Source organism: Cibotium barometz, chromosome 13 (genome assembly GCF_041138505.1).
Source record: "Cibotium barometz isolate CiBa-2024 chromosome 13, ASM4113850v1, whole genome shotgun sequence".
In the NCBI taxonomy this organism is placed as follows: Eukaryota; Viridiplantae; Streptophyta; class Polypodiopsida; order Cyatheales; family Cibotiaceae; genus Cibotium; species Cibotium barometz.
The window spans coordinates 44,590,206-44,734,384 of record NC_141058.1 but is presented as its reverse complement, the minus strand read 5'-3'; the positions used below and the strand labels follow the sequence as shown (position 1 = coordinate 44,734,384).

Sequence of the window (144,179 nt, the reverse complement as noted above, 5' to 3'; positions counted from 1 at the left end):
CTCCGTATAGATTGGGGAAGGAATACATGTCTAATGCTCTTAAAAACTTATTGGCACAAAAATGTATTAAGCATCATAACTCGTTATACACCATAGCAAAATAAAACTCTCATGTAGATTGTTAGAAGCTAGTTAGATGCATGGCTCAAGTCAGGAGCTTCCACACTAATTTTAGATAGAAGTAGTTATTTGGGCTACCTATGTGTTGAATAGATGCCCCACTAAAGCTTTGAAAACCATCACTCCTTATGAGCTTGGTTAAATAGAAAATCTAAGGTTGAACACATGTATATTTCACCTAATGATCCTCATTTGTTACAAAGGGAGAATGCTCAAGAAAATGATGCACTAACTTTTGATCAGCTTGAAGATGTAGTAAATGCTCAAAGATTGGCAATCAATGACTCTAGGCTTATGCCTAGTTGGTCTAGAAGCACCTTGTAGGATAGAAAATTATCTACTCCTTTGCAGTGCTAAAACCATATCTTTAGTAGATATTGATAAGTTTTCATTTCTTAATTCTCTACATGGCGTAGAGAACCAGTCTTTTGAAGAGGCTCAAGAAGATCCAAATTGGGTTAAAGCTATGTAGGATGAAATCCAAGACATTAAGAAAAATGGTACTTAGGATTTAGTAAATTTACCACTTGGTAAGAAAGCAATTGATATTAAGTGGGTTTACAAAGTCAAGGAAAGGTTGATGGAACTATGGATAGGTTCAAGGCTAGACTTATTGCAAATGGTTATGCCCACTAGAAAGGGATTGATAATGATGATTATGATGAAACTTTTGCCTTCACTTGTGGATGACTCCGTCGATCCTTGCTATGGAACTCGCGGCTACTACACACAAACACTAGGGTTGGGGGAAAGGGATCATGGATCCTCTCAAGGAAGTATACCTGCCAAGGATGAGTCAACCTTGTTGGTGGCTAGACATGCAAGACCTATGCTCTACACTATCTACCATGCTCTCCAACCACCACCTAGCACTGCAGTATCCATATAGACCTCTCACTCACACCACACCCACCATTGACCACTCACTCACCTCATTTACATAGAGAGATAGACAAAAACACCACAAGACTGTAACATTGTATACCAAAATGCAAAAAAAGAATGATACCATAGAGACTGTGCTCCCAATACTAGAGAGAATGTTATACACTAGAGAATATGCTACAAGAGAATGTGCCACACTAACTAGACTGTGGTACACGAGAGAGAATGTGGTACACGGCGGAGAGAGTGCTCCCCTTAACTCCTCCTTGGGTGTTCTCCTCCTCGAGATTCCAACCCTCATCATGTTGTGTAGAGGGAAAATCTTCCATTGGGAAAAGGGAAATGATGCTCAAAGAGGATCTCACCCTGCCTTGGGAAAGGGAGAGGGGTGTTGCCTCCCCATGAGTACCCTTGGAGTTGGCCATGCATGTTGTAAGTGGCATTGGTAGTCGGAGGACCCGATGGGTTGGAGATGTTAGAGGTCACCAGTGGTGATGGCGGTTGGAGATGTCGGATGGCACCGACGGTGAAGGCGGTCGGAGGTGTCAAAGAGGGCATCGACGATGACGACGATCGGAGAGCACCGGCGGTGACGATAGTCGAAGGGTCAGAGGTGTGTGGGAGACTCTTAGTGGAGTGTGGAGGACCTGGCTTCCTGTTCACAGGTCGCCCCCCACTACTACTTAATTCACCGTCCCAGTGAATGCCATAGAAAAAACAGGTGGTTCTCTGGCAAGCTAGACCACAAGCAAAACATTCGACAGGCAAGCTCCCAGGTATACCTCATACAATGATCCTTCCAGGCAAACCTTCTGGACAGATACACAAATAATAAAAATGAATTGACTCGACTCCTAGGTAACTTCATCTAGCAAGCTACATGTGGAAAAAATGATTGAGCTGAGCTCCTCCAGTAAGCCATCTCTACCTGTATTGCAACTTCACCTGGGCAAAGCAACCGGGCACGAAGGTTACGCTTACACCAATAGAAGCACAAACGAAGGTTACGCTTACGCTAGCCACTTCGGGAAAAACTTCCGACACAAAGCCCATGTATACAAAGATACAAAGACTGCTCATAAACTTCCACGAAATGGCCATACCAAGGGCTCTACAGTCAAAGGGTTAAGAAGAGTTGCACATGTTATGTGCCCTTGAGCTGCAGCCTATCTGCACCCCATGCTAGAAGCTCTTTTACACATTCGGTTGACCCACTCGGGCCACAAAATGCAAAGGAGTGTTTAATTTCTCAAAAATAGTGAGATGAGGGAGGGGTAATGATTGTTTCAAAATACTTAAGAGAGGGGGAGTTTTGTTTTTTTTTTAAAAATATTTTTTTCAAAGAGAAAGGGAGGGTAAAGGTTTATTTAATTTTTCAAAAGTACAAGAGGAGGAGGGGGCAGGGCTAACGGGGGGCTAAGGCTTTATGGTTAGGATTCTTTTAAAAATTTAATATGTTTTCTTCTTCTCGAACGACAACGGCTGCCGTGGGGAGCTTTGATAGATTCTAGTGACCAGTGACTGTTGTGCGGCTTCTTCTAACCGTCTAGCTCTACTGCACTCTTGCAGCTCTGTTGCATGCTTAATGACAGTACTCCATCTATGCTCTACTACAATTGCGAGATGTGCTCTCTGACGGCCCACCACCAAGCTCTGGTTGCTCTGTTCTCTTGACAACTGCTAGGCTCTACGCTTTGCTGTGCAATGCGATGACTTCTTCTCTAGGTGATGGCCACATGTTGCACTCAAATTCCATGCCTGCTATGCTTGACGGCCACCACACGACCACCTCTCTCTTATGTGATAGCAGTCGCCAACAACAAGGGCGACCTGTGATTGGTTATGTAGTACCCCCCTCTTGGCACAAGTTAGGTCTACCATGGTTTTGTCATCCCGTTTGCAAGGCCTTTGCCCTTCACCATTGCCTACGATCCATAGCTACTAAGGGGGCGTTAAGTGAGAAAGGGAGTGGTCGGTGAGGGGGGCATGGATTGGTAAGCGCATGAGAGGGGAGAGGGGGGAGAGGGTGAGGGTCAGTGGGGAGTGACGCAAGGCATGAGTGAAGAGGAGAGGGGGCATGAGGGGTGAGAGGGGGAGGCTGGGGAGTGGGGGGTTGGTGGGGAGTGACGGAAGGGGGCGGTTGCCCACGAGAGAGAAGGAGAGGAGTGTGGGGCAGTGAGGAGTCGTCCTGGGCACGGGGGGCTGCACACGAGAGAGGAGAGGGGGAGTGGCCGCGAAGGAGAGGGGGAAGGAGGGGGTCGAAGGAGAGGGAGAGAGTGAGGTCGGGTGAGAGGGGAGTGACGCACGGGGGGGTCGAGGAGTGGTCGGTGAGGGGGTGAGCAGGCGAGAGAAAGGGGTGTTGTCAGTGGGGGGTCCCGAGAGAGAGTGGGGGGGAGGGGGTGCGTGGGACTCGGGAGAGTAGGAGAGTGGGGATGAGGTGAGAGGGGGAGCGGGGTCAAGCTAGTAGTCGGTGAGGTGAGGTGGGGCCGTGAGTGAGAGAGGGGTTGGAGAGAGAGAGTGAGGGGAGGGGGTGGTCGGTGAGGTGAGGGAGAGAGAGGGGGTCACGAGTGAGAGAGAGAGAGATGTTTTTCTCTTTTTTTGTGTTTCTTGTTTTGTTTTTGTTGTGTTTTTTTTTGGCGAAAAGAAAAAAAATACGACGACGGAAAAAATACTAGATGAGGGATTTTTTTCTTGTTTTTTGTATTTGATAAAATAAATACTAAGAGGGATTTTATTTTTCTTTGGTTTTTTTTCCCTTTTGTTTTTGGAAAAAATACTAAGGGGGATTTTTTTGGGTTGATTGGTGGGTTGTCGGTGAGAGAGAGAGAGAGAGAGAGAGAGAGAGAGATGAGGGGGGTCAGTAGAGTGTGTGTGTGAGAGAGAGAGAGAGAGAGAGGGGCTAGGGGGGTGGGGGTCGCGAGTGAGAGAGGGAGACGGGTGAGTCCGCGAGAGCACGAGAGGGGGGGAGGTTTGCGAGAGAGAGAGAGAGAGAGAGAGAGAAAGGGGGGGTCGATGAGGTGCGAGAGAAACGTTTTTTTTTTAAAGAGTGAGAGACCCGATACCTGGCATTTCACGAACACTCGAGCGAGTGGAGGCACGTGTTCCTCTCGAACCACCACCCTTGGCATGCCCTTTTTCCCACTAAAGTTACAGAATTCATCCAAAAAGATGCATAAAAAATCATTCAAATACTTCTAGAAAATCTTGGTGACAGTCTTTTGGAATGAGGTTGGGGCATTGCAAAGACCAAAGGGCATCATCCTGTAGGCATATGTTCCCTAATGTATGACAAATGTTGTCTTGAGCTGATCCTTCTTATCTATGACTACCTGATTGTGTCACTGAACCCATCCATGAAGGAATAAAGCACATGGCTGGCCATATCTTCCAAAAATCGCTCTATCAAGGGCAAGGGAAACCCATCTTTGATTGTGCATTGAGATTGAGGGGTTGGAAGTCTACACATATCCTAATCTTGTTGGTCTTCTTTTCGGGGATCACCACTATAGGTGACAACAACCACTCGGAGTGCTCAATGGGAATAATGATATCGGTCTCTTCCATCTTGTCCGGCTCTTTCGTCACACCACTTCTGAATATTTTGGATTCATGTGGTAGATGCCCTTCCTGACTGGCCGATTGCCTTCTTTTAGTGGAATTCTGTGAGTGCAAATGACTGGGTCTATCCCTGGGAGATCCTTGTAGGTCCATGCAAACACATCTTAGTGTTCTTTGAAAAAGTTGGTGATTCTCTAAAGGAGTGGAAGGGTCCTCTCAGACCCAAGTTGCGGGCGTGGCTCTCCTGTTGAGATATCGAGCTCATCTAGTGAGGCGATGGACACTGATGACCCACCTGGGGGATAGGCCTCACACTTACACCTCTGGCATGGTTGGTGAGATCATGGGTGATATGCGGCCAGTGGGATGACAGGCTGTGTGACAGCCATTCTAGAGAGTGGCAAAGTTATAGCATCAGCTCATTTAGTTAGGTTCACACTATAGAGAAACCTAGTATGTATTTGGTTGAGTACCTTTTATATTGTGTGTACTCTTATCTTTGTATATGGTGTGTTGAGTGTTGTGTGAAGAAGAAGAAGATTTTCAGTCTCTCACCTTGTATGTTCTCTTTTAGGGTTTTGTGAGTGTGTGTGTGCTTGCAAGAGCTCAAGCTCAAGCTCTCTTCTCCCTTGCATCTTTTCATGGTATCAGAGCCTGGTTCATGCTAAGGGCTGAGCTGTAAGCAAGAGAAGCACAGGAAGCGGTACGAGGGTAAGAGCTTCAACTACTCTTCCCTATTTGGGTTGGCAACTACACCCTTGTCGGGAGCTCTACGGGAGGCACCAGCAAACGATCTCTGATTGAGGAGCTTTCTTCGCAGGAGTAAAGCTATAAGGCAACTATTTTGTCCTATCGGTCAACATTTTTCGGGCCGAAAACGCGTTTCGGGCGTGTTAGGACCTCCGTTTTTCAAAAAGCAGGCGATTTCGAGCACTGCGGGTAAGTCATCGATTCTCTGAAGAACTCTGTTTTAAGAACTGCATGAAGACAGATTGGTTGTGCAGACATTGTGTGTGCTACAAGGAGGTCAACAGTTGCCATTGGGTGTATGTATGCACATTGAGGTCATTGGTTGTGACATTTGAGTGTAATAATACAGTACCGCTGCTGTGCAGAAAATACAGCAGTTTGTGCAGGACAAACCAGAGTGCTGTTTCTGGTAAATTTGTGTGTCTGGCAAGATGTCAAATGATGGCATAAACCAGATTGTTGCTGAGAAGCTTGATAAGAACAACTTTCATGCTTGGAGGTTCAGGTTGACAAATTTCCTGATGGGAAAGGGTTACTGGGACTACATAGAAGGTGAGCATGAAGGCATCGGAGATACCAGAGATCAATCCGACTGCTGCAGATGTGAAAGAGTTCAAGGATTGGAACCAAGGAGCCAGAAAAGTTATGTATTGGCTCTCTATCAGTATACAGGACACCATGATTGGGCACATACAGGATGCCAAGTCCCCCAAGGAGGCGTGGGATACCTTGGTAAAACTCTATGAAACGAATACCAAGGCACGAACGATACAGTTGAAGAATGAACTTCATACCGTGGAGAAAAAGAGTATGTCTGTGAATGACTATGCATTGAAGATCAAGGATATTGTGGAATCCCTTGCATCTATTGGCATTTCAGTAGATGATGATGATAAGGTGAAAGTCTGTCTACGTGGTCTTGGGCCACAATACAAGGCGTTCAAGATATCTATTCAGACTCGGGAAAACATTCCCAATTTCACAGATTTGGTGTCGATGTTGATTATAGAAGAGAAGAGCTTGGGTGAAGACCAACAGTCTTCACAAAACAAAAATAGCTCAGAGCAACAGGCCTTCTATATAAGTTCAGGAAGAGGATGAGGTAGAGGAGGCCGTGGACGTGGCCGAACAGGTAATCAAAATTATGGCCAGTAGCAACAACAACAACAGTCCCAGAATTCACAACAACAATAACACGTAGGTGGAAGAGGCCAATTTAGAGGTAGGGGGAGTCGAAGAGGTCGTGGAAATTGGCAAAGGCAGTATAATGATACACGTGGATGCTTTTATTGCGGTGGTAAGCCTGGACATGTGTAGGCAGATTGTTATAAGAAGCAGGCTGACATGCAAAATGGGAAATTGTAGCAAAACAACTATGCATCCTCGACGAGCAGAAACAATGAGGACAAGTGTAGGTTGGTTGCGAAAGGCAACAGAGTGGGCAGAATGTTTACATTAAATGTAAACATGCCTGAAGTGAGTGCTGCGATGTTTGCAAATGGTTCAGAAATTGTTGCAGACACAGACATTTGGCATAAAAGAATTGGACATGTGAATGTGCAGAGAATGAAATCTATGCAGACTAAAGGAATTGTGACATGGCTGCCAAAGTTTAAAGTTAAAGGTATGCAGAAAATATGTGAAGCATGCCAATTTGGAAAAGCAAACAAAGCATGTATTTCCACGTGATAGAAATGTGAGCAGAAATGTACTAGATGTTGTGTATTTAGATGTATGGGGTCCTACGCAGATCTTGTCTATGGGAGGCTGCAGGTATTATGTGACATTTATTGATGATGACCACACAAGGAAAGTGTGGGTATACTTCATGAAGGAGAAGGGTGAGGTGTTCATTCATTTTCAGAATTTTAGAGTTATGGTTGAAAAGCAAACAGGGAAACATGTAAAGTGCCTAAGGTCAGATGGAGGAGGAGAGTACTTTTCTTTAATGAGTTCTCTGAATTTTTGAAGAAGAATGGTCTTCGGAGACAGTTTACATGCACATACACTCCGCAGCAAAATGGAGTTGCTATGCAAAAAAATAGGCACATTGCTGAGATTGCACGAGCATTGATGGGAGAGAAGAATATGCCGCATAGCTATTGGGCTGAGGCTGTTTCTATAGCAATTTACATCATGAACAGGACTCCAACTGTAGCCATACATGATGTAACTCTAGAGGAGAGGTTTATTGGCAAAAAACCTGGTTTGTCTCATTTGAAAGTCTTTAGATGCATTGCATATGTGCATGTGTAGATGAGCTGAGAACTAAGCTGGATCCAAAAGCTGAAAAATATGTGTTTATTGGGTATTCCCTTGAGCAAAAGGGATACAGGTGTTATAACCCTGCTACACGTGAGTTGAGGGTAAGCAGGGATGTTGTTTTTGATGAGATGAGCAGCTGGTATGCTGCTGAAAAAGAAGCTGTTGGGGCTGATGTGAGTGAAAATGTGGTTGCATAGAATGCAAGTCAGCAATCACAGTCTTTGAGTGGACCACGTGGTTCAGTTGATAGACCATGGAGTGGCACGCTGCGTCATAATACCAGTCTTGCAAATGTGATTAGTACATCACATAAAGGCAAAGAGAAAGTGATTGAGCCCCTTAGTATGCTTGATATTTCTGCACGGCATTCTCATGTTGATGGAGAGTCTAGTGGCTCAGAGATGAGCCTTGATGAGGATCTTGGGATACCAGCTATGAGAACACCTGGTGTAAAGAAGGCTATGGAAGCCATGAATGCAAAGCTGCGAAGATCTGGGAGAGTGAAGAATCATGTGTAGAGGTTTACCTATGATGGTTATGTGGCACATCACTATGCATACATGGCAAAAGTTGTATAGGTTGTAGAGCCCACATGCATTGATGAGGCTGTTGGAAATGTGTGTTGGGAGAAAGCTATGGATGAGGAGATGGATGCACTATATGGAAGTGAGACTTGGGATTTAGTGCAATTGCCTGAAGACAAGATAGCCATTGGTGGATGCAAGTGGGTGTACAAAGTAAAACATAACAGTGATGGAAGCATAAGCAGGTACAAGGCTAGATTGGTAGCCAAAGGATATGCACAGACATATGGCATTGATTATGAGGAAACTTTTAGCCCAGTTACCAAGATGGCAACAATGAGAGTTGTGATAGCAGTGGTTGCGTCAAAGGAATGGTCTTTACATCAGCAGATGGATGTAAAGAATGCATTCTTGCATGAGGATTTGCAAGAAGAGGTGTATATGTTACAGCCACCTGGTTATGAGGATGTGAGTCACCCCGAGCATGTCTGTTGCAGGTTGAAGAAAGCCTTGTATGGCTTAAAGCAAGCACCAAGAGCATGGTCTGACAAGATTTCTAAATATCTTGTCACTATTGGCTTTCATGTAGCCAATGCAGATTTCTCGCTATATGTGAGACACAATGATAGAGGGGTTGTGCTTGTTGTCATCTATGTAGATGACCTAATCATTATTACGGGGGACCATGATGCAGAGATCTTTGATGTGAAGATCTTGCTTAGACAGAAGTTTGAGATGAAGGATGTGGGGGAGCTCAAATATTTCTTAGGCATTGAGGTGATTAGGTCACCACATGGTATTGGATTACTGCAGAGAGTATGGCTTGGACATGTTGTCCAAGTATGGTATGACAGGCTGTAAGCCTATCTTAGTGCCATTGGATCAGAATGGCAAGTTGAGTGCAGATTCAAGAGAGATTTTGGAGGATCCTACTATGTATAGGCGCATAAAGCTTGATCTACATGATGATCACCAGGCCAGATTTGAGCTATGCTGTTGGGTTGGTGAGTCATTTTATGCAGGTTCCCAGAAGCCGCATTTGGATGCATTGAGATGCATACTGAGGTATGTGAGGTCTACTTTGCATTGTGGACTATTTTATGAAACTGGGACAGAGATATGTGTACATGGGTACACAGATGCTGATTGGGCTGGTAGTATCTCAGATAGAAGATCTACTAGTGGCTTCATGTTTTCTTTGGGGAGTGCTGCTGTGACTTGGAGCAGCAAGAAGCAGCCTACGGTTGCTCTATCGAGTACAGAGGCCCGAGTACAAAGGTGCTACTATGGCAGCATGTGAGGTAGCTTAATTGAGAAAGCTACTTGCAGATTTGGGTCTATCAGTGGATAGACAAGTTGTCATTTTTTGTGACAACATTAGCAGTATACAGGTGGCCAAGAACCCAGTTTTTCATGCTCACACGAAGCATATAGAGGTCCACTATCATTTTGTCAGAGAGACGTTGACCTTGTTATGCCAGCACATAGGATCAGGTCACTGACATCTTCACCAAAGCATTGGGTACAGAGAAGCTCCGTAGATTCAGGGCTTTGCTTGGTGTACATGAGATGGAGTTGAGCTCGAGGGGGAGTGTTGAGATATCGAGCTCATCTAGTGAGGCGATGGATAGTGATGACCCGCCTGAGGGATAGGCCCCACACTTACACCACTGGCATGGTTGGTGAGATCATGGGTGATATGCAGCCAGTGAGAGTGGCATAGTTATAGTGCCAACTCATTTAGTTGGGTTCACACTATAGAGAAACCTAGTATGTATTTGGTTGAGTACCTTTCATATTGTGTGTACTCTTATCTTTGTATATGGTGTGTTGAGTGTTGTGAAGAAGAAGAAGATTTTCAGCCTCTCACCTTGTGTGTTCTCTTTTAGGGTTTTGTGAGTGTGTGTGTGCTTGCAAGAGCTCAAGCTCTCTTCTCCCCTGCATCTTTTCAACTCCTCTGTTGTGTCTAGGTGCAGCTCTCTCACCTCCTCGTGGTAAGTGGTGGGTGGAAGAGGAGCGGTGCCTAGTGCTACTTAATGGAGAGATAAGGGGTCATGGGTTGGGGTGATGTCCAGAGGGAAGTCACCAATACGTTATTCCATCCAGCCAGCTCTTCAACTAGCAAGGCTTCCTTCCTAGTCTTGAGGTGCTCTGCTCGGCTCTCCTTGCGAGTGCATCTAGGTAGGGTAATAGCTACCTCTGATGACTCCTCTTAAGAGACCTTCTTTCTAGGTTGTCTAGAAAACTCTGGCTCCCCTAGACCTATGACCTTGATCGCTTCCCTTTTGAGACACTAGTGCATAGGAGGAGGCCAGAGTGAGCAAGAATTTTGTCCTAGAAAAATCTAGCTCCCCTGGACCTATGACCTTGATCGCTTCCTGTTGAGACACTACTACATAGGAGGAGGCCAGAGTGAGCAAGAATTCTGTCCAATCCCGTACTACTATTGCGTCTTCTGAGAGCTCTTCTTCTTGGGGCACCTCTTGACTGGGGTCTTGGTCCAACTCCACTATGTCCACCATATTGCATTGGAACCCCTCATAGGAATTTAACCAATTCCACAAAGGTTTTGTCACGTTGCCTTCTGAGCCGAATGGATTCCAGGCCTCATCCAATGGTAATCCTTGCCATTCCTCCTACTCTTCCTCATCACTGGTTCCTCCCTTCCAAATGGGAATCATGCCATGTAGGGCAGTGCCCCTTGCACTCTCATCGGGGCCTTTTTCCAAGGCCAAGCTCATCGTTCCCTATGGGTTAGGGATATGCAAGTTATCCAAGCCCCACCAACCATGGATTACAAGAGCTGCCCTCAACCAAGGCCTTCCCAAATGAGCAAGCTATAGGCCCCTCTAGCTAGTGGGAGATCTAACACCACAAAATTCATTTCAAATACTAATCCCTTAAAAGTGATCAAAACTTGCCTGGCTAGTCCCAAGGGCATCACTTCTTCCCTTTGGTCTGCCACTCTGATGGCGAAGGGAGTCGGCTCAGTAATTCGGAGACCAAAGGCTTTCCTAGTAGTGTTCGGCATGATGTTAACACCAGACCACCATCCACAATGGCCCCAGTAATTTGAGTTCCTCCCATGGAGACTGTCACCCTCGAGCTTCGGTGATTAGCCACTCCTGGGGTGGTGAGGCATACCCTTGCTTGTGGCATGGGCTGTCGCCCATTACTACTAGATGTGGCTTCACCCCCAGATGCCTTCAAATCCACCCAAGGTAGGACCAAGCCTAGTAGTTGCTCTCCTATTTCCTAGCTCAAACCACATAATTGAGGAAGGGTGATTTTCACCTTTGCCCCTGCCCCCAACACTGCCTCCCAATGTAAATTACTAAGCTTGGGTTGGGTAGACTGCACATTTACCTTTGAAGCTGTGGTGGTTGGGGGAATGACCAAGGTATGTGCCGCTTCCTTCTCCATGGGGGGTGTTTGAGTGAATTCGTCCACAGCCTCCTAAGCTTGTTCCACGATGGATGGGTAGGCTGCACCATCAAGAGGAGGAGTTGGTGTTTTTGGGGCTCCTTGGCACCAAGTGACGGCCGCCACTATTGGAGTGTCAGACTTGGGAGATGGCACCACTGCTTCCATCATGTTATCTAGTGGGATTTTAGGATAATTCCGGGTGTAGTGGTCTTGGATCTCTGGATAATGCAGGTATGGGGGCGAGCCCTCTAGTATAGTGCATTGAGCTTGTGGCCGCTCCCCCCACAATGGCAGCATATAAGGGGTCAGGTGGGGTTGTTGGTAGGATGGCGATTGGGGAACTGTTGGTTAGGCCACACCCCATACGTGTTGTTAGTAGCCACATGTACTAGAGGAGCCGATGCATAGACCATTGGGGGGGTGGGTTTTGATAAGCTTATGGTGTTTGTGGGATTGGCACGGGTGGGAGGTACGGCTGATAGGTTGGGAGAGTGCCTGCTTGATATGGGATTTGCATAGGCAAGAGGTTGAATGTTGGGGTTTTTTGGGATGAGGGGTATTGGTGTATGCTATCGTGGCTACTTGAGCTCCCTACTGAGGCCATGTGGCATGAGGCGATTGAGGGGTTGGTGCATAAGTAGCCATGGGGGGAGGGATAGGTATGTGGGGAAGCTAAGTAGGAGGGGCCAGTGGTGACATGGTTAATATAAGCTTGGGATTGGGGGGTAGCTATTCCTATCGATTGATGGTTCAAGAAGGGTATTGGGTTTGGTTGGTGGTTAGGGACCTAGGCGGAAGTTGAAACACTATTGGTTGGGGTCACCATGTCGTCTTTGACGAAGGGATTAAGTGGGGTGGCACCTTGCTGAAGTTGTTATTGCATAAGTCAGAGTCCCTTGAGGTAGTAGCACTCCTTTCCTCATGGCCCGCCTTTAAGCAAAATGAGCAATATTTCTTGGTGGGATAATCGCTTGGAAGATCTACATATCGGGCACCATGGACTCGTCTTGCATCTTTGGCCTTGAGCTACTCAATCTCCTTCCTTAATCTCCTTGAGCTACTCAATCTCCTTCCTTAGCGCTCCCACGGTCACGTCCTCTTGTTGTGACCTTTTCCAATCTTCAGCTCCTTCTTGAGCGTGGCTAGCTCATCTAGGGAGGTGGATGTAGAAGCTATCCCGGGGCTAGAGGAACTGTTGGAGGAGCTGAAGACATGCTAGGGATAAGTGGGGGACCAAGAGGTAATATGCTTTGCCATCATGAGGCGAGCATTCTCCAGTTGTGTAGCTTTGTCTTGGAAGTCTTGGAGGGTGCCTTGGGGTGGAAAGGTCTCTCTCATCTTCTCATCTCCGTTTGAGTAGAGAGTGCATGCAGCAGCACCAATTATTGCAGCATGTAGTTTCCAGGATCTTGGGGTAGCCGAGCGACCAAAAATTTATCTCTTGTGTGACAAGTTGGGCCACTGACTCCCCCGCCTTCATGGAGAGTTGGTTGAGCTCTTGAGTAATGAGGTCGAAGTAGTTCCGAGGCCAAAAGGTAGCCAAGAACAATAGCCTGAGGGTGGCCCAATCTGGGAAGTGGTTGGCGGGGAATTGACTGTACCACCGGTTTGCACTTTCTTCTAGTGTTGATGGGAACAAGACCAAGAGTGAATCATCTCGATTAAGCCCTCTTGAGTCACACATAGTGAGGAACGGCCGCACATAGTCTTCTGCATCTTCAGTGATGGTACCTTTGAAGGTTGGTAGTTTAACTTGCAGTTAAGGATAGTAGCCAATGGCTTCGGCTGTGGTGGAGCTGCCATAGGGTTAGAAGATGAAGATGCTGAGGGAAGAGTAAGGGAACAAGGAAGAACCCTGCGAGGCGACGACTAGTTCGAAGAGGAGAACAAATGGGTGAATCACCTCTAGAAGCTCTAGTCTTCGGGGGGATACACAACACTCCTCCACGAACAAAAATCACCAAAAAAGAAAAGGAAACCTCTAGGAGAGTCCCACCGTGAGATTGCCAAATTTTGTCTTAGCTGTGGATGACTCTGTCGGTTCTCGCTAGGGAACTCGCGGAGTACCGACACAAACACTAGGGTTGGGGGAAAGGGACAGGGGATCCTCTCAAGCAAGTATACCCGCTAAGGATGAGTCGACCTCACTGGCTAGACATGCAAGACCTATGCTCTACACTATCTATCATAACTCCTCCTTGGGTGTCCTCCTCCTCAAGGTCCCAACCCTCGTCATGTTGTGTGGAGGGAAGACCTTCCATTGGGAAAAGGGAGATGGTTCTTAAAGAGGATCTTACCCTGCCTTGGGAAAGGGAGAGGGGTGTTGCCTCCATGAGTACCCTCGGAGTTGGCCATGCATGTCATAAATGCCACTGGTAGTCGGAGGACCTGATGGGTTGGAGATGTTGGAGGGCACCGACGGTGATGGTGGTTGGAGATGTCAAAGGGCACCAGCGGTGATGGTGGTTGGAGATGTCAAAGGGCACCAGCGGTGATGGTGGTTGGAGATGTCAAAGGGCACCAGCGGTGATGGTGGTTGGAGGCATCGGAGGGCACCAGTGGTGATGCAGTGGTTGGAGGTGTCAGAGGGTCGGAGGTGATGGTGGGAGGTTCTTGGTGGAGTGTGGAGGACCTGGCTTCTTGTCCACACCACTTCTCATATGACCAATATCAAATTTACTAGCTAACAAGTATCGAGCATGTAAAGATTTCTAGCAGTCTATTTTGACCATATAGACTATATGAACCATAATGTAGGGCACACTGTAAAGCTCATTGGGTAGTCTATTCTAACCATATAGACTACATGGACCACCATGTAGGGCACACTATGAGAAGTTAGAGCATATAGAGATCACATACAACCCATTTCAACCATGTATGAGACATATGGATCGTACATACCACACCAAGATAATAGTGAGCATATAGAGATCACATACAATAATCCATTTTGACCATGTATGAGATATATAGATTGTACATACTAAACCAAGATAACATCGAGCATGTAAAGACCTCGGATAGCCTGTTCTAACCATGTATAGAGACCACATAGACCTTGGAGCAAAGGATACCATGGGAAGACTCATATAGAAACCCATTCCAACCATATGTGGATCACATGGACTTTACAAAGCACACCAAGAGAAGACATATAGACCATCCAAGGCTATGATCTATGACATCATGCATGACCATCGTGTAGATGATGCATGTATGTCCATGGTACATGTGATACCATGCATGACCATGATGTATATACATCCATGCCATGTTACATGCTAACATGGACTCTTTATACATGTTGACATGGACAGGTCAACTTTTGATCTAGGAAATGGGAGCCGCCACCACTATCCTCTGAGCCCTATATTCACCAATTAGTCTTATAAACAACACCATAAACTTTGTGAAAAGGGTATTAAACCACCATAGATTTAGGTAAAACTCCAATGAAGGATTGGGAGTGGGAACTTCAAGGTTCGCTCCCTCAAGAAGTGGCCAAACCACATCAGACACCACCATGTTTTAAACATTCGGTGTCAACATTAAGCTGGGTTTATCCCAAGCTGCATTATGGCAATTGGGACATGACTCTTTTGATGTACCCAAGTGTTCTGCAAAACACCCAATAGCAAGCACATCGAGTGCAAGCTTGAGTCCTACTTTCTACAGGAGCCATTACAGAATCTTCTTCACCATGGCACAAAATTCCATGTTCCTCTCCATTTGGACGAGGAACATGGAACACATGGAAGGGAAAATAACTAAGGTCTGGGACTACCTCAAACGTAAGGGATTGATAAGGGCATTCACATAATATGTCCTTAGCCATAGTAAGCTTGTAACCTCAAAGCCAAGTTGATGTGGTACATTGGAAATCATACAGGGGCCAACCCCATTGGGAAAGAAATCCCAAACCTTGAAACATAGGGTTTTGTGTAACTGCTACATTCCACGGCCACGTGAATATGTAAAAGATATGCCTAGGATGGCATTTAAAATAGGAAGAGGGGTTACCACAAACATAGCACCTAGAGGCTTAGAGTTGGGAAAAACAAAGCCAAAAGGATGATAACAAAATTTGATGGAATAAGCGATCCCATTTAGTACCTACTAGAGAAGCTCGTCAAGTTTGAAAAGCTGTGGGTATGATTATGATCCCACCAAGATCTTTTTCATTCATAATTTGCCTAAAAGGCAAAGTAGGCTAGTGGTTTAGGTCTCTATACTATAATCTCAAGCAAGTGTAGGGAGAGATAACACAAGACTACATTGCTAGAACCAAGTATCTCCATAAGTGACGCAACGCCCATGAGAGACAAGATGACTGCTTATTGATTGATTTATAAATAGTCTTAAGAGTAAGGCATCATGACCATCTCAATAGGTTTATACACTACATTTTTTATAAGTGCTGCCCATGAGGTAATATACCTAGATAAGGATGACTTCAACATCCCTATCTAGGTATATTGCCTCTCATGGGCAACACTTACGGTTTAGTAGTGATAACATCACAACAAAGCTCTCCTTTCGTTATGGCAATAATATCCTTGTCTTTCCATTGTGCTATAGTCTAGAACACTAGTAATGGTGTGTTTCCTTGCATCTGAAAATATTATGGGGTTACCTCCCAAGTGTCATCTAAGTCCTCCATGATTTGTCAAGGTTCCCATACATAATCTCCTTTTTCTCACACTTCTTCAATGATCATTTGATTCATTGGCATTACTCTCGGTGTTGGTGGTTGTGTTGGTAGGATAGGTGGCAGTGTAGGCACTTTAGGTACTCTATACATTCCTCTCATTTGGTTTTACACATTTGACATGCTTACCCCTGGAGCATTCCCTTACCTAAGTGGTTCTAGTAAAGCTAACGGTTTGCCGAGTAGGAGAGACAAATGAGGTAATTGCTGATGTGGGTACCTACATATGCTGGTATCATGGTTCCCAAGTTGCATACAATGCACACAATACATCACTTGGGCTGAGGATAATGTCAGCATATTGAACACAATACCAATTCTCGTCTATACATATGTTGGTTAATAATCACATCCCTTACCTCCTTTAGCTTTATTTTTTCTAGAAATGTAGTACTTAGCTCATCTAAGATCATATCCTCCTTGATTTGTCTCTCCAAGGTTTTCATGCTTATTTGGCCTGACACATGCATTGGAACTACCAAAGTGATGGATTTGGCATAATCAAGCCGTGCTAATTCAAGCATGTTATCCTTTAATTTGATGGCTAATTGACAATAATCATCAAGTGCCATTGGCTTAGCTAATAGCAAATAGTTGTGCATCCTTGTGTCTTTTACTCCCCGTATGGAAGAAAGGTACCAATTGTTTATCTGTTAAAACCTTTCTCTAGGTTTACACCTTGAATTTAGGTTTTTTAGATGTGAGATATAATCTCTCATAGATTCATTCTCTTCTTGCTTAATGTTATATAGTTGATGAGCTACAGGGCTCCACTTATCTCTGCTTCATAGTACAAAACTTGGTATGAACACATTCTTAAGCTGTGTAAAGTTAATCATATCATTAGGCTTAACCGATTGATACCATAGGTGTGCTTTTCCTTCTAATGTAAAAGAGAATGCAAAGATTTTCATTTGATCACTATAGGCCCCCAAGTTTTGCACACCAATTCAAATATCTCGAGGTGTTGTATAGCATCGCCTCCATCACCTAAGAATTTCTACATCAATCACGCCACAGGGTTGAGCTTGAATGGTGTTGCTCTTTGTGGTGTTGGTGTGGTACCTAACTCCCTAGCAACCCCCTACCTATTTCTTCACTCGTCCTTAATAGTTTGGTAGGTGTTAAGACTCCCATGTGAGGGGCACTTTGATTGGCTCCCTTGGTGGGGCCTTGTGTGCCATCCTTCTTATGGCTAATCCACCTTGGTTAGGTGGTATTGGAATAGATCCCACATCTCGGTTATTATCATCATCCAAAATTGATTCTCCCAAGTTTCCTTCATGGCATCTTGGAACTCAGGGGCCCAACATCATATCTACTTCTGCCTTGGTGTAGGCTTTCTCTATGTTTTCTCTCAAGAAATCATCATTGCTTGAAGAGAGGTGCTGTAAGAGTAGTCAAGTCTTCTCGACACTCCTCTATAATAGGTTCTAGAGATGGCATGCCTTCCTCTATTGCTTATTGAATCTCTCTAGCACTGTCTTGTGCGACCAAATCTCAATCCACTGAGGCTGGAAGACCCTTTTCCACACATTTCCATGTTAAAGGTACGTATCTTAGCCAATTCGATGTGGAATTCTATGTTCAAGCCTCTTGAGTTGGTCTTACACTTCCCTTGTTCTTTCTTCAATTTTTAGCTTCATGGAAGTAGGGAAATATATTTTACCCGCCCTTTGGACACTTATAAAATCCCTTCTAATTATGGGAGTAAGTTGTGCCATGGGTTGAGGATTGCTCTCCCTTGGTACCAACCATTCCTTCGCCAATTGTTGCCCTCTATTTTTGGGTCTTCCAGTCTCTGTTTCCCTATTTGAGCTTGATGGTTGTTGCTTGGCAGCTTGTGGAGCCTCTCTTTCAGGCTCATAGGTGTAACCTAGGATTCCTCAAACTAAGAAAATGAGTCCAACATATAGTGTTGGAGAAGATGTCCCCTTCTTCCCCACTAATTCCCCACTAATTCCTCACTAATAGGGTTTTCCATGGTTTCCTCTCTACTTGTGTTGATTCAGTAGAATCCAGTCTCTACAAACCAAACACACTCCTTTGTGTGCTGGTGGCCGAGCAAGTTGACCCTAGGCTTCTTTAGTAGAAGGATCGTGGTTGGTTGGATCCACTGTTGTTATAGGGCCAATCTCGTCATCACCACAAGCCTTCCTAACCTCACTTACATGAAAAGGTCTTAACTGGCAAAAATTTCAATCTGCCCACAATTAGGATGACTCAAATATGCAATTACCAGATTTCTACAAAATTATGGGCATAACAAGCCTTCCTAACCTCACTTACATGAAAAGGTCTTAACTGGCAAAAATTTCAATCCACCCACAATTAGGATGACTCAAATATGCAATTACCAGATTTCTACAAAATTATGGGCATAATCATGCTAAAACTCACGACAAAATTTCCTCACACTGTTAACTATTTGAAGCTACCCCGAGTGTCAAGGTAATCTCTATATGTTTAGTCTTCTCATGGTGTGCTTTGTATATCCATGAGGTTTACACATGGTCAAAATGTTATACTACATGTTCCATGTGGTATGCACATGGTCGGAAGGAGTTGCTTAAGATATTTCCATGATCGGTGTCCTCTTAGTGTGGTTTATGAGGTCCATATTCCCCATACATGGTTGAAAGGGGTTGGTCAAGATCTTTACATGATCGATGTCCTCTTGATGTGGTTTGTAAGATTTATATCCCTCGTACACGATCGAAAACAAGTCTCTTGACATCTTTACATACTTGGTGTCATCATTTGGTGTGGCTATTAGTGGACACATTATTCATACATTAGCTTAGGCATTAGCATGGACATTTAAATTATTATATGGTCTTACACCTTTGTCATAGGCACCTTTACATTTAAATTATTATATGGTCTTACACCTTTGTCATAGGCACCTTTACATTTACACCTTTTTGTAACACAACCACCCTTCTCTCACACGTGCAACAAGCAATGTAGTCCATGAATTATTGTTAGACTATTGAATTTGCTTCCAAAGCGTGGCATTACGATCATGAAGCATATGGCACCTCCATACTCGTTGCTCTTGCTCCCATAGTGATGCACTTGTGGGCTGCCCCTTCCAGTCTTACATGCGGTAGATTTAGTAGCTCATCTAGCCCTTCCACCACTGTTTCCTGAAAGAATTTTTCATAGTCTAGATTATGTAGGAATGATGGCTTTGGAATCATCTCTTCGTCCTCCATACGCTTTCTTTTGCTTGGGCTGGGTGTATCTTTAACTCTTGGCCTTTACCTGTATCCAATGGCATTGTTGGGACTTGCATTGGGAGCGATGTTCCTTCTTCAAGCTCTAGGGGTTCTTCAATTGGCACTGCTTCTGCTCTAGTCTTTGGCTCCATTCCTGATTCCTGCCCCGTATAGGTGTGTCTGTCATAGTAGAATTCTTGAGCGGAGCCGGGTTTTTGAATATTAGTTGAGCTTGGCTCATCTGCTATGTTTCTTCTTGTGTGGCCTCGCTGATAGTGGCTTCTTGCTATTCAAGTACTTCTTGGTACGAGCGAGCTTAGCTTCAATCCTTTGTGTTTCCTCAGCCACATCTGGAATGACGCCTCTCATCTTCCTTTCCATCTTCTTTTTTCTTCCTCTCTTTACCTCCTTCATTATTGCTTTTGTTTCCATGAGGACAACTTGCCCTTGCATCTCTGCAGAGCAGTCAGCATTGGCTGCTCTAGGAGGAGTGCCAATTACATTTGCTCTACTGGTTTTAGTTCTGGAAGGGTCCTCTGCGCCACATGGTTCAGTACGTGTGTCATCAGGTACAGGTTGCATATCTTTGATTGATGGGCTTTGAGGTAGTTTTCTCTCTCTGTGTATATAATATGCCCAGTCCTCCTCATTTTCTTCATGGACTTTTGCGATTTTGCTAAGCGGTACCCTGTTGTATCGATCCTTCAGTACGTGTGTCATCAGGTACAGGTTGCATATCTTTGATTGATGGGCTTTGAGGTAGTTTTCCATCTCTCTGTGTATATAATATGCCCAGTCCTCCTCATTTTCTTCATGGACTTTTGCGATTTTGCTAAGCGGTACCCTGTTGTATCAATCCACTGGCTTCACCTGCATGATTAAAGACATCGCCCTGCATGCCTTCTCTGTGGCTTCATCTTTAATGTTCTCATATTCAGCTCCATTAGAGTTGCAAGAGCTCTTCTTTAACATAGCATCCAGAGGCATCTTGTCAAAGGCATGTGTGTGTATCTTAACTGGTGGTGGGAGCTGTAGAGCTTCATGAATTAGATCTTCAGTGATCAGGTGTTGTTCTGTGGTGCCATCAACTTTTGTTACTGTACCCTGCTTGGTGGCTTTGTCATATGTCTTTATGTATTCAACACAAAGCTACATGTCTATATTCCTGGGGAGAACCTATGCCATCCTGCCAAGGCCCACCTTCTCCAGCTTGTCCTTCACTTCTGCCTCTTCCAGAATCTGGAGGCACTCTGGGCTGTGATACTGCAATGCCACCTTTCCATGTGCCATGTGGATCTCCTTGCTGATGATGGCACCATGGAAGGCTTGGGCGTATAGACCCAGGTAGTTCATCTTTGGGCCCCGTGTTGGCCTTTTGTTTTGGCGGCTCACCGGGGAGCCCATAGCAATGGCTTGTGTTACCACGGGGGTCTCTGTGGCTTCTGGGTCTAAGGTTGACATCTGTACATGTAAAAAAGATTAGTCTATAAACTGGTGGGGCATGTACCATTCCTTGTAGTTGTCTTTATTTTTTTAGCAAGAAGGTTAATTGGGATGATAAGGGTGTTAGTGGTGTGAGCAATAAACGAGGTGTGTTAGTTGCTATATTGAAAAGGTCAAATTATGTAACGTGAAAGTACAGGTGCTAAAACTGTGAAAGTGCAGGTCGTGAGAGGTAATCTCGTGAACTAGGGAAAACCCATGAGATGGATTTTCGTGAGAAGGAAATCCGTGAGAGTTAATTGTGTGAGAAAGAAATCCGTGAGATGGATTTCTGTGAGAAGGAAATCCGTGAGGTTTAATTTTGTGAGAGTTAGTTGCATGAGATGGATTTCCTTCAGAAGGAAATTTGTGACGTATAGTTTTGTGAGAGTTAGTTGCGTGAGACGGATTTCTGTGAGAAGGAAATCTGTGAGATGGGTTTCCATGAGAAGGAAATCCATGAGGTTTAGTTTCATAAGAGTTAGTTGTGTGAGACGGATTTCCGTTGAGAAGGAAATCCATGAGGTTTAGTTTCATGAGAGTGCAGGTTGTAGCCTTTTCCATGAGACTGTAGGTTTTCACCATTTCTTTGAGATTGCAGGTTTGGTCGTTTTGTATTTTTGTAAATTTAATTAATGCATGATGATTGGATCAGACTGCCTAGCAGAGTTTAGTGTAAGGATGATCAATCACATAGAGTAATGTTAATGATGAAAAAAAGTCCTTTGTTGAAAATGCAAGAAGTTTATTTATCATGCAAAGACTTTGTTTGCCCGAGACATTTGATTGATTATGATCAAAGTTTGAAAAGATGAAAAAAAAATAAAAAACAAAGAAAGGGCCAAGCTCCCACCTCAATACGTAAATGTCGATTTGAACTTGAAGAAACAAGGAGGAATGCGATGCAAGAAAGCGCAATTGCGTTTGAGCACACGATGGAAGACGATTGCAAAATAACAAAAAAAGGAAAGAATTTTGAATTTATGGCGCAGCCACCATCAGACTGGGCAGTTGCCTTAATGAGGAATGCCATGTGTCATCCTACAATTGGTTTAAGAAAAGTAAATGTTTCACAATGTGAAGCACTTTGGACCAATTCATGGCATGAGCTGTTTTGCACCAGTTCATGGCGTGAACTGTATTGGATCATTTCACGGTGTGAACCTTTTTGTACCTTCTATTTCTCTTTATGCTCAGACATTCAAACATGCATATAACATGCATATAAAGGAGTGAACGATACCCAGATTTACCTTGTATCCATTTTCTTGTATCCATTTTGTGGCTAATGGATACCTTCATCTTCTTATTGCCATGGGAGCCAAGGTGGAACCTTGGCACTTTTGGGTAGGTGTTATTGCAGGCGTTTTAACTCCGTATAGGAGTGCTTGATTCTTCCCTCCATCCAACTGAATAGTTTTTCTATTAAGTCTTGTGGATTGGGGCTTGTATCAGTGTCCATTTGTTGAACCTTCTTTTTTCTCCCTTCACGGTCCTTGTCCACCTCCTTGATCGAGGTGGTTACAACAGGTGGTGGTTTGGCTATATTTAACCCACCTTGTTGGGTTTACTCTTCCTTCACACTAGGGTTTGTGCACTCTTAGCATTGGTTTTAGTTGGGAGTTGGTGCTATATGCCTTTACTACACTTTCCTTTGTAGGAGGTGTTTGCAAAATGGTGGCCACTGGGTGGGGTTTAGACACCCATACTATCGTATTGCCTTGGTAGTAACCTTGTGCCATTAGCAAGTCCTTTGCTTATGAATGCCTTGTGGAGTGTTCATTTTTCTGGAGTAATGCCAACTTACCTGTGAAGATCATTTCTATTCCTTAACTCCCTTTTGAACCCTTCTTGTTGATTCCTTATTAACCTCCTTCTCCTCCTTCTTGTGGAGCTGGTTTCCAATGTTGTGTACCCTATGACTTGGGATGCTTTTTATGCAGGGATTACGGGATTGCCGCCTTTTTTGCTTCATGTGTTGATGTCACCGTGCTTGGTGTTTCTATCTCCTCAATCATGGCCTGCTTCCCTATGTTTATCGTGCTCCATAAGGGTACAGATATGACATTGTTGTCTCCTCATTCAATAGTGTTGTCCTCTTATTCCATTGGATATTACAGTTGCTGGCGCAAATCCAGGATCGTCCCCCTAGGATCATTTCCTCTTCCGTTGAGCCTACAGGCATGACAAACACCTTCCCAACCAAGGAATTATTTCTTATGGAAATGTTAACACTTAAAAATCCCTCAGCTTTCGTAGTTGTCAAGTGCACACTGCATACTTGTGCGTTGGTGGCTTCAAGGTGCGGTTTATCTAAGGCTACCCATGTCTCATATGAGATCACATTATGACTTGATCACGTATCTATCAATGTAATGCTCGTTGCATGACATTTAGCTATAGAGAGTCCCACGCTGAGTCGTACTGCTAGCTCAATGTTCAATTCCTCTTCGTCCACAAAAGAGTTAGTGAAGCCATGTTCACATCATGCAACATTCTCTTATAGAGTATCTATTTGGCTTTGGTTACCCTTGCCTTAGCCTCTTCTTGAGCTTGATGGATTTTTCCTTTGTGAGCTTCTTTTGTTGTTTTAAGAGATGTTCTTGCAAGAGCATCTCTTGGGTCAGTGGTCCAAAATATTTTTGAGTTTACTCCCATTGACGTAACCCTCCATATGTACACCCTCAATTGTCTCAATTCTAACCAACCCCTAAGGTGTGATCCCAGGCACTCAGAAGGGTCCTAGACCTCTGTACTTGAGTTTTTTTTTTTGTGCTTCCTACACCATACATAAGGACAAGGTCCCCCGTTTACAGTTCTTTTTGTTTTAAGTTTTTATCGAACCAATTTTTTCTTCATAATTTTTCGACCATGAGTCCATGCGATGCAATTAGTCTAATCTCATCAAGCTTCTCTAAATCGATTAGCCTTTCAACTAATGCATTCTTTGTCAAAGGTACTTGCATTGCAATCCTTAATCTCGAAACTAGGTATTCCATAGGCATTACTACCTGAACACCATAAGCTAGACAGAAGGGAGTGTATCCTGTCGTTACCTGAACACCATAAGCTAGACAGAAGGGAGTGTATCCTGTCGTTACCTTATATGATGTTCGGTATGTCCATAAGGCTGCTGTCAGCTTATGCTCCCAGTCTGTTCGACTTGCTTTCGAAGTTTTTGTTTAGGATAGTACACAAAATCTTATTTGTACTCTCTTCTTGACCATCTCTTCTTGACCATTAGCCTATGGATAATAAGGTGATGATTTCCGATGGACTACTAAGAATCCGGCAAGTAAATGATCAATCACCTCATTAATGAAATGTAAACCGTGATCACTAACTAATTCTAATGGGTAGCCGAATCTCAAGATAATTTGCTCATATAAGAATTTTGTTGTTATTCGTGCATCAGATTGCTTTGAGACTCTGGCTTCTGCCCATTTAGTGAAATAGTCCGTGGCCACGATTATATATCAGGCTTGTGATTGATGTGCCTTTGGAGTAATGGATCCAACAAAATCAATCTCCCATTTCTTGAAAGGTGATCTCCTAATAACAGGGGTGAGCGGCATCCTGTCCCTTTATTAGGGGATAGCAAATCGCTGACATTCCTCACACCTTTTGACAAACTCTATGGCATCCCCAAACAATGTAGGTGGTGCATATTCCTGCTTGAAGTACCTTGCGAGTTGTAATCTCTCCAACAAAGTGCCCTCCGACTATCCCTAAACGAGCTTCATCCAATATCGTTGAGACGAACTCATCTTCTCTCACACATCTTCTTAGGACATTGTCCTTACCTAGCTTATATAGTTCTCCCACAACTAATTGATAAGGTGCAGCAATCTTGATAAGCCGCTGCATTTTATCTTTGTTCAAGGATGTTTCTTGTGGAAAACCATAAGCTAGATAATCTGATATCTCCTCGCTCCATTTGGGCACCATGTCCAGTTTGAACAAACAAGCATAAGGAAAGTCATCATCAACACGAGTTTGCTGGTTCCCCATTTGGAATTCTTGACATATGATCAGCCAACACATGTTGTGTCCCCTTTCTTACCATAACTGTAAAGTCGAATTCCAATAGTAATAGCAACCATCGTGTGATTCTTCCCATGGTGTAAGGCTTATTCACCAAATATAATAAGGTCTGATGGTCCACGAAGGATATGAATTTGTTGGCCAATAGGTAATGTCGATACTTCTTGATTGCATAAACCATGGCCAACCCTTCTCGCTCTGTGGTGGTGTAATTCACCTCTGCAATCATTCAATTAACAACTAGCGAAGCACACTGGATAGTCTAATTTGAACTCGCTGGGCTGTGCTAGTACACATCCAATAGCAAAGTTTGATGCATCAATATGCACATGAAACATGAGGTCCCAATTGGTGGCATGCTAGCCAAAGCCTGCTTCAATGATCATATGCTTCCTAGCATTCCTCAATCCATTCAAAGACAATGAGTAGCTTGTGGCCTGTTGATTTCAGCAGAGAAGATTATAAAGCGACGGTAATACCCGACATGGCCCATAAATCTTTACATACCTTTGTAATTAGTGGGTGGTGGCAATTCCAAGATCAACTTGACCTTGCTGTCATCCATGGATATATCATTCTTTAAGACAATGTTTCCCAATATCACACCATGTTTGTCCCAAAATTGGCACTTTAAAGGGTTTAAGGATATACGATATAATCGATATCACTCAAACGCCTTTCTTAAGCAAGCTAGATGGTCTACCCATCAAGAGTGTGTATACATATCATCAATGAATACCTCCAGCCACTTCTGCAAGTAGTCTTTAAAGGCTGTGCACATCAGACGTTGAAATGTTGCTGGGGCATTGGTGAGACCGAAAGGCATGACTTTGTATGTAAGCGCCCCTCACATTGTATTGAAAGTTGTCTTATGTTGGTCTTCTAGTGCTAGACACCTGATTGTAGCCTAAAAATCCATCCAAGAAGCTATAAGCTTCTTCACCAGCCACTCTCTCCAAAACATGTTCCGTATAGGGCAATGGATAATGGTTTCCTAGTAGCTACGCGTTGACCTTTTTAAGATCGACACATACCCTAAGTTTCTCATTCTTTTTTGGCACTATTTTACGATTGGTGACAACCAATCCGTGCATATTCTATCTCATAGATGAAATCCACAGCAATGAGTTTATCGATTTCCTCCTTTACAATTGCTACATATTTAGGATTCATTTGGTATGGTTTCTGCCTGGTTGGTCTTGATCCTTCCATGATTGGGATCGTATGTTACACCACCTCAGGTGGTACACCTATCATCTACTTGTAGTTTGAGGCAAAACAATCCTGAGAGTAACAAGCTCATTTTCTTCAACTAAAGTCAAGTCCTTAGCAATATACATAGGTTTGGCTTCCTCCCTTGGTCCCGCAATATCAACTTCCTTGACTTCAGCAAGGCCATCGTATGATGTGGACAGCCCATCTTCCTTAACCCTTTTTGTCGTCAGTCGGACCACTTACCACAATAGTGTAGGTTTTGAAGTGGTTTGGAATTGAAAGCAAGTCTGGTTTATCCTCATTCTCACTTTTTGTTTTAGCCATGACTTTCTTGGTCTCTCGCTTGGCTTCTGCTAAAGCTTTGTTTCATTTTCAACGCCTAGCTTTCATAATCTTAGATGTTTCTGGTTCTTGAAGGATGACTTTCTCCTTATGTTTTCCCTCAAGTGATATCTTACTCAATTCCTCACCCCAATCCTTAGAAAACTCATCGTGTATCTTAGTGGCTTCGAGGTATCTCAGCCACTAGGCATCCGTGGGTTTTCTTCGTAATAGGGCATTTCGTTAAGCAATATATCATTTCTGCTTTCACCATCTTCTGAGGCGAGGTGTTGGATGCATGTACACCCTTATGATCCAATCCCTTCTATGCTAGAGGCCTCCTCTTCTGATTCTTCATCAATGGTTCGCCAATTGACCATACAGACAGAGGTAGTGGGAACAATTCTAGATTCCACATATTGGGTTCCTCGGGGTTGCATCACATCTATGGTAGCTAGCACATGCATCCAATTTTTCACTGAAATCCGAAGGAGGAAGTGATGCATACATTTCCGTTTCCTCTTCCTCTTTGGAAATTTCCACCGTGGGCTAGCATATTTGTATGGATGTGGTCCACTCAGTTGTGACCAAATCATTACCGAATAGTTTCCCTTCCATGGGGTGTGCTCTCCTCGTTCTTAGATCTATCTTTAAAATTTGCAAATCCCTACACACATACACATGATCGAATGCCCAATCGTGCACCAATTTGGATTCCCTCATCAAGGGTCTCCCCACCAATATTATGTCATATGAGTTTGGTTGGCACAGAAAGTCCATTACTACAAATGTATGATGGTAGCGAAACATAAAGAGTTTGACTTTCACATTCTCCGAAAGCCCAATGGGCCTTGAAGATATTCCATCTGCCATTTCAACGATTCCATTTGCTCTTTTTAGATCGGGTCCAGTTTTCTCAGCACCATTTTGTGATGATGCGAACCCCCACCCCACCATCCAAGAAAGCTAGTGCCTAGTACCCATTATGATGAATTGGGATTGTAGCATTAATGTCGTCACTTCTATAATAATGTTCCAATTGATTAACTGGTATCTTGACGACTCTGGTTGTTCTTTCCCTTATGTGTTTTAGGGTTCTTTCTGCAAGAGGTGACAGAACATCCTCTGTAGTGTTGGTTGGCCTTAGTCCGCCTTCTACCCATTCCTTTATGTCTATCCATAATGTTGGTGAATTGCGTAACAGTTGCTCCAATGGCATTTGCACATAAGTGGACAGTACAGCCGCGAGGCTTCCTATGTATCTGGGTTCTCTGGCAATTGAGGGTTCCTTCCACGTGTGTGTCTCGTTTCCATCCCTAGGGAATTAATGGATGGACTCACCCTACGCATCTTCCTCAAACATTCTTGACATTGTGTTCCCTTGAGATCCCTCTTCCGTCCTCTTCTGGAATTGGAGTAGGTACATCCAATTCTCTTTTCCTTGTTGGCTCGTTTCTTGGATACATTGTATCCCTGACCCGGTTGGCCCTTAGCTTGTGTTGGCTTCATGAAGTAGTTGACATTCTTTTACTAAGACCCTGGCATCTTTAAGCTTCCTTATCTCTTCTTGGGCATTTGGGTATTCTTGACTCCTTTAGGGGTTGATGGTCTTTCCCCTTACATATCTAGGTCAAGCTCTTTTTGGTTGACCGCTTGATCCCCTTCTTCTCTCGATTGGGTGGATTTGGTGTCGATCTTATCTTCTTCGGATCCATCTTAGATTGTGACCCTGGTGTCACCCTTACCCACTTTTTTCACTCTTCTTCTCCGACCAGTTTTGGAAGTGGTCACATCTACTCAGTTCTTCCCCTTGTCCCCCAATTGGGCCTGGGCTCGTGTCAGGACATTGAGTGGCATGATATTTCCAGGCTGCACACACTAATGGTCTGGATGGTGGCCTGGTTAGAAGTGGAAGTCGAACCACTTGTGCAGTATGGACAATCCTTGATCAAATGATGAATGCCACATTTAGTACAAGTAAGTACTGGCATGTCATTGGCCAGGCAAGCAATTGTTGGGGTTGGTGCGTATGAACCACATTCTTGTTTAGACACTCAGTGATTCGATGCGGCCCACCACAACCAAAACATTGTAGTGGTCCTCTCCTCATGTTGGAGTTTATGTCGTTACCCTTCCACTATACTGTGGTTCGAAACACTGGTACTGACGTGTTATTTTGTAGGACATATAATTTTGGTGCAATCTCCGCCGTAGCTTCCTTATAGTACCCTCCACTAAGTTCTACTTCATGCACCATATCAATATCTTCTAATGGCTCTTCAATCAATACTTGGTTGATTTTAGCCTATGGTGGCTGTGGTGGTAGAACAGGTGGTGGTAGAGGTGAAGTGTCCTGTACCCGAAACATCCCCCTGGGAGGTAAATAGGAAGAGTTGGGCTATCCTGCACCTATAGTTATTTACACAAGTGGTGCTGGTAAGGCCAATGGAGCTCTAGGTACCGGCAACTATGTAACTGTTTGGAACCTTGGATATCTGCACATGGAAGTGTCATGTTTCCCTAATTTGACACAGTGTGCACAATAGAGTAGTGGCCTTGCTCTTAACTATGGACATTCGGTGGTAGTGTGATTCAATCTACTGGGGTAAAGATGGGTATGCCCATGCCTAGATGTTTCTCTTCCCTCCTTTACCTTCAATTTCTCTAGTATTGCATTACTGAGCTCGTCCACAATCATGTTTCTGACTTACTTGCTCCGAGTTCCAATCTCTTAGTGACTTGAAATACGCAAAGTCATTGTTGTTGCTGAAGATATTCTCACATCTTCCGGCTGTGGCAATTCCAGCATATTATCTTCATATTCAATTGCCAGTTTGCAACATGCATCGCTCGCCACTTCTGGCAAAGCTGGGCACAAACACATTCTTGAGTCATGTGAAGTTAACCTTATCCTCGGGTTTGAGGGTTCGGAACCACTGATGCGCCTTCCCTTCTAGGGTCAGTGAGAAAGCATGAATCATTGTTACATCACTGAATGGCCCGCAGGTTTCGCATGTGGATTCAAAAATCTCTACATGTTGAATAGGATCCCCATCCCCAAAGAATTTTTACACAAGCTTGGAAATGATGTGTGCCTTCATTTGGGAGGGTCGGGATTCTAAAGTAGTGCCTAGTTCCTTGACCATTCCTTGGCCCATTTCCCCGCGGCCATATTCAACAGATCCGTCCTTGTGGCTACGTTAAGATCAATGGTTGAATCCACCCTTGGTCTTTGAGGAATTTCTCCCTCCCTACCTAGACCTCTTCCTTTTCCTATGTTGGCTCTTCTAGTCATCTCTGGTCTATGGGATGGCCCTACCACTTCACTTTGGAATGGCTCGTCATTAGCTACCTCTATATAGCTACCTCTATACGCATTTGTAAAATTAAGAGTTTCATGTCCTGTAAGAACTTCGGATGATTGATCATCTTCTTGATGTCCTTTTTGGTGTACATGCGGTCTTTCACTTTGCCCGCTGCTCTTGGTAGGTTATCCTCTTCTTCTAGGGTTACATACCCTTCCTCCACTCTGGCTCTTCATTAATGGGTTCTAAGTTTGGAATTTTTCCCTCACTTCTTCCAATGACTATTTCCGACTCTTTACCTTATGATTGGAGCAAGTTTACACTTCCCATCTCCTTTTGTTTGGCTCTTGCCCTTCGAGTATTGAGCTCTTGTTTCCTTAAGTTCAACTCTCATAGTAGCTGCCATTCCACCTCGATCCTTTTCAGATCTAACTCTACTTCCTCTGAGGTCGAGAAGAATACTTAACCCGTCTTGGCCACATTTTCCATGTCTCTTCTCATTCGGGGGGGTGTCGGTGTTTAACAGCCTCGAATTTGAAGTTTAGATAGGCACTTCTTGCCTTGGACCAAGTTCAGCACTGGTTGACGGACCCATGCCCACCGCAGATTGCCCTTCTTCGTCATTGCTGGTTTGGAGACCAAAAAATCCTTGGGCTATATTAATGATACCGCTGAATCTGGTTGGGGATGGTGGTTTCTCCTCTTCCCTAAACCCAGAGTATCGCAGCCCTTCTTCCATGGATTCTTCACTACTAGTTTCAACGGTGGTCAGATTCCTTAAGACACTCAATTGAGTGCTTACTGAGTGGTCAGATTCCTTAAGACACTCAATTGAGTGCTTACTGAGTGACCTGAACCCACACTTTTTTGATAGGAAGATCCTGGGTGATTTGATGCACTATCGTCATCAGAAGTGAGGTCATCTCTGATGAGCTTTCCAGACCTTAAGTGCATGTATATATGATTTGATAAGCTATTTTGCTGCCCCAATTAAATTTTGGTCAGATTCTATCGACTTGTTTCTAAGGCCGTGAGATTGCACAAAATAGTTCACGGTGTGAAGTGTCAGAAAACAGTTCATGTCATAAACGATTTTCTGCACTTTCACGTGTTTAAAATTTTTACTTTTGCGCTTAGAATTCTACATTACCTATTTTCAATTTTCTCAAGACTTCCTTAGCCTTAATCTAACTATACTAAGTTCGTGAGTTTGATTTGATTAAGGCATGAAATTGCAGAAAAAGTTCACGCCATGAAGAGGTAAGGTTTCACGTTGTGAAAAGCAATTGGTTCACATTGTGAACTAAAAATGGTTCATGCCATGAAGGGTTTTAAAATGGTTCACATCGTGAAATGAAAATGTTTCACACCTTCAAGTGCTCTAAAATAGTTCATGTTGTGAACGCTTTTCTACACGTTCACACGATTCTTAATTTTATCAGACCTCATAGTGTCAGAGGTGTCAGGATAATGCTACCTATTCTTGGTAAGGTAATCCCATGAATTGCGGCATTGATGCCAGGAGCGGCTCACGATGTGAAGTTGTAGAAAACAATTCACGTCGTAAACGATTTTCTTGCAATTTCACGTGGGAACTTCCTACGTGGACTAAGGTGATTTTCTTGCAGTTTCACGTGGGAACTTCTTACGTCGACTAAGGTGATTTTGGGTGCAAAATACTTATCCAACTGTTTCCAAAATGATTATGCGACACCTAAGGAGTGTAATACAAGTTCAAGGCACAGTTAATGGCTCCTTATTTTTTCGATTTTTGTGAATTTTTGAAAACATAGAAAAACAAAACACCAACTTACTCGCTCACGTTGATGATTCCAATTATGCAAACATTAAAATTAACTAGAAAAAATTGTGAAGCTCTCTTTCAAGACCACTCCACCACACAAATACACAACAAACACAACCAATTTCTCACGATTTTTCACTTCCACACAAATCTTATCCATTCATTTCCTACACAATGCATTGTCAGAATGCAAAGGCAATCATGAATCTTATGCAATGGGAGCTAAAACTCCAAGAGGAAGGAAGAAACAAATGTGTATCGCCGAGAGCGGTGCCAAAAATGTTATGGACTACCACACCTCCAAGAGGGAACTCAATGCATTCACCTAAGGGAAGAGCAATAGAACACACCTGTCGTAGGGCACTTACCAATGCTTCGAACTTGAGTCCCTTGAGGTCTCCAAGCTCACTTGTTAAGCTCCAAACCTCTAAGCTCCACCTCTACACTGTCACCGTAGAGTCGCTCACATCGTCGCATAAGGCAATCATTCTCTCTCACTCTCCAACACAAGCATGCAACATACAAGCATAGAAGAGGCACAAGCGCTAAATGCTCTCTCTCAAGACACAAAGAAGAGCTCTCAATAGCACAAAGGGGGATTGTGTCTTTTCATTTTATGAGAAAATGCCTTATATACTTTTGGCCCTTATTCACACTTGGGCGACCAAAACTTACTTAACTAAGGCCTTGGGTGGCCAATATCTCATAATGTACAACTTTTATAATGCCTTCACACGACACTTATTAATGTCCTCAATTGGAGGAGCATACTTATTAATCCAAAATGGGATTAACAATGAAATGTGTTTGTCTCCAAAAATTGATTTATCAGTTTCCCCCCATCCTTGGGGTCCTGCAGCTCTTCCCACTGGTGCTTTAGCAGTTTTTCAAACCCACACTTCCTTGCCCACTCCTGATGCTCTTTCTTCCTCATATTGGGGATGATCATGGGCATGCAGAGGCTTTTCTCAAGCCTTTTGTCTAGCCTCTGGAACTTGTTGATCTTCAGCATGGTGATGTTTTCTAAGAAAGTGATGCAGATGGGTGCGAGAGTTGTGAGCAAGAGGGTAGATTGTAAATGTGCGTTTTTAGACTCCTTGTGTTCTTTTTTGTGATGTTTTCTCCTTTTCGCTTCCTTTTTTGGGGCGTTGTCATTTTGAGCTTCTCGATTTTTTATGTGATGTGACCCTTGATTCATATAATGGCTGCCATCTCAGCTTAATGGTATTAAAGCATTCTTACTGTCTTCTTGTCTTACTGTTATTGCGAGTGGGGTTTTAATGATGTTGTGACACCTATCCTCCATGCAGTTTCTTATGCTGTCATCATGGCCTTTCGAGTTGTTGACGTGGATCGGGTTGGCACACACTTGGTCACTTGCTTTTTTATTGATTGGCTTTGATTGGTTGTGGAGATATGAGGTTTTGCAGATTGGCCACCCTTATCCTTCTATGGCTTTGTGGTATTTTGAATTATCCACATCCACCTCCACTAGTGAGATCATGCCACAATGTATGCTTCGGACCGGCTCCTGGTCTTTCGCTTTTGCTTCTTCCGATGTAATCACCACCAAGTGGCCTTTGTATTTTCTCATCGTGAAGCCATTTACTGTCTTTGGAAAAGGTGTACCATCTAAGTTTTCTAAGGTGAAGGCATTTTGGCTGATCGGGTCTTTCACTATGAATGGTATGATCCACCAGATTTTGAATTTTCCGAGGTGAGGTCCCAACTTGGAATTATAGACCAATACAAGATCTCCTTTCTCATAAATCTTATGCTTGAGATGCCTATCAGTCCAAGCCTTTCTTCTTCACTGCATTATCTCCGCCTTTAGAGAGCTGATTTGCCTTTCTTCCTCTAAGGCTAAGAGTTCCTATATTATAATCTCCCAGGATTCTTCCATTGGCAACTTCTCTTGAATGGCCACTCTCAGACTAGGTACCATGAATTCCATGGGCATAACTACTTCCAACCCATAGACCAGCTTGAATGGTGTATGCCCACTTGGAATTTTGTAGGATGTGCAGAATGCCCATAGGACCGCATCTAGCTTCTGGTCCCAATCATTTTTGTTAGCATTTACAATTTTCTTTAAAGTCTTGGTCAGAACCTTGTTGGTTGATTTCACCTATCCGTTGCACTGTGGGTAGTAGAGTGAGGACTTCTTGTAATTGATCAGGTATCTCTCCATCGACCCTTTCATTACTTTGTTCATGAAATGCATGCCCTGGTCACTGACTATTTCCACCAGCAATCCATGCCTAGCAATGATTTCCTTGAAGAGGAACTTCACCACCTCTTCTACGAACTTGCTCTTTATAACTCTAGCTTCCGGCCACTTGATAAAATACTCAGTAGCCACAATGATGTACTCACATCTATTGCTTTTGGTGGGTGGCTTAATCGGTCCAACAAAATCCAATCCCCACTTCATGAATGGAGATAGTGGTAGTATAGGTGAGATGGGCAATCTATCGGAATCTCCAGGTTGACCCATTCGCCTGACAGACATCACAGTTCTTTGCTTCACTATTGGCATCCCTTATGATAGTTGGCCACCACAAGCCTGCTTGCAAAATTTTTCGAGTTGTTATTTCTCTGCCCATGTGTCCAGTGATCCCACATTGTGCTTCTCTTAACACAGCTTGCTGCTCATAATCTGGGACACATACAATATGGTCTATTCCTCTTTTATAGAGCTGCCTAGTAATCATGGTGAAATTTTTGCTTCTTAAGGCAATTCTCTTTTTCCTACAGCAATATATCCTTCCAAAAAAGTCCCATCCTCCAGAAACTGCATCATGTTATAATACCAGTTTCCTTCCACTTCAGCTCCTGCTACTGTGAATAAGTTGGTGTTTGGGAGTTGATCATCTACACCCCCCAAGGTAGGTTCTCTGGAATCTAGTCTGGACAAAACATCTGCTACTGCATTTTCCTTTCTGGGTGTGTGTTAGATGGTGAACTCATAATCTTGAAGTAGGAGCATCCATCTTGCCATTTTTCCCACCAAAAGAGCTTTGTTCACTAGATAAATGAGAGCTTGATGGTCCACATGGAAAACAAATTTGTTTCCCAAGAGATGGTGCCGGAACTTGTACACAGCATAGATCATCGAAAGGGCTTCTCGTTATGTTGTGCTGTAGTTCCTTTCCGTCCTTATGAGGGCTTTGCTAGCATAATGGATGGGTTGCATATAACCTTTTTGTTTTTCCTACATTAGTGTGTTGCCCACTGCTTTGTCTGAAGCATCTACATAAACATGGAGCATTAAATTCCATTCCGGGTTGATAATCACTGTTGCGGATAACACCATGCTTTTTAGCCAATGGAATGCCTTTTGACATTTTGGACTCCATTCATACTTTGCATCCTTCTTGGTAAGTGTATATAATGGGTAAGCTACATGCGCTAGATACTTCAAAAATCTCGCATGCCACTTCACCTTGCCAAGGAATCTTTCAAGTTTCTTAATGTTCTGTGAAGCAAACATTTTGGATATGGCCTCCACCTTAGTCGAATCTATAGCCAATCCTTGGGCTGACACAATGTGTCCTAACAGTGTTCTAGATTTTACTGTAAAAGCACACAGGCAGATTCAACTTAAGCCTTGTATCTATGTACCTTTGCAAACATAGCCTTAAATGATAGATGTGCTTTACCTTATCTCTGGACACGCTGAAATCATCCACAAAAGCTTTCATAAACTATGTCAGATAGTCATAGAAAATCACCTACACCAATATCTAAAAGCTGTCAGGGCGCATTTTTCAAGCCAAAAATCATAACAGTTGCCACAAAGACACCCTATTCGTTGATGAATGTGGTCTTCTCCCTATCTTCCGGAGCCATCTTCACCCGGTTGTATCTGTTAAGCCATCTAAAAAGGAGTACATCTCCTTTCCGGCTACCTCATCTCACAAGGAGTCCGTGAATAGGAGTGGAAGGGGATCTGAGTTAGTTGCAGCATTTAGCTTGCGGTAGTCCACACAAATTTGGATTTTCATATTATTTTTGGGGACTACCATGATCGAAGATATCCAGACAACTTTTTCCACTGGCACTATGAAACCCACTCTCAGTAATCTATCAATTTCTTATTTGACTTGTTTTGCATAATTTGGGTTCATTTTGTACCTCTGCTATCTGAGACAGGTATAACTCCCTATTTCAAGTTGATGCTATGCTAGAAGAATTTAGGGTCAATGCCCTCCATGTCTTTGTATGTCCAAGCAAAGACATCTTGGTATTCCTTTTGCAAGGATACCAACTCCTGTTTAAATTCATCTTCCAACTTAAGACTGATCTTTACATGCTTTTCTTCTTTTCCATCCCCTAGATTTACCTCCTATAGTTTGTCCGGGCTTACTTTACGGCATTGTTTTCTTGGTTCTCCTTTTGCTTTTGGACCCAATTCCGGATCTCCTGGATCTCTTGTTTTCTTGGTTCTCCTTTTGCTTTTGGACCCAGTTCCGGATCTCCTGGATCTCTTCTTCTTGCTCCAGATTCTGGGCCCATTTGATTTCTTCCCTGAGGCTTTTTCCTGCAAGGTTTTCTCAACTTTGAGCCCTCTATCTTTTCAAAATCTGCTTCTTTCTTCATTTGATTGTCTGGTGCCTCCTTATTTTCACCCTTTACTTTTACATAATGCCTTATTACTTCATCCACATTCAACATGTACAAGGGCACCAGGTCCGAGTATTCACAGAGTATTATGTTCTCTTTGTCATCATTAAAGCCTTCAAACATGTTGAATGTTTCGGCATGGACTGGTCTCTGTGTAGGCTTCATTGATCCTCTTGCATCGGAGAGATCAACATGCACTTTCCGCTTTCCTTTTTTGATGGTGATTCTATTCTTGTCCCAATCCTGCTTCACATTGCCATGTCTCAACCAGGGTCTTCCCACTAACACCTGGTAAAACCCGGTGTGGGTTTCTGTGGTAATAACCACTATGTTGACCTTGAAGTCAACTTGTTTAATTTTCATTAGAACATTCTTGATGATTCCTTTAGGTACTACTACCCTGTTATCTACCATTCTTATGTTGAACGGAATGGGCTCCCACTTAAGACCCAATCCTAATGCAGTTTTCTCGGTGATGACATTCACTCCGGATCCTCTATCCAGCATTGCATCATTGATGAGTACATTGTTCAGTTGAATTTTGACTTTGACCACTTCATCGGGGGTTCTTTGGCTTGGATATTGCTACATTTCGGGGTTTCTTCCTTTTTTGAGTTCTTCTATTCCTTACTCAACCCTTCAATGCCTGCCATCAAGACTTTGGCCTTGAATTTTGGACATAAGTCTAGCACTTGTCTCAGCTGAACCTATCTATCCAGCAACACTGATATTACATTAGTTTGTCACCAGTCAGCATTGTTATGGCTTTCTTCCAGGCATTCCTTATTGAGGTGCGCTGCATGCTCGCTTCCACTTGTTTTTGAGAAATCCATAATGATTTTGCGTGAGCCGTCCTCCTTTTGCTTTCCTTGCCTTCTCTCGATTTCCTTAGTAGTTTGAATTCTCACCTTTTCTTACTGATCCTAGTCCACAACTGCCTTCTTGTGGGCTTAGAGTGAGATTTGGTTATGTAGTGGGGCTATTACTACACCAGATTCATTAGCTTTAGTCCTTGTGACTATCAAGATGTCATGCACCTCCTCCTGTATGTCATTTGCATGTATCATGTTGGGGCTTGGAGGGGTTATTACTACACCAGATTCATTAGCTTTAGCCCTTGTGACTATCAAGATGTAGTGCACCTCCTCCTGTATATCATTTGCCTGTATCATGTTGGGGCTTGGAGGATTTTCTTTAAGCTTCATCAATTCTGTTTGTCTTTCTTCGTCATGCTTTTTCTTTATGGCACATTCTGCTTTGGTGTGTCTAGGTTGTTGATAATAATAGCATGTGAAAGTTGTAGAACCATCGGCTCATCCTTGGTTTCTCCTTCTTGAAAAATTTTCGCGGTCTCTATTTCCATCCCTTCCCATTCCTGGGGTTTCCACTCCTTCCATGCTGTTCACCATGGGAGCTCTATTTTTCATACATTTCCATGTTCTATGGTTGTACATATTACAAATGGTGTAAATTGGTGGCATAGTGCATTCCTCCTTAGGTGACCTTCTAGCTTGCATTGGGAACATAACACATTCTTGTGGAAATCTGTGCCCTTGCTCTTTTTCGTTTCTTGAATCAGCCTACAGCTCCATGTACTATGATTGTACATATTACAAATGGTGCAAGTTGGTGGCACAGTGCATTCCTCCTTGAGGTGAGTTCTTGCTTGCATTGGGAACATAACACATTCTTGCGGAAATCTGAGCCCTTGCTCTTTTTCATTTCTTGCATGAGTTGCTTTACCTGCAGCATCAATTCTCCGGGGCTTGTTTGTGCCTTTCCGATTTTCTTCTTTTTCACTGCCAAACTGGAGAGTCCTGCGAGGAGTCACTTGAATCGTCCTCTTCAGTGGTGACACTCTTCATGGGCTTCTTCTTTTGTCTCCTTTCTTGACTTCTTTTCAGCCATTTTGGCCAGCTCCACCAATTCCTCAAGCTCCTCTTAAGTTTCCGCTTGTTTTATGCTGTGTGTTGCGTGGATATCCAGCTTAAGCCCTTGGACAAACCAATCAGCACAACAATTTGCATAGAGGGCCAGGTTTGTTCCGCCACTCTCTGCCTCAAACTTAGCAGCTTTGTTGCATAAGCTTCCACATCCATATCCTCTTGTCGAAGCTCTCTCATTTTATCACAGAGTGAGTTGAGTTGCAGACTTTATTTTGCAGAATCTTCCTAGAAAAGCAGTCATGACCTCCTGATAGTTTTGGAAAATGTTGTTTTGATATCTTGACACCCACTCCATGGCTCTGTCTTTGAAGGTATTCATAAAAGCATCTCTGTGAATTTCACTCAGCTTCAGCTCTTCCACATCTTGAGGCCTCGCCACTTTCAGTATTGCTCAAACCTCCTCACATGTAGATCTACATCTTACCCCTTTTCTCTCAAGAACACTAGGAAATTTTTTGGCTAGTGATGTCATAGCTCCCTTGAACCTTTTCTAGGGGTTTTGTTATGGTTGTTCTTCCCGATTTTGCTGCTCCACCCTTCTTGGGCTTTCGGGAACTGGATTGTGCCCAGCTTCTTGCTCTTGGCACTCCTTTTCTTGGTCCAAGTTGTGCCTGAATTCTGACACTTGTTCTTGCTCGTGCGGGGTTGCAAAAGTTTCAGCACTGCCTTCTTGATTGTAATGGTGCGAGGCACTCCTAGAGCTAGGAGCTTCCTAGAGGGTCACTTGGAAGGCATTCATTTCCACCATCCTTAAATCCAAGAACGTGCATGAAGCTAGTTGAGTTGTGTGGTGAGAAGATCTCTTCTTCTGAAAGTTCCTTCCATGCTATGGTTTCTTCTTAGACTTGTTCTAAGTGGACCTACACTTTCCTTTGGGACTGATGGTGTAGAATGCTACTCAACAGAGGTTTTCCCTAGCAGTATGTTTTTTGTTCCCTAGTAGGATCGCCAGGTGTTTCTCTCGCTGATTTTCCTCTCAGCATAATAGCAAGACAACAGTCTGTGGTGATGACAAACCAGTCAGGCAATGCCGTGGGAGACATGCAGTCACCCACCAGAGTTTCCGAGTAGGAACACCAGCTCTCAAATGGTCGCGGGGACACATAGAACACCACTCTACTGAGCAAACCTTCACTCTCACTTTGCATCTATCCACTAACTATCTCACTCACTCTCTCATACAAAGACAGCATGTTCAATAGAACAGAGACACTGCAGACTTAATCCACATAATGTAGAGAACAACTCATTAAGAAAGATACAATGGTAAACTTGCTCTTAGTTATATTCTGGAAGAATTTTAGACTAATACAGAATCATCATAAACTAACATTTCCTATAGCAAGCTTCATGAAACATTTATCAACTATAAGTTGAGAGCATACAACGACTGCACCCTTCATACATTCCTTCTAGCATCTATATCTATTCCTGCCTAACACTGCATTATCCTTTGTCACTATCTGTAGTGACCAGTTGCCCTTTTACGCTGAGTCTTTTTGTTCTTGACAATGGCTCTCTGGTGGTTACAGTTCGCCACCTCCACACGTGTGATACCGAGGTCGTACTCATGACATACCGAGGTCGTACTCATGACATGGGGAGTGGGTTGTCGGTGCCTTCTGCCACCACTGAGCTGCTAGGCAGAACACTAAACCAAGAAGGGAAAGAGATAATGATGCTCTTACCAGTGTATCGCTTCCTTCCTTGCTTGTTCTTGCCTCTTGCTTGCCTCCTTAGCTCTCACACGAATCGGAGCTCTAATACCGTAAAGAGAATATGGGGGAGAGAGAGAGAGAGAGCTTGAGTTCCCTTGCAGGCACACACACACACACACAAGAAAGTGCAAGACATAAGAGAGATAGATGGCTGAATTTCTTCTTCTCTTCTCTACAACCATATAACTAAAACATAAGAGTGCGTACATAAAGGAAAAGTTCTCTCCTACAAAGTAGTCGGTCTATAGTGTGAACCTGACTATATGAGTTGGTGCTATAACTATGCCATAACTCTAGTACTCCAATTGGGTGTCACATAGCCTGCCATACATTGGCGGCATATCGACCATAATCTCACCAACCATGCGGTGACATAAATGCAGAAGCTATCACCCACGCGGATCATCAATTTTCGTTGTAGCACTAGTTGAGCTTGATATCTCAACATCCAAGATGTAAATATTTAACTCCATAAACCTTTCTATCTTTATTTGACTCTAAAAGATGTAAATATTTGACTTTGCAAGGTGTTTACCTTCAAACACAACCTTTCTATCTGAATTCAATGCCAAACATAACCTTTTTATTTGTGTTTACCTTCAAACACAACCTTTCTATTTGAATTCAATGCCAAACATAACCTTTTTATTTGTGTTTTGATATATTAAGGTGCTAAAGGATTTTTTTCCCCAAAAGCATCTTGTATCTGACTGCTAAAAGTATGTTTTTTTCAAAAAGTGACTTGAATGTGACAATCGACTTTTATGAGGTGGCATCATCAATGATGGGTTGAATGCTGGGGAGGTTTATTGAAAACTTCAATGATGCCATGGATATTTATTGACAACACCTTAGTGGATATATATAATACCAACAATGCACATATCACATGGTTTATATAAACTAGAGAAAAACAATACCATCACATAAAGATCCTAGGCAACATGGTGAGCATATTAAGATCACATGTAGCCATCCAGATGATGCACATAACATACGCACCTTAAAGGCCACATGGGTACAATATCAACCACATAAAAGTATCGTATGCAACCAGTTCCCAACTTATATGGACCATATAGACCGAAGACTATACTTAGAACATAAAGATCACATGGAGCCCATTTCGATAATGCACATTTCATATGGACTATACATAATAGATAAGAACAATACCACCACATAAATATCCAATGCAACCCATACCATATGGACTGTATAGAATAGATAAGAATAATACCACCATATAAATATGACATGCAACCCATACTATATGGACTGTATAGAATAGATAAGAATAATACCACCATATAAATATCACATGCAACCCATACTATATGGACTGTATAGAATAGATAAGAATAATACCACCATATAACACATGAAACCCATTCCAACAATGTACATACCATACATATAATGCACAAATCCCATTCATAGGATGTACATTGACGAACTATAAAGCACATTTATGACCACACATACTATTAAAGCGTGTCCCTTAAAAGTCTACACTACCTTAATGTAGGAGGAAAATCTTTATATTTTATACATATATGGTGGATCCTTAGCATGTGTGATCAAAAACTGTGTGAAGTCAAAAAGTCAATGTGCACACAAATGGATGCACAACATTTTTTGTTAATTTTTATGTTCACCTCATAAAATATCCTTCCCCCCCATATTCTTCTCCCTCACTCAAATATTCAACCTCTTTGATGTATTCTTTATTGTTGTAAAAAAGTACATATTTTAAATGTAGGTGCCATCCAAGATGAGCTTGTAGCATTTCGTTAAGATCTAATCCTTTTGCATATACATCTTCAACCCGTGTTTTGGATTAGTGGAACAAGAATGTAAAAGAGGACAAGATGTAATTATACATCTTCAACCCGTGTTTTGGATTAGTGGAACAAGAATGTAAAAGAGGACAAGATGTAATTATATAACTTTTTGTAGTCCCATATTTGACTTCCAGTCACAAGAATGTAAAAGAGGACAAGATGTAATTATATAACTTTTTGTAGTCCCATATTTGACTTCCAGTCACACATGATTTAACACAAAAACCCCTACATGACTAGTCTCGACACATGTTAACTACCCTAAAAACCCAAGCCCCATTTAGCCATGATTTTTTATGGGAAGTCTTAGCTTGGATATCCTTAAAATGCATACACTGCCCAATATGCTCTTGTAACATTTTCATTGAAGCTCTACTCCTCTTGCATCTATATCTTTACCCCCTAGAGAGAGGGTCTTGGATGGGTTCACATGTATGTTAGGTGGACCATGATGTACTTCTCTAGCTTTATAAGGAGCTTGCATTTATGTATTTACCCCCATCAATGGGGGATACAAGATGAGGGAATGTACGTCAATCACAACAATTGTGAAGAAATTATATGCGAATGCCACAACAAGTAGGGTGTGAGAAATTGTAGGTTTGGCTTAGCCTAAGGCTACCTCTTTGCTTAACTTCCTTCTCAATTTAGAAGTGAAGGAAACATGCATGCGAAATATACTAGATATTTGTAAGGTAGTATAACCTACTCATGTCTCTTGTATTATAGTTCAAGTGAGGATTTCTTCAACACACTTTCACATTTGGCATGAAAATCTCATTAGCCTCATCACCATCTCCCCCCATTGCAGTCGAGTGTCTCTTCCCATTGTGCAGTTAACAACATATCCTCTAAACTTTGAATTGTGTTGTTTTCCTACACATGCCATGCAACTGTGTTATCCAAAATTGTTTTGGGCCAACTAAGAAGATCTCAACCATCATTGCAATTAACCACATGTCCTCTAAACTTTGAATTATGTTGTTTTTCCTTCACATGCCATGCAACCGTGTTATCCAAAGTTTTTTTGAGCCAACCCAAAAGATCTCAACCATCATTGCCAAGTTTCATTGTGAGAAGTGTGACTCTATATACAAACTAGAAGCTAGTGATGTCACTATTGGTGGGCATGAGTGGAACTCCAAGGGGTCTATGGTGTGAATGGCGATTATATGTTTTCATGTCTACTTTACATTGGTGTGTAAATGGGCTTAACTAGGTGGTGTTTATACACCCCTACCTTTGACACCATATGATGATGGGTTGGGGTTATGAAGAGTCTCTCAAATCCATAACACCCATATCACGGTGGGGTTATGAGGAGTCTCTTGCATCACAACGTTAAACCCACCTTGTGAACTTACTAATGGGGTGTAGAAACCTCCATTCAAAAAGGGCACGCTTAGGACCAGCTCATCAAAGTGTTTTTTGAAATAGTTTTCAACCTACTTAAGCGAGTGAGAAATGATAAAATTTGGTAGAAATGCAGTGATTGAGTGATTAAAACCTGGATGCTGTCACTTATTAGCTAGGTGTTCGTTAACATAGAGGGTTTCTATCAACACCTCCCAACATTAAAAAATTAAAAGAGAAGGTCCTCTTTTAAAATTTATATTGTTTTCGCTTTTTAAAAACCTCTAGCTAAGTTTGCTTTTGAGAAGACCTCAATTAGTAAGTATGAATTCACAACCACCACGATGATAAGCCTAGGCACCCATTTCTTGACCACCAAGGTAAAATGTCCACAGATTAACTATAGTGGATTTTATGGACTACACACAAGTAGAGCCCCCTTGCCCAACATCATCTTCATGATGTCACTTAAGTGTAGCACAAGAGGAACCTGGGACCTCCACCCAATGACTTCTCCCCTCCCCTCCAACCATTGTGCTACAACATAAAGAAGGCGGCATTTTTAGGCCAAAGTGTGTTGTAAGGGAAAAATCTATGAGAAAAGTGTAAAGCAAGCACCCTCCACATCAACATAGAGAGAGAAGTCATGGGTTCAATCCTTGGCCACCACACCCTTAAGGTGCGAGTCTAAACTAACATTTCTTATAGTACCCACTCCTGCAGTAGGTGTTTGTACCCACTCTTTTAATAAAACACTTGCATGCTAAACACATTAAAAAACATAGAGAGAGAAGGATGATGACTTTGTGTCCCTATTCTAACCTTTAAATTATAACCAGTGGCCGAGGCAATTGGTGGGCCGAGGCAAGTCGATCGGGCACATACGGTTGGGCATAGATTAAAGGACCTCCCCCCCCTTTAAAATCAACCTCGCACGTAACCGCATAATGCTAAGGTTTGTAAAGAGTAACATTAAAAAATAGCATTGAGTGTGATTCTTAATGCCTACAATCTTAAATAGATTAGGTCTTGGTAACAATTTCATTGAGTCAAATGTGTTCCAACAAATGGACAAATGTATGATCAATTGAGTTGTCAAGTGCCAAGTCCCAAAAATTTTTGTAACTCCACGTCTGATATGGTGAAGGATAGTATACTAGGAGCCATATCCATAAAAACTTTATAATGCCACGTCTAATATGGTGAAGGATAGGATGCCAAGATGAGTGGAACCATGTCCATAGAATCAAGCAAAGTTCTACAAAAATTTGTGAAGCGACATAAAAAAATTAGCTACTTCCACGAGAATGATGTGGTAAGAATTGTAAACACATATAAGTAGATCTAAACAATTCATTACAAAGGGTGACACATACTTTTTCTTGTAGGTTATTTTTGTTATCAGCTACAAAACTTCCTTGTATACAACATTTACAATACAAACCATTTCTGGAGCACTTGGTTATTTTCTTGTAGGTTATTTTTTGTTATCAGCTACAAAACTTCCTTGTATACAACATTTACAATACAAACCATTTCTGGAGCACTTGGTCTCACATGCATTATTATGAAGGAATACCTTAACAATACAAACCATTTCTAGAGCGTTTTGTCTCACATGCATTATTATGAAGGAATACCTTGACAACATTCGATGTGACTACATACGTGAGAAAGCAACATACAATTGCCCATGACTAAACATTGGTGTTGCCAAATATAATCCTAAAATAGACATTGTTTGGCCTTGTCATTTGTTTATTATCATACCAAACTCAAGTTGCACAGGGAACTACCTCCGTCTCATATCGAATGGAAGCTGCAATGTACTTTGAATGAAAGTTATCATGCGTATAAACACTTTGTCTCCAATATTAGTGCCAGTAATAAATTATGCCTCTAACACCTTTGTGTGGAACTCCTTGCATTGGATAGTCCCTTACGGGGATTCAGATTGTGCAACAAAACTATTGGAACATTCTTAAAACCAGTTGATGAGGTGGATACCCACCGCCAAGGTTAAGGCTACTTAGATACTTCGTTTGTATACAAAGAAAAGAACCTTCACCAGTATCATTGATTGAATCTACACTCAGGTACTCCTTGCTCTCCCTAGGCATTACATTTAGCGTGATGCTATTGATTGCGTCAACGTTAAGGTTTTGAGGTGCAAGAATCGTATGCTTGGTGGAATTAAAGCAATACCTTCTTTTGTCCCATTGCCATTGTCTAGAACCCACTGTATGAATTCATACTCCTTTCAGTTTACGGACCACACACAAGTGGAGCCCCCCCATCCCCTTACATCATCTTCTCATGACGTCACTCAAGTGTAGCACATGAGGTTCGAACCTAGGACCTCCGCCTAGTGACTTCTCCACTCAGGTAGTGTGTTGGAGAAGTCATGAGGTGCAAGTCTAGAATAACATTTCTTAAGAGTCCACTCCTGGAAGAACATAGAGAGAAGGATGCTTGCTTTTCCATCTCGATTCCCCGCGCACACGCAGAGCAGAGCACCTGCAGGTGGGTCTCCATCCCTTTGAGGGTTTCTGTGAAGTCATTTCTGTGTTTCTAGGGTTTCTGCCAAGCTTCTTTTTTTTTGTGTGCATTTTTGTGGCTTTATGTCTCTGAGGGGACATCCGTCTGTCTTTCAAATGTTTCGTGGGCCTTGACCAAGCATTTATCTGTTACAGGCTTCTGGTAGGAATATGTCTAGTTGCAATTTTCTTGTGTTTATTAGGGTTTTCAGGCCTTAATCACCCCTTAATCATGTTGGTCTGCCCAGTTTAAGCTGATCCGTGAGTAATTAATAATGGAATCATACATGTGTCTGTTGAGGTCTTTTTTCTGTGTTTCTTTTAGCCCTGTTGGGTTGGTTCAATCTATGCCTCTCTCAGGCTTCATAGTGTCAATTGATGTCTTAATAATTATAGGTCTTTCTGTGTTGCAGAGGGCATTGTACACGTTTACTCTCCATGGCTGCCTCAGCTACATGTAGCTTCTCATTATGCCGAATGGCTTCATTTCGCTCGTCTTTCTCCAAGCCTGTGCATAGTGTGCACCCTGCAAAGCTAGCCTTGCTATCCAGTACATCCAGTGGGTGCTGCTCAGCATCCCCTCAAGTCGCCTCAGGGCATGTGGCAACCACCTCACAAGAAGTCGAGAGCGTTGTGAAGGTAAACTCTCTTTTTGTGCTCCAATGCCACCATTTATGTCATAGTGATGTGGAAACATGAGTCAACACAATATCCTCAAGCATATCAAGGATGGTTATGATCTTGATATGAACTGTCAACTTTCAATGCTGTGTACAGTTACTTGAGTGTCATTGTAGAATTTAATTTAATTGTGTTCATACAAGAGGGTATACCAGACAGCTATGAGTATGACCTTCTCTAAGTTCTTCAATGTCATGCCGTTAGGTTAACGATCTCTCTCCAGCACAACCTTCTTGTCCTTCTGCATGCATGTGTGATCTCACAGATGGCTGGTCTGGTGTCCACCAACAGCAGACGTCAGTTCAGCTTTCTCTTTGCCACCAACTGCACAAATGGACACGGACTTGGAGGCCAAGTGCCATAGGATAGAGGGCTCAGTAGAATCCCAAGATCCTTTACAGGGGCACACCCTTGAAACCTCTTCAACCACAGCCCCATCACCACCCCTAAGATAGGCTTGATGCTGCCTCTCAAATAATTAAGACTAGGTGCCTTCAACGACGATGGACCACAGAACCATCAAACCCCAAGACAGAACAAACCACAATACTGTACCATGATCATTTTGACCCAAAGAGTCTTATTTGAGAAGGCACGTGAGCAGAGAATCTAAGGTTACATATGGGAGGTGAGCCACATGACTATGGACTATCATGGAGGGCAGGCCACAGACCACCTATCAAATAAGCCCTTGTGACCATGCTGAAAGCAATTTGCTCAAAGCAGAGACGGCCTTCCACATGCATAAATCAGAGTCTTTGAATCATGTGGGTACCAAGCAAATGCTTGTAGAAATGAAAGCAATAAGCGAATCAGTAAAAAAAAAGATATTCCGTGAGATAGATTAGACCTACACTAAGTTTGTGCTTAAAGGCGCCTTCATTGATGCGTGATTCTACAAGTGTTGCATGTGTTTGAGCTCCAAAATGGCATTCTACACCAACAGGTGCATTGGAAGCTGCATTCAACAACAAGAGTTTCATTAACACTGTGAATCCGTGGGGCTCTCTAACTCATCAATGGCATTAAAAAACAAGAGAAAAGTTTACTAGCAGTTCCAACTCCATACTCACAAATAAACCCATTAGTTATAAATAATGAACCTCAAGATATAACATCAATGGCATTAAAAAACAATAGAAAAGTCTACTAGCAGTTCCAACTCCATACTCACAAATAAACCCATTAGTTATAAATAATGAACGTTAAGAACTAAGTAGCATCCAGAACCTCACGTAAGAAGGAAAATCAGATAAGCGCTCAAGGCATATTTGCATGTATGAAGGTTTGTATGATGTATCTATCGCATGCATGCATGTATTGTATGTACATGCATGCATATGCATGTATGTTTGTATAATATTAAAATATGTCCTTGTGTTCTCAAATAAGCACGAGTGCATGTGCATGTTGGGGAGCCCAAACTCTTGCTCATGAGAAGGCACATTTCCAAAAACCCTTCCACATGCTGTGTTAACCTTGTGGTTTCTCTTGATTGGCTTTTGGTCCAATGTGTGCTGTCCCTGATTTAACTTGCACTACTTGGCCTTAGCACAATCTATAGATTCGAGCTTCATGTCGTTTCTCCCTCTGTTTCCACATTATATTCTTAGTGATATCTGGTGGAACAGGACATATTCTCTGCATTGTAAAGATACTAGACTATGCAAAAAAACAATCCTTGGTGCATCTGTGATATATTTATACAGGTGTAAGGTCACTTACAACCTATTGTTCACCTGTTACTTCAACAGTATCTTCTCATGGCACACATACAACTAAGCAGCGAGTCACCCACCTGTGATATATATTTATCTAGTTAACACATTGTGTAAATTTTGTATAATTACTCAAAGCAACATTGTAGCGATTTTCAGGATGTCAAACCTACTTGATCCACATCATATGGTTCTTTATAATTAACCTTCCACGATCCTAACTATTAGGGTCTGTCTATATATCCACCATCAGTGTTTGTGTGCCTGTGCATGCACACTGAATCCAGGTATTTATGTATACATACTTATCAATTTGTATATACACAAACACATATGTATGAATGCACACTCATTTTTTTTCTTTGTAAACTTATCCTTACATATGTTGGGTTACTTCACAACCTAATGTTGTCACACACACACACACACACACACACACACACACACACACATGTAAAATATCAATATGTACATGTGCGTGCCTGATCATATGTATGTGGTGAGTGGGGTGTGTGTGTGTGAGAGAGAGAGAGAGAGAGAGAGAGAGAGGCGTATATATAGCATGAGTCTATTTATTTAATTATTTACTTAGTACTTATGTGATCACTTAATTTGATGTTTGCATAGAGAGTGGGCTTGAGGAGGAAGCATCCAGGAAATAGCAGGCTGTTGCTGGAAAATCCATGAAAAGCCTTCCAAGAAGCGTGCCGGCTAAAGCTTTGAAATTTAGACAATAATTTTACCAAGGAAATTTAGACAATAATTTTACCAATAATAATAATGACAGCAACAAGAATGAAAAACCCGAAAAAAGAAAAACCACAAACACACACACACACACACAGACACTGTTTGTGAAAAGCACCTGAGGTTTACATGTGGTTCAGACCTGTGGAGGCACATAATCTTCAAAGTGCTCTTGCATCAACACTATTATGTATTGCACTCCCTTGCTGAAACTGCATTCTTTGACCTTCATACAAGAAATGGCTGTATTTATTTTTCTATTTCTATTTACATTGGCCTGCCTTGGACGCTAGACCAGTCATATGTGAGATCACACATGCATGCAGAAGGACAAGAAGGTTGTGCTGGAGAGAGATCGTTAACCTAACGGCATGACATTGAAGAACTTAGAGAAGGTCATACTCATAGCTGTCTGGTATACCCTCTTGTGCGCAATGTGGATAGTGGTCCATGAACTAGAACTTGCCATCCACCATGGGTATTGTGTCAGGCAAGCCTTGGAAGCAGATTAATGAACACAATTAAATTGAATTCTACAATGACACTCAAGTAACTGTACACAACATTGAAAGTTGACTTCATGGTGTGTCTGTAGAATCTACATGGCATATAAAAATGCAATCATTCGCAAAAAAACCCCAATAACCCACCCACCCACCCATTAGGAATTCCCAAAAATCCACTAACCTTTTCATCTACTAACTAGTCCTTCTCATTCTTTCTGGAGGAATAACGACCATTGAACATCACCCAATATCAAAAGCCATCAACAAAGCTGATCAATTCTCCCCACACAAAGGTCGTCAACACGATCATGAGGACACAATTGGCATTAGAAAGGGGGGAATGTTACCCCATTCCTAGGGTTAACAAGAGCTACTACCGTTATATTATATCAAGGAGTCAAGGTAGATACACGAAAAGGTCATACATTCAAGATATGAAGCAATGGTGTCCAAAAGCTACAATTGGGACGGGCGCCCGTAATGGTCTGATGGAATACTTAAGGTGATTTCCACTTCAAGCCTCATGTGGTAGCGAGTTAGGATGAAATCCCGAGTGATGTAATTCATGGATATATTATGAGAGTAGTCATTGTAATAGCATTAGGTCTCTTATGAGCCTAAAGTGCCTGGTCGGCAGCCATAGTTTAAGTGACTATGAACACTTATGGCCATGTATATAAGTGAACTTGTTTCCTAGTACAAGGATACTCTCCCATTGTGCAATAGAGTCTTTCTAGACTTGCTAATCTCTCTCCCTAATGAGTGTCATCCATACATACATTGTCAGGGATACATGTGACATAACTTGGGATTTTTGCGAGGGAATCCTTCCAAGCTCACCTTAACATAGGACAAGCACAAGATTAATAAAAATAAAGGGTTCCATAGGCTAGCTCATCACCCAACCATAGATTGCACACAACACACCAGATCCACACAAGCAGCCCTTCTGACACTATATGCCCCAAGAGGGATCCATAGGTTATAGCAAAGGCACACTTGGTTGGATTTAGGCTTAGTATGTCCTTTCTGCACTTTTTCAGACACATTGTGAGGTGTGTTATGTGTTCTTGTTTCTTCCCAAATACACTAAAGTCATCCATAAACACCCTCATGAAGGTGGTTAGATATTCTTTAGAAAAATTCTTGAACCATCCTTTGGAATGTAGCAGGAGAGTTTTTCAGCCCGAATATCATCACATTGGAGGCAAATGCCCCCCATTCTGTTGTAAAAGCTGTCTTTTCTTTATCTTCCTGAACCATTCACACCTGGTTGTACCCACTAAACCCATCCCGAAAAGAGTGTGTTGATCTCCCCCAAGCATAGGGGCTAAGATTTTGTCCATTCAAACCACACCAGAAACATCGGTGGACCGTCTGCCTCAAGGATGCACAATTGAGATTGTATCGCACTGTGGTCTAGGCACATACTATCTTGTCACGTGGCAATACAATACAACAATCCAATTATCACAAATCCCTCACTTATATACCTTTTTGCAATAAAAGCTTTACTTATGGATTTACTAACTCACAAGTCACATATAAGTCTTAGCCATTATAGTCAGCTTGGTTTTACTAATCTTTTGTCCCCGCCAACCTAATAGGTAACAATTTACCTCTTGGGTTAGTCTTATGTACATAACATACATAGTGCTCTCTGCTCCCCCCACCTCTCCCTTTCTTGCGGCGTATTTCCTTTATTGATATGAGAATGAAAGTACATGTGACACACCTCCACATGTACATAACACACATAGTGCTCTCCGCTCCCCCCACCTCTCCCTTTCTTGCGGAGTTAGTCTTGTGGGTTGACTACCATGAGTATATAACATGCACGCGCGCGCGTGAGAGCATATCTTGATACAGAGTTCTACACCCACTACTGGGCACTGATGACGTTAGTGGGGATGTAGTATCTAGTCCATACTATGCATAATGGAGTTGATAGTTATATAGTCTTGTGGGTTGACTCCATGTGTATATAACATGCACATACCTAAAAGGTGAATTTGGGCATGTTCCTGGATTCATCTAGGTATATATATTTCCTTTACTGATACGAGAATGAAAGCACATGTGACACACCTCCACATCATCATGCACGTTCCTAAAAGGTGAATTTGGGCATGTTCCTGGATTCATCTAGGTATATATATTTCCTTTCCTGATACGAGAATGAAAGCACATGTGACACACCTCCACATCATCATGACAGGTCACATTGGGCAGCCCTCATGCCAGCCGGGCAGCCTGGACCAGTGAGGCTGTCTGTGGGGCAGCCTCTGGTCCAGTCGGGCAGCCCATGGGTAGCATAGCCCAAGGCTGAGTCAGGCAGCAGACCTACAGGCCGACCTGCCTTCAGCTCCCCCCTATATTAAAAGTGTTTGGGGTCTGCATTTATCATCTCAATACCTGTGGAGTACAGAACATTACTGGAGCAAGAACAGCTGGTTAGCATTTCTGTTCCCTTGCTCTTTCTCTCTCTCTCTCTCTCTCTCTCTCTCTTTTTGCACACTTAGCACAAGAACACCACACTGCGTCTGGAAATGGCAAAGTTACCTCACTTGTGCTCTTTGTGTGAAGACCTTGAAGACTGAGCAACCTTCTCTGAGGCTTCATTTTCAGTTCTCGCACTATGTTGGCCAAAATCTGCCGTTGAGGGATGGTGACTTGCTTTTGCTGCTCTTCCAGGCTGAATCAGGTTACTGTAGTGTGCTTGTGGGCTTGCATTTGCTCTTTTAAGGGCTGACATTGAAGATGATGGGGAATGAGGGAACTAGGGTCATATTTGTAGGAAAAATCCTCCCCAAGTACTACAGGTCAGCCAGCCCTTAAAAAGTGTAATAAAAGTCACATAATGCATTCATTTGAGCTTAAAAGGAGCCCATCTCTAGGTTTGTTGGTCAGGCTGGTACACATAACCCCGCCAAACCTGTCCATTTCAGCTCCATGCTGTTTTGCAACTGATTTTGCCCTAATGCAGGTGTCCTGCATTTCCAATAATGACCAGGAGTGTCCAACACCAGTCTTTCTTGTTCTTTGATTCATGGCTTGATCATTTAATAGGTATGAATCTCCAGGAGTTGTTTGACCCGTAATTGGCATGTACCCAGTCTATTGCTTGCAAACCCAAGGTAATGCTTTTATTTTTTCCTTGATTGTGCTCTAGACATACACTTGGATAGTGGGCTCTGATGGTATGGGACATGTGGGCTTGGGTGAGCGACATGGCTTGGTGTTGATCTAGCCTCAGGCTCGGGGGTCCTCTAGAAGGAGCTAAGGTTGGGAGGTGAGCTTGTGAGCTGTAACTATGATGGTCTTTCTGCTTATTGTGTGTTTGCACATGTTTGCAGGGAGTAGGGGGTTTGTTTCAATTTTGAAGTTCTAATATATGTCTTTTTTATATCTATGTTCTGCCCATGAAATGTAAAAGAGTGGTTATTTGATTTAATGATATGGAGGAATGACTTAAAATACAAATGAGTCATGCACTAGAAGTGGGTCTAATGTTTACGTGGATTAAGTATGCACGTTCATTTATGTTATTGAGGATACGTGTGGGAAGCATGTGGAAATCCGAAAAGTCCTTTAGACACATAAAGCTACCCTTTGCTAGCCATTTTGCTTGAGTTTTAGGCAGTATTCGTTTGAGTTTTCCTGTTGCTTCAGGGTTTTTTCCCATCTGCATGGATGCAGGGAGATGATGAAGAGTTGTTACAAAAGGCGATTGCTTACGAGGCCGAACGTGGTTTTCCAAATAGTGTGGGGAGAAGGAAAAGGTGTGGTACGATAGCCACTTGGGCTGGCTGGCTGACATTTTGAGTTGTTTTTCTCACACAAACTAAAGATAACTTTAATTGGTGTTTGGCTTTGGTCTGTTGCTGTGCAGATTTAGTGAGTTTCTAGCATCAAAGCTTTCTGATCTGTCTCTTGCTAACTCCTCACAAATTGACAAGACTCTGACTATTCTCTCGAACACGGCACAAAGCTATGAGAATATGGATATTGATGATCGGATTGCTCTGCTTGACAAGGTAGTTGTGTTGTGTTGTTTCATTAGCAAAAGTTTTCTTCATTCCAAAGCTTGATGTGCTAGTAGCCATCTTTTTGATTTAAAAAACTCTTCTCATTGCCGTACCGTACGCTAAACTCTTAGGCTGGTTACAGTGGTCATCAGGGGCCCGTCTGGCTGCACATCAGAAATGTGTGGGCAAGATTGCCTTGTTAGCAGTCATCTCCTGTCTGTATATTTACACCAGGGCCTCTGTTGTGGGTGTGCCCGCCCGATTTAGGTGTTTTCTCATTTTTTCCCACTTTCCCTATTTTTCCCATTTCATTCTGGATGTGGGAGGGCTGTCGGCTACCTCTTTGTGCTGGCCGACTGGTGGATTCTCTCCCGACTGTCCAGTGTGGCTGATTGCCCTTGTATTGGTTGACTGCTCCCTATGCTGGTCGTGGGCAGTTATTGCTCCTGTTGGCTGTTTATTGCTGGCCGACCAGAAGCATGGGGCCATATGTAATGGCCCCTTGCCCCCCACACTCTACACATCGTATTGCGGGATTTTCTTGTGTATATAGCAGAGTTATAGCTGTTGTGCACTTGCTCTTGGTGTTTTCAAATCTTGTCTTCATTTCCGTTGCATATTCTGACATGGTATCAGAGCTCTAGGCTCTTGGAAGATTTTGGGAATTGTGTGAGCAAGAGGGGGGGGCTGTTTGTAGTGCTGATTGGAGGACTGTTTTGGGCCGTACGGAAGAGCAAGCGAACGGCAGGCCGTGTTGCTGGACAGCCACTTGCAGGTGTAGTTCTTCATTTTTTCCCACCCACCCTCTCTTTTCAGTTACACCCTCGCAATGGTAGGTTTACTTGAGATGGCAGAGATGCACGTGAAGATCCCGACACTCCCCACGTTCCCGGTGGACCGTCAGTTGGACCGAAACAACTACGGCATACGGAAGGTAATGATGGAATCTGTTTTGGAGTCTTATGACTTGGTTGATTTCATTGTTGTTGAGGTTCCATGGCTGGAGTTAGAGGAAGGGGAGTTACCCTCTATTCGGAAGGAACGGGAGGCACATGCACAGTTATGGGATCTTGTCAATGCTAGAGTCCGTTCTTTCATCTTCCTCAATTGCACACCACAGGTAATCAATCATATAAAGCATATGACGCTGGCCATAGGTATTTGGCAGCATTTGGCTTCTCTCTACAACAGGGTATCACCCATAAAGAGAATCTCCTTGGAAGTTCAGATGTAGGTGATGAATCTTGCAAAGTCATCGACGGTGTAGGAGCACATCAACAAGCTGCAGGCTCTTCAGCAGGAAGTTCTCTAGGCAGGGAAAGAGATATCGTCAGAGGATATGTCCATAACGTTGCTGTCACATTTGCCCTCTCCGTACTTAGCCTTTTACTCTTCATTGATTACCAGTGGGGCAGGCTCAGCACCATCACATGCGAGGAGCTTCTGCCCATGGTCTTGGACCAGGAAGAGCGATTCACGAACCCTGCACAGAGCGGAGGTTCTGAGGCCTTAATTGGCCAACGGTAAAGGCCGTAATAACAACAACAAGGGCAAAGGGAAGCTTCATCGGAGAAGTCTTATGAGAAGAAACCTGATATGACCGAGAGAAATTGAGGCCGAGAGGACCTGTAATGATTGTGGCGAGAAGGCCGCTATTGGAGGAAGTGTTCCAAGCAGACTGGAAAGAGTGCTGATTCTTGAGCTTCAGTTGCAAAGGCTCCAGCCTTTGTGCACTTGGAGATGTTGGACACAGACGCTTCATCTTCTTCGAGTGAGGAGGCAGTGCAAATGATACTCGGGAATGGATTCTTGATAGTGGTGCTTCCAAGGGATACAGGTTGTATGATCCAGAGAGGAACGAGGTTGTTGTCAGTAGGGATGTGGTTTTTGATGAGCATGTTCCGGTTTTCACTGTTGATGAGCTGCCACTTCTTGGAGACCCAAAAGATTCTGATGATAATTCCCAGTCGATTGTTCCAGTTGGACAACCTCAGTCAGTTCAGGAGGTTGAGCCCGCAGAGCTGGAGATGAGCCCCCGCAGTAGGCAGGAGGCTCCGCATTCTGTTCGAGTACCCAGGTGGTTGGTGGACACCCTTCGGGAGTCAAGTGTCACGGAGCTTCCCTCCGAATGGACCATAGAGGATGGACCTCGAAGATCGCACAGAGTCCGTGATAAAAATCATTCAGTGGAGCTTTTACAGGTAAACTATGCTTTGATGTCTCTTATCATGCGGGACAAAGCCACTTCCGTCAAGGAAGCCCTTGCACTGGATACTTGTCATGTGCACAGTGTGTATCTACCGTGTGCTACACGCACGCAAGACTAGTTTCGAGGCTTGGGGAAGCTTGGAGCTAGGCAGGCTGATTGACGAGTTGAGTTAGGGATAAACTAACGGGCGGGCACCCAAGTATGGACGAGCGGGCGTCTAAGTGTGGACGCCCGATGATCGGCCAAGAGCCTATAAAAGGGTGGCCCGTGGCCAAGGTTAGTTATTGAGATATAGAGAATCTCGCGAGTTTGTGAGAGCTCTATGGTCTTGGAGCCTGGATCTAGTGCAGACGTGCACCTGCTTTACGCAGCCGAGGTCGGTAGCAATCTCGAGGCCCGCAAGGGCAGCTTCGTGGTGGTATGGGACGTCCCATACCGCCACGATCGAATTTTCTCTCCACGTACCCTCTTCACAATGTCGACCCAAGAATCAGAGTTGGAGCCCCTTGTGGAATGCGAAGGCTTGCCTGCTACGGAAGGTACCGATGCCGATCTTTTTGTCGATTTTGTGTCAAAATCAGATTTCCAAGAGTTCAAAGTAGCTCTCGAAGCTTCTTCGACAGAACGTCAGGCACAAATCGCAGCCCAGATGCAAGCTTTGCAGAACTCCATCGCTCTATTGACCACTACCCTCTCTACTTTCTCGGGTATGGATACCTTGGCTTCAACCTTAGGTCCCAACATTACTCCGGAACCGTTCGGGGGCGAGCAAAAGCAGCGCACCAAGGAGATCGTGGACACGTGGCTACATAAGTGGCAAGTTCACTTTCAGTTTCATATGATGATGGAAAGAGGATCCAGTTAGCAGCAGGTTTCCTGTCCGGCAAAGCTTTGCTTTGGTGGAAGGAACTCAATCCTAAGCCAACGACTTGGGTACAATTCGAAGATGTCTTCAAGAAAGAATTCCTCAAGAAAGAGGATGATTATGATGTTGCCCGGTTTTCAGCTTTGACCATGACCTCGCAGCACCTCACTTATGAGGTCTACCTCCAGAAGTTTCGTAACTTGCAGATGAAAAGCTACAAAGATGGATCCCACTACTCTTTTGGGGTTTTTCGTAGCTGGTTTACCAGACTCGTACCGATTACAGGTTAAAAATAACAAATGTAAAACATTGGACGAGGCCATTCATTCAGCTCGTATCTATGATGATACAATGGTCTCTTCCAAGTCGAAACTCGTTACCGAGCAAGGGAACAAGCATAAAAGAAAGTTCTCCGTACCTATGGCTAACACGACAGAAGGAAAGTTTTCGGACCAACCTTCGAAGAATTCCAGTTTGACACCAGCGAAAAAGAAACGGCTCCTTAGGGCGTTACAGCTCAAGAAGGAGGGACGTTGTTTTATCTGCGAAGAAAAAGGACACATGCGTAACGAGTGCCCAAAGCAAAAGGGTACCAAGACGAACGCAAGACCTAAGCCAAAGGCAGCTAACCAGTTGTCTTTGACAGGTACGTCAATTACTGTACTTTCTCGCCCTGGTACTTGTTCTGATTGTCTGTACAATTCTAAAGTATTTGGCTTGCATGATCTTCTCCGAGTTTATGGAGCAGTGAATGGCCATAAGATTCACATTCTTCTAGACCCTGGCAGCTCACACAATTTTGTTAACTACAAACTTGTGCAGAAATTGAGTCTTGATACGACACCCAGCGATCATACCTATGAGGTACGCCTACCTGCAGGAAGGCAAGTATGGGATCGAAAGGTGGAGATGCTTCCAATCCAAATTCAGGACTACAAAGATACTCTGGAATGCTATGTAATGCATCTAGAAAATGTAGACTTGTTATTAGGGATTGAGTGGTTTAAGACTCTTCAAGTCCAAATAGATTGGTCTAGTCATATTTTTTCTTTCCAGCATAGGGACACCAAGTATAGTATTTTAGGTGATTGTATACATCCCTCTCAGGGACCTCTTGTAAATACAATTGATTTTGAAAATATAATGGATTCTTCTTTGTATACCGCTTTCCATTGTGTATTGATTTCACTTTCTTCCTTTCTCATCCCTTCCATGGATGTAAATGAATTAAGTGTGTTTGAAAGCAAAGAATTACAGAAGATACTTGATTCGTTTCAAGACGTATTTCCTAAGGAACTGCCATCGGGTTTACCACTTGAACGGGCAGTAGATCATCGTATTGACTTGATCCCTGGTGCTTATTCTATCAGTATTCCACCTTACAGAATGAGCCAAGCTGAGGAAGATGAGTTGTCTAAACAACTCGAAGATTATTTGAAGATGGGCCAGATCCGTCCAAGTAAATCACCTTGGGGTGCACCTGTGTTGCTTAGGAGAAAGAAGGACAACACCTGGAGAATGTGAATAGATTACAAGAGATTGAATAAGCTGACCATTAAGAACCGTTATCCTCTCCTAGATCAGATGACCTGATTGACCGGTTAGCAGGAGTGAAATATTTCACGAAGATAGATTTACGTACTGGCTATCACCAGATACGTATTCATGAAAGGCATGTCGAAAGAACCGCCTTTTGGACTAGGTATGGCCATTACGAGTTTCTCGTATTACCTTTTGGGTTAACCAATGCTCCAGCCACTTTCCAACAAACGATGAATGATCTTTTTTGTGAACATTTGGGGAAATTTGTGGTGGTGTTCCTGGATGATATTTTGATTTATAGTCGTACTCTTGAGGATCATGTCAGACACCTTATGATTGTCTTATCTATTTTAAGACAGAATCGACTATATGCTAAGTTAAGTAAATGTGAGTTCTTTATGACCGACATCATTTACTTGGGACACAAGATCACTAGAGATGGATTGAGCATTGACTATGACCGAGTTCAGAAGGTTCTGGACTGGCCTATACCGCGAACAGTGAAACAACTTCGTTCTTTTCTCGGTTTTGTTGTTTTTTTTCGGAAATCTGTGCGGGAGTACTCTCAACTCACACTACCGATGACCGACTTATTGAAAGGTCGTGGACGTAAGTCAAATCAGCCTATCACTTGGAATAGCGATTTGGATATGGCCTTCAGACTTTTGAAAGATAAAGTTAAGGAAGCACCTATCTTAGCATTACCCGATCCTAGTCAGCCTTATGTTCTTGAAACTGATGCCAGTGACTATGCTATCGGGGCTGCTTTATTTCAAGATGGTAAACCGGTTGCTTTTGAAAGTAAAAAGCTAGACGACACTCAATCTCGTTGGCCAACCCTTGAGAAGGAGCTTTATGCGGTGATTCATGCTCTCAAGGTTTGGAGACATTATTTATATGGCTCCAAGCTTGTGGTATTGACTGATCATCAGTCAATCAAGTATGTGTGTGATGCGGATGATTTGAGAGGAAGGAAAGCTCGTTGGGTAGAGTCAATGCAAGATTTTGATTTTGAGATCCGTTATCGGAAAGGGTCCATGAATAGTGTTGCAGATGCGCTTAGTCGAATTAGAGAGGTGAATACTTTGTCGTTCACCGAGATTTCTATTGACTTATTTCAGTCATTGACAGGGCTTTGCAGGACTGATAGTTATTTTGGTCCATTTTGGTAGAAGATCCAGGACGGGAGCTCATTGATTGACCAAGACTCAATGACTGAGCAGTCTACCATTCAGGCTGCAGGAGGCCAGTGGATGATTTGGAATGGTTTACTATTCCGTAATGATAAAATTTGTGTACCACAGATCCCGGACCTGAGGTCCAAGATTCTTTAGGAGTGTCACGACGCCCCTTTTGCTGGACACCCTGGGGTACACAGGACACTATCGTTAGTGAAACACACTTTTTATTGGCCAAAGATGAAAGGGTATGTAGAAGATTATGTTCTCAAGTGTCAAATTTGTCAGGCAAATAAAGCTGAACGCTTTAGACAGGCTGGGTTGTTGCATCCTTTGCAAATCCCAGGTAATAAACGGAAAAGTATTTCCATGGATTTTATTACCGGATTGCTAAGAACACATCAAGGCCACGATTCTATTTGGGTTGTGGTAGATCGCTTGACAAAAATGGCTAGATTTTTACCGACCCGGAAGACTATTACAGCTACGCAATTAGCACGGCAGTTTATCGAGCAATTGTTTAGACTGTACGGGTTACCATAGGACATAGTCAGTGATAGGGACTCTAAGTTTACGAGTGATTTTTGGAAACTTGTTTTTGAGAAGTTGGAAACAACTTTGAATTTGAGTTCCTCAGATCATCGTCAATCTGATGGGGGTCAGACTGAAAGAGTGAATCAGATTTTGGAGGATATGCTTCGAGCATATGTATCCAAAAGACAGAATTCATGGGAGGATTATCTTCCTATGTTAGAATTTGCTTATAACAGTACTAAGCATACGAGTACAGGGTTTAGTCCTTTCATGCTTATGTATGGTTTTCAACCTCGATCACCTGTTATAGTAGGATTCTTAGGACTTTAGCATGATGCAGCACGTAATTTTTTGCAAGATATGCAGGAAATGTTACAAGTTGCGAAGGAATCTATTAGAAGTGCTCAAGACCGAGACAGGTTTTATTCTAATAGACATCATTTACCCAGAGAGTTCTCTGAAGGAACGATGGTGTATTTGCGAGTTCCGAAAGATTCCGAGACTTTACGGACAGGCCGATCTCCGAAATTATCCCCTAGATACTGTGGACCATTTCTTGTTACACGACGGATTGGTTCAGTTACATATGAATTGGATTTGCCTTCTCATGTGAAAGTTCATCTTGTATTTCATATCAGTAGACTTAAGGAAGTACTGGGTGGAGCAGATCAGTTACTTACTCCTCAAGAAATCATAGATGTCGAGGACATGGCATTTGTTCTGCACGAACCTGAAAAGATTCTTGGATTTCGTGAAAGAAGATTGCGTAATACGCTTATCACGGAATACAAGATCAAGTGGAAGGATCGTGTTGAGAAGGACGCTACATGGGAGACATTGACTACTCTTTAGAGAGATTACCCTGGCTTTTTAGTGAGCTCAGGAGTGAGCTCTTAGAGGAAGGGGAGTATGTCATGTGCACAGTGTGGATCTACCGTGTGCTACACGCACGCAAGACTAGTTTCGAGGCTTGGGGAAGCTTGGAGCTAGGCAGCAGGCTGATTGACGAGCTGAGTTAGGGATGAATAACGGGCGGGCACCTAAGTATGGACGGGCGGGCGCCCAAGTGTGGACGTGCGATGACTGGCCAAGAGCCTATAAAAGGGTGGCCAAGGTTAGTTATTGAGATATAGAGAATCTCGCGAGTTTGTGAGTCTTGGAGCTTGGATCTAGTGCAGACGTGCACTTGCTTTACACAGCTGAGAGCAGCAGCAATCTCGAGGCCCGCGAGGGCAGCTTCGTGGCGGTATGGGACGTCGCGAGGAGGAGATTGGTCGGTACGTCATCCTAGTTAGCTCAGCTCGTGGCTCGGTGGTGACAGCCAAGACTGTGGGCTTGCCCACGGCTGTCATGGTTGGGAGGTGAGTTAGGCCTGCACTCCCTTGTTTGTTTATTCGTTTGTTTGCAGGTTTCGAGTCTCGAACCAAAAACAATCACGAGGAGATCCGTGGGGATTTGACAATACTTGGATGAAAGCCATGGAGGTGGAATTGGATGCCATTGAGAAGAATAACACTTAGGAGTTGGTACCAAGGCCGTCAAAACGATCTGTCATTGGTGTCAAGTGGGTCTTTAAGACCAAGTATACGTTAGATGGGTCGGTGGACAAACACAAAGCCAGACTTGTGGCTAAGGGTTATGCTCAGCGGCCTGGCATCGACTATGAGAATACCTTTGCACCGACAGCGAGGATGACCACGTTTCGGACCGTTCTTACCCTTGCTCCTTCTCAACGGTGGCCCGTATATCAAATGGATGTTAAATTTGCTTTTCTTAATGATGACTGGCAGGAGGAGGTGTATGTTGAGCAGCCTCTAGGATCAAAGGGGATGGTTTACAGGTGACGGAAGGCCTTGTAGGGTCTTAAACAGGCTCCCAGGGCTTGGAATCAGAAGATTGATTCTTTCTTTCTACGGGCTGGATTTCAGAGATCGGTTGCAGATCCCAACTTATATCTCTTTCAGGAACGCGGCATGGTCACGTTGATCATCCTTTGTGTGGATGACCTCATTCTCACCGGCGGTCATATGGAGCACATTACAGTGACGAAGGCTGCCTTGTCAAAGGAGTTTGAGATGACCGATTTAGGCTTACTCCATTTCTTCTTGGGATTGGAGATTTGGCAGACCCAGAGGGGGTTTTTTGTCTCTCAGCAGCGGTATGTTCATGAGTTGCTTGAGGCCTTTGGAATGGAGAACTGCAAGCCTATCATGTCACCGATGGACTCGAACACGAAGCTTACAGTGAATGATCCTTGTGAGCCAGTTGATGCCTCTCTATACCGGAAGTTGGTTGGTTCATTGATTTGGTTGTTGCTGAACACCAGATTGGACTTGAGCTTTTTTGTGGGGCTGTTGAGCTCATCATAGTTGCAAGCATTCGCATTCGAGTTTGCCAAGTTTGCTAAAGAATGCTTCAAACCTTGGCGTAAATGCATTCATGACATTTACTAGATGGCCGATTTCCAAAAACCATCTCGGTAGACTAACATGTCAAATTTGGGGCTTTTTTAGGGGAGTTTCAAATTTCAAAAAATATCAATAGACACACTACCTGAAGGTTGTAGGCTTTAGGCTATAGTGGGCTACGGTTGTGGGGTACATTACACACCTTCAAGCTTCTTAACAATGTTGAAAGGTGAATGGCGATTGTACTCCCTGCATTGCAGTTTACTTATTCCAACATTCAGCAACGTTTTAATTCGGTATGCTTTGATGAGCCATGCCACCCAATGTTTAGTATTTACACATTACCCAAGAAAAACCTAAAACATGGCCGACCGCCCAAATTTTTAAGTTGCAAAAAAAGTCAAGTTAGCAAGGTGTTGCAAACGTGAAAATGTAGCAAACGTTTGCTAACCTATGCAAACGAGAATGTTTGCAACTATGGAGCTCATTCATGCAGACGCCGTTGAAGTCTCATTGGGACGCAGGATTGCGGATCTTGCGGTATCTGTAGGGTACGAAAGATCTTGGACTCTTTTACACGGGGGGGGGGGGGGGGGGGGGGGGGGGTTTGAGGGATGGCGTCAGACTCCAAGGTTGGAGTGACTTAGATTGGGGAGGAGATCCAGACACGAGGAGATCCACATCAGGCTACAGTTTTTCCCTTGGCTCAAGAGCGGTTTCATGGAGGAGTAAGAGGCAGCCAACTATTGCCTTGTCATCGACAAACGCGGAGTACGGGGCTGCTTGTGGTGCTGCTTGCGAGGTTGTGTGGTTGCAGAGGTTGCTTGGCGAGATTGGGTTTCCACTGAAGGAGCCTCTCGACTGCTGTCCAGCACCTGGCCGACTGCTCCCTGTGCTGGTCGTGGGCATTTATTGCTCCTGTCGGCTGTTTATTGCTGGCCGACCAGCAGCATGGGGCCATATATAATGGCCCCTTGCCCCCCACACTCTACACATCGTATTGCGGGATTTTCTTGTGTATATAGCAGAGTTGTACGCTTCTCTCTATCTCTCTCTCTCTCTCTCTCAGTTCTGTGTTTTTCTGCTGTGCACTTGCTCTTGGTGTTTTCAGATCTCGTCTTCATTTCCGCTGCATATTCTGACATGCCTGTCCGACGCCATGCCCATGTGACCAGTGGGATCATCCAGGCTGCCCATGGGCATGCCACCTTGCTTGTCATACTCTCTGCCCTTTGCCTTCAGCAGAAGCCCATCAGGGATGGATGGGTAAATTGCCCGTGACTCCCTATCCATGACGGTCGGCGGGGCCAATCTAGGCCACTTAATAGGGATAGACAGGCAATCTGGCTTACTGGATTCCCCACCCATGCGATTGTTGATGGGGGCAGGCGTCCAGACCATCCGATCAGGATGGGCCATTTGGTTGTCAGCAAGGGCCCTTCCAACTCTCTCCATCAGGGAATGTTGTGTAACCAGCCTCTGTGTACTTTATGATGGTGGTGGTGTTTGATTTTATGTAATGCTTTCCTTTTTTTTCCGCCCGGAAGGGTGTGTGTGTGTGTGTGTGTGTGTGCATACAAATGAAGTGTGTAAGGCAGCTACATCATGGTATTTTATGTGAATACAAGAACCTTATTTCAGCTCTAAGAAGATTTTAACTTGAGCATGCTCCCTTGCAGGTCTGTGCACTAGTGGGCTTCAAGTGTGTTCAGGATCTTTTAGATCATCATACTGCTGTTGCAGAGGCTAGCAAAGACCTGCAGATGAATACAGTTCTCTTGGAGCGTAACAATCTGAGTAATGCAAACCATACTTCCATGTTACGCAAGATTTCTCATCCAGCTATCATGTTTGGAAGCAGTGAGCGGATTGAGCTTTACGACTCTACAGACAAAGGGAAGGGTGTAGCAGCACAATTGCCTCCAAGTCTTTGTGATGGTGTTAACACTGATGATGCAGCTCCTATATCTCAATTACATGCAAATGTGAAAGAGGTTAAGGCAAAAGGTGGATCCATTGTGCAGAAATTAGAGCTTGGAAGAAGCCCAACTAGTCAAGGTAAAAAGGGAAAGAAAGCAACAAGAAGTGTTAGGCCTAGCGAAACTTATGAGAGCTGGCTGCTCAACAAACCCATAAGCTTGATGAACAGCCTTTCGCCCTACATGTGCTCAAGATTGGATGAGAATGGTTTCTACACGGTGAGTTTTTCTAGAGGCTTATCCCCTTGTGGTCATGTCTTTGCATGTAATTGGTATTTTCATTCAAGGAAGGTACATCAGTTGTGTAAAAGGCTTTCGTGTCCTTTTTTTTTTCCCTTACAAAAACAAGCATTTTAATTATAGGCAATACCTTTGCAGTGCTTGTTTTAACTGTGCTACCAGCCAAATAAGAAAGTAGGGAACAGCCTTACTGTGGCTGTTCCCATTTAGAATGGGGAGGTCATTTGGCAGACCCCAGTTTAGGGAACACTCACGGCCAGTCAAGGCAAGGCTTCCCCAGCAGAACAAACCCAATCCCCACAACCTCCCTCCCCCCCCCCGGCCGCCCCCCCCTCTGCCCGCACGTGCACACAGTCTCGTCATCCCTGGAGGGGCCTCTGTTTCCTGGAGTTTCTATTGGTGAACAGGACAGCGCACATTTTTCTTGGAGAATGCTTACCAGCTCGACGTCATGCTTATGTCTTGGAAAATTTCTGGATAGTGGTGGTGCAGGGCTCTGATTGGCCGATTAATCTGGGACGCAAGCCTCTAGGGATGACAGAGTAAAGAAACCTTGTAGCCACATTCAATAAAACATGCCGATTATGTGCAAAAGAAGTCTCTAGTGGTCGAATGTGTAAGCGTGTCCTGCTCTCTGAGGGATTGGACTACGATCTTTCATTTGCTTCCTGGTGGATGATGAGGCCCTTGATAACTTATAGAACAATGTAGTCTCATGAACTAAAGAGGATTTCGGACTATTGAGTATTTATAGGCTAGATAAAAGTTCAACTTGGGAGACGGTAAGCAATCTAAATAATACGTTCTTAATAAAATTTTTAAGGATTTAAATATTCCTTAGGGGGTGGAAGTGTTACATTATGCGAGCTAGAGGGCTAGACAGAGGGTGCCAGGTGGCTTGAAGGATTTGATTGAGGCCCACTATGAAGGCAAAGATCCCCAAGAGTAGAGGCTGGGTCTCATTTCTTTTGTGAACACGCGAATGGAAAGTGGTGTTCTTAGCAAGTTTTTAACAAGCCTTTGGAGAACGATTTGCGGATGTTGAAGTACATCTAAGGTGTTCAAGAGTTTGACATCATGGCCATGCAAGGCAAAACCTTGACTAGGCTTTGTAACTCAAATTGGAAAGATCTGGACTCAGTGCTATGAGTGATAGGGTAATGCTTTTCTTTGTGCCCATGTGTTTTGAATCAGCAGGGAGCAACTCATTGTGGCACTATCATCGATAAAACTTGCACCTTGCAATGATTTGTGGGTGAAACGTGAGGTGGATTTTAAGGACATGGGAGTGATGTTAGCTGTAGTGCAGCAACAAGAGCTGCATCATGATAACAAGAAGCCTTGCTTTCCATGTCGATGAGGATAGTTACTCTGCGAGGACAACTCTATAGTATGGTATTTTCTACCTGGTAATTCGATGTAGTCGTTTTTAATGAAGACCAAGGTTATCCATGACCAGTTATTGGCAATGGGTGTTGCCTTGTCCTCTGCTCAGTTGGCTGCACTTATCGTCACAAAGCTTCCTCCGAAGTACAACGTGGTTTCTCAGGCTTTGCGGTGCCAAGTCACAGTGGATTTTGATGACCTCAGGTCCCTTCTCTTGCCCGTCCTCGTTTCACAGGATAAGGTCAAGATATCTCTTACTGGTCAAGATTAGACACTTGCTACAGTGGAGAAGATAGGTCGAAGTCGTTGCTACTCTTGTGGGAAGAAAGAACATTTGTCTAAAGACTGCTTGTCCAAGAAGAAGGACAAGGGCAAGGGCAAGTCTTCATCCCAAAAGAAGGGCAAAGACAAGACACAGGACAATGATTTAGATGCTTCTAGTGACTCATCTAGGACTCCCAGGGTGCTTCTGGCTCGAGGACCGAGATGGTGTTCTTCTCTAGTTATACAGATAGTTTCCCCACATGTGCTTCTAGGTAGAGGAGGCTTGTGGGCAGGAGAGGGGGCTGTTAGCAGCTCCATTTTTTGGTGCATGGGAACCGTCAGTCAGAGTTCCAAGCATGGAAAATTTGGCAGGACAAGGTCAACTTTGGTAGGTATGGATTGATTTTGTTTCAACTTCATTGCTTGGTGTAGCAGAGACTTGGACAGGATGTGCTTCGAGTTCATTGTCTGAGGTTTTGGGACGTGATGTGTTCACAGTCCGTTGTTGGGAGATTATGGGCATGGTATGTCTGTTAGCTTATCATTCTATGTATACTTGGAGTTCACTGCACATTGGTGTGGGACTTTGGAGCCAAGCAGATTTCTTTGCTATTTAGGGTGGCATTTTGTTTCAAGGAGTAAGGTTGGCAGGTGCTCTTATTAGTACTGCACAATATTGGAGTGTCCATAGTTGCATCTTCATCAGCTTATCTTCTTTAGATGTTTGCACACTATGAACTACAGAGGGGCTGTTAGAATTTTGTGCATCTCAGTGTGTGGGATCCGGCCCTTTTATTGGCTACCATGTATTTTTCTCATGTTACTAGTTGTGGGCTGATTTAATGCTGTCGGTCAGCTTCATGATGCTAGTCGGCCAGCTACATGGCCTCCTTTATAAAGGCCTCCTCTCATCACTTGTTATCATCCATTTAATCCTCAAGCACATTGTAATGCCCATCTGCTGGCTGTCACCATTGTAAACCTCTTGCTCATCAATCAGGTGATCTTGTCTACATGTTGGGCGAGGGAGCTTGCTTGTACACACACACACACACACACTTTTTTTTTTTTAGTAAAACCAGTAATTGTTATATTTTCATAAAGTCAATATACAAGACATTAGACTCCAAAGGAGAGCCTAATGGAAGCACACAAGAAAGTTTACATAATCATATTCTCCAGAGTGGAGAATATCCAAAGATCAAAAGCACTCGAAGAAAAGCTGAATACAAGATGCATCCATGTCACCCTGAAGGCAAGCAGCATATACAGACTGTCGCAATGAGGCTCGGAAAGATTCATATGATTGGAGATTGTGCCTTCCCAAATATGCAAAATTGTGTTCACTCCAGATGGTCCATAGGGCCCAATATCTCACCCAAAATAGAAAAAGTGAGTATTGGGACAAAGTTCTGAGATGTCTGCCAAAGAGCCAGAAATGTTTCCCAAATCTATGAGTTGGGAAGCGAAGGCAAAGATAATCAGAAATACGCCTGAGGAGGATCCTAGAACAAGGACAATGCCAAAGCAAATGAGGAATTGTCTCTGAAAGAGCCATACATCTTAGACAGGTGGATGATGCAATATGGCGTCTTGCAAGTGTAACCCCCACTGACAATGTACCTGTCAAACATCTCCAGAGGAAAAGTCTTTGTTTCAAAGGCATTTTACTTTTCCATATCATTCGAATATTCTTCCTCCACCATGAAAGGGGTTTCCTTATATGCCATAAAGAATTGCCATATTGCTGGATCCATGGAGCAGGCTGAAGTAAATGATAGGCTTTAATGGAGGTTAGAGCGGGGAGAGGAACAGGATGAGTGCCTATAGTGGAGGAAAGCAGCTGCCAATCCATAAGCCGATCCATAGGAGCCATAGGAGGAACTGGTAGAAAAGGAAATAATAAATCAGCAATTTTCTTCCATATGGTCCTGTGATGCATTCCCAAAGGATAGGAAGCCATAGCCTGGGGAAAAGATAAAACATATCCCTGATCATCCACCACATCTTGTATATACCGAATTCCCAATTTAGAGAGGTTGTATGCTCGGATCGGTTCCTGTAAGGCAAGTGGAGTGTCAAAGATGGCACTCCAATGAATACTTTCCTGTCTCATGGAATTTGTCCCCGAGCAATTATTAGGAGCCCATTTAACTTTTGAAAGTAGCTGTTTCCAGTCCAAAATCAAAGCAGTAGAGAAAGGGCAGCCTGGTATCTTTCCTGCAAATCTCCCAATGACAACCTCCCAGGGATCAGTAGTCCATTGGCCATAAGCAGAAGTCCTCATATTAACACACATAGATGCAAGCATACATGTCCATGGCTGTTGTTGGCGGAAAAAAGTATGCAGCATAGTGATTTTCCTTGCAAGGACATGATACCGCACATTTAGAATATTTAGACCACCATGCATCCTTGGGGAGCACAACAATTCCATCTTCATCAGTCTTAATGCTTTCACTGCCGCTTTTGTTCTCCAGAGTATTTCCATGGCTTGTGACATAAAGGCTGAAATATCCCGAGAGGACCAATGTAACAATGGCAAATAAAATTGCACATATGACATTACAATAGACTGCACTATTCTGAGCCTGACATGAAGCGGCCAGGTAGATATCTTCCAGAAATCCAATTTATGTTGCAGTCTTTGTAAGACCCATTTGAGCTGCTGCTTCCTAGTAATATGCCATCCTATTGGATATCCCAAATGCCTGACTGCATCTTTTGAATTCACCACTTGCCCAGGCCAAAGGAGAGAATGCCAATCACATTGTTTGAGAGGAAGTAATTTAGATTTGTTTACACACACACACACACACACACACACAGCGCGTACACAGAGAAACATGAGAGAGAAGAAGTATGCTGAAAGTACTCTCAATGATAATGTCAAAGTGAAGTACAAAGTACTAATAAGCCTAGGCTTAAATATGCCCAACACACTAGAGTGTGTTCACACGGGAAAAAACCCCTCCCAGCATAGGGTAAAAAGTGTTTGTGTGTAAGATTGTTCACACCAAGACTTCTCGGAGGCCAAAGGCTAACAAACCCCCCTAAAGTGAATGGTGTGAACGTGTACAGGGTGTGGCAGACTACCCCGGTAGAGGTAATAAGTTTAAAGCTTTGCGGAAGGCTTCAAACTTCTCTCTCGAAAGAGACTTTGTAAACCCATTTGCCACATTGGCCTGTGTAGGCACGCAAGTCAAGGCTATCTCTCTTACATGGAGCCTCTCTCTGACATAATGATAATGCACCTCAATGTGCTTTGTTCGCGCATGACAAACTGGGTTCCGCGCCATTGCCAATGCACTCTGGTTGTTAGTGAAAATGGTGGTAGAAGACGACTGTCTAATACCAAGATCTATCCATAGACGACGGAGCCATACACACTCCATAGTAGCTACGAATGTTGCCCTGTACTCAGCCTCACAACTACAAGTGGTCACTGTCGGCTTCATGGCTTCTTGCTAAGCCATGAAATGCATGAACTTCCAAGAAGGAAAAGGTTACCACTGGTTGACACCCTAGTGTCATAATATCCTACCCAGTCACTATCAGTGTAGGCGGTCAAGCATAAAGAAGACACATTGCTATAAAACAATGCAAAGTCCTGAGTACCTTTAAGGTAACGAAAGACATGCTTCACTGCTTGCCATTGCCTTGTGACACTGCATACTGAATATCAAGACGAGATAAATATGGCATCCCCAGCTTGCTGATAAGTGGCAACATCGAATGGCTCGGAAGAGTCCTCAAGTGATAGTCGTAAGCCTGGTTCCATAGGAGTAGAAATAGGTTTGCAATCTGTCATTTGGAACCGTTCTAAGAGCTGCTCAATGTATCTTCTCTGAGATAGCATGATGCCCCCCTTTTTAGAATTTGTGCATCTCAGTGTTATATGGCTTTACCTTTTATTGGGTATTTTAGTTATTTCTCCTATTTTCAGGAAGTCGTGAGTAGTCGGCCAGCTCACTCCCTTCACTATAAACGGGGCCTCACATATTCACTTGATGTAATCCAATCCCAAGCACAAGTTCAACACTTTCTTGTTGGCTATTGCCATTGCAAAGCTTCATGCTATTATAAAAGGTGATCTTGTCCATAAGCTTTCTCCTTTGCTCCCTCTTCTCTCTCTTGTTTTGTCTATGCTTCCGCTTGTGCATACTCCAACATGGTATCAATCGCTTAGGATCCTGGCTGCCCTCATCTGTGATTCTGCTGCTCCTCTGTTGGCTGCGTTTCTGGCTCTTGAAGGCGGCTGTATCTCCCTCTCAATTGGCTACGTTTCTGGCTACTGAAGGCGGTTGTTTCTCCTTCCATCTATCGCGTTTTTTGGAGAGTGCTTGAGAGGAGTCTTGGAGTGCTGAGATTTGTGTACTTTGTTGCTCTGCGGATATGGCTCCCCCCATGTATGAACAAGGATGATGAGTTATGACAAGTTGGACGGAACCAACTATGGCCATTGGAAGTTGAATATGTAGATCTGGTTCATCCACAAGGGTTTGTAGGAGATTGTTTAGGGCACTGAGAAGAAGCCCGAGCATTCTCAGAACTCTAGGAGGTGGACCCAAGATCAAGAGGACGAATTCTTTGCAGACTGGGAGAATCGTGATTCGAAGACGCATTCAGTGCTTGTGTGGACCATCACAAAGGAGGTCTCACCGGCTGTGCAAACTCTTACTAGTGCTTATCAGGTATGGTTCAAATCGGAGGATCTCTTTGCTCAAGATTCGTCGATGAGGACAGTTACTTTGCAAGGGCAACTGTACGGTTTATTATTTCCTGTTGGCAGTTCTATGCAATCGTTCCTCATGAAGGCCAAGGTTATCCATGGCCAGTTACTAGCAATGGGTGCTACTTTGTCCTCTGCTCAGTCGGCTGCACTTATCCTCACCAAGCTTCCCCCGGAGTATGATGTGGTTTCTTGAGCTTTGGGGTGCCAGGTCAGTTGGATTTTGATGATCTTAGCTCCCTTCTCTTGGAAGAAGAGTCCGTCCTCGTTTTCAGGGTAAGATGAAGGTGCCTCTCAACAATTCTCTGATCAGGCACTTAGTTCAGTTCAAAAGAAAGGTTGGAGTCGTTGCTTCTCATGTGGGAAGAGAGGACATCTGTCCAAGGATTGTGTGTCCAAGAAGAAGGACAAGACTAAGGATCTCAGAAGAAGGGTAAAGACATGACACAACAATGATGCATATACTTCCAGTAACACATCTAGGGCTCCTAGGGCACTTTCGGCTCGGGAGGACCAAGATGGTATACTTCTCTAGTATACATGCAGTTTCCGCCATGTAGTGTATGGAAATTGTGAGTTGTAGTTTCAAGCATTAAAAATTTGGCAAGACATAGTCATCTTTGGTGTAGCAGAGATTATGAACTGGATTTGTTTTGAGTTCATTGTTCGAGGCTTTTGGGATGTGATGTGTTCACCGTCCACTGTTGGGGATTATGGGTGTGGTGTGTCCAACAGCTCATCATCTTATTCTTGGAGTTCATTGCACGCGTGTGGGAATTTGGAGCCAAGCAAAGTTCCTTGCTATTTGTGGTAGCATTTTTGTTTGGAGGAAAAAGGTTGGCGGGTGCTCTCTCTGAGGTGATTCCGGTATCTGCAGTATTGGAGGGTCCATGGTTGCATCTTCATTAGCTTATTGTAAACCGGCCTTCAGAAAACAAAGGGCGGTGGAACAAACATTTGCACATAAAACACTTCAACACCATTGAGGACCTATAAAAGGGAAACAAACAGGGGGAGCTAGAGTGCTCCTGCAAAAAGTACACGGACACCGATTGGCCCCAAATCGCAGTGGCGCCCCTTGCGGTATTTCTTTAATTGAATTTAAGAGCTTTGATTACAATATAAGGCTGGTAATTCAACCGTCCCAGTAGAACTCCTGAAGCCTGCAAAGAACCTGCATCTGGCTTCTTTTCCACACGGCATCCACAAACAAGTCCAGCCATTGTTCATATCGAAAGACTCTTCACATTGAGTCTGCATACAGAAGCTTTCTCCCATGATCAAGGCTGCCACAACCATCCATAGCCTCTCACACTATAAACAGCATCACACCCTGACACATCCAGTGCTCCTGCATCACAACACAGACTCCCAAACTGTCTCTCAAAAGAGAACTCGCATCACAGCACAGCATACAATACAGTTGACACACCTGTACAAACCCTCTCTACCTTCCAAGTGGTACTATCCATCTCTGTCATGGATTCCCTGACCCCTGTCTTATCAGTAGCAAGGCTATACCAAACATGTGTCCACTCCTGTACTTTCTGCCTGCATGTGACCTATCTCCTAGAGAAACCCAAATACATGTCTCCTCGAGAAACCTACAACCTGTTTCCACATGAAACCCTTAGGCCTGTTTCCCTTTGACACTTATGTCCTGTTTCCCATACATCTAGTTACCTGTTCCCTCATGAAACATCTGGCAACATAGAGATTCCCATACTGTAGGTCCCACTGTTCCTTTCTAGCAGGAAGAAAACAATCTGCTCCATGAGCACGCGGCCATGCGAGCTTGCATCACTCCCATGCCAAGAAACATAACCAAAAGACCTGTACTTGAAGTCAAAAACCCAAGCACACATAGCTGAATTTGCAGCCACACAAAAACAGCTCGTAAACTGTCCCAAAACAGTCATGTACCAAAGCTTAGAGAAGCTGAAAGTTCCATCAGTTGAACGCCATCGACATGATGTCTATGTTCATGGAAAACCAACCTCTGTCCACCTTTGTATCAAGAGAAACCAGCCCCTTTCCATTCAGGAGAAGAGCACGCAACCCTGAGCGCTTGCAGTCTAGCCCTCCTGTGCACCAAGCGAGAGAGAGAGAGAGAGAAGAACATGGGCCACAGCTTCAGCCCACGTGCATCCTCCATGCAGCCGACTAGGCCCTGCAGTCCAGCCCCTTGCGCATAGAGAAGAACATGCGCTGCTCTGTCCAGCGCTGCCTGTACACGCCTGCAGCAGAACTGTCCAGCGCCAGATTCTGTCCTGTCCGTACAGCTGTCCGTACAGTCGTACAAATCAGCATGTACTCCCCTGTGTGCAGCCAACATGTACCTTCAGTTCTACGCAGCCACTCCAAAAAGCACATGCGCCTCCTCTAGGGAAAGGCGCCTCTTTTGCCTTGTAGCCCTCCTTTTACCCCAAAAAGCACACGTGGCCCCAAATATAGCATAAGGGCCACGTTTCTTTAATGAAGGGCTTAATAAATGATTTTAAAGGTTTTTAAACCTTCAAAGCTAAAATTCCTTAGTCCCCTTTCACACATGGGGTTATCCACACATGGGCTTCCATCTTCACTCCCACCTGATGCCATTTCACACTGTCCACCATGTCCCCGTGCACATCTGCATCTTGTCCACAGAAAAACACAGGGTCGTAACATACCCCCCTCTTGAAAAATGGCAAACGTCCTCGATTGCACTCAATGGCACAGTAAAGCATCTCATGAGCAAAGACACCCCATATGGCAAAAACAATGGCCTTCCAATGCATCTGGATGATAGAACAATCATCCTGCACAATAAGCCACACTGTCCTCTTGCTTGTTCCTTCAGAACCTACAGCAAAAGTCTAAAACCAAATGGAAACACGTTAACTGTGTTAGCCAAAAACAAAACCATGCATCATTCTACATATGGCACACATATGCATGACACACATATGCATTCGCAAACAATATGCTCCTCAAAATGCTCTACCTACTCCAAAGTAACAGTCTAAGGGCTGCTCGCAAGCCTTACGCCCATGGGCATCCCGCAGGACCCACGACTGAAGGTAAAACATGAGCATATGAAAGCACTCAATGCATCCAAACACTACATCCACTAAGTACTTTCCCACATATGTTTCATGGCCATCCCGCAGGAGTCACACCCATGAACATAATAAAGCACTTGATGTATCATACCAACATACATGCAGCACATGACACAATGCAGAGTATTTCCCAATGTATTCTCAATGGTACCAGGATCCAATGGCACCAGAATACAAAAATACCTCTACCTCAAAAAGTGAATGCATACATGCACAAACAGAGTTCGATCCATATTTCCATGAACCAAACCAACTCTAGGACTGCTCGCAAGACTTATGTCCTCCATAGAGTTATTCATAGTTGTAGTTTTAGTCCAAGGTGCGGCCGACTGTACCCATACTCAACCACCATCTCCTGTGACTAGTACACAATATCATAGAAGTCCCATAAGCAGATGTACTGTCAGCCTCAGTACCTTCGGGTGAATACAAAGATGTCACCAAGCGACTCCTAGATAACAACTGAGCCTGTCTGTAACAACAAGGGAGCGGAGGTGCTACCCCCCTCTTGAGCATCAGGCAATGCTCCAGACCTATGCTCTGCTGAACCTGAATGAGCCGTAACAAGAGTCGACTCCAACTCAAAGGCATCAAGATAAAGCTGCAAATCCTGAGGTGAATCTGCTAAGTCACCCTCCTCCATCCACTTCGCATCCATCAGTGAACCTCCTCCATCCACTTCGTATCCATCAGTGAACAGCTCTTGAACTTCACAGGATAGCGACGGAAACTTTACCCTGTACCTAATGTGCCAGTATATGCTCAGGAATAAGAACCTCGTCAAGTTCCTCCACTTCCATCTGAGCCTCATCTGATACATCCTCAGGCACCCAAAACCTGCTTGCACTCCACCCAAGTGGTAAGCACAAGTCCTCGATGAAGCATAGTAGATCACCACTGCTGAACATAGAAAGAAACTGTCTTCCGAACCCATGAAGCCTCTATGAAGATACCACCAGTGACCAACTGTCGAAAGCCATAGCCTTCAACGCATCTCTTGCACCATAACACTTCAACTGCTTCTTGTTCCTGGCTGACTACTTCTTGTCCTTGGTGTCTTTTCTCCTGAGCTTCATCTTCAGCTTTTGCTCTTCACCTCATATAGGCAAAGACACAAAATCCTGTACTGTGTTCTGCACTTCCTTTTCACTTTCCTCATGTTGAAGCTTTTGATGTGACTCTCATGAGACAACCACGAGCTCACCCCCTTAGGAAAGTTGGCGATTGTCCCGACCAAAGCAACCATGGACTCGCCTCCTTGAGAAAGTCGACGATGTGTCCCGGCAAACGGAACCTTGTAAACCGGCCTTCAGAAAACAAAGGGCGGTGGAACAAACATTTGCACATAAAACACTTCAACACCATTGAGGACCTATAAAAGGGAAACAAACAGGGGGAGCTAGAGTGCTCCTGCAAAAAGTACACGGACACCGATTGGCCCCAAATCGCAGTGGCGCCCCTTGCGGTATTTCTTTAATTGAATTTAAGAGCTTTGATTACAATATAAGGCTGGTAATTCAACCGTCCCAGTAGAACTCCTGAAGCCTGCAAAGAACCTGCATCTGGCTTCTTTTCCACACGGCATCCACAAACAAGTCCAGCCATTGTTCATATCGAAAGACTCTTCACATTGAGTCTGCATACAGAAGCTTTCTCCCATGATCAAGGCTGCCACAACCATCCATAGCCTCTCACACTATAAACAGCATCACACCCTGACACATCCAGTGCTCCTGCATCACAACACAGACTCCCAAACTGTCTCTCAAAAGAGAACTCGCATCACAGCACAGCATACAATACAGTTGACACACCTGTACAAACCCTCTCTACCTTCCAAGTGGTACTATCCATCTCTGTCATGGATTCCCTGACCCCTGTCTTATCAGTAGCAAGGCTATACCAAACATGTGTCCACTCCTGTACTTTCTGCCTGCATGTGACCTATCTCCTAGAGAAACCCAAATACATGTCTCCTCGAGAAACCTACAACCTGTTTCCACATGAAACCCTTAGGCCTGTTTCCCTTTGACACTTATGTCCTGTTTCCCATACATCTAGTTACCTGTTCCCTCATGAAACATCTGGCAACATAGAGATTCCCATACTGTAGGTCCCACTGTTCCTTTCTAGCAGGAAGAAAACAATCTGCTCCATGAGCACGCGGCCATGCGAGCTTGCATCACTCCCATGCCAAGAAACATAACCAAAAGACCTGTACTTGAAGTCAAAAACCCAAGCACACATAGCTGAATTTGCAGCCACACAAAAACAGCTCGTAAACTGTCCCAAAACAGTCATGTACCAAAGCTTAGAGAAGCTGAAAGTTCCATCAGTTGAACGCCATCGACATGATGTCTATGTTCATGGAAAACCAACCTCTGTCCACCTTTGTATCAAGAGAAACCAGCCCCTTTCCATTCAGGAGAAGAGCACGCAACCCTGAGCGCTTGCAGTCTAGCCCTCCTGTGCACCAAGCGAGAGAGAGAGAGAGAGAAGAACATGGGCCACAGCTTCAGCCCACGTGCATCCTCCATGCAGCCGACTAGGCCCTGCAGTCCAGCCCCTTGCGCATAGAGAAGAACATGCGCTGCTCTGTCCAGCGCTGCCTGTACACGCCTGCAGCAGAACTGTCCAGCGCCAGATTCTGTCCTGTCCGTACAGCTGTCCGTACAGTCGTACAAATCAGCATGTACTCCCCTGTGTGCAGCCAACATGTACCTTCAGTTCTACGCAGCCACTCCAAAAAGCACATGCGCCTCCTCTAGGGAAAGGCGCCTCTTTTGCCTTGTAGCCCTCCTTTTACCCCAAAAAGCACACGTGGCCCCAAATATAGCATAAGGGCCACGTTTCTTTAATGAAGGGCTTAATAAATGATTTTAAAGGTTTTTAAACCTTCAAAGCTAAAATTCCTTAGTCCCCTTTCACACATGGGGTTATCCACACATGGGCTTCCATCTTCACTCCCACCTGATGCCATTTCACACTGTCCACCATGTCCCCGTGCACATCTGCATCTTGTCCACAGAAAAACACAGGGTCGTAACACTTATCTTCTTCGGACTCTTGCACACTATGAGCTGTAGAGGAGGTGTTAGAATTTGTGCATCTCAGTGCTATATGGCTTTACCTATTATTGGGTATTTTAGTTATTTCTCCTAGAAGTCGTGAGCAGTCGGCCAGCTCACTCCCTTCACTATAAAAGGGTCCTCACATATTCACTTGATGTAATCCAATCCCAAGCACAAGTTCAACACTTTCTTGCTGGCTATTGCCATTGTAAAGCTTCATGCTATTATAAAAGGTGATCTTGTCCCGAAGCTCTCTCTCCTTTGCTCCCTCTTCTCTCTCTTGTTTTGTCTATGCTTCCGCCTGTGCGTACCCCAACACCCCTCAACTGGTATAAACTGAATATCCAAATAGGAATGCAAAAGCCTCATGTCTGTAACATCAAATGCATGTTGCAATTCAGCTATGAAAGCTGAAATTGGCTCCTCATCAAGGCCAATCACTAGCAAATCATCCACATAAAGGTTCAGGATTATGAAATCATCCCCTTGTTTGCGAACATAGAGGGTACTCTTAGTAGGGCTATTCTAAAAAATATGAGAGAGTAAGTACGCATGTATCTTCTGATACCAAGCACGAGGAGCCTATTTAAGGCCATAAAGTGCTTTACGCAATTTGTATACTTTATGCTCTGCACTTTTCTGAACAAAGCCAGGAGGCTGTGATTCATAAACCCCTTTATGCAAATCACCATTCAAAAATGCAGTTTTGACATCCAATTGATGTGCATTCTAACCTTTATGCGCAACCAATGCAACAATAGTGCGTATGGTGGTCATACGCGAAGTAGGCGCAAAAGTCTCATCATAGTCAATGCCCTCTAGTTGGGTATATCCTTCGGCTACTAAACGAGCCTCATAGTGATCAATGGAGCCAACATCTTTCTGAACAAAGCCAGGAGGGTGTGATATGTAAACCTCTTTATGCCAATCACCATTCAAAAATGCAGTTTTGACATCCAACTAATGCACATTCTAACCTTTATGTGCAGCCAATACGACAATAGTGCGTATGGTGGTCATACATGAATTAGGCGCAAATGTCTCATCATAGTCAATGCCCTCTCGCTGGGCATATCCTTTGGCGAATAAACGAGCCTTATAATGATCAATGGAGCCATCAAGCTTGCGTTTCAATTTGTACACCCACTTTGTGCCGATAGTACGCTTGCCTGCAGCAAGTCACATAACTCCCATGTAGCATTTTTTTCAATGGAGGCCAACTCCGAACGCATGGTTGTAACCCAATTATCATTCTCCAATGCATCAAAATGAGAAAGTGGCTCCTCATTACATGTGGTAGCAACAAGGGCTGTGTCATCAAAATGAGATGCATGTCGAGAGGTAGCGCGTGTACGATGTGGCATAAGTGTAGGTAACTTGTTGTCACGCAAAATGTCAATGAGCCAGCGGGGAACTCTCTGAGTCATGAATGGTTGCATCCTCTTCAACCAATGCATCGCCCATGGCATCCTGATCAAAGTGTGGCAGATCTTTAGCAATAAGAGGGAATGTTGGGCTGCTGATTTTGCTTATTTTAAGGAGCAACGAGAGGTTGATTTGGAGCCAAAGCAGGCTCAACAGGTTCAGCACCTCTACCAAATAATGGCAACAATGTATCAAAGACATTTGGGGCATCAATTGATGGCTGTAGCCTACATGAAAGCATAGATTGGGATGCATATTCATCAAAGATGAGATCTGTGGACACAATAATCCTCCTAGTGGAAGGTACATGCAACCTGTATCCCTTGCTCTCATTGCTGTACCCCACAAAAATACATTTCAATGCCTTTGCTTCAAGTTTATGTCTTTGCTATTGTGCTAGTACATGCATGTAAGTTAGACATCCAAAAGCACACATATGAGTGACCACAGGGATTCTGCCATTCCAAGCCTCATAAGCTGTCATAGATTTCAATGCTTTAATGGGGACAGTGGTTCAGCACATAATTGGCACACATGACCGCTTCAAGCCAAAATTTGGATGGCAAATCCTTGCTTTTAAGCATACATCTCCCTATTTCCATAAGTGTACGATTACAACGCTCAGTCACACCATTCTGCTGTGGTGTATAAGGAGTAGTACATTGATGAGAAATACCATGTGACTTGTAACATGCAGCGGAAGTATTCGTAATTAAGGATCCTGTCACACAAGTCTCACACCGTCTTCTGTATCCTGAGTTTCGCGAGTTAAGCAATCCACTTTTATGACTTCAAACTTTAAGAGATTTAGAGAGAGAGAGAGAAATTGTACACCGTATGGGGTCCCGAATTACCCAGTGAAGGGCCTCCTATCCCATTACCAGAATAGTATTTGCTTTATTACTTTGAAGAGACTGACTTTGGACTGACGATAAGCCAAACACAAGATCTCGGAGGACCAAGAGTCGGGCTGAACTATACACAGCTGTAGAAGCACCAATGATGACCAATCTCGAGCCTATGCACTCTTCCCAATGGAATGAGGGAAGGTTGCAAATCTGAGGCTGAGGTATGGTCTGATTGGGACTGTTTCTAGGCTGTGAATGAATGCTGAAATGAATATGAATGCTGAGTTTTATCTTCACCAAAGTGGCTGAAGTAAAACGATGAGTTGTATGCGAGTTGAAGGTATTAAATGCTGTAAAATATGAAAAAAATGCCAAATAAATGCTAATAAATATCCTAAAAATACTACATGCTATTTCAAGGCTTCTGCAATGGTCTATATGCAATGGATGAATGATATGCAATATGCATAGTGCTTTCTAATGCAAACCCTAAGGTTTCTACTGACTCTACATGCATGAATGATTCTCTCCAAGTGGGTTAAGGGACTTGATTGACTGACTGACTCACTATGGATGAGGAATGACCTACGTAGCTCGTGCCTGACATATCTTGGACTGAGGATTACAATGGGGTCACGACGTTCAACAATTATCATCCTGAATGGTACTAATACTGTTACAATGTTGCATTTATGATGATGAGCCAGTTTGTCACCATGCACTACAGTGCAGAGTGCATGTGACATGACTGCATAAAAGCTATAAACTCATGTGACGAATATTCTCCCCCTCGATCTGTATGCAATATCATGAGCTTATGGCTGCAAGCACTTTCAGCCTTAGGGAGAAACTGATGGAAAGTTGAAAATGCATTTGATTTAGCTTTCAAACCATACACCCAACAAAACCGAGTGTAATCGTCAATGAAAGTCATAAAGTACAGATGTCCTGCAAAAGATGATGCCCTCATAGGGCCACATGAATCACTATGTACGAGCTGCAATGGCCGAGTAGCTCGCACAATGCCATCCTTTGGAAAGGACTAACGATGCATCTTTCCCAATATACATCCCTGGCGTACATGCTTTTGTGGGAGCTGAATAGGTCCATAGACTGACGTTGTAAACGCATGAGAAGGGAAATTAACGTGACCAAACCGAGCATGCCATAGCTCAGTGTCACGGATAACTTGTGATGTGGAAGCAACTATAGCATCATCACAAGAATCACTACTCCTGTCATACATGTCAAGCTTGTAAAGGTCATTGCGCAATGTCCCATATAGCATAAGTGCATTAGAATTTGTTCCATCATAAATGGAGTAGTAATGATTAGAAAATTGGATTTTGAGACCAGCTTTTGCAAGTGCTGAGAGAGAAATAAGATCCTTGCGAATTGGAGGTACATATAAAGTATCTGCAAGAGTATACGTGTCCCCACTACATGATGTTAACTCCACATTGCCGATGCCTTTAATGGCATATGATGCATTATTAGCATACAAAACTGTACCACCTGACGGTGCATCTCTCAAGGTAGCAAACAACTTCTTGCACGAAGTGATGTGCTTTGTAGCACCTGAATCAAAATACTAATCAGCATCCTTAATGACAAACAAGAGGCACATGTGAGTGTTACGCATAGTTGTCAGGTAGGAAACAAAGGTACGAAAAAACGGTACCTGTACGAGACTTTTAAATTTTGAAAAATTAAGTTCGATTGAGGTACGGTCCGCTTTAAAAAACATTTGAAAAATAGATATTTGTACACTTTTGGCCATACTTTCAGACTTGGCACCATACCTTGAGTCCTCCTTTGCTTTTTCAGTACCTGAATTAAATCATGGCTCCATACGCTTCTTTACTTTTCATACTTTTAGACTGGGGGCCATACTTTTAGACTTGGCATCATACCCTCCTTTACTTTTTTAGTACCCGAAACAAATCATGCACCATACTCTCCTTTGGTTTTCATACTTTCAGACTGGAGACCTCATGCTTTTCTTTTCTTGTGGAGAGAGAGAAGGAGGGAGAGCCTAGGTAGTAGGCCCTAGAGACTCAAAGAGCTTGAGAGAGAGATGGGGCCCAAGCGACGAGAGAGAGAGAGAGAGAGAGAGAGAGAGAGAGAGAGAGAGAAATGAAATGAAATGAAATGATATATTAACGTCTTCAAAAGGCCAAAATGACCTATGAGACCAAAAAGGTTACAACAATTGGTGGATCTGATACAATGTCTGTGCAAGAAAAGCTAAAAACAACTAACTGAAACTGAAATAACTGTGAGAGAGAGAGAGAGCTGTAGTAACGTCTACTAGAGGCCGAACTCGACCTACGAGACAAATCAATTTACAACTGTCAATGTCTTCTGGATGTCTAGAAAAAAAAGGACAAAATGAACATGAAATAAACTATGAAAGTACTGAGCTAGTGGGGGGGTGTGATGGATGGAGCACTACTGCTAGAGGCTCAATATGCAACCTATATGCGCAGGGTATACAAGAATGCAATGCAGATCTGTCTAGCTCCAACCAGTACCATAATGGGGGTGTAATATGTGATACATAGGCGATGGCGAGGTAAAAATACCTCGGAGCATGATCTCTAGGTGTGAGTGTAAGTGGGCTAGCCGCTCCTGGATATGGTGCTGATGTCGAGCCCGTATTTTGTGATCTCCCTCTGATGTAGTCTAGGAGTCTGGTAGCCTGGTGCTCTCGGTCTCCGTTTGGCTGGGAGGTCCGTAGCGCGCTGAAGTGTAACCCCCTCCTATGTCAGGATAGGCACTGGGATAGATCTCTGGAAGAAATCAGTGAGCTGGAGCTGTCGCCCACCTCTCCCTGTGGTATGAGTCCGTAGCAGTGTCTCTCTGTGGCGCTGTGACTGGCCAAATCTGCGCTTGTCTGCGGACTCCATGATCTGGCGGAGTGAGGGATGTCCATTGAAGATGGTGGTGTATCTCTCTCTAATGACACTATATGCTCTGCATCTGCATACATAATGTTCCTCACTCTCAACCTCCTCCTGGCATAGTCTGCATATCCTCTCTGCTCTGGGGATCCGTGCTGCCCTACCTGCCTCAATCTCAAGTTGGTGTGATGACACTCTGAGCTGGCCCTAGAGAGCTTGAGAGTAGGTTTTAGAAATATACGCTAGCATGTTCATGTGTCTCTCATGTTATCACCTTCACTTTTGTGATCTTTCATGAACTTTTGGTGTTTAACCCTGAACTTGCACTGCGTTTTTCTATTGCCTGCATCAAAATGAAGCTAATGAGCAATTAAAGATTAATAAAAATATCAGTTTGTGGGTCATCATTGATGCCGACTCTCATAAGGTTCCTGATTGGCTCTTGCAATCTGACAGGTACGAAAGCTTCTGCAACATTATCCTCGGACTTATCTAAACTTTCTACAAGCAGGACAGATAGTTGAGGATGGTCAATATCTTACGTTTTTCGGCAAGATCATCTCCTCTAGGTAAAGCTTTACCTTGTTTAGAACTTTTGTGTTCAGCTTTTACTTCTAAAAGAACAAGTAGAGAGAATAACAAAGAAAACATCTATTTTTGGGCGCGCACACATTTATATACAAACAAACATAGAAAGATATATATATGTGCTTATACATACATACATATGCAAGTAAATATAGGTATTTATGTGTGTGTGTGTGTATGTATATCTATGTGTATATAACATATACATATACATATCTATGTATATACATATACTAAATGCATACTCTTGGCATGCGATATTGTGGCCAAGACAAATCTTATCGCCAGATCAGGCTATCCCATAGGCTGGTTGGTTTCCCTTAAGGATGAGACGTGCTAGGTTTTACAGAAATTGAATCACAAATTGGATTATTGGAAGCGTTCCACAAGGCCTCTGCATGTTCGACTCCGGATTGTTCAATCCATTCTTATGGCATATGTTCAGTTCTACTTGCCGCTTTTAGTTTGGACCAAGAAAGATGTTAACAGTTTCATGTCAAGAGATTTGGAATATCGATAAAAAGGCGCTCAAGCTATTGAAATATGAACTTGTTTGTATGCCTAAGATGCATGGTGGTTTGAATATTTTTAACATACATTATCATGTGTTGGCTAGAAAAGCCACTATGATTGCTGATTTTCAGCGACAAAAACAGCCATGGGCAATTATGCTAACCACCTTATGTGCAAATATGCAAACCGTGGCATGTCGCAATTGGATCTCTACACAATGGGACATTGTTCTTGGACTTTTTGATGGTGGTAAAGTACCGAGCGGTCCGTATTCCACCAGGCTTATTCAAGATTGGAAACATATCCTCTCACACTTGCATTGTTTTGGTAGGAATGCCGACAGTGGAAACTGTCTGGCTTTGGAAAGTATACACTGGAGTAGAGTCTTTGAGGAACCACTAGCATTATTTAAACCTTGAAAGGCTTTTTTTCTATCCACCAATCGATATGTACAGGATGTTATAGATACAAATGGACAGGTTCTCAGCTTTCCTCAAGCAAAACGTCAATATGATTTGGGCATGCATCACAGACCAATATGGCAAGAGATTCTACAGATAATGCAGTCTACACAACCTATCCTGCCGCTTAAATTTTAATGCACAAAACAGGTTGATGGATTGGAAATTAGATAGACAGATACCTTGGTTATAAGCCTATCTCATTTGATCAGTTGATTGCAGCTAGAGCATACAAGCTGATAATTCCTCCCCCATGGATAGCTGAGAATGCTAATCAGCTATGCGGGATATCTAAGCCATTGCGTTGGTGGAAAACATGCCTTTATAGAATTTGGAAAAATAAACTCCCTTTGAAATAGAGTCTTTCTGTGAAGATGCTTGGTTGGGATACTTCCTGTGGGTATACTACTGGCCAAGAGACACCACATTGTTATAGGTGCTATCATGCATGCGAAACGGTACCTCATTTGCTTTGGCAATGTCCGTCTTCTCGTGCTCTTCTTGATAGGATTTCTGGATATTTGAAGGCTCGTTTTCCTCGGCATCCTTTTTCCAAGAAATTCTGGCTTTTTGGCAGACATTCCAATGAATTATAAAACTACTCATAGTTACTTGCGTGGACAAGATTCTGGGCACTATGGACTCTCTGGCATGATAGAAATCAGTGAGTCTTTATCGATCGATCACTTGATACCTATACTTATTGTAGACGTTCTTTGCGTGAATCTCTCCAAGACTCTTATGCCTTGGGTGAGATCACTACTAGGCAATTAGATGTGTTTTTCCATCGTTTCTAGCTTGTCCTTCCTCATGGACAGCTATGCTTGTACCATACCTTGAGTAATTAATTAGATAGTGGTTTCACAAAAAAAAAGTATGTTTGTATTGATGTATGTTTGTATGTATTTATGTACACACACACAAAAAAAAAAAAATGCAAAACCAAAACCAAATAGTAAGTCAAAAGTTCTAAAAAACCTAGAAAACAGGCCCAATTTCCAATCAAAAACTAATGATTAATAGCAGCTAGATTTAGTAGTTAATTATCATTACTCTTAGCATATGCTTACCTGGATAATGTATGATTCTTCATCCTCTATGTTGAGCTCTTCTTGTGGTTTATGCTCCTTACTCGGTTCAAGAAGTTCAAGCTTATACATCAAATGTGTGAGGGTTTAATTGCCCTTTTTGTGTACTAACAAGCAAAATGTTCCCTCCCCCATAGGCCTTGCACTAGGTTGATGCCTCCTTCCCCTTGATGATGTCTCATATTCCACTAGACCAAGAGCTTTCTTAATGTCATTGATATTACTAGTGACACGCTCAATAAAAACCCGATATGGCTTGGTTCTCTTTTATGCATCCGGAAGTCTCTTGCGACACAACACCAAAAACTTGTATAAGTGGTGCTCCTCAGTGTTCACCTTCTCCTCTCCCTCTCCCCATCAAACTCCCTTCTTGTCAACCTCTTTGCCCTCTTCATGCTTGATTTCTTCTGCTCCTTCTTCTTGCCTGCCGCTTTTTCACTTAAGTTTACCTCCTTTGGTCTTCTTTTCACCTCCTTTAATGTCTTCTTTCTCCTTCATCATAGACTCTTTCACACTCTCATGGCTCTGCTTGAGCTCCTCTTTCCTCTTGTCACACTCAAGCCGAAGCACTAGGTACACCCTCTGCACATCATCAACGCTCTTTGGATGCTCCGTCTCAACCTTTGGCTTGTAGAAGAAAATTTTTTTTCCCTTTTCCAGAACGTTGACTTGTGAAGAGCCGTGATCACTACTTTCTTCTTGCTTTTTGTTGTCCATATTTGCTTGACTTGGAGCTCCCTCACCAGTCTCCAAGTTCGTGTGTATTTATGCGCACACACACACACACATATGTGTGTGTATTTATGTGCACACACACACACACACACACACACACATTTTCACACGCACGCACGCACACACGCATGCGCGCGCACTTTTTTTTTGGGGGTAAAAAGCTATGTTCTATTGCTTCATTGTACAAAGTAAGAAGCCCTCAAAAAAGAGGCAGTCATAGAAGTTGAAAGCATTGGAAAAACAAATCCTATTGGCTATCATCGATCTGATCCACATACACACACACACACACACTCTCTCTCTCTCTCTCTCTCTCTCTCTCTCTCTCTCTCTCTCGCTCTTTAAAAAAGAGAGTAAAAAACTAGTTTTCTATTACCAAGGAGCAATGCACATGGGGAGGATGTATTTCAGAGCGAAGTCATCCAATGAAGAAAGCTAGAAACAACGGAAAAAAACCTCAAACTGTCGGGTATCAATAGCCTCCAGCTGTCGGCAGTCATGTAGGGATTGGTGAAGATTGGCACGAAAGAAAGCATAAGCATCTAGAGAAGGCTATTGAAACATAACATGGTTCCTAGCCTTCCAAATAGTCCAAAGTTTCTTGTATCTCATCTAGATCATGAAAGTGTCAAATTCAATTGGGTATGATCATCAAGTTGCCAATCATGAAGTTGTGTGCGTGCGCACACACACGTACACATGTATGTATGTATGTATGTATATATGTAGATAAATGTGTGTGTGTGTGTGTGTGTGTGTGTTCTTGGAAAAAAGAGGCACATCGCTATGGCAAGATGTCACCGTTCCATGTTATGTGATGAGACAGTGCTTCATTTGCTATGGTATCGTGATTTCTCTTGTGCCCTTTTGGACAGATTGTCAAGGCATCTTTGCATGCGATTCCCGGGAGCGTAATTTGGGAAGACATTCTGGCTTTTCGCTTAGATTCCACAACGATATACCAAGTTGGGCGTATTCTTTGCGTGGACTACTTTTTGGGCACTGTGGACAATATGGCAAAATAGAAATCAGATGCATTATGGACACATTCCTCTTGATCAATACGACTACTGCCGACACTTGTTGAGACAGTCTCTGCATGATTGCCGAAACTTGCAACAAATAGACGACCAACAATACATGGCCTTCTTTGACTACTTCTAGGCAGTCACATCGCTAGCCCGTACATAGGGGCCTCAGTTGTATCATGATGTTTTGTTTGCGGGTTTTCACCTCGCAATTAGATTTCCCACTTGTAATTTAAGAATTACTAAAAAAAAAGTGTGTGTGTGTGTGTGTGTGTGTGTGTGTGTACATGCACGCGCGCACACATACTTTTTTTTTTTGGGTGAAATCCACTGTTTCATTATAATTAAAATGTACATGCATGGCTGTCCCAGAGTGGGACAACCAGTATCAAAAAGCTAAAAACAGTGATAAAACACTTCCAGCTGAGGCAAGGAAAGCTGCCCAAGGAAATGAGCATCTTGGAGAGACTGAAGCAAAGAACAACGAAAATAAGCATAAACATCCACCGAGGTATGCTGAAATAACTGGGTGTTCCGTGAATGATATACAGTCCACAGAGCCCAGTAATGGCACCAAGAGAAGAACTGAGCATAATCAGGGAGGGAAGCAAATCTACCAAAGAGCCAGAAATGCCTGCCAAAAGTGAGGCTAGGAAAACGAGCATGGAGCAGAGCTGTCAGACGAGCAAAAAAATCATGAATAGTAGGATAGGCTCATAAAAGATGGAGCACAGTCTCACGTGGATTTCACATTGTGAAGTTTTCGTCCGAGTTGCGACCAGTTGATATGTGCTTATTCTTTCTATCGTTAGCGGTGCATTTGCCCTATCAACTACTTATTTGCTGTACTAATTCTTTCTATTTGCTACTTCCCTTAGTGCTAGGCTTCATTATGGCTAAGTCTGTCGTGCATCTCCGGAGGTTTGACAGAAACTCAGTACGAAGGGCTTTGTGTGAATATATGCTCTTATGTGTGTGTGTGTGTGGAGTGCATGTGTGAGAGCATATCTTGATATAGAGTTCTACACCCACTATTGGGCACTGATGACGTTAGTGGGGATGTCGTAGTATCTAATCTTGTGGGTTAACTACCATGAATATATAACATGCACGTTCCTGAAAGGTGAATTTCGGCATGTTCCTGGATTCATCTAGGTATACATAGTCTCACGTGGATGCGAACAAGTCAGACAAACTGATGAAACAATCCGCCTGGCAGCCAACAGAGAACCCATTGGGAGTGCGTCCACCAAACACCGCCAAAAGAAAACCCGTTGCTTCAAAGGAAGTTTACTTTTCCAGATGCGATGAAGACAAGTCTTCCACCATGCAAGAGACTTGTCGAAGCACCATAGCCGATTACCATGCTCTTGAATCCATGGCTCCGGGAGAAGAATGCAATAGGCATTTTTAGCTGTCAGATCCGCAAAGGAGGAGGAGGAATAACCTGGGAGCCCACGATCAACCCTCCAATCTAGGAGTGGCACAGTAGAGAACAATGGCGGAACCGGCTGAAACATCTGCAGCATAGTAATAATAGCATGCCAAACAGGCCGATGGTGCATACCCAAATGATGACGCCTCCTGGCTTGAGGGAAAGAGAGGGTGCAACCCCTTTCATCGGTCACATCAGCCACGGTACACATTCCCTTGCAATGAAGAAAATAAGTTTTTCGTGGTTGAGAAAGGGCTGATGGGCAATCAAAAACACTGCTCCAGTGTATGCTTTGCTGCAAAAGGGTGTTACCAGGATCCGGAGGGTGACCTGACCATTGCAAATAAGAGAGTAATTGTTGCCAGTCGTGAAGCAGACGAGTAGAAAAGGGACAACCAGGAACGTGTCCCTGAAAATACCCAAATATGACATCCTGTATACTAGGGGTCCAATGCCCAAAAGCACCTGTCCGGAGGGAGGCCAACATACTAGAAAGCATAAGTGTCCAAGGTTTCTGCTGCTCCACAAATGTCAATAAGAGCGTTGCCTTCCTCGCCAATACATGAAAATGAATATCAAGAATGTTCAAGTCCCCATGCATTTTTTGGCATACATACATGCATCTCCGGAGGTTTGATAGAAACTCAATACGAAGGGCTTTGTGTGAATATATGCTCTCGTGTGTGTGTGTGTGTGTGTGTGGAGTGCGTGTGTGAGAGCATATCTTGATATAGAGTTCTACACCCACTATTGGGCATTGATGACGTTAGTGGGGATGTCGTAGTATCTAGTCCATACTATGCATAATGGAGTTGATAGTTATATAGTCTTGTGGGTTGACTACCATGAGTATATAACATGCACGTTCCTAAAAGGTGAATTTGGACATGTTCCTAGATTCATCTAGGTATATATACATACATAATTATATCGGAGTAAAGGAACCGCTTTACGGTCCGTTTTAGTGCGCCACAGACATTCCATCGCTTTAGACGTGAATCGATCAATATCTGTAGAGGACTAATGAATGAGAGGCAAATGGAACTGGACATACGCCATAATGATAGACTGAACAATCCGAAGGCGAACATGAAGTGGCCAAGTAGAAAGTTTCCAATAATCAAGCTTATGAAGCACCAAAGAAATATGCCATCCAATGGGGTATCCCAAATGCTGCACCACCTGATCTGGAGGAATCAAAAGACCCGGCCACAACAATTTATGCTAGTCACGCCCCTTCAAAGCCAAGAGCTCCTGCTACCAAACCATACAGGTCAAGGGCATGCACACACACATACACATATACCCTCCCAACACACACATACACACACACACACACACACGTATGTTTATATACATATATGTACATACTTACATATATATATATATATATATGTATGTATGTATGTTAATATATATATATATATATGTGTGTGTGTGTGTGTGTGTGTACATATAAATGTATGTGTGTGTGTATATGTACGTATGCATATGTATATATATATATTTACATCTATGTTGTACGAATATAAATGCACACGTAGAGGCGTATACATATCTATATATATATATGTGTGTGTGTGTGCGTGCGTGCATGCTAGAATCATTATTTTGTTCTACTAAGCTGCTTTGAAGGATTTGGCACAAGGGAAGGGGTACATACAGATACACACAAAAAGTGTGTAGGTATACATGAATAAATGTGCACACACACATGTACACATACATAATACATATAAAAATAGATGTCATAGCATGTAGTGGATGATTTTGAGCCGTTTTAAGGAGACTCGTGGAAATATCTAATATCCTAAATTTTTGACTGTTGCATACAGCCACGCACAGCGGCCCATTTTCCCACCCACTCATCCACCCACATGTGCGCACACATGTAGACATGTGGATGTGCGGGTACATGTGTAACACACATAGGTATGCATCTATGTGTGTAAGCCTGTTGACTTTTATCTTTGTGCTCTTGTAACCACCTTTCATATCTCCAAGTGTTTGTGAGATACTTGGGTGACTTGCTTAAGAAGATACTGGCATTAACATCTGATGCTCTTATGTTGTGGGACAGGAAAAAAGGTGTGTGTGTGGGGGGAGAGAGAGAGAGAGAGCCATGCCGAGGTTTGGAAATGTAACTTGAGGCGAAAGTTGAAGCACAAAGATCTCATTTCTCGTTTTTTTATGTGTAATTTTGCAGGGGTCACAGCGCAGCCAGCTTAGGAATCCTTGAAGTACTTGTTGCAAGTGCAAGGAGTCAAAGTTCTGGGTCACCACCACTTGAAGCAACTGAAGTTGTTTATGCAGGGAAAAACACAGTGATTCTGCATATCAAGAAGTTTTTTAGAGGAGCCCGTTTTGCTAGCAAGTGGTTTCTTAATAAAATGGTGGAAAAGTATCCTCTGGGAGCGTATGCTGCAGTCAGTGGTAAGGTCGGTGTGTTTAATTGGCATAGAAGGATGAGTTCTTCCTTAGTAATTTGCTGTTTCTTTTTTATAAAGATTTTCCCTAGAGCTATGGCGGCTATGTGCACGAAGAATCATGTCCCTCCTGCATCTTTAGATGTACCCTCCCATTGGTGCACCCACATTAATGGATCTTCTAAACCTTGTTTGCAAAGTTTAAAACAATACAACCAATGAAGAAGTGATAAGTGTAGAGAATTCTTCTTACAATGTGATTAAAGCATAGTCACAGGGAATGGCCATTTATAGACTCGGGAATGTTGGGGATGGCAGCATCTTCCCGTTCCCATTCCCGCCCCATGTCACTCTATAGTCACAAGGAATGGCCATTCTCAATCTTTTCCGTCCCCGTTCCCCGTCCCCATTTCGCGTCCCATGTGACTATGGATTAAAGCCTGCATTTACATACATACGACCAGCAAACTGACAAGAGAGAGAGGGAAAAAATCTACTGCCTGCTGCCCCCTTCTGTACGACCAGCAATCTCACTTGCTGTATGGCTGCGCCAAGAGAGAGGGAAAGCTAGAACAAGTCGGCCTGTAGAGAGAGAAAAAGCTGCTGCTGCCCGCCTCCCCTCTTATGCGCATCCTGCACCTCCTGCTTTTAAAGGAGTCAACCAGCCCCTGAAATAGGTGTGTTTTTTCCCCTTTTGGCCAAAAGTGACGACCAGCCCAAAATAGCTGTGTTTTTTCCCATTTTTGGCCAAAAGTGACTGCATAGCCAAAAATATCAACTTATGTGCTTTTTTCCCAGCTTGTCGGTCAAGACTCCTCTAGGGGCCTCCTTTTGGTTCACATATGCATGTCCAGAAAGTGCTAATTCCGGGAACAATTAAGGATGTGTGAGCCTGTCGCCTTAAAAATCAAACCAACAAATAAAATCCCTTGTAGTTCAAACTTTGTTGCCATCTTTCAGGTCAAACTTTGCTGGTAAGTGCTCCAGCTTTATTATGTGGAAAACCCCCATTCACACCTTGGTTCCAGACAGTGTGTGAAACATTGTTCAAGACTGGTGAAAGAACCAAATTGGTGACACACTGGGTCTTTTGAAGACGTTTAATATAACTTTCTTTCTGCGCCAGCCTCCTCTGCACCCCCTCCCGCCAGCCCCTCGCCCCCCTCTGTGCCAGACCCCTCTGCCCCCCCTCCCGCCAACAACCCCCTCTGCGCCAGCCCCCCTCTGCCCCTCGCCCCCCTCTGTGCCCCCTCCCGCCAGCCCCTCGCCCCCCTCTGTGCCAGCCCCCGCTAGCAACCCCCTCTGCGCCAGCCCTCCCTCCCGCCCTCTCTCCCGCCAGCCCCCCTACCCCCCCCCCCCCCCTCTCTCTCTCTCTCCCACCTACGCATCCCCTCCCACCTCTCTCTCTCCCCACTGCCCACCTCTCTCTCTCTCTCTCTCTCTCTCTCTCTCTCTCCCCCCGTCGCCTGCACATCCCCTCCTCGTCGCTTCGTTTTGGTCGCCACCTGTGCTGCTACTGCCGCCATGTGAAGCCCTAGCCCAATCCAGGTTATGTTCGCGACGCTTTCCCCACCGACCCTTGCTCAGGCCTCCAAGGCAACAACATAAGTGTTAGGGTTCTATCTCTCCGAGGTACATCGACATGGCCAAGGGTGCAAGCAAAGAGGAGATGGTCAAAATGGAAGATAAGCTGAACATCTCCATCAGAGAAAACAAGAAGACGGCGGACTCCGCCATCAACAACATCATCAACCGACTTTCCAAAGTCGAGAAGGAGATCGAAGCTTTACAAAAAGAGAAGGAAGCTTGGAAAAGGGAGAAGGAGACTTGGGAGAAGGAGAGGGAGAAAGAGAAGGAAGGAGGGAAGAAGGAGAAAGAAGCATGGAAAGAGAAGAAAAAGGGATGGAAGAAGGAACAGGACACTATGAAGGAGGAAATCGACATCCTCAAAGCGGAGGTGATCTCTCTACGGGACCGACCACCACGGGAGGAGGGGGAGATTGTGGAAGTTGACAAAGAGGCCATCAAAGAGGAACTCACCAAGGCAGTCACCAAGAGCCTAGAAGGTAAGATGGAGGCAACGGGGGAGGGTTGGGTATAGGTGGGGAAGAGGAACATCAAAAAGGAAGTGAAAGAGGATGCCCAAAACGAAGGGCTCCAAATCGTCAACACCACCATTCAGGGGGAGCGGATGCGACATGCTCGTAGACTCAATGTGAGAGTCACGGGGATTCCCGAGGTAGCCGACTCTACCCCCGAGGGGAATGGGCGGACACTATGCACACAACTTGGATACTCACATGAGGGACCCCCCCCCTTCCTCAAAGCTTAAAGGGCCGGGACAAACATGACAAAGAAGAGAGCTCTCATCATACAGTTTCGAGATGCGGAGACACGCACCATCTTCATGAGGAAGAGGGTCATACTAGGAGGCTTAGAGGGAGCTCCTATTTTCTTGGATGATGATCTCATGAGGATGGAGCTAGAGCATAGGAGAGCTTGCATGCCACGAGTCTTACACGCGAGGAGAGAAGGCAAGAAGGCCTTCTATCGAGATGGTCGGGTCATCATTGAAGGCAAGAAGGCCTTCTATCGAGATGGTCAGGTCATTTTTGATGGCCTTCTTGGATGATGATCTCACGAGGATGCAGCTAGAGCATAGGAGAGCTTGCATGCCACGAGTCTTACACGTGAGGAGAGAAGGCAAGAAGGCCTTCTATCGAGATGGCCTTCTTGGATGATGATCTCACGAGGATGCAGCTAGAGCATAGGAGAGCTTGCATGCCACGAGTCTTACACGCGAGGAGAGAAGGCAAGAAGGCCTTCTATCGAGATGGTCGAGTCATCATTGATGGCCGGCCCATGGATTAGCGGTTTGGGGCCTATGGGACATAGACCAGGCCACTGACAGAGCTACACATGGCAGTATGGAACTGTAATGGTTCACTACGGGTGCAGCCTGGACGACTGGAGCATGTTATGGTGAGGAGAGACATCATACTTCTGACAGACACACATCAGAGCCCAGAGAGAGGGCTACCTCGAGTAGAGGGATTCCAGTGGGAGTCAGCATACAGGAGGACCACACGCCAGGGTACCTCGAGAGGGTCGGGGAAGAGTAGCAGTTCTATTCAAACGGGAGCTACAGGGGAGACTGAGAGTGGTAGCACAGGATCCAGAGGCCAGATACATGTGGATCAGCTTACATCTCTCACGGGACAGGGTTATATACATAGCCCTATGTTACTTTCATCCATCAGGATCCTCCTATGTCATTACAGAGGACATGCCACAGGAGGAGGAGACAGGAGCCTCGCCATACACTTGTCTGTCAGAGGAGATTATGCATTATTCTACACTAGGGGAGGTATTTCTTACGGGTGACTTCAATGCCCACACACAGAGCAGACAGTGTGAGGTGTATGACTATGATGACATGGAGATCCTCCACCCTGTGGATCCAGAGGAGATAGGGGCTAGTCGGGCATCAGAGGACACTGGACTAGACAAAACACATTATGGGGACCACTTACTAGAGTTGGGAGCCAGGCACCGTCTCGTTATTTATAACGGGATGCTACAGTGGCCAAGATCAGGAGGGCTGACATGCTTCCCACATGGGAGTCATACACGGACCGGAGGCACAGTGGTAGACTACATTATGGGGTCTTTGAAGGCATCACAGCTTGTCACCTCATTCTCCATCCCACCTCGTCCTATTGGGGCAAATCATACATACTTGGCATTTTCACTAGCCGGATCACCAGTATCACCAGCCCCCCACATACCGACGCCACACACTACCATCTACTTCACACATGACATGGCAGACATATACACTGGCAGAGTAGAGAATGGGCTCTTACTCATGGATCTCCTCGCACTTATGGATACCATTACAACCCAGCTGGCATCACTCCTACACACGGCTGCATTACAGAGCTTCCGACATCGTGTCCACTCAGGAGAGCCTGCGAGATCTGGGACTATGCCCCACAACAGATGGTATGATGACGAGTGCATACAGAGAGCCCTATACTCACGGCTCCGCATACAGAGAGCCTTGGGAGCCATCATAGAGCAGGAGTCGAGGAGAGATGAGGAGACTTACTCACCACAAAAGGCGGGCCTTCGCTGAGATATAGGAGCTAGAGATCTTCCATTTCTTCATGAGTAGAGATAGCCCTATCTCATGGCAGCACTTCAGAGAGCCCCGGACACCGACACCCATTGCAAACCCACAGACATGGCACACATGCAGAGGGCCTATACCACGCCCCACAGCAGCCACCTATACCTAAGTCCACAGGAGCCTCGACCTACCACAGCTAGCTTCTTTACCCACTCGATGGTAAAGGAAGCTATCCGCCGCCTACAACATGGATGGGCCGCCGACCATATGGGCCTACAGGGTGAGCATCTCATATATGCAGTAGATTCTTTGGCTCCTTTTCTTGCACACGTGTTTAACAGGGCACTAGCAGAGGGTTTGCCTGCAGAGTGGACGATGCACACCATTGTGCCGATCCACAAAACAGGGGATATGCTCGATCCGAGCAACTACAGGACGGTTATGGTTGGCCACGTGTTGGCCAAACTCTATGGTGCAGTGTTGGAGCAAGAGCTTAGCTTATATGCTGAGCGAGTAGGTTTACGCTCATTAGGGCAAGCAGGCTTCAGGAGAGCTTTCTCTACCACTGACCATGTATTCACTTTGAGATGTATGATTGATCAGGCCAGAGTGAGGAAGAGAAAGCTCTATTGCTGCTTTGTGGATTTCCACAAGGCATTTGACACAGTACCACGAGAGAGGCTCTTTCAGCGCCTGCAGTCTCTTGGCATACCAGCAGATATGACATGGGGCATCTATGCATTATATGAGCAGGTTTCTGGGCGAGTCAGATGCCCAGGAGGTATGTCCGAGACTATTGCTAGCACCATTGGTGTGAAGCAAGGATGCCCACTTTCCCCCACGCTATTTGGGTTATACATTGATGAGGTGGCTGACTTCATTACACGGGGAGGCGGAGATGGAGTTGATCCAGCAGGTACCTCAGTACATATTATGCTTTATGCTGATGATATTGTATTAGTGTCTGAGTCTCCAAGAGGTCTACAGAAGCGTCTACATGCACTCGATGATTTCTGCACACAGAGGGGTCTTACAGTGAACCTTGGGAAAACCAAGGTTATGGTCTTTCATACATCGAGACAGGGCAGGAGTCAGATAACATTCACTCTCGCAGGACGACAGGTGGAGGTGGTGACATCATACGTGTACCTAGGGGTTACCCTCTCTGCAGCAGCCACACGCTTCACCATGGGTTTAGCAGCCGGAGCTAGATTGACACGGGGATATGCAACATTGGCTATGCTAGAGAGACAGTGCCACCAGGCGCATTTTCAGGAGCCCCGGACGAAGGGGTGGCTATTTGACACATTAGTCACACCGGCACTGATGTATGGAGCAGCAGTATGGGCGCCAGGCCTTGCTACCCATTGGTGGACACAGATAGAGAGACCACACGCCCTCATGATGGCACGCATGATACGCAGCAAACCGTCAGTACCTCATGACATTATTCGAGCAGAGTTTTCTGCGCCTCCTACGATGGTAGAGGCCATATTCCAGACTATATGCCTGCTAGACAGATTCAGAGAGATGCCTCAGGACAGATCGTCATACAGAGCTTTTGAGGCATCTAGACAGCTGGCTGAGGCAGGAGACAGAGGATCATGGTATGCACAGGTCACACATTGGTTCTCACAGCATGGCCTAGACATGGATCATCTACCACCATTCCAGTATGACAGGGATGCACCACATATCCGTCTCTCTCATAGTGAGAGGAACAGAGTATTGAGACAGGACCTATGGCAGCTCTATACACGAGAGACATGGATATCGCCTACACAGCCTCTTCCACCGAAGATGCTATACTATAGAGATCAGTTCATGAGTATCACTGATGATGGATTTATAGAGAGGCCTAGATACATGGAGGGCTTTTTACCACACGGCTCCCGCGTGGCTATTGGTCAGCTTAGAGTTTCATCACATCGATTGGAGATCGAGACTGGCAGAGCAGCACGGATCCCCCGAGAGGAGAGGATATGCAGATTGTGCAGAAAGGAGGTGGAGAGTGAGGAGCATTATGTATACAGATGCAGAGCATATACAGCCATCAGAGAGAGATATCCCATTTTATTCAGAGAGCCACATTCCCTACGCCAGATCTTTGAGGCAGCAGACCAACGCATACTGGGGAGATTCATTCTAGACATACAGCGTCACAGAGAGACATCATTACAGGCTCAGAGAGCTCCAGAGGGGGGACGACAGACACAGATTACTACATTTTTTCAGAGATCCATCCCACTCCCAGCCCCTACACGGCAGAGAATTACTCTCCAGAGAGCAGAGACACTCAGAGCCTGAGGAGACAGAGGACACCTGGCTTTCGGACACCACGCCTATACCAGAGAGAGATGACAGAGATCAGAGCTGAGTTTCACAGAGAAGGTGCGGAGCGACTGGCTCGCTTCAGAGCAGACCCAGGCATGTTCTTCAGGGAGCTGTGGACACCCCCTTCATTGATGTATACCATTTTATACCCCCAGTATGGTACAGGATGGAGCTAGCTAGGTTGCATATCATGATTGTATACTCCATGCATATAGCTTTGCATTCTCCTAGTAGTAGAGCTCCATCCCCTCTCCCACTCATTGTACTTATTGCACACCCAGATTCAGCTTTTTAGTTCAGTACTTTTTCATTTTGTTGGGATGAGAGAGGATACCCCATACAGGTACACTGATTTGTCTCATAGGCCGAGTTCGGTCTTTTGGAAGACGTTAATAACATCTTTCTTTCTTTCTTTCTCTCTCTTACAGACACATACAAGGTATTTGGATGTAGTTGAGTGGTTTCATGCACATGGCATACAACGGCTCAGTTTCCCCCTACGTTGACTTCTCACGACATGAGATCAGCCCGATCATCCGGTTAGATCGACTCGGACTACACATCTCGAAATGTTTTTCGCAACAGTGGGCCTCTTTGCTGAAGAGGGAGTTTTCACCTTCCTCTAAGTGGCGCTTCCACCGGAAATGCCTTGGCAAATGGTCTGAAGTTCAGAGATCGAAGAAGGCTTTGTGTTTTTCTGCCTTGGCAAGTGGTGCTTCCATTGGAAATGCCTTGGCAAATGGTCACAACTTCAGAGATCGAAGAAGGCTTTGTGTTCTTGACCAAGTGATCGAAAGGCGGATTTAAGTTTCCGAACAAATCATTTAAGAAGAGTACAAATCAGAGAAGACCAATAAAAGTTTGGTGGTACTCTTCTATAGTCTTCTCTTTTTGTGACAATTCCAAGAATTCATTCTCATTGCCATTCAAGATACATACAGATCCATATGTCACATGCCATGCGCATCATGATTGGCAAGCTCAGGGTGTCTTCCCACCACCTCCAAGTCGAGAGAGGTAGAGCTGATGATACCCCACACAAGGATCAGATATGCAGAGTGTGTGCCACAAGATAGGTGGAAGATGAGGTGCACAATATGCTTAGCTGCCCGGCCTACTATAAGATACGAGGGAGATTCCACTGGCTCTTCCGTGACAGGTTTGGTCCACTCACACCGGTGATGCAGTTTGATGATCAAAGATGCATGGGCACGTACTTACTAGAGCTCAGACGTCATAGAGACATTACCAAGACAGCATACCGAGAGGCAGACCACCTGACAAGATACTATCCAGAGGGTCATTACAGATTTCTTATGTCGTCATCATGCATCCACATCAGAGCCCACCGCCCACGCTAGCAGTCCAGCTCTCAACCCAAGAGGGGTCCTCAGTGATAGAGCTCGATCTATTTTCTGGGCCAGATGTCCCCGACCCAGAGCATCACGACCCTCCACCAGACAGATGCGGATCCAAAAGGTTCTTCAACACCATGACATGCTTTCATCACATATGACATGCTTTCATCACATATGACATGCTTCTCTCAAATACGTATTAGCTGAGGAGGGCATCATTATTAGTTTCTCATGGCTAGTTTCTCCTGTCCAAGGTCACATGCTGATATCACATCGGTATACACTATTGATAGTTCTTTTACCTTTTCTCTCATTTACTTTTTCCATGGCTTAGTATATCTATGGTACCATTGTATCACTTATGGTCACACACTCTCCCCCCACCCCCCATCCCATGTGCATATGTATGTATGTATCTATGTGGGGGCAGCAGGCAGCACCTTTTCTTCTCTTGTCAGTTTGCTGTCTGTACAGAAGGAGGCAGCAGGCTGATCCGTTTGCTGGCCGTACAGTGGGCAGCAGGCAGTCTCTCTCTCTCTTTCCCTTGCGCTGGCCGCACAGTGGGCAGTGGGCAGCGTCTCTCTCTCCTCCTTTGCACAGGTTGTACAGTGGTACGGTAGCTGGGCAACTTCTCCTCCTCTCTTTACCACTCCCTCCTGGGCATTGGTTCAGGGGCTGTTTTGGAGGCATCAAGGGCTGTTTTGAGAGTTTTTTCTGGGGCTGTTTTGGCATAGAGTTTGGCGTTGGGTTTGACACCACACTATGGGCTGTTGATTCGTATTGGTTCTTGGAGCGGTTTGTGCTTTGATTCCTATTCAAGTGTTTGCTGAGGAAGCTTTGCTGGCCGGGGCATTGGTTAACCCAAAAGGTATGACCAAGAATTCATAATGGCCATATTTTGTCCAAAAGGCTGTCTTGTATTCATCACCATTACGGACACGAATTCGATGATAGCCGGATTTCAAATCAATCTTGGAAAACACCTTTGCACCAAGCAGCTGGTCGAACAACTCATCGATGCGAGGCAAAGGGAATTTGTTCTTGATTGTCAGCTTGTTGAGAGCACGGTAATCAATGCAAAGCTGCATTGATCCATCCTTCTTTTTGACAAGCAAAACCTGGGCTCCGAAGGTACTTTTGCTGGGATGGATGTGACCTTTGTCCAGCAACTCCTGTAATTGCTTTTGTATCTCCTGAGATTCAGAGTAAGAAACACGGTATGGAGCTCGGGTTGGAGGAGGTTGACTTGGGATAAGATCAATCGGGTGATCCACAGGACGACGAGGAGGCAATGTCATTGGAAGATCATTCGGAAACAGATCCTGAAAAGGCCTGAAGAAGGGTTGCTCGAAGTAAGCAGTTGTTGAATTAAACTGAGTACAATAGGTCTCTTATATAGGAGATGAAGAGACACATTTGAAGAGGCATGTCCTTTGACGAAAGGACATGACCATAGACGAAAGGATACAACTTTAGGCTAAGAGATGTGTCTATTCGATGTAGAGGCACAACCATTCATCAAGGGATACAACCATTCGTCGAAGGGATGTGGCTATTCGATGAAGAGGTACATCCTTTGGCGAAGAGTCGCAACCAATCGAGGGTAGGGGTTTCCTTGGTTGGTTACTCTTTGCATCTGCAACAGGAATCAGCAATGAAGAGAGTATCTGATACATACATACGTCACAATCGTGACACTAAGGATAACAGGCCGGGCAATCCATATTCTCTCTTGTGCTGGTACAGGCCGTATAGCAAGTACAACAGTGCCGTACAACATTGACAGCCACTCTCTCTCTCTCTCTCTCTCTCTCTCTCTCTCACTCACTCTCTTCTGGGCAATTGGCGGGCAGAGTTTGACACGCTCCCTCTCTTTTCGTTGTCCGTACAACAGTAGTAGTGCGCTGGCCGTACAGAAACAACTTGTTTTTCCTCTGTCGGACAACTAGCCGTACAGTACCTCAGCTCTCTCTCTCTCTCTCTCTCTCTCTCTCTCTCGTTCTTGAAGTGTAGGCCGTATAGTGGTACAACAGTCGGGTGAGTTCTTCTCTCTCTTTTGCTCAGGTTGTACAGTGGTACAGCAGCTGGGCCATTTCTTCTCCTCTCTTCACTACCCCCTCCTGAGCATTGGTTCGGGGGTTGTGTTTCGAGGTATTTTTGGGGCTGTTTTGGCACACAGTTTGGTGTTGGGTTTGACACCACACTGGGCTGTTGATTTGTATTGGTTCTTGGAGTGGTTTGTGCTTTTATTCATGTGCAAGTGTTTGCTGAGGAAGCTTTGTGGAAAATCTTGTGTAGTTTTGCACCTGCACCTTGGTTTGGTTGTAACCCTTTTATTCATTGGAATAAAGTAGTTCCTATGGGGGGCCAGCCGTTCCGGTTGAGTGCTGTGTTTTGATATTGTTTATGGTTATTTCCGTTGTGTTTTCATATCTTTGTTGGCATCTGAAGTGTTTGTCCATTGCATCCGGATTCCTGTCTGGTTCATTGGTATCAGAGCTTAGTTAGGCTTTCTCGGAAGCAGAGACTTTCTTCCAACAATGAGAAAGAGAAAAGATCAGAAGTGGAGACTACAGTGATCAACAGTTTGGCTATTGGGCTTATGGAAGTAGTCATGTGTTCAGAGCATGAACAATAGATAGCTTGGCATAAGGATTTATGGATTCACAGAATTTATCCTCAAAGTATGGAGTTGGTTTTATGTGCCCATGTTTAGCACTTGTTCCTTTTGGACTATTCTGGATTTTAAATCAAATTTTGTTCAAGCGAGTTATATGGAACTATATCTCAAGGTATCTTATGTATATGCTGAGGAGATATTTATTTTGGCTTCATGACGAACCTGGCAAAGAAAAGCTAAGTATACTTTGAGTTTTACCAAGTTGATGCTTTTTGCCAATATTTGTAATTTTGTAAATGTTGAACTCCCTTGCTAACGCAAGTGGAGAATGTTTCTCATATCTACTTTGAGATGTTTTTCAAGAAAAGAAATTCTTTTTTTGAAAGGCGTTTTCGTTGGAAAACATTCTAATTCTGGAAAAGGCTTCTCTATGGTTTTGATGAATATTTTATGGTTTTGGTCTTGTGTATTGGAGGCTCCTAGCAATATGGGATGCTAGAATTGTCGCCTACACAAGGATCTCATATGGGGAATATTCTAGTGGTATGGGACACTAGAATATATCGCATATGCGGCTACAAAACTATGAATTATTTATTAGTATCGTGGATTGGCTGATTCTAGTTTATGAGCTGTTTTGAAGCCAACATATTCCATGCTCGTATGGTTGGTCGAAGATATGCAGGGCTGTCTTGGATAACAGTGTGCCAGTTGAGCTTCCATGGCTTTTTGTGTGAACATGTGCTTGTTTTGGCGGTTTTGCGGAGAAGGATTTATTATATCGAGCATGCCATGGCACATTCCTTTTGCATGTATGTGAATGGATCCCCGGAAGGACTCCGGTGTGAGCCCATTGACATGTCAATAGGAGTTTATGTCTTTTGCATGTATGTGGATGGATCCCCAGGAAGGACTCTAGTGTTAGCCCACTAACATGGCAAGAGAACATGTGTGGCTTGTGAGGCTTGACATGACCGAACATGTATGGCTTGTGAGGCTTGACATGATAGAACATTTGTGGCTTCTGAGGCTTGACATGATAGTACATGTATGGCTTATGGAGCCTGACATGGTGTGTTTTTCTTGCTGTTTATGTGTGGCTTATGTAGCCTGACTTTAGGGTACAGGACTAGCAACCTTGGTGCTCACTTCGTACTTATGTTTTGGGAAGGATCATGGATTTGGAATTATGTAATACTACTAATGGAGAGTGGATCTGCTATATTTGAAGGATATTTCATTGGTATCAGGCTTATATAGTTGCGGAAAACTGTCTTATAAGACGGAGGGGATGTCACCAATTTGGTTCTCTCACCAATTTGGTTCTCTCACCAGTCTTGAATAGTGTTTCACACACTGTTTGGAACCAAGGTGTGAACAGGGATTTTCCAGAGTATAAAGCTGGAGCACTTACCAGCAAAGTTTGACTTGAAAGATGGCAACAAAATTTGAACTACAAGGGATTTTATTTGTTGGTTTGATTTTTAAGGCGACAGGTTCACACATCCTTAAGTGTGCCCGGAATTAGCACCTTTTGGACATGCATATGTGAACCAAAAGGAGGCGCCTAGAGGAGCCTTGACCAACAAGCTGGGAAAAAAGCACATAAAGTTGATATTTTTGGCTATTCAGTCACTTTTGGCCAAAAATGGGAAAAAACACAGCTACTTTGGGGCTGGTCGTCACTTTTGGCGAAAAGGGGAAAAGCACACCTATTTTAGGGGCTGGTCGACTCCTTTAAAAGCACGAGGTGCAGGATGCACATAAGAGAGGAGGCGGGCAGCAACAACTTTTTCTCTCTACAGGCCAACTTGTTCTAGCTTTCCCTCTCTCTCTTGGCGCAGCCATACAACAAGTGAGAGGCGGCAGCTTTTCCTCTCTCTCTTCTCAGTTTCCTAGTCGTACAGAAGGGGGCAGCAGGCGGCAGCTTTTTCCTCTCTCTTCTCAGTTTGCTGGTCATACAGAAGGTGGCAGCAGGTGGCAGATTTTTTCCCTCTCTCTCTTGTCAGTTTGCTGGTCGTACAGAAGGGGGCAGCAAGCGGCAGCTTTTCCTCTCTCTCCCTCTCTCTCGTCAGTTTGCTGGCCGTACAAAGGGGGATCCGGATTCTTGTCTGGTTTCACAGTGGGTCTATGAGACCAAAAGTGATACAATAATGTCCATGTAATCATAGTGGCAAACATTCGCGTTTGCAACTGCTTGCAAACGTTTGCTGCAAACGTGGAGTTTGCCGCAAACTTGCCTTAAAAATAAAAAGTAAAAAATTGGGCAGTGGACAAAACAATGGCCAAAAGGGGCAACCTCATGTGTAAATGACAGGTTGTTTTTTAAAAAATAAACAAAAGGGGTACGATCACATAATGCCGACAACTGTTGGTTTTTTGTGTGGAGAAAAAACGATTTGTAGGGTGACGGGTCACGGAGCAGAGTCCAAGCTGGCCACCAGCCTGCAGGTGACTCTTTCTCCTCTCTTTCTCTCATATCGCAAGCTTTTTCTTCTTTTTTTCCCTCTTTGAAATTAAAACGAATCTGAATGACCCAAATTCAGTGAGAGTCAAGAAGAAAATCCAATCGAAAAAAAAGCCCCAAATTTGACGAAAATCTGCACATTGTTTTCGTCAAATTTGGGGCTTTTTTTTTTCGATTGGGTTTTCTTCTCATTGAATTTGGGTATTTTCAGATTCAAAGCTTAATATTTTGAAAGCTGAATTTAAATTTTAAAAAAAGTCCCAAATTTGACAAAAATCTGCACATTGTGCTGTGATAAATGCCCAAGTGCTCCGTAGAGTGTAAAAGATGTATGCAGGAAGTTGCATGTGGAAGATGGCTTTACTGACATTGATGCACAAGTGGGGGATTTGGGAGAAGCAACCGCATTTGCAAGTTCTCCTTCAAACATATGTGGCTCTTCCAATGCAAGTAGTGCTGTAAATGTATCAACTAAGAGACCGAGGGTCTCTAAACCTACTTAGCTGCAAGGAAAGCTTGTTGAATCGTGGCAAATTCAAGCAAGAAAGAATGCAACAGTTACTGTGAGACGATTTTTTATGTTGAGGATATTCCATTTTGCAAGGGGCGAAGTCCTTACTTTATTGATACGGTTAAAGCCATCGGGGAAGTAGGACCAACTTACATGCCATCTACATATGAAGCTCTACGCGTGAAGGAGCTCAGAGATGAAATCAAATGCATTGACAAAGATTTGCTTGGGGTGAGAGAGAAATGGTCAAGATATGGATGTATAATTGTGTGTGATGGATGGTCTCAAGAAGAGGCCAATAATTAATGTGCTTGCATCTTCTATCTATGGCATTGTGTTTTTGAAAGCTGTTGATGCAAGTGGTGAATACAAGTCAGGTGAATACATCTTTGGTATTCTTAAAGATGCAATTCTTGATTTTGGACTTGCAAATGTTATCCAGGTGTGCATGGATAATACCTCCAACTGTGTGCGTGCTGGAGAGCTCATAGAAGTAGAGTGGCCCTACATCTTCTATACTCGTTGCACATGTCATTGCTTGGATTTGCGGTTTGAGGATATTGGCAGCTTGAGTTGGATTGCTCCTGTGCTAGATGCTGGAAAAAAGATTGTGAAGTTCATAACTAGAAATCCAACACTTTTGGCTATGTTCCGAACCTATAGCAAGAAGGAGCTCTTGAAGCCAACAGATACATGATTTGCATACACATTCATTGTACTTGCAAACCTGCTTGATGAGAGGGTGTACAATGGCTTGAGAAAGATAGCAGTGTCTGATGAGTGGATTAAAGCAAAGCTTGTAAAAATTGTTAGAGGCCACGAGATTACAGACACTATATATAATGCTACTTTCTGGCAAAATGCAAAGCTCACTGTGAAGCTGATAGCTCCCATTTCAAAGATTCTTCGCATGGCTGATAGGGAGGGAGCAACCATTGGGCTGGTTTATGACCTCACAGATCGCATGGTGGAGAAATTAGAGAGTATGAATGGCGTTGATGATAAAATATTGAAAGAGGTCAAACAGCTTTGTGTTGGTCGTTTGGATATGATGCATTCCTCTTTACATGCTGCAGGTTATGTATTGCATCCTATTTGGAGAGGAAAAGGACAAGAGTCGGATGCGAAGGTGCACAATGGTTGGATGACTGTTATAGAGCGCTGTACAGGTGGAGATGTAAAGGCACAAGGAGACTTGACTGATGAGTTGGATGATTACAGATCAAAAAAGGGTACTTTTTGCATTTGATGAGAATAGAATGCATGAAGGAGTGAAGTGGTGGGAGTCCCATGGTGCAAGCACACCTAAATTGCAGCAACTTGCCATTCGCATACTTTCTCAAGGAAGCACAACTTCACCATGTGAGAGAAACTGGAGCACCTTCTCTCTCATACATACCAAAAGAAGGAACAGGTTGAAGCCCTCAAACACTGAGAAGTTGGTGTTCATACACACTAATCTTCATCTCATATCCAAACTCAAGGCAAGAGGCTATAAGAAACTTGAGGTGACTTTAGATATGATTAACAAGGAGAAAGATGATGATAACTCATTACCTTGCAAGAGATTCGGGAGACCATAGAGGATGATGGTATAGAGAACATGTATGCAGAAGGACCTTCCATTGAAGAGCAACAAGAGACCGATGACGAGGACACTTTATCTTCCTCTAACGAGGAGGATGAAGAATGATCATTGATAGTCTCTATCTTTTTTAGTGGCCACTGGTGTGTCTTTTTTCACTCTTTTATGCTTTCAGCTGATTGTTCAGATGCTCCATTTGTTTCCATCGTAGATGTTTTTTGTTTCTATTATCTATTGCACCCAAGTTGCAGCCTAAGATGTTCGCTTGTTTCAAGTTTCAACTTTCAAGTTTCTTGTATTGGTGAAGACTCAAAGTTGTAGATCTCAATTTGTGCAATGGTACCTCTTTGTTCCTCATTCACTAGTAATCTAATCATAGGTTTCATAATTTTATGCATGCATTATAAGGTCACGAATGCAACTCTTTCCGAGGTTGAAGCATTCTTTAGCAAACTTTGCAAACTCGTATGTAAATGCATGAATGCAAACAACTATGCATGTAATCTCATCATGGTACAAAAGAAAATGACTAGAGCTTTGAGCCATATGATACAAAGTGGGACCATCATCATCATACAACCTATAGAGCTTACCCCCTGGTAGGGGGAGGGGGCCATCAAGGATATCGAGCATGGGGTTAGCATGTAGAAGGCTCTGTAGATCTACCGGGCGTGGGAAGATGGCTCGCTACCTCTCCAAAGGGTAGCTCGATGGTGATGTAGCATGTCTTGGATCTAGAGCTGATGGGGGAATCGTGGCCGACGTCCAAGGGGTCGGGGGCATCAGGCATGTTGGAATGCAGAGGCCATGTGTGAGGTAACTCCTCTTGGGTCAGGTGGGTCTGCAATCGCCCAAGGTGGGTCCACGAGATCCACTTTGTGGGTGCCCTTGTAAGAGGCCTTCTAGGCTTGTCTAACCAAGATCTCCTAAACATAGTCCAAACAAGATTAGAGAAAACCAAATATAAGGAGTGCAGGTAAGCTCACCACCCAACCGTAGGATCAGTATTGTGGTCCACCCTCAAGCTAGGGGCTAAGGTTCCACTCCACAGATATATGCCAATTAGCACTAGCGTCCCATACCACCAGTGCTTGCCCACAGGGACCCTCAACAAGACTATCTGCAATCTGCCATGTCCCTAGCACTAACCCTTGGGGTTAGGGACTAATCGAGAAGGGTTAGGGGACCTATGATTAGGGAAAGCATGCGGATTCAGGTGGCTAAGGTTTAGATTTAATAAATCCAAGGTTTTTGGCTATTTATGACTCGATTGTTATTTATAGCAATAATAGCACTATATAAGTGAGCCTTGGATTAGTATTGATTCATTGTGGTTTGCACCTAAACCAAAGAGGCTTACTGCTGCCATGGACATGGCAGATCATGAGTAGTCTTGCCGAGGGTTCCTGTGGGCAGGCACTTATGGTATGGGACCATAGTAACATAAAACGTGTTTCGCCCTCTCGAAACGGCACGAAACGTTTTGAAACAAAATGAAACTTGCCCATCAAAATGACGTTTCGCCCAAATGCAAAGTTAGGTCAAAAACACGGGCGAAAGTTTTTTTTTTGCAAATGCGATCTTTGCTGTCGTTTTTGCCCCTGTTTGCTGCCCATTTGCTACTTCATGCATCCCACGCTTCTTCCCGGCTGCAGCTTGTTGCTTCGCCTCTTCTCCTCGTCCACTCCTCCTCTTTACTCCTTCACTTCTTCTCCTCCCAGAATCATGAATTTCATACCCACGTCCCAAAAAACGCATCTTCATGTTTTTGTTGGCTATGTTATAAATTTGGTATGTGTATATGAGAAGTGTCATTTTCGAAACCTTTGCGTTTTGTCCAAAACAGACGAAACGAAAAGAAACAACAAAATGATGAAACGGACGAAACGTTTCATGTTACTATGTATGGGACACGAGTTTTGACTGACATGGACTCATGGGAGTGGAACCTTAGCCACTGGCTCAGGGGTGGATTGAAATATTGATCCTATGGTTGGGTGGTGAGCTTGCCTACAACTTTTATTTGGTTTCTGTAATCTTGTTTATGCTTGTGTATTAGGTGATTCTTGGGACGAGTCTCTCATAGTTGGTATCAAGGCTAACCTATCACAGACGAAGGAGCAAGTCATTTGTGTTTTTCAAATTCGCCTAAGCTAGGTATCTATCTGTCACCATATCTGTGTTTTGATTTGCAATTCTGAGAGAAGGGGGAGAGTGGGGAGATATGTATGCATCCATGTGGGTGAAATTGTTCCGGGAATCCCTGTTTGAAAGAAGAAAAAAACCATAGTTTCTCTATGTTTGGTCAGTGCTGCAAGTAGATTGTGTCTGTGTTTTTTTCAGCATGGTGTATGTGGTCACTTGGCATGGGCTGTAGTGTTGCAGTTAGGCATGCAGAGATGTTTTCTCCTTTAGGAGCTATCCATGTGCCCAAGAATGTCTCTCGACTAGTGACGTCTGGGAATCTGATGAGGAGGGGGCGTGCCCTTGTGGGGTCTTTCCCTGTAGTAATAGTTTCTGGAGATACGCTCAGTTGCCAAGGAGGCAAGCTTATCACACACACACACACATGCGCGTGCTTGTGAGCCCGCACGATGCTCATCTGCCAAGGAGGCAAGCGTATTAGGATCACACACACACACACACACACACACACACACACACATGGGCGTGTGCATCCATGCACGTATGCACACAAAACCAGCCAGCCAACTACTCAGCTGTCAATCTGACCTCTTGCCTTAGTTAACTGTTGCTAGTAACCTTCATTTTCTTGGAGGAATTAGTTAACTGTTGCTAGTAACCTTCATTTTCTTGGAGGGAAAAAATTAAAAAGTATGTTAGCACATAATATCTATCTTTTTTAGTTTGTTTATCCAGCCTGAATTTACAAGGGTGGCATACTTGTGCATGGCTTTTGCATTTCAAAACATGGCCAGTAGGTACACACACAAAGCACACAAAATCTTCACTTGTTTTTATGAAAAAGATCCTCTTATTAGTAAAAATTTGTCTGACTCCTTTTATAAAAGTGATTTGTTTATTTTTATAGGTCAAGGCCTTGGATCAGGAAAATCACTTTGAAGTCAAGGATTACAATTTGGAGCTGGTCAGCAGTGAAGACGAGAGAGGAGCAGATGTTGAGAAGGAGAAAGTATATCCTGTGTACCCCTCAAAAGGTGGTCTGGATGCAAAAACCATTGAATTATGTATACAAAAGTGAGTAAAATGGGACGAAACAAGTGAAGTAGTGGTGAATTTTAAGCCATGACTCAATGTGTTGATTTTGCAAAAGGTATGCTTTGGGTTCGTGGCTTAACTTTTGTGTGTATCTGGTAACAGGGTCCTACCCGATTTGCCAATTGATATTGACCCTCTTCCCGAAAAGTATAAGATCGACTATGGGTTGATGGAGCTACGCCAAGTAAGTTTTTTTGAAAGACCTGTATTTGATTTAATTTTCATGCTTTTCCACAGAGGCTAATGTTGACCTACTTAGAATCTACCTTCTCTCCATAGAAGTTTTGTGCTTTTGAGAAAAGGCTAACATGTCAACAAGCCCTTCAAGAGGAGTTGGGTGATGTTTGTTAGAGCTAGGTACAACTCATAGCCTCCTAATCTACAACAAAAATTCCAGATGGTTTTCATCATTAGGTCCCATGTGACACACTTTCCCCTGCAGATCTGCTGGCTGACCAGATTTGCATAGATTTGGCCTGCGTGTTGGGCAGCTAGGAAGGCCAGATGTTGGCCCTTAGGTGTGGGATGGTAATGGGTGGCCCAGTGTGTACCCATGTTGGAAATACAGGTCGTGGAGCTGGCCGACCAGCTCTACGCTTTGACCAGCCCTTCCCACCACCGGAAACAGATCTGCAGCTAGCATTTTTTGCTGGGGCACAAAGGTCTACAGAAAACTTGGGCTGAGATCTATGCAGATCAATCTCTTGGGTATCTCTTGGGAATAGGTTACAATAGTTGTATAGGATACATATTTACCATGAATACAAGAATAAGAGTAGGATACTCTGTAAATGCTTGTGTATATTGATTTCTTCTGCAGTTCATTCTGTGTTCACACTTGCATTGCACTAGTAGTCTTACACCCCACATACCATCTACATGTAGATGGTAAGAGCGCCTCATGGGGTCCCCTGCCTACTTTCGTAAATGAAAGGCTTCCAGATTTCTCCATTTATTCCAAAAGTGGACCTCTCATACCTGTCCACGAGGGCTATTATTGAGGTGGCCCGAGCAGGGGGGCGCAAGATTTACTGTTGCTTTGTGGCTTTCCACAAGGCTTTCAACACTATACCAAGGCCCCGCCTCTTTCACGGGCTCCAAGGGCTCCGCTTGCCAGAGGAGATGATTTGGGGAGTAGTGACACTTTATGAGTCTGTAACAGGAAGAGTGAGAGTACCAGGAGGGCTGTCCGACATGGTGACGAGCACTATCGGGGTGAAACAGGGGTGGCTTCTCTCACCCACTCCATTTGGATTGTACATTGATGAGTCCAGTGATTTTATAGACAGATCAGGGGGGCCGGGAGCCACATTATATGGTACAGTGATACCTCTCCTCTTATATGCTGACGACATGGTGCTGATTTCAGATTCGGTGGCTGGATTGCAGCGCTTTCTAGAGGCTTTGCAGGCCTTCTGTGAGCAACAGGAATCGGGATCTCATGGTGAATCTGGGCAAGACCAATGTTATGGTTTTTAACACATCCAGGCCTGTAGTGAAAGCCATGAGGAGTGCCATGAGTTTTGTTTATGGGGGTGACACAATGGAGATTGTGGACTCATATGTTTATCTTGGAGTCACATTCATGGGACCCATTTTCAACATGAAACCAGCTGCCTCGGCCTGCATCACGAGGGGATATGCAGCCCTAGCCTAGAGAGAGAATGTTTTCAGGCCCATTTCCAGGAGCCCAGTACGAAAGGGTGCCTCTTTGACACTCTGGTGACACCGGCAGCTATGTATGGAGCAGCATTTTGGGGACCAGATCTTGGGTGGATGGAGTGGAGTAGCAGGTCATGATGTACTCGAGGATGATCAGAAGCAAACCATCAGTACCACACCAGGTTGTCATAGCAGAGTTTGGAGCTTTCCCCTTGGTAGTAGAGGCTCTCTTCCAGACAGTGACATATATACAGCGGATCTACACCGTGGGCCATGATGGACTCCCATGCTTAGCACTTGAGTCATCATGGAGACTCGCAACAGATGGTCAGCTCACTTCATGGTATGCTAGGGTGTCGAGATGGTTCCAGATATATGGTTTCCAGATTGACCGCCTTCCACCCTTCAACTATAGCTTGGATGCTCCCCTCTTGCCTCTCACACGTCAGGTGATTAACTGCCTCATACGAGCTGACCTCTCACGAATGGAGACCCATATCACATGGCAGGCACCCGAGCATCTTGGGACCAAGAAGCAACTCTACAGAGGTTTTTCTATGGTTCACAACTGATGGCTTCATTCAGAAGCCTGGGTTATGTCACATGCCATGAGGACAGCTATTGGGCAGATCTGGGTCTTTTCATGCAGGCTTAGAGTGGAGACTGGGAGAGCTGAGGGTATTGATAGTGGACTGCATATGCACACTTTGTTCCCTAGAGGTGGAGACTGAGGAGCACTATGTTTGCAGATGCCCGGTGTATTATGAGATACGTGGGAGATTCCACTCTGTTCAGAGAGGGTTTTGGGTCATTATCCAGAGTAATCTACTATCCAGATCAGCGTTGTCTTGGGCTCTACCCTCTGGAGTTGCGTAGACACAGGGACTAGTTGCTTGGATCACGTTGACAGTGTCCGGGCAGAGAGACCTTGCAGGCTCGGATCACGAGCTTTTTCTCCCACATTCAGGAAGCCTCTTGCTGCCGCCTGAGAGAGGAACATACCCAGGACCCCCCACCTCTCAGACGAGTCAGACAGTGCACACAAGAGCCTTTCCGTTTTCCTAGCGTTACCATAGACCAGGCGGTTCAGATGCAGCGAGCTAAGCACCCAAGATCTTCTGGCCGCATAGGCGCTCTCCCCGTCAGCTCCAAGTCTAGGAGATGCTCCGGCGATACAGAGATGCCCACACAGGACATGTGGACATTGATGTCCTTTACACAGTTCCTGAGGATGATGATGAGACCTCTCCACCAACCACCCTAGCTTGATGTTCCTTGGACCTTGAGTCGTCGTGCTATTGTATTTCTGATTATGTATTTCTGAGGATGCTACTTGGATTTGTAGCTAGTAGTCTACTTTCCAGTGTTTTATTTTTCTATTTTAATAGGATCAGTGTAATACTTGGATACTTGGTAACAACCTTTTTGTTTCATAGACCCTAGTGGTCTTTTGAAGACGTTAATAAAAGGTTCTCTCTCTCTCTTGTAGAAATATAAAAGCAAGTGCAAAACTAGAAATAAAACAAGAGCAAATGAAATACAAAGAGTTACCTTGAGATGAGTGTAGACAAGACACAAGATTGATGCTTTCATTGATGTGACACCTACAATATATAGGTGAGAAGTACAAGATTGAGTAGACTGACTTATGGGATAAATGTAGAGGTGCCACATGGCACTAGACTCAAGACAAAAAGACTTAAGTGAAACTAGACTAGAAATAGTACACCTAGTGTGCACTTATTTCCAACACCCTCCTTAAGTGGACACTAGGAGGAAGACAAAAAAGACAAGATTAGAAGATAGACATAAAGACTGATAGACTGAGAGACAAGACATGAGAGACAAGAAGATCCTGAGACACCCCTCCTCAAGTGATATCCTCATATGGGTCCACAAGGGTAGGGACAAGATGGATCTAAAACAAGACACAGTCAGATTCATAGACAGATAGACAGACAACAGATAGATAGACAGACAAGACTAGACAGACAACAGATAGATAGACAGACAACAGATAGATAGACAGATGACTGACTGTAGACAAGCAGATGGACCTTGAAGACAACCCCTCCTCAAGGGCAATCGCTGCCTCTTGGGTAGGGACAAGAGAGAGGTCAAAAAGCATAATGAGTAAGACACTAGAACCCCTTGACCTACATCATCGGTGGTCAAAGTGGTAGACAAGAAAGGTGAAGTAATCAGAAAGCCCATTCCTCATCATGTGAGGAATGAACAGCAAGATCTGCTGTTGTAGATGCTGCAGCAACATGTGCTGAGGCAGATGCAGGGGCTGATATAGAGGTTTTAGAGTAGCAGTCCTTTTCCCGGTGATTATCACGGCCACAAATGGTGCATGGATGAGCCTTGAAGCAGTCCTTCTCCAAATGATTAGTTTTTCCACAATGGGTGCAAGGCTTTCTTACCTTAGATCCTCCTTTCTTTGCTAAAAATGCAGTGTCAGTTACCTTTTGTTGTTTTGTTCTTTCCTCCTCTTGGAGAGCATTGATGATACCTTCAAGAGTAGGATTATTGTGATACTTGAAGGTAGTGACAAGAGTAGCATAGGTATCAGGTAAGCTTTTGAGAAGCACAGCAATAGCAATATCTTCGGAGATGGGGGACTTCACTGAAGCAAGCTGAACCATAAGACTGCGAAAATAATTGACATGAGAGGCTATAGTAGCTCCCTCCTGCATATATAGATCAAAGAATGAGATCATAAGTGCAATCTTAGAATTTTTAGAGCGGGGTCCAAAGAGGGTATCCAAAGTGATCCATGCTCGAGAAGCAGACTGTATGTCGGAGATGTGATGAATGTAATCATCTCCAAGACCGAGCAGGATGATAGCATAGGCTTTGTCATTCTTAGCAGTGGGAGCATAAGTGATAACTTGCTCAATGTCGGAATCTTCGGGAGCAGCATGGTGAACAATGTCCCAGAGACCTTCTTTCATAAGATGGCACTTGATTTTGATTTGCCAAGTATGAAAGTTGGAGCCATTGAATTTGTCGATAGACATGAGAGAATGAGTAGAAGAGGCCATGTGGGAAGGTCTTACCTCTTGCTAAAATGCAAGGGCAGTGTCTATTCCCTTACAAGATTGCAGAAATGAATGAAAGAAGAGATCCAAACTGTTTTTAGAAGCCGGCTCTCTCACCACTTGTCAAGGCCATAGCATTTGACAGCCTATCGAAGCATGAGGAACTAGCAGTTTGTAGATAAAAAAGGACTAATCAGCAAACTGATGGAGACAATGCACAATTACCTTTAGACTCTTCAAGGGGAAGCAATGGCAGAACTGAATGCAGCAAAAAAATAGCTCGTTTAGGAGGACAGTCGATCTGCAGCTTCTTTGAGATGATACACACCCTTGAGTTGATGAAGAAGGCAGCCAAAGATGGGCTGCAACAGTATGGTGGGCAGCAGCAGCTCCAAGTGAGAGAGCAGTAGCAGCTTCACGAAAGCAACAGAAGTATGCAGCAGCTACTGAAATCAGGCTGGCGCAGGGTGGACAGTAGATTCAGGTCAGCGCAGCCTTGAGATAAATGGAGCCGGCGCAGGGTGGACAGCAGATTCAGGTTGGCGCAGCTATGAGATGAGTGGAACCGGCTGGTCCTACAGGCTGAGCGCAGCTAGGGAGAAGCTATGGCAGGCAACCTAGCTCTGATACCATGTAGAAATATAAAAGCAAGTGCAAAACTAGAAATAAAACAAGAGCAAATGAAATACAAAGAGTTACCTTGAGATGAGTGTAGACAAGACACAAGATTGATGCTTTCATTGATGTGACACCTACAATATATAGGTGAGAAGTACAAGATTGAGTAGACTGACTTATGGGATAAATGTAGAGGTGCCACATGGCACTAGACTCAAGACAAAAAGACTTAAGTGAAACTAGACTAGAAATAGTACACCTAGTGTGCACTTATTTCCAACATCTCTCTCTCTCTCTCTCTCTCTCTCTCTCTCTCTCTCTCTCTCTCTCTCTTCGCTGTTCGCTTCTGCCGCCCTCTCTCTCTCTCTCTCTCTTCGCTGTTCGCCCTCGCTCGCTGTTTGCCCCTGCTCGCCGCCCTCTCTCTGTTTCACTTCCGCCGGCCTCTCCCTGTTCGCTTTTCGCCCCTGCTCGCCGCCCTCTCTCCCTCTATTCTCTTCCGCCGCCCTCTCCCTCCCTCCCTCCCTCTCTCTCTCTCTCTCTCTCTCTCTCTCTCTCTCTCTCTCTCTCTCTTCGCTGTTCGCCCCTGCTCGCCGCCCCCCGCCCCCCCTCTCTCCCGCCTCTCTCCCTCTGTTCGCTTCCGCCGCCCTCTCTCTCTCTCTCTCTCTTCGCTGTTCGCCCGCCTCTCTCCCGCCTGGGCTGGCCCGCCCTCTGCCTCCCTCGTCCCACCGACCCTTCCTCAGGCCCCCAAGGCAGCAACATAACTCTCTCTCTGCTGAATCTCTTCTCTTTTCTCTACATGGCTTGACCCCCCCCCCCCCCCCCCCCCCGCGCTGCGCGCAGGTGTCATGGATTAATTTCTAGTCCATTGGCTGTGGGAAGTACTGCAAAAAGTCATGGCCAAGACCGGAGTTAAAGAGGAGCTCGTGAAGGTGGAGGACAAGCTCAGCACAATTATCAAAGAAAACAAGAAGATGGTCGACTCTTCCGTTACCGCAATCATAAACCGCCTCTCCAAACTCGAGAAGGGATTTGACAAAATCCAAGAGCTCGAAGAGAGAACATCCGGGCAAGAGGCTGAGATTTCAGCCTTCAAGGAGGAACTAGTGGAGGCCAAATTGCATGCTAAAAGTCAAGCGGCTGAAATCTCAACCCTCAAAAAGGAGTTGGAAGCCACTTCACAAGGCAAGCTGGAGGATGGAAAATTTCAGCCCTCCTTTATTGAAGAGCTGAATACCATCAAGGAACAAATGAGGATCATTTGAGAGGAGGAGGAGCAACATAAAGAGAAGACATCTTCATGGGTGGAGGTGATCACAGAGACACAAAAGAAGATGGATGAGGCGGAGAAATGGATCGAGGTCGCCAAGAAAGGGAAAGGTAAAGAATCGCCACCCATCCCCACTCCCACCATCATCAACATGACCCTTGAAGAGGAGCAAAGGAGGAAGACCCGGGCCTTACATGTACGAGTGTCCGGTCTGAAAGACCGTGATGATGTGGAAGGGGAAACCAAGGAGCTCTTCTCTATGATGGGCATTGAAGCCACGCACACAAAGGCATGGAGAGTGGGAAAGAAGAGAGAAGGTAGTGGCGAATCTTCTAAGGAGAGAGCACTTATCATTCGTTTCCCCTCCATGGAAGCGAAGAAGGACTTCTTGAAGAGACGTCCTACACTCAAGAAGACGGGAATATTTCTTGGAGATGACCTCACACTCTCGCAACTTGCCCACATGAAAGAAGTTATACCCGAGATAAGGGCAGCCCGAGAGAAAGGGAAAGTGGCCTTCTATAGAGATAGTAGAGTGGTGATTATGGAGAGGCGCTCTTCATGACGGCGTGAGACCTATGGGACTACACTCAAAGTTGCTACTTGGAATTGTAATGGATCTCCACGCCTTGATGTAGGGGCTTTTGAGGATAGTTTCACTGGGAGGGACATCATCTTCTACTGTGAGACGCATCATGCTCCTGGACAACAGTCCATGCCACATGTTAGTGGATACCGATGGGAGACGGCTTGTAGACAGGAGACTCGTTCATAGCATAGAGGACGGGGCTCAAGAGGAGTGGCAGTATTGTTTAGAGAGGAGCTGTAGCCACTGATACATATAGTCCGTAGAGATGAGCAGGCTAGGTACATGTGGGTTAGACTGAGGGCAGAGACGGGCAGATATCTCTACATTGTTGTATGCTATTTTGCTCCCTAGTACATCAGTGTATGCATCACCTAGCGGGCAGTCTCCCTTTTCTATTTTGGATGATGACATTTGGGAGTTCTCCAGGGATGGTGACATCATTCTCCTGGGGGACTTCAATGCCAGGACCGCCCATAACCAGATAGTATTTTATGATACCTCAAAGGAGATGTTGAGGGAGCTTGATGTTAGGGATGTGGGCCTATCTAGACTCTCACAGGATGAGGAACATACAGTGTATGGCGGTATTTGATAGACATGGGGACTGCACATGGATTGGCCATCTTGAATGGCCTGCAGAGATTCCCGACAGCGGGCGGTTTCACTAGCTTTCCACATCGGCATGGTGCTAGTACAGTGGACTATGTTATGGCTCAGCCCAGTCTCATTCCCTCTTTTCAGGATTTTATGGTAGGCACTAGGCCGGTTGGAGTAGCAGTGGATCATGGTATCTTGTCCTTCACTCTCACATTTCAGTTCAGCACTGCTCCATTGGGACAGGTCTCCACACACACTCGTTATACCTTTACGAGGGAGAGTGACACCGTGTACACGGATGAGATATACAGACGCTTATGTGCTGAGGAGCTGGGATGGCCATTAGATGAGCTCACTCGGATATTGATAGAGACGCTTCATGCTGCAGCATCAGAGGCATATCCCCATAGTCAGCCTACACGGAGAGGATCTGGGAACATGCCCCAGAACAGCTGGTATGATGAGGAGTGCAGAGAGATGAGGATTAGATTACAGAGAGAGGTGCTCATGGGTGTTACCACTCATAGACAGTCACGGATTACCTTCCGGTGCCTAGTGCGACGGAAGAAGAGGGCTTATCTTGCTCAGTTAGAGAGGGATTTGTATTAGTTATTTATGAGTCAGGACTGAGGCGAGGCATGGAGACTATTCCATGAGCATTCACCATCACCAGCCATTACCTCCACAGAGATTTGGGGTGAGTATGCAGCATCCCTGTACAGAGCACCAGGACAGCCGCCCCTGCCAGACCCATCGGAGCCATGCCCAGAGACATGTGCTTATTTTATTGCTGAGATGGTAAGGAAAGCTATTGACAGGATGAGGACTAGGAGAGCATATGATCATGATGGTTTGGTAGCAGAGCACTTTATTCATGCCAGAGATATGCTTGCAGAGCTTATTGCTATGATGTTTAACCGAGCCATGTGTGAGGGTTTTCCTGAGACTTGGAATATGTCTACAATTGTGCCTATCTTCAAGTCAGGGGATCCCATGCTTCCTGGGAATTATCGTACCATCATGATTGGTCACACATTGGCTAGATTATATGCATCTATTCTTGAGCAGGAGTTGAGTAGATGGGCAGAGAGAGAGGGCATACGTGCATCAGGAGGGCAGGCAGGGTTCAGGAGAGGTTTCTCCACTCTTGACCATATCTTGACACTCAGAGCTATTATTGAGGAGGGCAGATTATATGTAAGGAGGATTTATTGTTGCTTTGTGGATTTCCGCAAAGCTTTTGACATAGTACCGAGAGCCAGACTGATGCGCAGACTCAGGAGATGGGAGTGCCCACAGAGCTGATTTGGGGAATCATGGCTTTATACAGGACAGTTGTGGGACAGGTACGTACTACTCAGGGTATATCTGAGATGGTTCACTCCACTATTGGGGTGAAACAGGGCTGCCCCCTTTCTCCCACCTTATTTGGGATGTACGTGGATGAGGTTTCAGACTATGTAGAGCGGGAGGGTGACAGAGGAGCACAGCTAGCAGGGACATGGATTCCGCTGTTATTGTATGCTGATGATATTGTGCTGATCTCAGATTCTCCAGAGGGGATGCAGCGTCATTTGGATGCATTGTGCACGTTTGCACGGGACAATGGATTGTCTGTTAACCTTGGTAAAACCAAGGTGATTTTGTTTAACACCACAGCACAGTGGGTTAGGAGGTCAGTACCCATCTTTACATATGGTCAGGAGACAGCGGAGTATATAGATGCATATACTTACCTTGGTGTGGTTTTTAGTGGCCCACTATTTTCCTTGAGGAGAGCAGCGGAGGCCAGATTGACCAGAGCTTATGCAGCATTGGGGAGACTAGAGAGGATGTGTTTGCAGTTTCAGTTTCAGGAACCTCGAAGAAAGCTCTGGCTCTTTGACACTTTGATCACTTCAGCCATGCTGTATGGAGTGGAGATATGGGGAACCTCAGTGGATCACCACAGTCGAGCTGGTAGCACTGATGGATGGAGATGTATGGAGAGGACCTTGGTTTCTATGATTTCCCGGATGATTAGAGCCAAGGCCTCTGTACCACATGATATTATCCGTGTAGAGATGGCTGCCCCCCCCCATTGGCAATAGAGGCACTCACTCGATCAGTCTCCTTTATACATAGCGCTTGGGCTCTCCCTAGAGACAGATATGCTCGCTTAGCCCTGGAGTCTTCACGACAGTTGGCATCACAGGGAGACGGATCATGTTGGTATGCACAGATGACAGCTTGGTTCCAATTGTATGGCTTTAGTATGGATAGGCTACCTCCATTTCAGTACTCCCTGGATGCACCCTCCCTCTCTCTCACACGGGCAGAGATTACTAGACTTATCAGGCAGGACTTGACTCAGCTGGACACTAGGAGGACATGGATACAGCCGACACACGAGCTTGGTACGAAGATGGCTTTCTATAGAGATCATCTTCTCCAGCTCACGGAGGATGGGTTTGTGATTAGACCCAGCTACATGGATACTCATCTTTCTCATGGGGTACGGTGTGCTATTGGTCAGATGCGCACATCCTCACACCAGCTAGAGATTGAGACTGGCATATTCAAAGGAGTACCAGCTCAGGCCAGGATTTGTTAGTTGTGCTAGATGGAGCCAGAGACAGAGTTACATTACATATGTCACTGTCTAGTATATTATGAGATACGAGGCCGTTTTCATTGCCTGTTCAAAGAGGGTTTCGGACCACTTTCCAGAGTCATGAGATACCAGGATCAGAGATGCCTCGGATTTTACTTGCTGGAGCTGCGTAGACATAGAGAGGGTCTCTTGAGAGGGAGGGGATCAGAGAGGGAGAGATACCTACAGAGGCAGATTACAGACTTCTTTCGACCAGAGATTGAGCAATCAGGCCAGCAGGCATTGCAGCTTGCCCCAGAGTATAGCCGCACCAGAGGTACACTATTGATTGGGCTATAGAGCTGGGGCAGTCCAGGCGCCCTAAGATGAGAGGCCCATCCTGACACTGGCGGAGACTACAACAGAGGATCAGGACCATACTAGCACGGCATGGGAGACGTCCAGTCAGAGTACTCACCATGGAGAACATTGAGGATATCCGCCATCGACCGATGAGAGACATCTTTGGATAGTGGTGTATATGATGCTTACCTTTGTTGTTGGAGTTTTCCTTTCCAGATGATGCTTACCTTTGTTGTTGGAGTTTTCCTTCCCAGATGTTATTCATTAGGAGCTCCTAGTATCTTACTTTTCCTCATAGTTGTTGTTTCAGTTTCAGTTAGTTGTTTAGTTGTTTTAGCTTTTCTTACATAGACATTGTATTAGATCCACCAATTGTTGTAACCTTTTTGGTCTCATAGGTCATTTTGGCCTTTTGAGGACGTTAATATATCATTTCATTTCATTTCATTTCATTTCTCTCTCTCACTCTCTCTCTCTCGGTTTGGCATGCAGATGGAGGCACTCCCTCCGTTCCAATATAGCATAGAGGCACCCTCCTTTGCTCTTAGCGGCATAGAGCTGAACAGTGTCATCAAGAAGGACATCGTGAGACTTGATACTTAGAGGACTTGGCACACCCGTCCAGCCCCTTACTTTTTACAGGGCCTATTTTCTTCGCTTTACAGAGGACGGCTTCATCACACACCCGCACTACATGGACACACATCTGTCATTTGGGGTGCGATGTGCGATTGGACAGATCCGCACCTCATCCCATCAGTTGAGAGTGGAGACAGCCAGATTGGGCCAAGGGGAGCTGCACCAGAGGACAGGATATATCAGCTTTGTCACACAAAGGCTAAGACAGAGGCCCACTATGTATGCAGATGCCCAGTATACTATGAGATTAGGGGGAGGTTCCATTGCCTCTTCCGAGATGGATTTTGACCACTTTCCAGGATCATGGATTTCCCAGACCACAGATGCTTGGGACTTTTCCTCCTGGAGATTCGTAGACACAGAATCTCCCTTTTGCGGCCTAGATCAGCGGTGCCCGTTACGCTATGCCTAAGAAGAAAGATAGAATTATCATAAAACTATGAATAAACCATTAACATAAACATATTAATAGAGCTCTCACCAACTTCTTCCAAACCCACTACACCCAACCTTCAGGCTGATGTAGGAGCTCGGCCGAGAGGAGTGACACTAGACAGAGCGCCCTCGACCTCATGGTCCCTGCCCACGCCTGCGTTACTATAGGAGGATCAGAGCCATCATCTCCCACCACCATAGGACTTTCTCCCGCCAGCCTAGCTTTACTACATTGGGTGCCATGTTGCAGCGTCCTATCCGAGAAATTTTAGGGTGATATGAGAGCTGGACACTTTTTGTTTTGAAATTAGATCTAACATTTCAGCTCTTATAACTTTCTTTGATTTTTATTTTTAGTACCCATGATGATGTATTTCATGGACATGATGTAACCTTTTGGGTCTCATAGGTCATTTTGGCCTTTTGTAGACGTTAATACAACTCTCTCTCTCTCTCTCTCTCTCTCTCTCTCTTCGCTACCTACAGGTCCCTCGCCCTAATTTCGTCGCTTTCTCTCTCCGCCTCCCGTATCCCACCCACCCCCTCCACCTCCCGTTTCGCTGCTGTATTTAGTGCCTTCCGCACTTGGGCACTGCCCCTCCGCCTCCCGTATCCCACCCACCCCCTCCGCCTCCTGTTTCGTTGCAGTATTTAGTGCCTTCCGCACTTGGGTGCTGTCCCTCCGCCTCCCGTATCCCACCCACCCTTCCTCAAGCCCCCAAGGTAGCAACATAATTTTCTCTTAGGCCCCCAAGGAGGCAGCAGCATAACCCTCTCTCTCTCTCTCTCTCTTTTGCGCTCTCTACAGAAGAGCTACCACTCTGAGCTTCAGCGCCATCATCTGCCTCCTCTTTTGGAGTACAATGGCACCTACACCTACCCGATCATCCGAATGGGAGGGCTTGTATGGCAAGTTGACCGACATCATAGACAAGATGGAAAAACACTTTTCAGGACAAAAGGAGAAGAGTGTGTTAGGGGATTTATCAAAGGAGGGGTTGAAAGTGATCAAGGACATAATGGTATGGCAAGAAGACACGTATTTAGGTGAAATCAAAGCATTACGAGAGGAATGGTCAACCATGCAAATGGAGATCTCTCAGCTTAAGGAGAAGGTTCAAGGGATTAAAGAACAGGAAGATGGAGAGATCAGCCCTGACATCGAAGAAATCAAGGCTGAGCTCAAGAAGGGGTTTGTTGAGGTGGTGAAGGAGGAGGTGAAGGTGGAAACAGCTAAGGTGAAACATGAAATTCAGCAAGAGGCTGAAAAGGATTGGGTGGTGGTCCAAACAAAAGGGTGAACGGCTTTGAAGAATGCCACCCTTGAGGAGGAGAGAATGCATTGGGTACGCCGATTGAACGTGCGGGTGACAGGCATGCCGGAAGGGGAAGGCTCTACTCTAGAAGAGGATGGGAAAATGCTATGCAAGAAATTGGGATACGACGAAGGTTAGACAGCCTTCAAGAAAGCTTGGAGAGCAGGCAGAGACACTTCTAGTCCACGGCCTCTAATATTACAGTTTGAGGATGACACAGGGAGGGTTACATTCTTGAAAAAAGGGGTAATAGCTAGAGGTTTACCTGGGGACAGAATTTACTTGGATGATGACCTTAGCAAGGCACAAGTGGCACATCGCAAACAAGAGATGCCGAAAGTGAAGGCGGCACGAATGGTGAGTAAAAAAGCCTTCTATCGTGACGGTCATGTCATCATTGATGGCAAGATCGTCGAATAGGGACTCGTGGCCTATGAGACAAAGGTAAAGATGTCAGTGTGGAACTGCAATGGGTCACTATGGTCAGATCCATGGCGTTTTGAGGAGGTGGTGGGAGATCGGGACATTATTTTTCTCACAGAGACACACCAAAGGCGAGAGAAGTTTGCCGAGGGTGACAGGCTATACGTGGGAGTCTGACTTTAGAGGATAGACTAGATGGGTAGTAGGTGTTCGAGGATCGGGGGGAGTGGTTGTACTTTTTAGGGAGGAGCTCCGGGCACGAGTTACAGTGATGAGCCGAGATGAGGAGGCTAGGTTCATGTGGGTCAGAGTGCAGCTCACGGATACGAGGGCGATATATATTGTTGTATGCCATTTCTCACCAGATGGCTCACTTTTTGCTCAGGGGAAGCGTCATAGAGATCAGATGGAGGATGCTGTAGCAGAGGAGGGGGAGATATTCACAGCATTGTCGGAGGGGATAACGGAGTATAGGAGGAGGGGGGATATTTTGCTAGTGGGAGACTTTAATGCCAGGACCCAGAGTAGACAGTGTGAGGTGTAATGCATGGAGGATCCACATTTGAGGGGGCTGGATGAGGAGGACCTTGGGATACAGAGATCTTCAGAGGATCGAGGGGAGATCAAAAAACATGGGAGACAGCTATTGGTGTTTGGTGCGCATCATTGGCTCATTATTTATAATGGGCTCGAGAGGTGGCCAGGCTCAGGAGCCTACACTTGTTTTCCATATAGAGGGGGGAGCATTGTTGACTACATTCTTGGTCCCATAGAGACCATGAGTCTCGTGGACTCTTTTTCCATCCCTACTTGTCCTATTGGGGTGGACCATACATACCTGCTACTATCTTTACGAGCACATCCTTCTAGTTCTACCACTTTACCTACTACTAGTACATCACATGGCCCTACTATATATTTCACACATGATTGTGATCATCTATATAGTACTTCTATCTACCGAGGCCTTCTTCATCTAGACCCACACTCGTCTCTTGACACTCTTACTGCACGGCTTACAGATTTATTACATACATCCGCCCTATTGAGCTTCCCACATTCCTGTAGAAGAACTGCCAAGAGTAACACTGGAAAGATGCCCCAAAATAGTCGGTACGATGAGCTTCCCACATTCCTGTAGAAGTACTGCCAAGAGTAACACTGGAAAGATGCCCCAAAATAGTCGGTACGATGACGAGTGCTACTCGTTCACGTCTCAAATGGGAGGTGGAGGTGTGAAATCTCGAGCCCCAAGGCACAAAGACTTAACCAATCTTTAACTCGCCGTAAGAACGCATGTTCGAGGAAACCAAACACTGGGACATGTACCACTTATTTTTGAGCAACGATTCAGCTGAGGCTTGGCGGAGGCTACGGGAACACTGTTCACACACCCCTATCTCTGACCCGGAGATCTGGCATATGTATGCTCAGTCACTATATGATGTGTGAGATCAGCTGCCTATGCCCTATCCTTCAGAGCCTCGGCCCACTCACTCTACTTTCTTTATAGTAGATATGGTCAAGAGTGCACATTTTTCATATGCAGCCCGACATGGTGGCACCATTTATAGCACATCTCTTTAACAAGGCTATCGTATAGGGGTTCTTGCTTGCATGGACTTTACACACTATTGCCCCTATCCATAAGGCTGGTGACCTTATGGATCGGGGTAACTACAGGACTGTGATGGTGGGCCACACATTGGCCAAACTTATGGGTCGGTCATTGAGCATGAACTCAGTAAATTGGTAGAGATCTCTGGATTTAGAGCTACTGGGTAGGCTGGTTTCCGCCGAAAAATCGGTAGAACCAAACAAGTACTCACCCACCCATAATTGAAATGCCTTTCTTAACTTTAGCTTTAGAAAACAGATACGTACACACTCCTCTTTAAAACTTTAATATAAAAAAATAATCCATTGACAAAACAGATATGATCACAGATTTCATAACTCAAAATTTCCATTCAATCCCTTGTTTCACAAAAATAGTACCACTCTGGACTCTCCGTTTGGGACCAGCTGGTCAGCAACGAGATCCAGTAACAGATTACAGATTACAATAATCATTTCATCAACATACATATATATATCTTCCTCGACATACGTACACTCCACTCTTGATCATATCTTCACACTCAGGAGCCTCATAGAGGAGGCGAAGGCACATAGACGTAGATTATATTGCTGCTTTGTGGATTTCCGCAAGGCATTCGACACTGTGCCTCGTGACAGACTTATGCAGAGATTGCAGACACTGGGGGTACCATCAGAGATGATACGGGGGATTATTGCTTTTCATGAGAGAGTTGTGGGCCGTGCGCGATGCCCGGGTGGATTATTAGAGGAGCTTCCTAGCACTATTGGTGTTAAGCAAGGATGTCCATTATCTCCCACCCTGTTTGGATTATACATTGATGAGCTAGCAGATTTTGTGGGTAGAGGGGGGTAGTGGAGCATCTTTGACAGATCTATATGTAGCTTTGATGCTTTACGCAGACGATGTAGTACTTTTCTCGGATACACAGCAGGGGTTACGCGTCATAGAGAGCGGCTACTACAGTAGCTCCCACAGCGGAGGGATACATCTCAGACACGGATCACTACCTTGTTCCAGCCACTCAGTGGTGGGACATCCTCCACAGCTCCTTCGGTCCAAACCCGGGTCACTCGGAGATGCACTATCTCTACATCTAGTAGTAGAGGAGTTACATCAGCCCGAGCAAGAGAGCAGCTACGATCCAGGAGACGCCCCCGTCCATCGGGCCCTCGCCTCCCAGGTCTCCACCAGATATAGATTGATGAGATCTTGAGGAGACATAGCAGAGAGGGCAGACCCTAGATTGATCTAGCATAGATTGGGAGATATCTTGCCCCTAACCCGATGTATAACATCCTACACCCAGTCATTGGCACCGGTTGGAGCTAGATGCTTTATTGGATGTATTTACCCCCCCTTCCTTCCACCCATCCCATAGTAGTTAACCAGAGCCCTGCATGTGATTTATCTCCACATTATAGAGTACTTCGTACTTTTTTTCTTTTTGTGTCCATTTGATGTCCATTGAGACATGATGATGATGTACATAATTTTTGTCTCATAGGCCGTTTTTCGGCCTTTAGAAGACGTTAATAAAATCTCTCTCTCTCTCTCTCTCTCTCTCTCTCTCACACCTCCTCACAGTGGATAAGTAGATCTGCAGGACAGTTTACATACAGTGGAGAGCCTGTGGAGTATGTTACCTCATATGCATACCTTGGGATCACTTTTGCTGGACCTCAGTGCTCGATGCGGAAGGCGGCCGAAGCTAGATTGATGAGGGGATATGCAACCCTTGGCTCGCTAGAGAGGCAATACTCACAGATATAGTTTCAGGAGCCGAGGAGGAAGCTTTGGCTATTTGATACTCTAGTTACACCTGCACTACTGTATGGTGCCGCCATCTGGGGTCCTAGCTTATACCGCAAGAGGAGACAGAGGAGAGAGCCGACCGAGACAGACGCAGAGGAGGTATATGATGGGTAGAAGCCGATGGAGAGGTCCCTAGTGGCAATGATCTCACGCATTATTAGGAGTAAGCCATCAGTGCCACATGAGATTGTGCGGGTAGAGATGGGGGTTGCACCGATAGTGACAGAGGCTCTATTCCAGACAGTGACATATTTGCACAGGCTATAGGAGCTTCCACTTGATAGATACCCCCGGCTAGCCCTGGAGTCCTCGAGACAGTTGACAGTCGAGGGAGATACAGAGTGCTAGTATGCACAAGCAAGCACTTGGTTTGGCATGCACGGTATGCATAGTCACAGGGGACGCCGGGGACGGAGCCTAGGAACGCTGGGACGCCGAAACGGAACGACGCAGGGACGGGGACGGACAGACGTCCCCCGACAGGCGTTTCAAACAGGGGACGGCGCAGGGACAGGGACGGCTGTCGGGGACAGCCTGTGCGGGGACGGCAGAGAGCCGTTGCGCCTGTGCCTGCGCCCGTTTCTAGCCGTTGCACCTGCGCCTGTCGCCTGCCTGCCCCTTCGTAGCCGTTTATGGCTGTTGGGCCTGGGCTCTTCTAGCCGTTTATGGCTGTTGGGCCTTGGCCCTCTCTCTCTCTCTTGCCCTTGAGGCTTTCCTCTCTCTCTCTTGCCTATCTATATAAGAGCCCACCTCTACAAGGCTACAAGCACATACAAGTTCATAACTCTCAAGGCTCATTGCTCAAGCTTTCAAGGCTCAAGCTTCTTGAATCTTCTCTCTTCCAACTTCCAAGTTCCAAGCTCTAGGGCCTAGGCTCTCACCTCTCCCTCAAGCCTCTTGAGTCTTCCAACTTCCAAGTTCCAAGCCTCTAGGTTCTCTCTCTCTCTCTCTCTCTCTCTCTCTCTCATTCCTCAAGGCTCTCTCTCTCTCTCTCTCTCTCTCTCTCTCTCTCTCTCTCTCTCCCCTAAAGGCTCAAGAGTCAAGCCATCTTCAACCATGGCATCCTCCTCACGTGCCGGGGCTTCTCGTAGAAGGACAACGGGATGGACATGGTGGGAGGAGGTAAACTACACCACATCCGTTCATGGAGGCGGTTCTCGGCCATGGGTATGCAAGCTTTGCCCGTACCGGCGAATGGGTGGCGCCGACAAAGTGCGAGCCCACCTCTTGCATGAGAGTGGGCATGAGGTGAGGTTTTGCACGAATGTCACGCCCGAGAAGAGACGGGAACTTCTTGACAAGCTTAGCGTCTACGAAGCGGTCGAAGCGACAAGAAGGACACCACGAGTGGCCGTGGATCCCGCGACGATGGGGAGAGGAACTCAAGCCTCTACCATGGAGTCATGTGGTGGATCGGGATCATGCACACCATCACCTTCACCATCAAGTCGGAATGTTACTCCATCCACGACACCGGCACCCTCCATCTCCACGGCCTCTCAATCATTACGTGGCCCACAGCGACAATCTACACTTGGGGAGAATTGGAACCCCAAGTTGAAGGAGGAGGTGGATATGGCGGTGGCCCGCTTCTTCTTCCACGACCACATTGCCTTTCAAGCGGCTAGGTAAGTGCAATCAATCATTGCCAATTCATCATTCATGTTTTCATCATCCTAGTCCCCTTCTCATTAGTAAATTACTTTCTTGAATAGATCGGAATACTTCAAGGTAATGGTTAAGAAGATTGGGGAGTATGGCTCAACCTATACGCCCCCCTCATCCGAGAGCTTGCGCACTACATTGCTCGACAAGGAGAAGCGCATTGTAGAGCAAGCGGCCGACAACACAAAGCGGCAATGGGAGAGGAACGGAGTCTCCCTCATTGTGGATGGATGGAGTGACACCCGCAAGAGGAGTATTCACGGCATGGTTGCATATTCCCGTGGAGAGATGTACTTCATCTCATCTCATGATGCATCCGGCACTGGGAAGAGCGCGGATGTGCTTGCGGCGGAGTGGGCTACCACCATGGAGATCGTTGGCCCCGAGCATGTAGTGGACTTTGTTGCGGATGGGGAGCCTTCCAATAGGGCGGCGGGAGCTATTCTCCAAAGTATGTATGGACATGTCACGGTGTCCTTTTGTATGGCTCATTGCCTAAACAACTTCCTCAAGGACATCGGGGCATTACCATGGATCAGCCCGCTCATTGAGAAGGCCAACACCATGGTCTCCTTTGTCCTCAACCACCAAAGACTTCGGCATGAGTTCAACAAGAGGTCCTGTCTCTCTCTCCTCAAATATTCCGACACCCGGTTTGCCTACAACTTTCTCATGTTGGGCCGGTTGAAGGATTGTAGTGGTGCTTTGAGGGGGCTTTTCCTTAGCGACGAGTTTGTCGCCATGCAAGAGTCCCATACAAACACTGGCCAAGAGTGTAGGCTACGGGCGGATGACGCCTCTTGGTGGGAGCGTGTGAAGACCACAGATGCTATGGTGAGGCCCATAGTCCACCTATTGAGGATTGTAGACGCTATGCAGCCATGCATAGGCAAGGTCTACGAGGCCATGGATCGCATGATAGAGAAGTTGAAAGACTTTGTGCCTGACGAAGACAGATACGAGGAGATCCATGTCTTGTGTCTAGGAAGGTGGAATTCCTACTACTCTCCATTGCATGCAGCAGCTTATGTGGTGGACCCAGAATTCCAAGGCAACAAGCAGGAGAGCGACCGGGAGGTGAGCGCTGGATGGAGGATCATCTTGGATCGTCTTGTGCCTGATGCATCGGTTAGGCGCAAGATCAGGGACCAACTTTCGATGTACAGGTTATTTCATGGCTCCTATGGCTGTCATGATGCACAGGTTGATCGCTCCAAAGTTGGTGCTGCTCTATGGTGGTGTTGGGGTAAAGGCGTTATGCCCACCCTTATAGTGTGTACAAGCCCATAAGTTATAGTACATAGTACACTTAGTACTTTTAATGTACTAAGTGCACTATGTGTACTAGTGCAATATACATGTGTGATAGGGGAGTCACACACTCATGCCTCATGAGTTGACTTATCCCCACAACTCTCTCTCTCTCTCTCCCTTGTGCTTCTCTGAGTGTGTCTCCCACAAGTGAAACCCTAACTGTTTCTCCCCATCAACTGGTATCAGAGCCCTTAGTGATCCCTCCCTTCCTCTTCTCCTTGATAGCTGAACGAGCTGCTTGCTTTGCTGCTGTCATACTACAGCTGTGGCAGAGAGCGCTGAGCAGCTTGCATCAGGGTCACAGCATCCAGGCGGACAAGGAGTCAGTCGCAGCCAATCAAGCGAAGAGAGCTGTCGACTTCAGGCGTGTAGAAGGCGCACGGCGAAGCAAAGCGAAAGCAGCAAGCGATCGACTTCAGGCGTGTAGAAGGCGCACGGCGAAGCAAAGCGAAAGCCAGCCCAAGTCGCGTGTAGAGGCTAAGCAGCCAGGCGAACACGAAACGTAAGCGAAGGCAACTGGGCGTTAGTCGTCGGTTGGTACACGCAGGCGTGAGCGTTGGGCGAAGACGCTGGCTATTGCAGTCGGCTTCAATCATCACGCAACCGTGACATCGTGAACAGCGCCTGGCCATTAGCGAAGGGGGCGCCCGTCAACAGCACATTCACGGGCAGCGCACCTGCTTCACTGCCACAACTGGGCTGCCATGCAGCCAGCACAGCCAGAGCAGCAGCGCCCACAGCAGCAGCACTAGGCGCAGCCAGCGCCTGCAAAGCAACGTGCCTACAGCCGCCAGGTGTTGAGCGTGGAGGGCTGGTCGTGGGAGTCAGCCAGGTGCAGCCACTCTGCCCAGCAGCTGGTCTCTCTCAACAAAGCAGCACACGAATTCTGCAGCATGCCTGAAGAGCCCTCCAATAGCATCAATCTTTCTGCAGCAGCACCAAATTCATCAACCCGCCTGCAAATCAGAGTAAATCAGAAAATTACAAGGTATTCTGCTTCAATTTTTTTTTGGGATTTGCAATTGAGCAAGTACAGTAATCAATTGAGCAGGTACATGTGCCCAATTGCTCAATTTTTGAGCAAAATTGGCAAAATTGGGTGACATTGGTCACAATCAGGATCAATTTGCAGGAAATTGGTCACAATCAGGTTCAATTTGCAGGAAATTGGATGTCGAAATTTGGGGCTTTTGATGTAATTGTGCAATTAAGCACTCATACATGCTGTATGATGTGAAAAATCGCACATTTGGTCAAAATTGCAGCAAATTGCAGTGCAAATCAAGGGGCTTTTGTGCCGATTTGGTTGATTTGCATGCAGGCAATCGCATTTGATGTTGTGGATAATGTGTTGATGCCTTACAAGCACTAAATGTGCCTGTAAATCAAGGGGCTTTCATGTATTTGATGTATATGTGGCCAGGGGGAAGCATCGTGAACACTCTGGATGCCTTCATGTGCGTCAATGTACCATGCATGATCAGAAATTGATCTTAAATCAAGGGGCTTTTCAAGTTTTTATGCTTGTTGAGCTTGGCAAAGCAGCAGGCAAGACATTTATGCCTTGAATCCTCAAAAATCAGCTTGCAGTCAAGGGGCTTTTGCCCAATTTCTGTTCGGGACTGTTGTATGCAGTGTTCGGGACTGTAAAAGTCTGATTTTCACTCATTTGGACAGCCAGGAGAGCATTTATTGCTATTGTACCTGCTGGTACAGATTTGGCACAGCTTTGTGCATGTTTTGGCATGGCTGTACACTGTTTTGAGTGACCAAAAGGTTCAATTTCAGCTGCTATACTTGCCGGTACAGGTTTGGTACATCATTGGTGAGCACTTGGTACTGCTGTACAGTACTTTGGAAGGGCAAAAGAGCACATTTAAGGTGCTGTCCAAAATCTGCAGCAACCAGATTTTGGTGTTTTCATCACATAAAGTGGGAGAAAAGTTGCATTCTTGCTTCCGCAGTGGGAGATAAAGCTTGGGAGAATAACTGTGAACACTTTGTGTGCTTTTGGTGCAGCGTTTGCACACTTGCAGGGAGTCAGGCATTGACAGGTTGCATATTGCTATGGCAACCACAGGTGAGAGCTCTTCATTGCTTCACATCAAGAAGCTTGAAGGCTCGCATAATTATGATATTTGGCAAACCCAGTGCTACAATGTGTTGCTCCAGAAAAAGCAGCACAAGCCTATCAAAGAAAGGGGTGTGATGCCCGCTTCTCTTACTGCTGAAGAGTGGGAAGATATGGATGAGCTGGCAAGATCTACTATCATGTTGTCTGTGTCAGACTCATTACTTTTCAGCATTTGTGAAGAGAAGACAGCTTGGGGAATGTGGCAGAGATTGCAGGACTTGTATGCCCAACAAAGTGCCTCAAGCAAAGTGTATTGGTTGAAGAAACTCATAGGTCTTCAGATGAAGGAAGGGGCGTCTATGACAGCCCATCTCAATGAGTTTAATGGTATTGTCAGCCAAGTTATAAATCAAAAGTTGGCAATGGACGATGAGTTCAAAGCCACTTTTTTGTTATGCACTTTGCCAGAGAGTTGGGACACATTTAGGACAGCCACTAGCAATTCGAATGCTATGCTGTCATATGCAGATGTTGAGGGTGCTCTTCTTCAAGAAGAGATGAACAGGAAAAACAACTCTGTTGGAAAGTCCAATGCAATGAATGCACGAGATCCCAACAAAGGGGAAAAAGCCAAGAAAGGGGAAGGAGCAAGTCTCGCTCCAAAAAGGATTTGGAATGCCATTATTGTGGCAAAAAGGGACACATTAAAAAGCAATGCTACAAATGGAAAAATGATCAAAAAGAAAAGGGAAAAGGCAAAGACAAAGAGAAGGATGAAGCCAAAGATGTAAAGCCAAAGGGCAAAAGTGGAGTCAAGATTGAAGAAATCAATGTGTCACATGCAGGTGGCAGTGAGGATGAGGTCCTCTTTACGTCTTCACTTGATGCCCATTCACTTCTTACAGGTGGTCATGGTATGCACTCATGGATCATTGATTCGGGTGCCTCCTTTCATGTCACAGGTTGCAGAGACTTGTTTGTCAGGTATACTGCTGGCAATGAAGGAGTGGTTTATTTGGGTGATAACCATGCATGCAAGATTCTTGGCAGAGGTGATGTGAGGCTTGTATTTTCAGATGGCTCACAGCTTATGCTCCATGATGTCAGGCATGTGCCTGAGATCAAGAAGAATCTGCTTTCTACTGGACAGCTTGATGATGCTGATTATGTTACCACATTTGGTAGTGGAAAGTGGAAAATTAGTAAGGGCTCACTGGTTGTTGCCAGAGGCTCTAAGGTGGACACTCTTTATTTCATGCATGCAGGTGTTTGTCACCATGCTAATGTAAATGCAACCGAGCTGCCGGAAATTTCTATGTGGCATAGCCGGTTGGGACACATGAGTGTCAAAGGAATGGAGCAATTGTCTCGTTTGGGTTACTTACCTTCTCTAAAGTTTTCAAGTTTTCAATTTTGTGAGCATTGTATATATGGTAGGCAACTACAGTGCCCCCACAAGAAAGCTCTTGGACAGAAAGATGCTCAGTTAGAGCTTGTGCATACAGATGTATGTGAGATGCCTCAGCTTTCTTTGGGAGGGGCAAAATATTTTGTGTCTTTTATTGATGATGCCACACGCAAGGTGTGGGTTTATCCTCTTCGTTTGAAGAGTGATACATTCTCAGTGTTTCAGAAGTTTGTTGCTCTTGTTGAGAATCAAACTGGCAAAACACTGAAGGCTTTGCGTTCCGACAATGGTGGAGAGTATATGTCCAAACAGTTTCAGGACTTTTGTGATGCTAAAGGCATCAAGAGGGAGCTCTCTACTCCTTATGATCCTCCACAAAACGGGACAGCAGAGAGGATGAACAGGACCATTCAGGAGAAGGTCCGTTCTATGTTGTCACATGCTGCATTACCTCATGGTTTTTGGGCTGAAGCTGTTATGACAGCCGTTCACCTTATAAACAGGTCACCTAACACGAGGCTTGGTGGGAAAGTGCCAGAAGAAGTATGGACAGGGAAGCCTCCGCCGTCATACAAGCACTTGAGAGTGTTTGGTTGTGTTGCGTACGTGCACATACGCAGGGAAATGCGCACCAAACTTGATCCTAAGTCTCACAAATGCATATTTCTAGGATATGGTGACAGAGGTGAAATGGGGTATAGACTTTGGGATCCCATGAATAGAAAGATCATACGCAGCAATGATGTCATTTTTGATGAAACATGCATGTATAAGGAGCCTGCAAGGCAACAGGAGCCTGGCAGAGTCATCTTTGATGATGATGGACATCATGGACAACAACAAAGGGCTGTAAATCAGCCATTACAGCAGGAAAACCAGCCCTTAAATGGTGCTGAAAATGGTCCAAATGGACAGCCAGAGATGGCAGAAGATATCCCTATGGATATACCACAGTTAGAGGAGATACCGGGCATGATTTTTCAACCTTATGGCATGGAACAGGAGCCACCAATGGGTGATATGCAGGCTGGACAGCAACCTGCAAATGATGGTCATTGGGTACGGAGGTCCACAAGACCCTCCAGAGCCCCTGACAGGTTTGTTCCAGGGGTTGACTACTTAATGCTTACTGACTGTGGGGAGCCCTCATGTTACAAGGAGGCTTTACAGAGGGCAGACAAGGCTCTTTGGGAGCGTGCCATGAAGTCAGAGATGGATTCTCTGCACAAAAATGGAACTTGGAAGTTAGTGCCTTTGCCTGCAGGCAAGAAAGTTTTGCCATGCAAGTGGGTATACAGGCTCAAAGTTGCACCAGATGCAAAGCCAAGATACAAAGCCAGGTTAGTGGCTAAAGGCTTCAAGCAGGAATATGGTGTGGACTTTGAGGAGATCTTCTCTCCAGTGGTCAAAATGACCACACTTAGAGCTGTGTTAGCTTTGGTTGCACATGATGATCTGGACTTGATTCAGATGGATGTGAAGACTGCTTTTCTTCACGGTGATCTCCATGAGGAGATATATATGCAGCAGCCAGAGGGTTATGCAGTGAGTGGAAAGGAGAAGCTTGTATGCAAGCTGAAAAAGAGTCTTTATGGGCTCAAACAGGCACCAAGAGAATGGTATCATAAATTTGATACATTCATGAAATCCCAAAAATTCAGGAGAAGTGATATAGATCACTGCTTGTACACCAAGAAAGCTTTGGATGGCAGTCTATTGATCCTCATCTTGTATGTTGATGATATGTTGATTGCCGGGAAATCTCGTAAAGAGATGGATGCTTTGAAGCAGAGGCTGCATCAAACCTTTGATATGAAGGATTTGGGTGATGCAAATCACATCTTGGGTATGCGGATACTTCGGGACAGAAATCAGCATGTGTTGTATTTGTCTCAGAAGGAATACATTGGCAAAGTCTTGCAGAGGTTCAATATGGACGGGGGGAAGAAGACTAGTACTCCTTTGCCTCCATATGTGAAACTCAGTGCTATGGACAGCCCACAGTCAGATAGAGACAGGGCTGATATGGCCAAGATTCCGTATGCTTCAGCTTGTGGCAGTCTCATGTATGCCATGGTTGCTACTAGGCCGGACATTGCATTTGCAGTGGGAGTGGTTTCTAGATACATGGCCAACCCTGGCAAGAAGCATTGGGAAGCAGTGAAAGGTGTCATGAGATACCTGAAGGGCACACAGGATATGTGCATTTGCTTTGGCAAACAGGATGCATTAGTGCATGGTTGCACGGATTCGGATTATGCCGGTCATCCAGATAACGGGAAGTCTACTACCGGTTATGTATTTACATTCACAGGAGGTGCTGTGTCATGGATATCCAGGATGCAGAAGTGCACAGCCTTATCTACTACAGAGGCCGAGTATATTGCAGCCACAGAGGCTTGCAAGGAGGCATTATGGCTATCTCGGTTAGTGGTTGATTTGGGCTATACAGGGGATATTCCATTGTTGCATTGTGACAGTCAGAGTGCCATTCAGTTGGCAAAGAATCCTGTTTTTCATGCAAAGACGAAGCATGTGGATGTGAAGTATCACTTCATCAGAGAGGTGATAGAGAACAAGCAAATTCAGCTTGTTAAGATTCATACGGATGACAACCCGGCTGATCTGTTGACGAAGAGTTTGCCTCCGGAGCGGTTTGCTCATTGCAGACACTTGATGGGCATTGGATGAGGCCATTTTCAGCCTTGATATGGCCTTGTATATTATCATGTACATGCTGATTTTTTCTTTTCCTTTACTTAAGGACACTTTGCCTTTAAGTGGGAGGTTGTTGGGGTAAAGGCGTTATGCCCACCCTTATAGTGTGTACAAGCCCATAAGTTATAGTACATAGTACACTTAGTACTTTTAATGTACTAAGTGCACTATGTGTACTAGTGCAATATACATGTGTGATAGGGGAGTCACACACTCATGCCTCATGAGTTGACTTATCCCCACAACTCTCTCTCTCTCTCTCCCTTGTGCTTCTCTGAGTGTGTCTCCCACAAGTGAAACCCTAACTGTTTCTCCCCATCAGGTGGGAGGACTTTGGTTCAGATGGACCGGAGCTGCAGCAGCTTGCCATCCGCATACTTAGCCAGGCCGTCAGCTCCTCTTGCTTGGAGCAACTTTGGAGTACCTACAGCCACATTGCCTCTAGGAAGAGGAACCAACTCGGGGTAGAGCGTGCCAATGACCTTGTCTTCGTCAGCGCGAACTTGCGAATGCTTTGCAAGAGCGTGACCAAGAAGGCAGATTCCTTCACCGAGTGGGAGATGAGTCAACAAGAAGAGCAACGGGAGGATGAGGTGCAGGAGCAGCATGCCAGTGAGGATGAGACTGAGGATGAGCTTGATGCTTCTTTGGTAGCCGCACAAGCTACCCATGACCATGAGGCGAGCACTTCACGTGGATCATGATTCATGGGCCTTACTACTTAGCTCTAGCCTCTAGCCTCTAGCCTCTAGTCTTCAGCACTTTTTTGTCATTGACTCATTTGAGTCCGTCCTTGTATTTTGCCTCCTTAAGGCTTAGTCCTGACTCCCGAGTCCTGACTCTTGAGTCATGACTCATTTTGTATCTACTTAATTATTAATATGACTCAAAATCTTACCATTTTAGTGTAAATTTGTGCTCATTTTGATGTACTTCCAAAGTAGAATAAGTGCAGAGTAGAAAAATTTAAAAAAAAAAGTATTTTTTGAGTGTCGTTCCCTCCCCCGTCCCCGTTCCCTACTTATGGCCGTCCCCCGTCCCGTCCCCGGCCCCGTCCCCGTCCCCCGTCCCTTGTGACTGTGACGGTATGCAGATGGAGGCACTCCCCTCGTTCCAGTATAGCATAGAGGCTCCGTCATTTGCTCTCAGCCGCACAGAGTGGAACAAGGTTATCAAGAAGGACATTGTCAAACTGGATACTCAGAGGACATGGAGTTCACCTAGTTGTCCACTGGGGACGAAGATGGCTTGCTACAGAGATCACCTCCTATGCCTGTCAGAGGATGGGTTCATCATCCGCCCATGCTACATGGACACACACCTATCCTTTAGGGTGAGATGTGCGATCGGCCAGATCCGCACCTCGTCCCACCAGCTGAGAGTGGAGACTGCCAGATATGGGCCTAGGGCGGCCGCACCAGAAGACAAGATATGCCAGCTCTGTCACACAGAACCCGAGACAAGAGGATCATTACATATGCCGATGCCCTGTATACTATGAGATTCGGGGGAGGTTCCACTGCCTCTTCCGAGCTGGGTTCGGACCACTTTCTAGGATCATGGACCGGATCAGAGATGCCTGGGACTTTTTCTTCTAGAGCTCTGTAGACACAGGGAGTCCTTAGTGAGATCCATATCAGCTGTACTTGCTCGAGGACCAGCATAGAGAGCTCTCACCGACTTCTTCCATACCAGCACTCCGAGGGCCGATCCACCCATCATACCCAGACCACAGGCTAGTGTAGGAGCTTGGCCGAGAGGTGTGACACTTGACAAAGCCACTGAGTTATGTAGAGCTCGACGCCCCATGGCCCTCGCCCACGGCCGCACCACCACAGGAGGATCCAGGCCATCATCTCCCATCATCGCAGGACCTTCTCACGCTAGCTCAGTTTTACCACCTTGAGCACCGTGTCACAGTGGCCCATGAGGGATGTATTAGGGGTGATATGAGAGCTCTTTGCTCATGTACCTGGATCAGATTTTATAGTTCTAGATTTTTGTTATCTTTCTTTATTACTATTTTGTACCCAAGATGATGTACCTCATGGATATGATGTAACCTTTTGGTCTCATAGGTCATTTTGGTCTTTTGAAGACGTTAATACTCTCTCTCTCGCACGCGCACTATATCGATATCTATTCTTCTCTTCCTTACATTGCGGTTATGCATGACATTAGTCGTCATCAAGCTTGAATCATTGGACTAGGGAGCTAATGCCCTTGGTTATTCCCTCTTATAAGGGCTAAAGATCCATAGCTTCCAGTGAAGCTAATGTGCAGTTGATCTTAGGGGCATCAAAGCCCATTGGCTAGGCAAAGATGTGGTTCCAATGCAAAGGGCTTCAAAAGCCGTGGTTAGGCCAAGATGGCTTCTTTCCCATCACACCTCCCTCCCCAACCCCAACAACACACACACACACACACCACAAAGAAGAGATCCCATTAGTTACCAAAATGCAACTGAAACGGCTACGGCTAAGTACACGACCTAGTTTCAATCAAAAGGAGACGAGAAACATTGATTGGTGACAGAGGGGCAGCCAGTTTACTTCGAGCTTGGGATCACCTTAGGCCAGCCTTAGGCAGATTGCTCCAGTAGCCTCAGAAGAGCGGCTTAGGCAGCCTTTGGTTTGGAACCCCTTGATCCGTATACCCATGCCCACATGTTGGGGGCCCAACCTCACGACGTTCATGGGGCACGTTGAGTACTGGACCTGCTAGGTCCCTAGGCTATTGGATCGCACATATGCAGTTACCCCCGGAGGTGCAGGAGAGAGGCTTGATAGGGATCCGAGGTAGAGACAGGCTCAGCATCGACATCGACTCAGCTATTCCTCAAGAGTAGCTGACTCCTATCCCAGACCGAACTCCCCTAGTGTGGCTAGATGTGTTTACCAGGCAGTGATATTCTTGTGGCAGTTCACAGAGCGGACGAGGGCAGTGGGCTGCTCAGTTTCTCTATTTGATCCCATGGCAGATTAGTAGAAGTTGAGGATCCGGGACCCCATCAGAGAATGGAACACACTAGGGAAGTTGCTCTATGTCCACATCACTCCGTGCCACCGGCCAAGGTGGTCAGGGAGAGATTCTCTCGGCTATGGATATGGGAGTGCCGACCTCTCACGTGCCTACAGTGGGACCCATGTGAGTGGACTTGGCATGACCCCACTGATCGGGAGGAGACTCTGGATGCCTCCTTCTTTGCTTATACAGTGTGGCTCGGCCGCAGGATCCAGATGCCAGAGATAGATGGCACCCCGCTGGCAACAGCACATTGGCAGTCATACAAGGCCTCTCACAGCGTTTTCTCTCAGATTTTTGGAAGAGGCTTTGGGACAGTTTTTGGCCTAGAAAGATCACCCTCTTTCTTTGGTTGATGGCACACAGGAGCTTGGCGGTCGGCACTTGGTTGGCTGTTGGAGGTGAGCCAGTAGCTTGTCTGAGATGCGGCCACCCCCAGGAGTCTCAGTGACATTGTCTTTGGGATTGCCTGAAGGCTTAGTAGGTTTGGCAGCGGATCCTCCGCATCTTCACCATGGACAGGGCCTCAACCCGGATCATTACTTGGGGCATTGTCACTTGGGCCACAAAGGCTGGGGTGGTTAGGGCTTACGAGGAGGATGGTGGAGGGCTTAGCTCTTCAGGTATCTCACCACTGCATTTCGGTAGCACCAGTCGTTGCCCCACCTATAGACTGCTGGCGACCAGGTTCATGCCAGAGATGGGAGAATTGCAGCAGCATTGTAGCCTGGCACATATGGCGGGCTCGATGAAGCGAAGCCATTGAGGGCACCCACACTCCGGGGAAAGATCGCGACTGTCATCTCAAGTGCAGCTGTGTCCTTGCCGTTGTGGTGCACCTTCAATTTTTATTTTTTTAATGTGTTTTAATCTTGCACAAAATCTTATTTGTGCATGTAAGCCTATCTATGGAATACAACTAACCCTATGAGGTGGCATTTGGATCCGTTTTCATTTTCATTTTTTGCCCTTTTCAAAACGTTTTGGGGGTTGCAGTTTTCATTCCATTGGGATGTTTTGACAACTATGCCATGGATCTAACCTTAAGGTTTGCTTTTCAGGCTTACGTTGGAATTCATTGCCCCCCAACCATGGCAGTCGCTGAGAAAGCTCGACAACGGTTTGTCTTTGATGAGTTCTTATATCTGCAGGTGCTCTCTCTCTCTCTCTCTCTCTCTCTCGGCCATACTCATTAACCTCGTTCTTGATATTTTGGAGAGTCGTATACCATCTATTGGGGGCTGATGCTTCTCTCACATTTCATGTTCCTTGTGTTCCATGATGAGATTTCCATGGACAGTGTTGTATCACTTCAGTGAGATAGTTTTGATTTTTTCTATTTTATTTTCCGTTCCATGATGAGATATGCGATGGACATTGTACCACAAGGTCTCATAGGCCCATTGGGTCTTCAGTAGACTCTCTCTCTCTCTCTCTCTCTCTCTCTCTCGCACACACGCACACACGCACCCTCTCTCTCTCTCTCTCTCTCTCTCTCACACACACACACACACACACTGCACACACTGGGCTGAGAAACTGGTGAGCAGAACCTGAATGCTTTCCTTCTAAATTTGCATGGGCATTTCGCATGCAGTTAGGTCTGCTTCTGCAAAAACAGGAGTTGGTGGACAGCCACCTCGCCGCGGCAGGTTTGGAGTCTTCAGCACCCGAAGCCGAAGTTGGTACTCTACCTATTGAGAAGTGGGCTCCCTTAACACTAAGAATGCTGGAATGCCTTCCCTACAAGCTGACAGATTCTCAACTTAAATCTGTGTCCGAAATCATGTGGGACCTGCAAAGGCCTGTACCAATGCGCCGTCTTTTACAAGTACGTGGTCATGGAAGGGTTTCAATTGTTTGGCCTTCTGTTTCAATATTATATGGTATAAACAGATGCCTTGCGTGCAGGGTGACGTGGGTTGTGGGAAAACTATCGTGGCCTTTCTTGCTCTCTTGGAAGTGATTGATGCAGGATTTCAGGTATTCCATTAACATAACCTTTGCAAGGCTAGTTACATTAGTCTCCTAGACATGAATGTTGTGTATGAAAATTTGGCCTTTTATATGACCTTTGGGAATTCCTTTCTTCAATTTTTAAAGAGAAATCTGCACCCACTGCCATGCCCTTTGTGCCAGGGTGCATGCCAAGCATGGCATTGATTTGTGACTCTTAAATTTCTTAGGGAGCGTTAATGGGGCCAACCGAATTTTTAGCAAAGCAACAGTATGAGCGCTTTGCTGCATTTCTAGAACATTTAGATGAAAAAATTCGACCTCAGGTAGCTTTGCTTACAAGCTCAGTTCCGGCCATCAAAGCTCGGGCTATCCGTAAGGTGAGTTCACTACTATGTTTTGAAGTATATGGTAAGGTAAAGAGGCCTTGGGTAAAACACTGTGAAGGTTGTCATAACACACTAAGAAAAAGAGACTACATGTGCAGAAGGTTTGTGATATTTGTGGTTTCTCCAGGGGTTGGAATCTGGAGAGATACACTTGGCTGTTGGAACACATAGCTTGATTGCAAATAGTGTGAAGTTTGCAGCACTTGGGCTTGCCATTATTGACGAGCAGCATCGGTTTGGAGTGGAACAAAGGATAAGGCTTCAAAATAAGGTGCGATTCTGCAATGCTTTGTGTGGTTTATCTTAATCTGGTTCTTTGTATGCAAGCTTAACACCACCAATATTTGTGTGTCATTAGCGTTGAGCTGAGTTGCTAGACACATTGAGCTTCACAGTGCTTGAGGCAAGGGTGATCGCAATGCTTTGTGTGGTTTATCTTAATCTGTTCCTTTTTATGCAAGCTTAACCCCACCAATATTCAGCTGTCATTAGTGTTGAGCTGAGTTGTTAGACACATTGAGCTTCACAGTGCTTGAGGCAAGTGTGATCGCGTCACTGTATTGCCATGCAGGGGGTGTTAATGTTTTCTGGAGAAGCAAACATGGTATCAGGGATGGATAGAGAAGAAAAAGGTGATGCTCTCTCTGGTAGGAGAGCACCGCATGTTCTCGCTATGACAGCCACTCCCATCCCACGCACACTGGCCTTTGCTCTCTATGGAGACATGGCTTTAAGTCAGGTGTGTTCTTAAGTAAATTGTTGACGATTTTTTTTTTTTTGAGATGTCCTAGAATGCATGGCTTTAAGTCAGGTGTGTTCTTGAGTAAATTGTTAACGTTTTTTTTTTTAAAGACGTCCTAGAATGCATGACCAGTGGGCTCTACTGTTTATGGTAACAGATAACCGAGCTACCTCCAGGACGAATCCCTGTCAAAACTTACGCTATGATTGGTAATGAAGAAGGCTTAAATTCAGCCTTTGAGGTTAGTGTGATCAATAGATGCATGCTTTCTATGATGCTGTTTTTCAGTGTTCTATCTGTCTAAAGAAGCTGCAAAGTTATTCCTGCTGCCTTTGACTGGCATTGTTGACAAATGATGGTCTTTGATCTCTAGATGGTTCGAAAGGAGCTAGGAGGTGGAGGAAGGGTATTCATAGTATACCCCATCATTGATGAATCTGAAGAGTTTCCCAACCTCAAAGCTGCAACAGCAGAGTTTGAAAGGATTGTAGAAGAATTCAAAGGTTACGCATGTGGATTAGTGCATGGGAGGCTCAAACCTAATGAGAAGGAAGAAGCAATGAATGATTTCAAGTCAGGACGGACACAGGTGCTTGTATCAACAACAGTCATTGAAGTGGGTATAGACATTCTAGAAGCTTCCATGATGGTTGTAATGAACTCAGAAAGGTATGGGATGGCTCAGCTGCATCAGCTGAGAGGCCGGGTTGGAAGAGGGACGAGAGAATCTACGTGTGTGCTATTAACATCCTCTCCAAATTCGCTGGAGCGTTTGAAGGTTTTAGAGGAATCCAGTGATGGGTTTTATTTGGCAGAGGTAGATCTTCAGCTACGAGGTCCTGGAGATATGCTAGGCAAGCAGCAGTCAGGGCACCTTGCTGAGTTTTCACTTGCACGCCTCGACGAGGATGGTGAAATTATGTTACAAGCTCGAAAGACAGCAGAGGTTTGATTACATTAACGCCTGCCTGTGAATATCTTCTTTTGTAGTTAAGCAGGTTGTGATTGGTCTAAACTAGAGGGGATTGCAGACTGAGGATTTGGTGGCAGTTCACTAAGGCTGCCCGCTGCGCTGCCCACGAAGTCAGGGTGATGTGCTTTTAGATTGGGCACCCAGCCTCAAGGGCCTTCACACCGGCCCCAGATGGGCGCATGGATATCCAAGATGGCTTGACATACTCATGGAGAAGGCTAGGTCACCACCCAGCCACACTTCCATTTGGGAGCTCCCCCAAGCTTCAGGCTAGACTTACCGAACCACAACTCCTTACCGAAGTTCCGGCATCTCATATCACTGGATCACACCCTCCAGGCGTAAGGCTTGAGCCTAGCATTGGCCTGCTCCAGCTCTTCACTCTCATGGGTTTTACTCATTTATGGAAGTCTCATTAATGAGCTCTCTACTCACTGATATATCTCACGATGTGAGGTGCCCTTGATTTATAAATCATTTTACACAGGGTCATCAACCTTTAATTAACTACAATTAGTGTTAATCCATCATTAGTGCCACTAACTGTAGCCTCAGCATGAAAGCGGCATCAGTTGTCTCTTTTGGGGACATGACACAGCCTAAACCAACTGCTGCTTGCAAAAGCAGTAGCTAATTGAAGTTTTATTTATATGTTTTTTGTTACCACATATCCTTCGAATCACCTGTCCCTCGTCCAATGAACATGTTACAAGTTACTCACTAGCCCCACAGCACCTACTCGGGCAGCCTGCATGTGAAGCATGCCTCTCAACACTAAGATTCTCTTCAAAGTAGGAGAAACAGACCCCCATAGGCAGAAATCACTTGTTCACGGTTTCCGTATGTGGTTCAAAAGGCATTTGGCGTCTTATTCTTTTTGGAACTGGTTGAAGTAGAGCTTTTTCTGTTGACTGGGTTTGTGGTATAGAGAGTGCTAAGATTGATTGTTTTCTTACAGGAAATACTTCAGGAGTATCATGGTTTGGATGGTCTACCACGACTGAAGCAGGAACTAAGCTTCCGTCAAGGACTAGATTCTTTAGGTGTATGAAGATTTTCTAGTGAAATTGGGAAGGCCTGAAAGCTGGTGGAAGCCGAGAATAAGCTTCGGTTGGGTTTGCATTTTTTGGGCATACAAGGGTTTGTTTCAACTGCCCTGTGATTGTGCAGAAGACAATTGCATTAGATCCACTTGTAAAATGCGGAGTCCAGAGACCTAGAGAAGGTGAGAGAGTATGCGAGGATCATTCTTTAAGCGGGCATTTTTTAAGGCAGGGAATGCTTTTGGCCTGTTTAATAGTAAACAGGTTCGAATCGTGCTGGCTAGTGAATCCTGCTTGTTACAGCTCCGACAGTGTTGTGCGCCCATGTAACTGGAGTAGAGTGTGTGTGAGTAGTGTATATAAAAACAGGTGATTTTCGCCAAAGTGCAAAAGAATGTTAGGTGACAGACTAAGGACGTCAGTGGCTTTACTTTCCACAAGCAGGTCTAGACTAATTAGGGCTTGCCTTTAATTTACGCTAAGTCTCGAACACTAAGGTTTCAACCATAAATACTAGCACTCACATGTACACAATACATAACATGTTCCAACTATACAACATGGGTGGCATACATAACAACAAAATGGGTGGCATACATAATAACAAAATGTCTACACATGAACAAATAAATGCAGTAATTCGGTATGATGTTGCAAATGATAAATATGTGTTATGCACAACCTTGCACCCATGTGACATCGTAGTCGGTTTTGTCATAGTGCCCATCGCCTATTACTCAACAATACTGATAGTGTTAGTCACATACAATCAATTGGACTTTTCACAATCAATCCCAATATGATGGCATATGATATGCATGTAGACATAAAAGCCAATAACATTGGCTCAATATAGAACTCAAGATCACCTGGAATACAAATAGCATTAGGATGAACTTCATGATAAGCAACATTTCACACTACTCTGTACAAATTAGGCTACGAATGGATTGCAAGATTGCTCTAAAATTTTCCTTAGACTCATGTTTAGGGATCTATTTCTTGGCCAACCATATATTAGAGTAGAGATAGAATGAGGACTAAACTACTCACATTCTCCAAATCTAACGTCGATACTTTGTTCTTTTGTTCTTGGCTTGCACATTCACATAGGCCTTGCCTTGTTGGCAGTGAAATTTTCCATAACAAGAGTGCATCTACCATACCCAACTAGCTTCAACCTAGTTGCATTCAAGTCTGTTCTTTTTCCATTTTCTCGCCTTGAAAATCCCTTACTCATTATTAGGGTTCTATCTCTTTGTCCAGCCATATAGAAGAGGGGAGACACAACAAGGGCCAAATTGGTAGACTCTAGTGCAAAATGAAAGTGATGCATGTAGGGGCGTCTACATTAATATTTAATAATGGAATCACCCAAGTTACAAACTATGA

At 44.7% G+C, this 144,179-nt stretch overlaps 2 protein-coding genes across 6 annotated transcripts; both read left to right on the top strand.

Moving 5' to 3' along the window:
* Positions 1-45,484: 45,484 nt before the first annotated feature.
* Positions 45,485-143,227, top strand: LOC147632723 (DEAD/DEAH box RNA helicase family protein). 5 transcript variants are annotated; one of them, XM_086807551.1, is made up of 19 exons: positions 45,485-45,641; positions 46,069-46,294; positions 53,007-53,089; positions 53,200-53,344; positions 63,751-64,269; positions 82,477-82,589; positions 90,075-90,301; positions 103,128-103,189; positions 108,354-108,520; positions 108,644-108,725; positions 138,746-138,835; positions 139,282-139,515; positions 139,596-139,667; positions 139,871-140,020; positions 140,157-140,300; positions 140,601-140,768; positions 140,929-141,012; positions 141,145-141,717; positions 142,703-143,227. In XM_086807551.1, the coding sequence occupies exons 1-19, from the start codon at positions 45,523-45,525 to the stop codon at positions 142,793-142,795; spliced, it is 3,351 nt and encodes a 1,116-aa protein (XP_086663677.1). In that variant the 5' UTR covers positions 45,485-45,522; the 3' UTR covers positions 142,796-143,227. The 5 variants fall into 5 exon arrangements, with proteins under 5 accessions (XP_086663677.1, XP_086663676.1, XP_086663679.1 ...); XM_086807550.1 differs by having other exon boundaries at positions 53,200-53,347; XM_086807553.1 differs by lacking the exon at positions 103,128-103,189 and having other exon boundaries at positions 90,075-90,306.
* LOC147632724 (uncharacterized) lies at positions 91,727-95,020 on the top strand. The gene has a single exon (XM_086807555.1). The coding sequence runs from the start codon at positions 91,937-91,939 to the stop codon at positions 92,393-92,395; it is 459 nt and encodes a 152-aa protein (XP_086663681.1). The 5' UTR covers positions 91,727-91,936; the 3' UTR covers positions 92,396-95,020.
* Positions 143,228-144,179: the final 952 nt, after the last annotated feature.

Coding starts and splice junctions, on each gene's coding strand:
- LOC147632724 (XM_086807555.1), top strand. CDS start 91,937: ATGGCCAAGGGTGCAAGCAAAGAGGAGATGGTCAAAATGGAAGATAAG.
- LOC147632723 (XM_086807550.1), top strand. CDS start 45,523: ATGAGGTGCAAGTCTAGAATAACATTTCTTAAGAGTCCACTCCTGGAA. Junction 64,270..82,476: donor ATGAGAATGGTTTCTACACG/GTGAGTTTTTCT, acceptor GCAATCTGACAG/GTACGAAAGCTTCTGCAACA. Junction 140,301..140,600: donor GGATAAGGCTTCAAAATAAG/GTGCGATTCTGC, acceptor ATTGCCATGCAG/GGGGTGTTAATGTTTTCTGG.